Source organism: Anser cygnoides, chromosome Z (assembly GCF_040182565.1).
Source record: "Anser cygnoides isolate HZ-2024a breed goose chromosome Z, Taihu_goose_T2T_genome, whole genome shotgun sequence".
NCBI classification, from domain to species: domain Eukaryota; kingdom Metazoa; phylum Chordata; class Aves; order Anseriformes; family Anatidae; genus Anser; species Anser cygnoides.
The window spans coordinates 20,564,373-20,708,551 of NC_089912.1; positions in this window are offsets into that span (position 1 = coordinate 20,564,373).

Consider the following 144,179-nt stretch of genomic DNA (forward strand, 5'->3'; position numbering starts at 1 on the left):
CTGTGACAATGACTAATATATCAAATACTTGTATGCAACAGAAGTGTAGAATGTAAAGTAAGTTTTCAATATGGACTATGCACATGCATTCAGTAGGAAATGCAGGAGAAGAGGAAGATGTGATGAACTTTATTTCCAGGTATAATGAGGACCTTTGAGGTGTGGAGTTAAAATATCTGGCATTATTTACATATATAAACCCAAGCTTCTACACACAAAGCTTATTTAGAAAACTTTATCTGTAATTATGCAAAGTGATATTTACAGAAAATTCTTATATGCTGTATTAAAACTACAGACTAGACCTTTCCAGTATGTAGTCAGGACAATAAAATCAACATTTTTCTGTATGGAACATGTAAGACAATAAGGCATTGGAAATAAAGCAATTGAAAATATGTAAATAAAGACTCTTATCTTTTTCATATTATTTTAGCTACCAAAGGCAGGTTCAGTTACATTCTGTGGGTTATTAAAACTAACAGAAGAGAATAATAGAGGATGCTTTCTAATCAGACTGAAATAATAAATCAGGGTGGCTGTGACTTGTACATTAACACAGTTGTTGTTCTAAGATGGGAGCTTTTAATTTCTGTAGACCGTCATACTTAAAACACATTTTAAAGTAAAAATGTTGCATCATAATCTGCAAAAATTTACACTTTTCTTCCTTGGAAAAAAACAGATTTTCACTAAGACTGGTTATTTAAAAACCGTTGGTGAAATTTTTCTATATAAAAGATATATTCTCTCCCCTGCCGTACTTCCATAGAGTTGTAAACGTAATAATTGTATTTCAGTGGCATATTTCTCCAGCAACAGCATGACACCAGCCATCCTTTTCCACAACGAGGTCTAAAGGCCAAATGAGTCACCAGAAAGTGATAATATATCTGGTGACTGTTCATTAAGGTCTCTGAAAATTTTATCAGAGACTACATTAGGGTAAGGGCATATAAAGAAGCTAAAAATTAGGCTAGTATGAGTTTATTAGATACCAACCATTTCATAACAATTATCTATTCACATATCATGTCTGCCTATAAATACTATAAATGCAGATTGCTCATCACTCTATCATTAAAAAAGTCCAAATCAATTACCTCACATTTGCAGAAAATACAAATGGTTACGCAGCATAGTATCGTTAACTTGTGAAAAATTGTATTGCATCCATACTTTGGATGCCATATAACACTTTTCAATTTTATTTATTTATTTATTTGGAAACTTGAAAAAAGAAAAAGGACCAGTTCCTTTCTGCTCTGTGCCTGGACCAAAGACATTTTTTTTTTTCCCAGCAAAAATAATTACTTCTCCGTGTGTGTTTCTGCTGTCATGTTTTATGCTTTTATCTGTTTTTCATCCAAAAAATTTTGAATCTCATCTCAGTTTTGAGAACAGTTTTATCTTTAGACATTAGATATGCTCTTATGTGAAAACAAATTTTACCCAAATTTAAATTATATTGTTCTCTGTTTTAATGTGAGTGAGTAGTTGTACAGGGCTCTGAAAATAACATTTCAGAAACTAAATAAAATGTAAAAGTATATAGTAATAATATCCTCTTGTTAGCATGACTATTTGTAACTGAACACAGTTTGAATCTTAATTATATTTCTTTCAGTTTTAAAATGTCATGTTACTAACAAGAATGTAATTTACATAATAAATGTATGAAGGGAATGTAAGTAACAAAAATGTTTATACCTGAATGTTTCTAAGTCCCAAGTGCTTGGCAAAATGTAAATTAATATTGAAATAATAGCTTCCAGCCATCATATGCTGACTAGTACAGAGAGTTTAATTTTTTATGTCCCTTGAAAGAGAAGAGCAGGTACATCTTAGGGTCAGAATTAGAAATAAAGATACTTAATATAACAAGTTTGTTTGTTGGCAGTTTGGAATTTCATTTCTTTTTCTTTAATGAAACAACTTTTTCACAGCAGAGACCAAGGGAAGAATACAGTATACATTACAGTATTCAGAGCTCTACAGTTTCAGTCATTTTTTTTTTCATAATAAATGAAAATGTTATATTTTTATTTTAATGTTTTTCATAATAAATGAAAATGTTATATTTTTATTTTAAACTTAATTGCTTATCTGTGCTCTTCATTTTACCTTTTCAGTAATTACTTTCCAGTCCTCTCTTTGCAAATTTATCCAGTCTCATACTATACAGTGGATAGCTTTACTTAATGAATTAGTTTAACGCAAACTGAAAGATCACAAAGGAAATGATGCATCTGGGAGTTCACTGGCAACTTGGAAATGGGCAATGCTACAGGATGTCTCATCATTTATTTATTGCTACAAATAGAAGGATGATCTTGTAATTTAGGACATGAGTTAAAAATGTAGGGAAGATGTCAAGAATAAACAAATGAAAATATTTTTATGTGGACACACAAATACTCCATGCGCAGAGCAGAGCTGCACTTGCTCAGCTCTGCAAGTTCATGTATAACCAAGAAATTTCAGTGCTTTCATAATACAGAGTCGATTTGTACTGTCCGTCAACCTAACTACATCTGAGTATAGATCTACATGTGACAATAAAACTCCATAGTCACACTGAAATACAGAAAGTTGTTCCAGATTTTGTTGTTGATATTGTTGTTATGTGACAGGAAATAGAAAAGAAGTATCAGAGAGTTTAGAATATAAAGCACCTCATGCAGCTCTTAGAGATAGGGATTAGCTTCAGAATCAAAAATAAAGCAGATTCATCTTGCATGATCCATTCAGTAAACTAGAGATTTCATTCTATTTTCTGAGGTCTCGTGTACATTCTGCACCACGTGGTCAGGGGACTTTTATCATTATGTTAGTGGTCTGATTATAGAAGAGCCCAGTGTAGAGGTGTTGTACATTAATTATGATAAGATTTTTTTTTCTAAGAGATTGTGAAACACTAAATATTTGACCATAGATGAGTTTTAGAATGCTTTCTGTCTTCTTGTGGAGAAGATTTTAAGAAGAATTTTTATTATTATTATTATTATTATTAACTTGTAAAGAAATAAGGTTGAAGATCTTGGTTTATTCTTAATCGTACTTTAGATATTCCAGCTGCATAATCACAAAAATGTATATTCTTATACACATACACAGATTTTCAGAAGATACCATGAATAGAACATCTTTATTTATAGAATGTTTTGCTTTAGAAATGAAACAGAAACAAAATGAGAGGAATTTGGAAAATCTTAGCTGAGGTTCTAACACTTATCATATTCTATGCCTGGTTAGAGAAGTTCATCCCTTTCCTCCTTTAACTTGAATGTGTAAAGTAAACTAATGACTGTATTATTAATTGTTATCTACAATAATCATGACAGTGAAACAGGAAGTCAGAGAGGTGAGTGTCTGAAAACAGGCAGTACATTTAATTTTTGTGTGACACTTTTGCATCCTGATCCTGCTGTAAATGTGGCCCAATCAACCAATTTATTTGTTAAATACCACAGTAAAGATAATAGACAGTGCTTGATACACTTTCTTATGAGAAAGCTATAGGGGATAATTATATTTTTTCCAAAGGATAATTTATTGGAAACCTATAGGGAGACTGCTTTGAAGTTCAGAATTTCATTCATCCATTTCCACTGCTCTTTCAATATTTCTCTGTATAACTGACTAACAGTAACTTCAAATTTGGGGATTCACATAATATTTAACATTTGGTTTCTGTCACATTTCACCAAAGAAAATTGTTGCAGAAATAGCATCCTCTCCAAAAACATGAAAATAGCACTAAACACAATGCTCCATTTCAAAACTCCCACTCTGAATAACATGAATTAGAATAATATTTACACTCAGAAAAATGTTGTAGAAAGGTCTGTTAAGTTCATAGGTAAACAATAGCTTTGTATTGATACTTTAGCCTTTGCACAAACAGTTTAGGTAACTCAGGTGAGGAGGCCATTTATTTTTTATTTTTTATTCTTTTAACAGAAAAAGTAATTTGGGGCTTTAGGCTTAGGACTTAGGCAGTGATTGAGAACCACATTCGATATCTAGGAGTTTATTATTTCTGCTTTTTTTTTTGCTTTTTTTTATTTGTTCTTTTTTTTCTTTTGAAAACCTTTCTCAGATCCAACCTTCATAGTCAGTGAAGGGTGTTGTGCTGTGGGTTTTCTGGCTTGCCCCATGATATGGAAAAGCCAAATCTGTATTGTGGTTGAATCCTGTAAGTGAGCACCAGGGTAAGTAGTTGTCAAGCTGGGACAACAGTATCTCTTCTCCCATGGTTTGAATTAAGCAGTCCATATAAGTAAAACATTCTTGTTTTTAAAGATTTCTAAAAAGGTGTTAATGAAATAACAAAATATATAATTTAATCATATCTCAGCAGGTTTTGTGAACTTGGATACTGTTGCAGCAGGTCGCAGAATGGCTGGGATGAGTCATACAATTCTGTCCCCATTCTTGGCAGCCTGGTCCTTCATGGTGAGTCATGCTCTAGGGAGGTTGCGGGTGGAATCACAGAATCATGATCATTGATGAAAAATAGCTCTTCTGTTTATTTGCCAATCTCCAAATGTTAAAAGGGCTCAGAGACACTTGGTCTTTCAATGAGACAAGCACTGCGCTATGTCTAGGAAGAGTTTCAAGTAGTCTGTTTTGGGAAGGGAAAAGGAACACAGTAAATGAAAATTGGAAAAAATGTCCTTCAGCCAAGGTCCAGAAACATGTTTTCCAACCTCCCTGCTCTATCAGACTTATAGCTGAGCACAACAGAGAAGAAACCAGTGGTTTCTTATCTGTGTCAGCTGAGCTAAGTGAGGACAACAGCTAGAGCTTAGAGTAAGAAGTGTCCCATAGTAAAGAAAAATCAACGAATAATATGTGACTACCCACTTGCGAAACTGCATGTGGATACTGGTACACTTTTCTCCAGTGGAAGAAAGACACTGAGTTGAGTCCAGCAGAGCACCATCCAGTAGGGGAGCTGCAGCACATGATGTTCAAGGAGAGGTTGAAAAAAGCATCTTGCTAGTGCAAAGAAGGAAAAGCAAAGGGCCGGGGGAGTCTTTCTGTTGTCTGGAACTACCTAAAGCGCCCTTATAGGGAAGACAGAGCCCAACTCTTCTTGGAGCTGCACAGCAGCAGTGCAAGAGGCAATTGGCACAAGTTGCATTTAAGAAAAATCTAAGAACATCAGAGGATATTTCTTGCTCTGCCTCAGAATTTAGTCCTGTTTTTACGTGAAGGTTGGACCGGATGAATTCAAACATGACTTCTGTGCTGGTTTTACCCAGCTGGGCAGCTGAACTCCACCAGAACTGCTCTCTCACTCCCCCTCCTGAGAAGATGAGGGGAAGAAGAAAATATACTAGAAAGAAAGGAAGAAAGGAAGAAAGGAAGAAAGGAAGAAAGGAAGAAAGGACGAAAGGAAGAAAGGAAGAAAGGAAGGAAGGAAGGAAGGAAGGAAGGAAGGAAGGAAGGAAGGAAGGAAGAAAGAAAGAAAGAAAGAAAGAAAGAAAGAAAGAAAGAAAGAAAGAAAGAAAGAAAGAAAGAAAACAACAAACCAACTCATAGGTTGAGATAAGGGTAATTTAATTAAAGGGAAATGGAAGAGGGAAAAAACAAAGCAACAACAACAACAACAAAATAAACAAAGAAAAAAAAAACAAAGAAAAAAAAAACCAACAAAGACCACATGGAAGCACACAGAGAGAGGAAAGAAATTACCCTCTACTTCCCATCAATAAGTGGTGTTCAGCCATGTCTGGGAAGCAGGGCCTCAATAGCATTTGCTTGGGATGACATGTTTTCATAACTAGAATTCCCTCTCTCCTTCCCCTTTCCCACCATTTATTGCTGGGTGTGACACCATATGGTATAGAATATCCTTTTGGTTGGTTTAGGTCAGCTGTCATTGCCATGTCCCCTCCTCAACTCTTGTCCACACCCCACCCCCAGCCTGCTGGCTCATGGGGGGTGATGGGGGAAAGGGGAGGGTGTCCTGATGTGGTGCCAGTATTGCTCAGCAATAAACAAAACACTGGTGTGATACCAATGCTGTTAAAGCTACATGTGCAGAGCACAGCACTGTATGGGCTGCTGCAGGGAAAGTTAACTCCACCCCAGCCAGACTCAGCACAACTTCCAAGCTGAGTTATCCTGACTGCAAGTTCTGATGATCCTAATATATGTAAAATTTTGACCCTCTTAAAATATTTAAACTCTCCTTTTTGGTACATATCACATGCCAACAGAGTCATCACAATACAAATAACAATATTATTAATAATAAAAATCTCCAGGGTATAAAATACCTGAAGGATGTAAGGAAACATGCTTTAAATTAGTGTATTTTTTCTGCAGGAAAAAACAAACAAACAAACAACAACAACAAAAAAAACTCATCAATGAGAGCTCTTCTGCATAATAATGTGTTTTAGTAAAATGTTACTTATTGGCACAAAGAGAAATGCAATATGTTGGTACAAAGAAAGAAATCATTGATTAGATAATGTTGAGTCTGTCAGGTTTTCATGAGGAAAGATATTTTGTATACTTCATTTAACTGCACAGTATTACTCCCTGTGCTTCACTGCATGTGTTCTGATAGTTTGAGGAGCAATGAAATCTGCTTTTCCTGTTATATTAATAATGGCACTATAGCATTTTTATAAAGATATACAGATATATTTACATCATCAGCAGATATGACATAAAGATGGAAAGACTGGGACTTGAACTTATGTCATCTGTTATGCTTCTAGGAAGATAAATCCATGTTTGTGCTTAGCAGCAATAAAGTCTATGTTACTTTGTGGTCCTAGGTTTTTACAACATATCTGCATACATGTCTCTGTCGAAATGGTGATACATTATGAACAGAACCCCACAGTTGCAGAGAGCAAAGCACTGCAGGATTTTGAGGAGAATGTTTTTTCCTCCTGAGGAAGGGATTGTGCCAAATGGAAGTTAAATATGGCCACTCCTCACCTGCTGTAGAAACAACTTGAATAAACTTCAAGTTTAGTAGTGTACCTACCATCACAAGCACAGTGCATTCCTTCCTTCTGCATTGTTTTACAGTTCCTTAACATTTTTTTTTTAAGCACTGAACTCTAAACACTTAATGGCGACTGATCTGCAGTCACCAAAAGTGGACCCAAAATGTGGTATGGTTGTTACCAAATCCCAGGTTCCCCCATCAGCTGAGATTAGGTTCTAATTAATTTCCATGGAAAGATTTAAAATGAGCCTTAAATTTTTTCTGTTGTTACAAAGAAGCAATTGTTGACCAACCAAATCATCTGCATTACTATCTGTAGTCACAGAGGTTCAGGACTGTGGGAAAACAAATTACCAGAACACCTCTGAAGACAGAGGGACTCCATAAAGACTTCAGCGTTTTGGCATGTTTAGGAAGATTTTACTTCTCAGTGTTTACCTTTCTTAAATGATTATCAATTTCTTTTTACTGAAAGACAAAAATTTAGAAATTAGAAAGTGTCTTTAAAAATTATGTGCTCTGTTAAGCCTACTACAATGGCAAAAGCAATTATTAAATTTTATTTATTTACCATTGAAAAAAATCAAAATCTCTCTATATTCTTTTTTTAAAATATTATTTTTCATACATTTTTTTTTAGGCGTTTACCCTATTTCTAAAAATGATCTTAAATAATCACTCACACTAATCTATTTTATGGGTTTCATACACACAAGAAAAATTGTATTGTTCTACATAGACATGCTAAACAATATAATGTTCAAACTTCAGTGTTTATATATCTGCTTCAGAAACATAATTTAAATAATAGTTTATGTACTTCCATTTCATTTAACTGAATAAGGCAACTTATTTAACTTGGGCTATTCATTTTTAAAATGGGATCAGTTATCTCTATTATTTTTGTGATAAAAATTAGAAATAATTAAAATTAGAAAAATTTAAAAATTAGAAAAAATTAGAAAAAAATAGAAAAAATTAAAAATAGACATAATATTACATGGTAGTACAAAAAGGTGAAAGAATGGTCACTGGGGGAGTTCTGAGTTGGTTTTTTTTTTTGTACTTAATACTATGATTAGTCGACTATATTAATATTCATAGGTCAATGTATTAACTCCTTCTAATTTCATACACAGTATAGGAACTCAAAACATGTTTCAAAAGATGTTTTTTAGGATTGGTTTACCTTTTCTGAGAAATAAGGATTATATAGTTACACTTGTGAATGATGTTTGCCTTTGCCACTACCACTTTAATAACTTTTGAATCCTTTTTCGTCGGAACCTGATGGAGGGCTAAAAGTTCCGATTGTATGATAGTTGTATAAGTTTTGTGTAAGACATCACACAGACTGGGGGAGAAACCTGAATAGGTGTCCAGTGGCAGACATGCTGAAATGTGAGTATTTTTTCAGTTAGTATTGTTCTGTTTGACCTACTGGTCAGTTATCAGGTGTAGTCATGACAGCCATGGGGTAGTTCAGAGTCCGTATGAATGTGCCATCTTTCACTTAGTTAATAAGTAATTTGTGGTCACTGGATGAAAACTGAAGTACTACAAAGGATCACTGAAGGATCTTTGCTATAACTATAGTAGTACCAGTGTTTAAGCTAGCTGGTTAAAAATACTGTGAGTAGCTTCAAGTTATGAGGCAGACACTTTACCACTGAGTGGCAGACACACTTCCTGTGCTGCTTCTCTGCCTGGGGTGCAGTACATGAGTCAGATTTTATATCTTGGAACCTGATGTAACCACTGTGTGGTTATTAATTCATGTTTCTCAAAAAGATGTGCATAAACGATTTAATAGCTTTGAAATGTCCTTTGTTTGCTTGTCTAGAGATGAATAATTTCCATGGAGACCTCTTTAAAGCTTTTATGTCTTGAATAAATAGCAGTTATGAAGAGCTGAGATTCTCTTGTCAGTCAGTAACCGATCCCTTTAGCTGTGAAGCTTCTCATATGTTACACATTTTTAAGCCCAACCTACTCTGAATAGTTTTTCAGTAAATATAGAAATTCTATAACACCCTGTCACCCATGACAAATAGTCTTATCACTGAACAACGGTTTTCAGGATAGCAGGTGGGTCAGATTACCACATGACCATAGCCACAAAACTTAATTTAATTTTAAAAATCATACGTCAGTTTTTATAGATTAATGTTCATATACCAGAAGATTAAATTGGGCTCAGTGAAAAATATGCAGGTTTTGAGTTAAGGCCTTTAGTAAATTATTTATTTTCTTTGCTTCCTTTTTTCATTCTCAGGCTTGCATCTACTTATTTGGCAGTTTTTTCCTTCATAGAAAAGCACAATTTTTTATTTTGTTGTTTTTTTATCAGATAAGAAGTGTAGGACAGAAAGGCACAAAATCTTATGAATCTCTATTCATTATGGGCCAACATTTGTAAATTTGTTACAGTGTATGACTTTCACACTGTAAGAGATCAAGTTTATTATTGATAGATGTTCATGATTATTTCTGATAAACAATATCTTGAGCTTGCTCTTTGATTTTTGATTCGTTAATTCCTTCTACTTAACACGGAAAGTCAGATGTTTTTATTTTACACAGGAAATGTTTTTAGGTGCTTTGCTTTGGGAGGAAATTATCTGCACAAAGAAAGCAATAGCTATTTAACAGATTCCATTCAACCTATCATATTTGCATTAGCTTACAGATGCTGTTATTTTTTGATGCTGTACATCAATAATTCTTATTTCATTAATAATAATAATAATAACAATAATAATAACAAAAACCTAAGTGGTATAAACAAGCTTTCCAGTCATTTAGTTTTTCAGGTAAATTTATTTTAATTATGTGGAAAGAAAATGATAATTGCTGAGAATAACTATGCTGCACTGGTTTTGAGGAAGTCAGGACTTTCAGGCATGTGAATAAAACAGACACAAACAAAGAAGCTTCAAGAAATGTAAATAAGTAGGTTGTATCTGTGATAGCTTTCCTTCATATCTGAAAGTAAAAGGTATGTAAATTTCAGTTGCAATTTAGATGTGATAACTGTGATTTCATAAAATGTTTTGGTGTTAAATGCCAAATATCCCATAGAAATGCCTGTTTTCATGAATTGTTTGACTTGAAACCAATTAAATCATTGAAAGAATCACATGACTTAGATAATACAAATGAAATAAAAGGTTTGATTTGAAGGTCTACTTCAATGATTCATCCACAGGCTAGAAAACAGTTTTAAACTTAATTTGATCTTGGCTATAAACTGTCATTGTAGCTCATTAAATGTTAATTCATACAGGAACATTTACACACTAGCGCATAACAAGTAATGCAATATTTCTTTTATATATTTATAGACATGTATGTATGAGTTTCTGTGATTTAACTAATTTCATATAATTGCACATATGACTTTTTATGCTGAGGACCTATACTATAGCCAAATAAAATGTGACTCAAGATTCAAAAATTTTCTTGCCTTCATCATATCAATTAACATTATTATGCTTTTTTTTTTTTTTTAAATAAAAATGCTAGAAAGAATGAATCAATGCTAATTTATCCTATAAATATTACATGCCTTGGGGAAGCTTCCTTTGACTTTGAGCTTTTTTCCAAATTGAACTGTTTTTCTGGGAAAAAAAAAAAAAAAAAGGAAAGAAATAAAGGTATACTTTTTGTCTTGGTCAAGAAATGATCATTTTTAAAACAAAACTTTCTGTTTACATTCCTATTTTTTTCTCTTTTTATGTTTTAAATAAGTAGATGAATATTTCAACGAATTTTCAGTCTTCAAGTAAATGTTTTCTTAATTTACTTGGACAGGCAAATAGGTAGAAACATTATTTTGTTGACAAGATGGAAAGAAAAATTATATATGAGTAATGGTCATGTGATTAGTGATGTCAAATTTGATTAGTATTACGAATGAATATATTACATTGCATGTCTTTTAAATTATCTTTTTTTTTAGCTTCACCTGGCAATTTTTATGTATGAGTTTTCTTTAGTTACACCTAAGCACAGTTGACAAATTTCAAATTGCAAAAATGCATAAAGAAAAAGGAAGTGAAGTTCTATAAGTAGACAAAAACTAAAGATCTGGAGGATTAAAACATCAAATTTTAAAATATATAATTAATTTTTAAAAATCTCCTTTTTTCTTTTTTTTTTTTTTTTCAAACCTCTGTTTCAACTGCACTTTTGAACAGATTTTACTACTCAGTAGGTCTTGGAAAGTGTTCCCCTTATGCTAATTGAAATATTATTTCACTAGAGCATAAGACTGTGAAATACATACCAGTAAGAAGTTAGGCAATATTATACAAGACCACATCAAACTTAGTATAAATCACTCACATAGTATAAATCATAAGTATTATAATAATGAAATGGATGTTTTAAGTACAGAAAAAGGGCGTCATAAAAAGAATCATAGAATCACAGAATGGCTTGGCTTGGAATGGACCCTAAAGACCATTTAACTCCAACCCTCTGCCATAGGCAGGCATACCACTAGATCAGGCTGGCCAAGACCCCATCCAGCCTGGCCTTGAACACCTCCAGGAATGGGACTTCCACAGCTTCTCTTGGCAACATGTTCCAGCACCTCACTACCCTTACAGTGAAGAATTTCCTCCTAAAGTCAATATCCTCCTATCCTCTTTTAGTTTAAGCTACAAGAAGGACATTGAGGTGCTCGAGCGAGTCCAGAGAAGGGCAACGAAGCTGGTGAGGGGGTCTGGAGAACAAGTCTTAAAAAGAGCGGCTGAGGGAGCTGGGGTTGTTTAGCCTGGAGAAGAGGAGGCTTAGGGGTCACCTTATCGCACTCTATAGATATCTTAAAGGAGACTGTAGCGAGGTGGGGGTTGGTCTATTCTCCCATGTGCCTGGTGACAGGATGACGGGGAATGGGCTAAAGTTGTGCCAGGGGAGGTTTAGGTTGGATGTTAGGAAGAACTTCTTTACTGAAAGGGTTGTTAGGCATTGGAATGGACTGCCCAGGGAGGTGGTGGAGTCACCATCCCTGGAGGTCTTTAAAAGATGTTTAGATGTAAAGCTTAGTGATATGGTTTAGTGGAGGACTTATTAGTGTTAGGTCAGAGGTTGGACTAGGCGATCTTGGAGGTCTATTCCAACCTAGATGATTCTGTGTTTCTGTGAAGACCATTCCCCTTGTCCTATCTTTATCTACCTGAGTAAAAGTCCTCCATCTTTTTTATAACCCCCCTTTAAGTATTGAAAGGCTTCAATGAGGTCTCCCCAGAGCCTTCTCTTCTCCAGGCTGAACATCCCCATCTCTCTCAGTGTTTCTTTGCAGAAGAGGTGCATTAGCCCTTTGTTCATCTTTGTAGATCTCCTCTGGACCTGCTCTAAAAGCCCCACATCCTGGGGCCCCAGAGCTGGATGCAGCACTCCAGGTGGGGCCTTATGAGGGCAGAGTAGAGGGGGACAATCCCCTCCCTCAACCTGCTGGCCACTCTTTTGCAGGATGCAGTTGGCCTTCTGGGCTGCAAGCACACACTGCTGGCTCATGTCGAGCCTTTTTTCCACCAGAGGGCTTTACCATTTAGTCTCCAAGACATATAGTTTGCCTCTAAGAACAGAACTGCAGCTGGTATTGCTGGAAACTGGGGACTGCCATAATGAAAGTGTTCTGAGAGACTGAGACTGCAGGTAAATTCCAAAACTTTGAACATGCATTTATTTCTGCTCAGCTACTTGACAATTTATCTGTCAACAATGTTAACTCAAGTATTTCTCACATATCAGGCCTTAGATTTATAATACTTACAGTCCTACACTATATTGTTGCTTCTGATAGTCACAATGTGGAGTGGTTCTTAGTTTCCATATCAAGATACAGGCTTGAGAGCTCTTCAGCAACAGGGCACCAGTGTTATCACACTACCATGCTGGAATTGGTGTCCATGTATACTGTTTGTGTGGAGCAAGACCAGTTTGATACAAAGATTCTGACCTTTTTAAAGGTTGGACTAGCTTGTCAGTACTGGTCAGTTCTTGCTCTCTGTGTGGTTTGTGCCAGTTTGCAGGTTGGGTACCTGACTGCAGATTGGATCATTTGATGCCTTCAAGACTGTAGCAGACTGTTATTTTGGTCTTACTGTTTTTTGAACGACCATGCCAATGAGGCAGGTAACGCAAAACGTCTCACTTTTTACCTAAAATCGAGTAGTCCTGTGCTGTACCTGTGTGCGAAGCAAACAGAATGTGTTCTGTTTCTCCTTTAAATCAAGCAGGTTTAAGATGGATGCAAGGCAAATAGGATGTGTTTCTCATACAGGCCTGTCATTTGGTTTTGAGATAAATGCAAAGACCTTCCAATTTCTGATATCAACAGAAGCTCTTTCTGTTTAAAGCATGTACTCTAAATAAGCAAATAATTTTCCTTAGGTCATCAGTGTCACAAGCACTGAAAGTTTGATGATAAGGAACAGAGGGCTATGAGGACAGCCTATTTCAGTTAACAGACCTGCTATCAAAATTTTTTAGGTCCAGAACTGAAATATTTCCTTCTGTTTTAAAAGGATCACAGTATCACAGTATCACACACAGTATCACAGATTTCTAGGTTGGAAGAGACCTCAAGATCATCGAGTCCAACCTCTGACCTAACACTAAGTACTCCACTAAACCATATCGCTAAGCTCTACATCTAAACGTCTTTTAAAGACCTCCAGGGATGGTGACTCCACCACCTCCCTGGGCAGTCCGTTCCAATGCTTAATAACCCTTTCGGTAAAGAAGTACTTCCTAACATCCAACCTAAAACTCCCCTGTCGCAACTTTCGCCCATTCCCCCTCGTCCTGTCACCAGGCACGTAGGAGAACAGACCAACCCCCACCTCTTTAGAGCCTCCTTTAAGGTAACTGTAGAGAGCGATAAGGTCGCCCCTGAGCCTCCTCTTCTCCAGGCTGAACAAGCCCAGCTCCCTCAGCCGCTCCTCGTAAGACTTGTTCTCCAGACCCCTCACCATCTTGGTCGCCCTTCTCTGGACTCGCTCGAGCACGTCCATGTCCTTCCTGTAGTGAGGGGCCCAAAACTGAACACAGTACTCAAGGTGCGGCCTCACCAGAGCCGAGTACAGGGGCACAATCACTTCCCTAGACCTGCTGGCCACACTGCTTCTTATGCAAGCCAGGATGCTGTTGGCCTTCTTGGCCACCTGGGCACACTGCTGGCTCATATTCAGCCGACTCTCAACCAATACTCCCAGGTCCTTCTCGGCCAGGCAGCTTTCCAGCCACTCATCTCCCAGCCTGTAGCTCTGCTTGGGGTTGTTGCGCCCCAGGTGCAGGAACCGGCACTTGGCCTTGTTGAACTTCATACAGTTGGCCTCAGCCCATCGGTCCAGCCTATCCAGATCCTCCTGCAGAGCCTTCCTACCCTCGAGCAGATCGACACATGCACTTAGCTTGGTGTCATCTGCAAACTTACTGAGGGTGCACTGGACGCCCTCATCCAGATCATCGATAAAGATACTAAAGAGGACCGGCCCCAGTACCGAGCCCTGGGGGACGCCACTAGTGACCGGCCTCCAACTGGATTTGACTCCATTCACCACAACTCTCTGGGCCCGGCCATCCAGCCAGTTTCTAACCCAGCGAAGCGTACGCCAGTCCAAGCCCCGAGCAGCCAGTTTCTTGAGGAGAATGTTGTGGGGAATGGTGTTAAAAGCCTTACTGAGGTCAAGGTATACCACATCCACAGCCTTTCCCTCATCCACCAAGCGCGTCACTTTGTCATAGAAGGAGATCAGGTTCGTCAAGCAGGACCTGCCTTTCATAAACGCATGCTGACTGGGCCTGATCGCCTGCTTGCCCTGCAAGTGCCGCGTGATGACCCTCAAGATAATCTGCTCCATGAGCTTTCCTGGCACTGAGGTCAAACTGACAGGCCTATAGTTCCCCGGGTCTGCCCTGCAGCCCTTCTTATAGATGGGCGTCACATTGGCTAGCTGCCAGTCAACTGGGACCTCCCCCGATAGCCAGGACTGCTGATAAATGATGGAAAGCGGCTCGGCCAGCTCCTCCGCCAGTTCGCTCAGTACCCTCGGGTGCATCCCATCCGGCCCCATCGACTTGCGCACATCCAAGCTCCGTAACAGGTCGCCAACCATTTCCTCATGGATAGTGAAGGCCACATCCTGCTCCCCATCCCCTTCCACCAGCTCAAGGCACTGGGTATCCAGAGAACAACCGGTATTGCCACTAGAGACTGAGGCAAAGGCGGCATTAAGCACCTCAGCCTTTTCCTCATCCTTAGGAACTAGGTTTCCCCTCGCATCCAGTAAAGGATGGAGATTCTCCTTAGTCCTCCGTTTCGCGTTGATATATTTGTAAAAGGATTTTTTGTTGTCTTTAAGTGCAGTAGCCAGGTTGAGCTCCAGATGAGCTTTGGCCTTTCTAATTTTCTCCCTGCACAACCTCGCTACATCCTTGTAGTCCTCCTCAGTGGCCCGCCCTTTTTTCCAAAGATTATAAACCCTCTTTTTTCTGCTAAACACAAGCCGCAACTCTCTGTTGAGCCAGGCCGGTCTTCTTCCACGCCGGCTCGTCTTTGGACACGTGGTGACGGACCGCTCCTGTGCCATCACAATTTCCTTCTTGAGGAGCGCCCAGCCTTCCTGGACTCCTCTGCCCTTCAGAACCTCCTCCCAAGGGACTCGGCCAACCAGCGTCCTGAGCAGCTCAAAGTCAGCCCTCCGGAAGTCCAATACAGCAGTTTTACTGGTCCCCTTCCTGGCCTCACCAAGAATAGAGAACTCTACCATTTCGTGGTCACTCTGCCCAAGACAGCTCTCGACCACCACATCTCCCACCAGTCCTTCTCTGTTTGTGAAGAGAAGGTCTAGCGGGGCACCACCCCTGGTAGGTTCACTGACCAGCTGCGTCAGGAAGCTATCTCCCACGCTCTCCAGAAACCTCCTAGACTGCTTTCTCTGTGCCGTGTTGTGTTTCCAGGATATGTCCGGGAAGTTGAAGTCCCCCACGAGGACAAGCGCCGACGATTTTGCAACTTCTGTCAGTTGCCTATAAAACTCCTCATCCGTCTCCTCATCCTGGTTCGGCGGTCTATAACAGACCCCGACCAGGATGCTAGCCTTGCCAGCCTTCCCGCCGATCCTAACCCACAGGGATTCAACCTTATCATTCCCAGCCTGGAGTTCCACAACATCAAAAGATTCTCTAATGTAGAGAGCCATGCCACCACCCGCTCTGTGCTGCCTGTCCCTCCTGAAGAGCCGATATCCAGGCATTGCAGCACTCCAGTCGTGGGAGCGGTCCCACCACGTCTCCATGATGGCAACCAAGTCGTAGCCTGCTTGCTGCACAATGGCTTCCAGCTCCTCCTGTTTGTTACCCATGCTGCGTGCATTAGTGTAGATGCACTTCAGCTGGGCCATCGCCTTCTTCCCCGGCCTAGCCATTGTTCCCCCTGGCACAGCTCCAACAAGCCTTGTTTGAGCCCTGTCCCCCTTCTTACCTAGTTTAAAGCGCTCTCTATGAGCCCCGCCAGCTCCTGGCCTAGGATCCGTTTTCCCCTTGGAGATAGGGACCCGTCTGGGGCCATCAGGCCGGGTGCCAAGTAAAGCTCCCCATGGTGAAAAAACCCAAAATTTCTGTGCTGGCACCAGCCTCTGAGCCACCTATTAACCACGCGAGCTTTCCATGTCCTCTCCGTGCCTCTCCCTTCCCCCGTAGGGATAGAAGAAAACACCACCTGCACTCCCGCTCCCTCCACCAATCGTCCCAGCCCCCTATAGTCCTGTTTGATAGCCTTGAGGCTTCTCTTTTCAACATCGTCACTGCCAGCCTGGACTATCAAAAGCGGGTAATAGTCAGAGGGGCGAACCAGGTTGGGAAGCTTCCTGGTAACGTCTCTGACCCTGGCCCCAGGGAGGCAGCAGACTTCCCTATGTGTGGGGTCAGGCCGACAAATAGGGCCCTCCGTTCCCCTGAGGAGGGAGTCGCCCACAACAATCACCCTTCTTTCTTTCTTGGTGGAGGCAGTCCTGAGGCATGGAGTCAACTTCCTCACCTCAGGCATCCTCCTGGGTAGGCTTCCTACCTCATCCTCACCCGCCGGTCTCTCAAGCTCCAGGGCCTCAAACCTATTGTTCAAGGGCACCTGGGAAGGCGGCACCGGAAGGGGAGGGCATCTCCTGCGAGGTCGAGCAGGGACCTGTCTCCATTCCTCCTCAACTCGCAGGTCCCCTCCCTCTGCCTGATGGCGACAGGGCAGGGGGTCCACCCCCCTTTGGAGCATCTCACCCTGGTCCCTCTCCCTCTGGTCCTGCAGGGAGTCACTCCACCAGTCTATCTGCCGCTCGCACTCCCTGATATCCCTCAACCTCTGCACCTCCTCCTTGAGTTCCGCCACCATGCGGACCAGGTCGTCCACCTGCTCGCACCTCACGCAAGCAGTCTCTCTGCCTCCCGCCGATGGCAGCAAGTGGCTCAGACACTCCCCGCACCCGGATCATGTGCAGAATCTTTTTAAACTTTTCTCTGTATTGGAAGAGTACAACATTTAAAATATTTCATGACTTATATTCTCTCTCAGAGTCTTTGGCTTACATTATGCACATATAACTAAAACTTATACTGGCAAGGAGACAGCAGTTCTTTGACTTTATGTAGTAATATCTATATAATTTTGATGTTTAGTGATGTTTTCTTATTATTTTGCTGCACTCTTTAGTAAACTAAAAAATATTCGACATTACTATAGTGAATGTGAAAGGAGAGGAACTGATTCCTCCAGTTCCTCCTGAAGGAGGTCATCTTGCTTCAGCATCATTTTACAGGAGAACAGATGGTGTTTAAGGTAAACCATTCTGCACAAGACTAACCATTTACATCTGTACTGGTAAGACAGGGAGCCTGAAGACAAGTGCCATGTGCATTTGTTTACTTGAACATGACTTAAGGCTGCTGCATGTCTCAGCTTTCCATTCATTTGGTCTCTCTTCTCTTTTGGGATTTGTGTGAGTAGCATGGGGAGGACCAATTGTCCATTTGGGGAGGCAAAGTGGAAGGGTTTTTTTGGAGCTTGACTGAAGTAGTGGCTCTGATTATGCTGCTGAACATCTTCCTAATTCTGACTGCATGAGAAGTGCTAATGTACTCACAGTCTACTATATCAATGCATCCTAAAGATTAATATGTTCAGATAAGAATTATAGTTAATCTTTCATGGTTTTAAGAGATTCTTGGTCTAGTATTTTTAACGTTAATTAATTAATATGTGGACTTTCCATTACTACTTTCTGGTTTGCTTAGCTGAGTGTTTTCATCAACTTTATTGAAGAAAATGTCAATTTTAGAGGAGGTTAAAAAAAATATATTATGAATATTGTATTTTTCATACTGTCAGAAATAGACAATAAAATTAACAGTGGGATATAAAATCAGGTTAAGGTAAACCACCAGGTACTATTTTCATAAAATAAATTATCCTTTCTCGTCAATATATTAGACTGAATTCAGTTAAAAAAAAAAAAAAAAGATGCTGACATAAAAGCCTTTAAAAAAGTGAATATAAAAAGAAAGCCTCGTGTGTTCTCAGTGTTTTACCAATATTGTTTCTTTTCATATTTTTCCCTTTTTAAACAAAAAGTAGAAATCTTTTTTTTTAATCATTTTCTTCTTTTTTTCTTTGTTTAAACAGAATAAACAGTAAGACAAACATTTTCCTTTTAGGGGAAGTCGCGCCCCCTTCCTATAGACGTCTCTTTATAATATGCATCATTGCTGGAGGGCAGCAGGGGAGGAGATACATAAACACGAGCAAGGGCACGTCTTGCCTTGGCAGGTGGTATTGCCCAGCTGCTGTACCAGCACGTGGTGGCAGTGGCCGGATCCATGGCAGGGGGTTCCTTGGTTAGCAGGAGCAGTGTGGGCTGGCAGAAAAGCCAGCCTCATCACAGAGTCCTATGAGGGGACAGCTGGAGTCACTGGTCAGAGGATGCAGCTTGTTGCTAATTATTGTGTTAAATACAGACCTTGGGTCTTTCAAAAGGCCAGCTTTTCTTCCTGCTGATAATTTCGGCACTAACTTTATTGGCACACGAGTTTGAGTAACAGCTGAACTGAATGTTCACAAATCCTAACTACATTAAATATTTCACCAAGAAATGTTTTCAGTCTCTGGGTTGCTATATTATTATGATTTTTTTTTCTTTCACACTTTGTAAGTCAGGATTAAATACATGAGAAGTCCTGCTTTTGTCTTTTTAGTGTCTCTAAAAAGGACTTATCTACCTGTGGTAAATAATTATTTATTCTCACACTAAATCTAGATCTTTTTTTTTTTTTTTGTATTTACCTCATACCAAACACACCAGTTGCTAAGACTATTGACTTATTTTCTGCATTTTTTTCGACTTCTTGCATCCTCCTTGCCAAAATGGTTATTGAGAAAACACTTTTTTCTACTCAAATATATATATATATTTACATTTATTATATTATGTTATATATTACAAATACATATATATATATATTTGACATAAAATATAAATAGTGATAAATTAAAACTTTTCCTGTTGTAATTTAACCTGGTTATATTCTATGATCTTTATTTTTATATTAGATGCTCACTTATTGCTGTTTAAATGGAAACATGCCTGTAGGATTATTTTTTTTTAATTTGAAATATTTTATTTGAAAATTTTCATCTTTCCATTAAATATTATCACTGAGTGTGGGAAAACATACTATTATTAGGATTCTTTAGTATACAGTAAATTAATTTTGGTTCAAGTATATTTACAAGATTTACCATTTAAGTATTATATTTATGTAAAAGGGCTGAAGAAATGTTTGCTGAACATTAGGGGTCAAGATAGTTTTGTACTGTAAACTGTTAAGATCAATTTACTGAAATGTCAAGAAATAACCGACTGATGAGCAGGCATAGAAAGCTTTCATGCTGAGTGCTAAACAAAATGAAAATAAATGTACCTTGATTAAAGACAGTTAATAGAATAGAAAAACAAAAAAAAAAAAAAAGAAAAAAAAAAGCCTTATCTAGAATAGAAATGTATTTTTCAAAGTATGAATAACATTTTTTTATAACAATGTTTATTCTCATGCTTCTAATATTCATCATTTGTAAGATTAGGTTTTAATAATATTATTAATTTTCACCTGGTTTTCATTGTCCATATATGTCATAAGCTTTACTTTTGGAGTAGCAGTACACAAAAGCTTATCTGCTGAAACTTAACTTTCCTTTTTAAAAACACATTATTTGAGAGATTGAAGATGAATTTAAAGTTCCTATTGAGAGCTGAAAGTCTTATTTTTTATTGTTCTAGTTTTCCGTAAGTACAAAGAACCTTATAAAAATCTATATTTGATTTATCTTTACTGTGGTGTGTAGGAATATACATTGATCAATTTCAGTAACTATGAGCCTTCTGGAGGAGTTTTAGTGTTGAAAACTAGCAGTTACAGCAAGAACATTCACATAGCTGGGCCTTACAGCTGTGTGGACACGTTAGGAACCTTTCATACCTTTCTACCAAAAATATATTTAAAATAACATTATAAATCCAGTATTTGGATTATTCTTGATTAACAGTTATTATTCTTGATTACCTCCTCACTGAACTCTTTCCAAATGTTATCTCTCCTCTTAGCTTTAGTATATTTCCATCAATATATCCACTGCATTGTTGATTTTGTGGAAAGGTTAATAATTCTAGACAATTGTTAATAGGGATTTTTTTTTTGCACAGGAAAAATAAAAACCTAGATAATACAAAATAAGCTTCAGAGTAGGTTGATCATGTACTTTATTTTATTTTATTTTATTTATTTTATTATTTTATTTTATATTTTATTTTATTTATTTTATTTTATTTTAATTTCTTTTTTTTTTTTTTTTAGAGTTGAACATGTCAGTAAAATCTGTCTTTTGGAATGGAATCATAGATTTGTTAAATTTGTAATACTTTGAGAGCTTACAAGATGCATATGTTTATGTCTTTAACTGTAGTTACCCAGTTGTGATCTAAGTATCGTAAACCTATTTATGATATATGCAGAGGAAATGTATTTGTTGAGGTTGTTTACTGAAGTTCGAGAACATCTTTGACTTATAAAAACAGAATCCTGTTAATTCAAATTGCACGGTCAGTTAGAAACTACTTTATTTTTTCATCATGCCTGCTCAGAAAAGCTCTATCAGCCTTTCTGCTTCCAGTCTGTTGAAAGAATCTTTCAGTAGAGCACGTAATCTTTGTTTCTTCTCTAGGTCTTTGGAGAGTCAAAATTTCAAATTCTGCCCATGTGGAGAGAAAAACAGGAAATGCCCAACATTGCATAAATTCTACATTGATATTTATTTTTTAACTTAAATGATAAGCAACATACAAATGAGACAAAGGTAGTAAAACCTATTTATCTGACTTCCTTCTATAAAGAAAAAAAAAAAAAAGAAGAGTAATTAAAACTCTTATTAGTCTAGATATTCACATGCAGCTGGCTGTGCCCGCACTACTACACAGATAGCTGTGTAGTTATATATATGCTGGGCTTATTTAAATGTTAGAAACTTTGTGTTTTGAAGACATACATAAATTTAAAATTCCCAAATAAAAAACATTATATTATCAGTGGGCTACTAGTCATGCTTATGCAAATTATATTATGTTTCTATTTTCTTTGTTAACATTAATTATTTTTTTCTGTTACATATTCAGCGTAGTAGCAAACTTCATTTATTTATTTATTTATTTATTTATAAGAAGTACCAAGTTGCTAAGATTTTTCAGCTTTCATTAGATTTTAATGTATTTGCTTTTATATTTTTAAATTATACAGGTATCATCCAAAGCTGCACAACATGGCAATGTTAGCAGAAATGAAGGAACAATTTTAACATCCATTTTAGAAATAAGGGTTTGGCTTTAACTTTGCCTGGATGGAAAAGCAGTTATAATAAAGTGAAAGGTAGTACTATCACGTAAGGTATTTTTTGACTCTGAATAAACTTTTCCTCCCTACCACTCTCGTGAGATCAGTTCAGTAACAGGTCCAACTCCACAGAGTTTTCAAAACAGTTTTCTGTTTTGAAAGTACAGAGTTTTCAAAATGTCAGCAGTCTCATAGTGTGGAAGGATTAATGAAAGATAACATCAGTAGCATAAATTCTTACATGCTTTTGACACTTAAGATGACAAGGACAAAAAGAGATAGTACAATATTTAATATTTCCTTCATAAGCAGATCATTTTGACAATGAAATGCAAATCTTCCTTGAGAGAGGTTTTTAAATAATGTGCTTTTTGTTGTTGTTTTGTTTTGTTTTCAGGTGCTTAGCTTTAACTTTTTCCTTTGCTCTGTCTGTGACTGTGACTTCAGATTTAAGGTGTTTTAAGAAGGGACTTGGATAAAGCTCATTGCTTTGGAATACCGGCTCTTCCTACCTTTTTTTTTTTTTTTTGTGTGTGTGTGTGTGTGTGTGTGTGTGCGCGCGCGCGTGCGTGCGTGCGTGCGTGTGTGTGTGTAAAATGTATAGAAGTACATGGCCAAGCAGAAATACCTCTACAACCTTTACTAGGAGAATATTCTTATTATGTATGTTCAGTCACTGCATGAATGACAAATCACCCTCCGGGGTTAAGGGTCATAGAAATCAGTTCTTAATTTCTTATTTAAAGAAATATTCCCTATAACTCTATATAACTCTATTTTATAAACAGAAGTAATTCTTAAATTCTGCCTCTCCTACAATTGTCTTAGGAAAGGGAGGAAATAATTAACTCAGGCTGGAAATAAAGGAGTATGATCATCTCTCTGCCTAAAACTGAACTCTAGTGTTAGTTTATCTCTTCTTTTAGAAGTACAGTTTGTCTCTCTGAGTTACTGCTGCTCATTGATTCAGAGTCATTTTCAACAACCTTCTGTGTTTTAGCTATTAAAATATTGCTTCGTGCGACCTGTATTTGTGGTGATGAAAAGTGCCAGAGCAGTTCCCTGAGAAGGAAGGAATAGTAATAATAATTTATTTATTTATTTATTTATTTATTTTCAGTATTCTCTACTTTCTCCCAGCTATTATTTTTGAAAAAGAAGCAGAAGCCTTGTAGTTCTTGCTATTTTTAGGAACTGGATTCTAGCTCTGAAAATCCTTATAATTCAGGACATGGTATTTACAAGCTGTTGCTCTAAAGCATTTTCCAATAATACTTAAGTAAAAACCTTGGGGTCATTCTCTACTCTTGCAGACTTGTTGTTGGCATCACCACTTGATACTGTCACCGTGTTACTCTTGTCACCTCTTCCTCCTGTTACTTCAGTGCTTAGTACTTCAGTTTGTGCTCTTCTATGACTCATTTTCTTTTTCTCTGATAGTATTTATGAAGACTTAGATTTCCACTTTTCATGTTGAGAGAAATAAAATCCATCACATATTTGAAACCTGTCTTGTTTGGTCAGAAGTGAGTGACATACTGGAGTACAAAAGTACTGTGAATAAAAATCATAAGAGTATCTTGTAGCCACTTGAATTTTATATGAACTAGAGGGGAGGGAGTTTTTTTAGAGCCAGCCCTGGATGGAATCACATTTAAATCATAACTGATTTTTTTTTTTTGTCTAACGAATGTTTACTGTACAGCCTTCTTGAGCAGTTATTTTCTATGCTCTGCTATGGCCAGGATCTTCCAAAGACTAGGGCAAAATAGTTACCTCATAGAACTGGCCAGAACTTTCTAGTTACACAAATACATAGCTGTGAAAGAATGTTTTTGAATAGTTTATCCTTTTCTGGATGAAACACAAATAACATATACAACATTTAGCTTTGTTATCAACATTTCATAAGAACATCAGAATATTGGATAGAAGTCAGTTAAAAATCAATGATAACTTGGTGAAGTGACTGTTCAGAAAAATGCTATCTAATTCGCATTCTGCTTATTTATAGAGATAACATTTTACATCAAATGATGATTTATCAAAATGGTAAAATGCCTATCTCCCATAGCAAACACCAAACCATATGACTATGGTATGAGAAAAATGCTATCCCTTAAGATCTGGGAAGAACCCTTGTAAGAAACATTCTTCACTAGTACTTGTTATTTCTTGGTTCTGGGAAATTTCCAGTGTATATATTAACAAATGCATAATATATATTTTTTTCCACCTAGTTATGTCTTTTTTTTTTCTTTTTTTTTTTCTGAGATGGCCAGTAAATAAGATGTTTGTGTTGTAAGAATGAAAGGGAAAACAGAGCTAGTTCTGAATTATTCAATAAAAATATTTATGCATAGTGTTAATTACCACTTTGTTACCATTTTACAGATGAATTTAAGCACATGAGAAGTCATTGGAAAATAGTGGCATTGTTATTTCTGAGTGTTTTGTGTATTCGTGTTTTGTTTCTTTATTTGTTTCTTAGTGAATTATTCCCTCTAACTGGTGTTTTCCCTCTGTTCCATATTTCATTCCTATTGCAAGATCATCACTGTGCACTCTATGCAAAGTGATCACAAGATCTTTTATGAGTAACTGGCAAGTACTGTACATAGAATTATGGAAGAAATAGTTACAAATGTGCAGTTTTTGCTGTTGATTTTACAGTGATGTGGTTGTGTAAAACCAACCAACCAACAAAAAAAAAAAAAAAATAACCAGACAAACAGAGGACTCAGCTCAGGTCTTACTGGCTGGAAGACAAAAGACATACAGTTCATGAAAGAGCCCTTGAGAGTGTATGGCTGTGATAGGCTCTCACTACTATGGATGCAAAGAACTGGAATAAGGCTCAAGTCAGAAGAACTGAGGTAACTACCCAAGTTAGCCAAGCCCCAAACCAGGGGAGTAGGAAGGAAGGAAACATCAAGATGCTTCAGGTTATTGATCAGGTCCTGTGCTGACGATGCATGGGGGCTGTCATATTTTAGCATGCATTTGGTTATGCTTCGGCATCCAGTATTTGAGCTGATAATAGGGAAATGAAAATTAACACCAGCTTGCATCCTTTTAAGAAGAAATTCCCTGCTAGGTGCAAGAAAGCCATACTCACCTTATGTTACAACACTCCCAGTTTGCCTACTTAAGGGGTGATTACTGAGTCTCATGCTGATGTTGTAAAATGTTGGGACTTTATTTTGTGACTTGTTTCTAATAAGGTCACAGACCTGAAACCACTGCTCTGTAAAGACTGAAGAATCAGACTGTATATGAAAACTGGACTTTCCTCTTTAAACATGAATAAATCAGTTATGATCCAACTCCATTAAAAAAACCAAAAACATTCCATAGTAGGAGTCCTACTGCAAATTCAACTTAACATTCAACTTAAACATTCAACTTAAACAGTAAAGGTAGATGGAAAGAACCCCAAACAAAATGAATATAGGTATGAATCCTACAGCAGCCATAAAATGCAGAGGAGAAATTCAGACATACAGTGTTCAAAGGTGGCTTGATGTTTCTATGTTTTTCTCCTGCCCAGCAGATTATCCTGCCTCCAAAATCTGTCCTTAGCTGTCTTCTTCATGCTCATTCATAATAAGCACGAGAAAAAAAATGTTTTGGGGAATACTCTATTGGGTCTTTGATGTAAATTAAATTTCTTGATAATTGAATCTTATCCAGCTACTGACTCATGATTAAATTCTGCCCGGGATATTATTTACTCACTATTTCTTCCCCTATTCTTGGTAGAGCAGTAAGTTACACAGGTCTTTTCCAGCCAGCTTCATATTCAATTCTAGTTCACTTATACTAGTTATTCTGTTGAGCAGATGTTGAATGGATCAAAGATTTCAGACCTTTTCTACTCTTATTAGCAAAGCAACAGTGATTTTACAGTAATAGAAATAACTTCTACTATGACTGTAGAAGAAATAACTCTTATTAATCTGTATTGAATCCTAGCATAGAAGGCCATACAAGATATATATGAAATCACCACATGCTGCATAGCTGAAATAATTTCTATGTGTTTGTAAATACATTTACTGTTTAGAGTTTAAATAATCTTACGTTCTTATTTTTATCCCATTTACATTCAAACTGTCTTTCACTAATGTCTAATAGAGATTATCATAGTTCAGATGTAAATTATTCATTCAGTTTGTTTTTGACATAGTAAGAATACATTACTTATGGCCATTCACAACTTAATAAAATGAAACATTTATATTTCTTTTGTAAATTTAATGTGCAGTGTAAGACAAGCTATCTCCTAAATCATCTCTAGTATCTTATAATAAGGAGTCGATATTCAGCAAGTGCTCTATTTTTCAGCTAAAGTGTTGAGTTACAAAGAGAATAAGTGATATAACCTCTACAAGAGAGGGAGTCAATCTTAGTAGATGTTCTCTCACTAGGAGAGAGAGTTATCTTTCAGAAATTGTTCAGATGTATAATGATCTTACCATGCAACAGTGAATTAGACACTTCACACTTTTCTCATTTGCTAAGAAAATGTTGAAATTCATCATTGTAAACCATACATCAGGAATACATCCAGGCCACGTCCCTTTAGATATTCATGTTTTTCTCTTACTTAGAGATTCAAAATAAGCAAAACTTTAACAAGACAGTCTCAGAGATATTGTAAAAATAAACAAAGGGAGTCAGGTTTTCAATTTTTCGTCAAAGTAACAGAATTTACCTGCTTTTGCATTTATTCTTACATTATCAACTGTCTTAAGCAAAATGGAGTTACATGTCTTTTAGGTATTCTGAGCTAAGCAAATTGTCTTTGGTCAGGATTTATCTGTATCACATATAAAACTCAGAAAACAATAATCTTTTTTACAGTTTTCTAAGAAATTAATTTCTGCTAACTTTTGCTGCTCTCACCTCATTAATGAACAATTTCAACTGTGAAAAGTTATTTTATGTGAGAAACTTACTAGCTCCCTGTAAGATGATGGGAAAAGGGATGAAAATGTATGTTTCCAATTTAATCATGGGAGGTCATTGCAGCTGCAGTTGTGGAATAAGTTCAGTATTTTTTTCAGTATGTGTTACAAAAGCCCCTGTAAAGTAACTCAGACAAGAAACTTGGCATGTAAAACAAACAAAAAAACAAGAAAAAAAAAAAAAAAAGAACCAGCAATTTCATGATTACATGGTTTATATGTCTATTCAAGTTAAAATATTTTTCCTGGAGGAAATGTTGAATAACCAGTATATGGTTAAACATATTACTTTTCTGCAAAGAATTTGTCATGACTGATTAAAAGAAATCTCTGCTGCCTTTGAAATTATTTAAAACAGACCATCTTCTCTAAATGTTTTTTGAATTGCTCTTATTTCGAATAGAATAATTCACCAGCATGAAGCAGAGTAACATTTCAACAACCAAACAAAATCAATAGTCCATCAATAGTAAACTAGCACTTCAGATAAGGTCTTCCAACTCTAATAAGCTCATCAGGTGCATAACATCCCTGGAGGGATTGATCTTAGTGGTGGACAGTCCTATATAAAATGTTAGAACAAGAAAAATCTAGGAAACTTTAATTTGCAGCATAAGCATAGATCAGTTCTACATCTTCTCAGTAATCTGACAAGGCTGTACTTCATGAATTTAGATTTCAGCTGTTTGTTCTAATGAACAGACATCTGTTCAGATTCTTAGGGTTTTATGGTAATAATTAAATGCATAGTTAATATTTCAGACTATATGAATTTGAACTGATAAGAGCTTTAACAACTTTAAGTAAGCATATCAGTCACTTGTTTTAAGGGTACTGTAGATTTTGTTCTTCTTTGAAAGAGGTTTTCTTCCGAGTAAGGTGGGCTTGACAGACTTTGAAGTACACACGTAGTTCTGTTGCCAGCAAGGTAAAGTATGTAACTAGAAATGTCTGTCTAGTTGCAGGTTTTAGCTGTGCCAAATGATAGAATAAGACACGTGATAAAACAGAAGTTTCAGAAATGAAGTTCTTGTTAATAACACCATTACAGTTAAAAATAAATGTAAAATCCATAAAACAAAACAGTAAATATATTGACAGAGAATGTGAGACATTTGTTAGGGATATTATATCCAGAGAAAGGCTACGAGGCTGGTGAAGGGCCTGGAACACAAATCCTACAAGGAGTGGCTGAGGGAACTGGGGTTGTTTAGTCTGGAGAAGAGGAGGTTAAGGGGAGACCTTATGGCTCTCTACAGATACCTGAAAAGAAGTTGTAGGGAGCTGGGGGTTGACTTCTTCTCACAGATAACTACTGATAGAACTAGAGGGAATGGTCTCAAATTGTGCCAGGGGAGGTTTAGGTTGGAAATTGGGAGACATATCTTCTCAGGAAGAGTAGTCAAGCATTGGAATGGGTTGCCCAGGGAAGTGGTAGAGTCACCATTCTTGGGGATGTTTACGGAAAGGTTGGACATTGTGCTTAGGGACATGGTTTAGTGGGTGACATAGGTAGATGTTAAGTGATGGTTGGACCAGATGATCTTGGAGGACTTTTCCAACCTTAACGATTCTATGATTCCATGACATTAACAATTATTAGATGTTTAATCATTGCAACAGGTACTTGGCAAAATAATAAAGAATACTTAATCTTTTTTACTTAATAAAGTAAAAAATAATCAATGTCAATAAAGCTGACAATTAAGTAAATCATCAGGAAAGTTGTGGTTTTTTTTTCTTTTTCTTGTGTGCATTTATTTTAGGAAGTAAAGTCTCTTTCATTATACATTGACACTAAGTTGAAAACAATACAAAAAACTGGTAAGCTTTCAGATAAATGGGTTCAAGCTTGAAACAGAAATATAAAATTATTTAACATTTTGTTAAATTTGAGTCACAAAGGTCTTCCACATGCAGCTAGAAGAATTTTAAAATTTTCAAACCTACAGTCTTGCTAATATCTTAAGAGAGAGTTGCCCCAGGTGCAATCTAATTTACAAAGTAATATAAGGTGATGTTGTATTAAAAGGGAAAAGAAAATAGGCATAATTTCATTAGACTGAATTGCAGTAAGTATTTTTACGGTATGTGGTCCAAATTCCTTAAAAGAATGTATGTTTTTCAATAAACATCTGAAATGGAAGGCTAACCCTAATCTCCGAGAATTTTCTGTTCATTATAAACATTAGTTACCATTCTTGAGCCTTCTGTATAACTAGAAGACACCAGACACTTAGAATCATGTTTCTCCAGGATAACAGATGTCAAAATTTTGCAGGTTTACACAATGGCCTGTTTATTCTGGAGGACTAAATTGAATAGACACTGAAATGGTGAAATCACAAGAATTTAGAATAAATACCTAACCTGATATTGAACTAACAAGGTTTTAGTTTCCTTTGTCTACTATTATTGATACTATGACATTATTAACTGCTGAATACTTTGTATACATAAAATATAGAATCATAGAATATCCTGAATAGGAAGGGACTCACAAGGATCATCGAGTCCAACTCCTGGGTCAACACAGGTCTACCCAAAAATTCAGACCATATGACTGAGCACAGTCCAAACGATTCTTAAACACCAACAGGCATGGTGTCGTAACTATGTCCCTGGGGAGTCTGTTCCGGTGTGCAACCACCCTCTCGGTGAAGAACCTTTTCCTGATATACAGCCTGGATTTTCCCTGTCGCAGCTTGACTCAGTTCCCTCCAGTCCTATCTCTGGTCACCAGACAGCAGAGATCAGCACCTGTCCTTTCATTCCCCTTTGTGAGGAAGCTGTAGACCACAATGAGGCCTCCCCTCAGCCTTCTCTTTTCCAGGCTGAACAGGCCAAGTGACCTCAGCTGCTCCTCATATGTCTTCTCCTCTAGGCTCTTCACCAGTTTTGTAGCCCTTCTCTGGACACTCTCTGACAGTTTCACATCCTTTTATATACTAATTCTAAAAGAAGTGTTAAAACAGAGTATGCATGCATGTTTTAGAAATGAAACCACTTTATAGAATTTTAATAATAACAAATTCCAATATATGTCCTCCCATCTAAGCATCCCAAAGCTCTACACAAACTCCGGGGACTTTTTTTAAAAGGAATTAAATCTTTTTTTCAGAAAATTTCAATTAAAATCTTTTTTTTCAGAAACTCTCAGAAAGCTTATAAAAAAAATAAAAATGAAGAGGAAAATCTGAAATTACTTTCTTATAGGTAAAAACAACTCTTCCATCACGTCGTCTTCTCCTTTTCTGCCAATTGAAAGAAAACCTGCAGATTATAGTTTTATGACATGAGAAAACATAAGGTCAAAGATGAACTTATTAAAATAATTTGTAACTTATTGTAATATATTAAGTTGATCCTTTTATGGTATTGTTAGATAAATCTTGTTTTAAATAGATGCTCATCCAAATAATAAGAAAAAATAGTTAATTCCTTATTACATTGAATAAATGAGTTATATTTCAATGCTGATGCAAATAAACATTGCTATTATTAGCAATTACTAACACTTAATGGATGTGAAGTAAACAAGATCGTTTTCTATCTTGGGAAACGTGGTTTATTGAGATTTATCGCCATAACTCAGATAGGGTTCTAGTGTCTCAAGGACACTACAGGAGATCAGTTGATTCCCATCCTTCTGATACTAAAACAATGTTTTGTTGTTTGAAATATGTATCGTTGTCCTTTTTTTCCCTTATAATGAAGCAAGCTACTTTTAGCTGAATTAATAGTATTAATTTTAATATAAAACTTTCATCAATACCTTGTACTTCAGTAAAAATGAAACCATAGAGTGACATGGAAGTTAAACAACAGAATTAAATTCTTCTCATCCAGATTATCCATCCTCTTTACAAATATTGCACACATAGCAAATCTTTTGATAAAGGTTATCACAAATTACAGAAATTAAATGTTCAAAATTCATTTAGTAAATTATAGAAGGAAAACCCTTATTGGCTGGTAACTTTCTGGTTATACCTTAACTCATAATTTTATTCCTTTCTTTGAACACAAAAGTCACACCAGCAGCAGTGATAGTATCAAAAGCATGGTCCTGAATATATATAAAATATTTAACTGTCAAACTGCGACATTGTGTATTCGAATAGTACTTTGATAATAAGTTACTCTGCTTTTATGTACAGTTATTTATTTTAGTCATTTTATGAAATAACTAGTTTTGTACCTATAAGAACTCACCTTGAGCTCTGAATAGTAACTGTTGATTCTTACCTTTAGGTTAGATTACTACTACAAAATTTAGGGAGAGAAAAGAAAATAATTCTTTGAAACATCTTTGTCTCTCACTTTTAGCAAGCAGAATTGCCAAAGTTGAGTGTGGATTTATTTATTAATTTATTTATTTATTTTTCTTTATTTTACCTTAATTTTCCTGTACTTGATTTAAATAATTAACCAAATTCTTAGGAAAAAAAATCTTTTTCTTTGGAAAAAATGAGGAGCTAACGGATTATAACTTCATATTGGTGGTGGGGGGACGGTTGGACCAGATCATTTTGGAGGTTTTTTCCAACCTTAATGATTCCATGATTCTATGATTCTGCCAGGTCTGAACAACCCTTATAAGCTTTCAGTCTAGCTTCACATTTTTTGTTACCTAGATAAATCTGAAATACAGTGATTGCATCTGGAATTCTTTCATTAAAGTAAATTAAGCTGATCTTCTGTTCTTTACTCTTAGTTCTTTGCAAAGCAAGAAAGGTCTCACAAACTAGGACACAAAAGTTATGTATCAAAAATATTCTCTTGTGGCTGAGAGGCCTGAACAGGAACACACTTTTGTCTATATTTCACTGTTACTTTTAATTTTTCCACTCCCTTGCTGAAGATAACTGCCACTTGCAGTGCTATTTCTCAACCAAGGATGCTGAGAAGATGTAACGCATTAAATAACTTGAAAGATAATTAATACTAAAGATCTTTGGTAGCATTCTTGGCATAATATGAAATGAGAGGCATCATAAAAATGTTATTGAAACACTAGGCATGGTAAGAAGCCATTTATATTTCCAAAGTTATCAAATGCATTTATTTTTTCTTCACACAAGGGTGATAAATAAATACACTAGGGTACCCAAGCTGGGTAACCATACTGACACTTTGAACTTGCTTCTCTATCTTTTTGGTCTTTATTGTTACAGTTGCTGTTCTTGTAGGATTTATCTATCTATCTATCTATCTATCTATCTATCTATCTATCTATCTATCTATCTATCTATTTATGAGTACTGAAGGCAGGAACTGTGTTCTCCTGCACATTTATACTTAGTTCAGCATGTTTGAATGCTACTGTGACATAAATAAGTAATCAGTAGGGTACAAAAAATGAACAATGGTATCTGGTACAAAATAGCTGAGACAGAGGAGATAGATGATGATTGCTAAAATCAGCTTTTTGTTTGATATTGTCATTCTCTTATCTGTTCTAAAGAAATGCCTTTTCTGTATTTCAAATGGGAATGTAAGCTATTGACTTTATCAAAACAATCACTGATGCATTCTAAAATACGAGGATCAGACCTTTTAAAGAGTATTCAGAATAAATTTTAAAAGCTCTATGTGGCAGCACTATCTACTTCCATAATGATAAACACAATGGTCTATTCTAATTTTGAAGATATTTAAATGTCAAAAACCCTGAAACCTAAGGTGACTGATAAAAATAAGCTTATATAGCTTCTAACAGTTGTAGTTCCTGCTATTGCTTCAGCTAGTGTATCAGTCTCTACCATAAGGACAGATGAATTCTATTAAAATATGGAAAAAATAAAAAGGAAAAAAAAGATGTAGGTAAAGGATTGCTTTGATGTAACCTCTTCCTCCCTCATCTCCCATTCCCTCACCGCCTCTCAGGTCAAATGCAATTCAGGAAATGCAAGTCAAAAAAATATACATAATCTGTGTTTAAGTCAGTTCAGATAAAGCTGATTTGTTAGATCACCATCCAAATAATAAGTGTTTCTGGCTTAATCACGAGAGCCTCAACGCATTTGAAAAGAAGAATTATTTAAGCCAAAAATCTCATAAATTTTATGCATACAAGTAACTTTGGATGTCTCTTTTACTTCAGAGCATAGGTCTGTTCAAATCAGTATTTAAAAACTTTTTAGGGATTACTCTGCTTATTGAGGAAAGAATAACCCAGATATTAAATATACTTAGGTGGCTGTCTCCAACCCTTAAACCTTGTGCTTGTGTTGTGCTAGATTAAGATGGAAGAAAGTAGGCAGAAACAGGGAGAAGTGTGTTGACTATTAAATTACTAGGTAGAAGCAGTTCAGGTTGTATTTGGGTGTTGAGTGCAACTTTGAGACCTAAGAAGGTAAAAGAGATTTCAAGATGGTTTTTCATCAGATTGCATATTGGACAGTTCTGTCTTGTAAGAGAAAACATGCTTAACTGATAAAAGAACACACTAGCTTAGGCAAAGAAAGGGAAAACCAGCTTATGTAGACACTCATCAATGATTGACAATGATGAGGGCAATGCAAATGACTGGGTTCCTCCTTAGCCATATGTCAGACTGTTAACAATTATTTACAAAGACGTTCATTGACTTTTTAATTTTTTTATTTTTTATTTTTATTTTTTATTTTTATAAATCCTGGTTGTAGCTGTTGCAGTCCTCAAAAGAAATTAATATCATCCTACAAAACTCAAACCAATAAACTATTTCAGCTTTTAAAATGTAAAAATCTCCTTCTGTTTTTTGTCTAGTTAACTCCCATACCTTAGAGCCACTCTCAGGTAGTGCTCCATGGGAAATTATCCTTGTGTATGATAGTATCATTCTTTTTAAATATCTTTTAAAATATCTTTTTAAATATCCTCTTTAAAATTAATAGCACACTATTTCTGAGTTTGTGAATTTATCATCGAACTTATCATTTCTTTTACAATCCAGATAAAATTACTAAATTAAATGGTTTGATTAAAAATGAAAAAAAAACACCAAAGTTGTAAGTTATGTGTTATGAGACATTTAACCCTGTGATATTTTTTTTAAGAAGGGAACAGCTAGCAAAGTACCTTGCAAAACAAATGCACACACATAAAATAATCACTCTGCACTAAACACACTTTTAGTGTAAAACACCTTTCTCTTTCACTCTGAAATAGACAATTATCATGTTGAATAATAGCAATGAAAATAGAACAGCATTCATCCTTGTCACAATAATAATATAATTTGCTGATTTTTAATGTGATCATTACTAAAAGACATCAGTGAAAACAAATATTTTTAATCACATCAATACTTTTTAATTACATCAAATTCCAGATATGGCAATTCCACATCTGGGATTTGCACAGAAATAGGATATTTTGTTAGTTTGTAGTTAGGAGATATGACTAAAATATTATGAGGGAGTTACTGGAATATTTAGAGTTAAAAAGAAAGCTTTGAATATTATTCTTTTATACTCCTTTTCTCACAAAGGAATAATGTGAAAACAAAATGTAAAAGAGAATGAGTTGCTTGGAAACTGCAACCCGACACATAAAATCATTCACAGTTATCTATCTTTTAATTGTATTCTAAGAAAGTCAGCCTGAGCAGTGTGTATGAATCCAGATACTATTTGCTGCTGTATATTACTCATTGTCTCTTGAAGCAGTTGTTTTCCAGTGGTCTTGTGAATTTACCTACAGAAAAAGTATTACTCTTCTGTGTCCCTGTGCCTTTGTATGACTCTTGTTAATGTTTTCACTGGTGTCAATGATTGCAAATATTCATTTGCCATTACTACAAACAATATTACAAATTTCCTCAGTTGAAATCAGGGAAGCTGACCAGAAAGTGGGATGAAAGTGAAATTGGAAGCATTTCCATGATTCCACATTATTTTATTTTAAAGCCAAAACATACATGAAACCATAATAAGGAGGCAGAAAATGTTTTAATAAATAAGGTGGATAACAAACTATTTTTTTATAAAGACTTTTTAAACTGGAAAACTCTATTTGTTTATTTAAATCAGCCGACAGAAATATTGTTATGTCCAGACAGTGTATTAAGTTAGAACAAAACAGCAGGCCATTAATTAGGATACACAAACTTTTATGTATGAACTGCAAATTAAAACTCCTCTTCTGAATAATTAAATTTCATTCTGGCCTTTTCATATATAAGCCTTTCACGCAAAAGAAAACATTAGGGTTAAGCCTAAAGCTGAAAAACATACTTTGAAAGAAAATATATAGATTGCTTGAAGCTTCAGACAAACACTCTGAAACAAATTTAGCTATTTGAAAAAAATAAATATAACATTAGGAAATCCAGCCTACTCTAAGAAGTAGACAGCAGCAAAGTTTTCGTTATGACTTCTATTGAAACTGACAGAAATGTTATTATTTAGTTGTTCTGTACTTATAAAACCAGCAAATGTCAGAAAGTAATTGTCCATTATTTTACAGCAAATCCATGGACAGAAGGAATTCTGCAGATACCCATGGATTTGAATGTAGTGTTTGGCACAGCTTCATATTTAAGTATGATAATCAAAAGTATGATAATCAAAACCAACATCACACCATTTCTCCAGTGAGCATTAGTAAATATCTCTGCAGACAGAGATATTTTGGACTTTCACTTTTACTAAATGTAGAGAGCCATTGAATAACCAATAATGTAAAAACAAACTAAATTTCTATTGAAGTTTTGAAACTTTTCACAAATAGGTGATAATTTCCCCACCAGTGTTTAACTTATTTATTTAAGAAATTTCTGAAAAGAAAAAAGTTTTTGAAGGAAAAAATTATACTATCCAGAAATGCTGTGGAATATAATATATATTGCACTTCACACTAAAAAAAAAAAAAAACACCACAGCACACACACACACAGAGAAAAACACACAACAATAAACAAACAAACAACAACAACAATAAAACAACCACCACCAAAAAAACTTTCCCACCTGAAAGGTTTAGAGAATAAAATGTGTGATAAATGTTTGACTATTTATTATTTACTCAAAATAGATTTAGGTTTGTAGGTATTCTTCATGTCCCATTTGTGGGGGAAAATATAATTTTGTTATAAATTAAATGATTCATAACAACTTTTGTGATATGAATATTTATTGAAAACACATATTTGAATGTTATGAATAAAGTTCTGTGATATAAACAGAAGTTATTCTCATGTGAAAATGGAGATGTTGCAGAATAGAAAAATGAAATGTTGAACTGAAGGTCAGAAACAAGATCTTTGATTAAAAAATGTAAAATAAAACAACAAAAAAATAAACAAAAAACCTCCAGCAAGAGTACTCACCCTGCTGTGCACACTTTTTGGAGAATTTTGATATTTCCTAGCTTCCATGAAATATTTATATCTCTACATTTTTTGAAAAAATCTCAGATATAGAAGCTTCCTCTGTCATGTCTTGTTCACTCTATCAGGGCTGTCCAGATTAAGTAGTTTAAGAAAAGTATGTAAAACAGAACTTCTTGGGCCACCTCATAACTAGAAAAGTTTAATTAGGCTCTGTTTGCCTACCAAAGTAGGTAAATAGTCTACCAAAAGCTTTGCTATATTGTTTTTCTTAATTTTCATTAAGGCACACTTTTATTGCTTCCCTTAATCTGTTTCCTGCTACATACACAAATATTTGTCACATTTGTATTAAATAATGTTTAAATCTGATTCTACCCATCTCTCAAGTGGCACAGACTAACACTCAAGTGCCATTGATTTGTAAGCTAGTATTTATGCAAGATTATTATATTTGCATGGATTGTTTAGTGTCATTTAGAAGTAACTGTTCAGTTCAGCTTGAAGTGTGATTACCTGGTGAAATAAAGCCTTTAGAAATGTGTTCTATAAATGTTTTGCAACTGCATTTTCAAAAGGATCTGCTAGGTGTTAAATTAGAATCATAGAATTATTGGCTTGGGATGGAAGGGTTCTAAAAGATCACCAAATTCCAACCCCCCTGCCATGGACAGTGACACTTTCTACTACATTAGTCTTCCCAAAGCCCCATCCTACCTGATCTACCTGATCTTATACTTCCAGGTATGGGGCATCTATGAGTTCTCTAGACAACCTGGTCCAGTGCCTCACCATCCTCATAGGAAAGAATTTCTTCCTAATGTCTAATTTAAATCTTTTTTTTTTTTTTTTTAAATAATATATTTTAAAGCCGTTCCCTCTTGTCCTGTTACTACACTCCCTGAAAAAGTCTTTTTCCGTCATTCTGGTAGGCCTCCTTTAAGTACTGGAAGGCTGCTATAAGATCTCCCCTGAGTCTTCTCATTTCCAGGCTGAACAACCCCAACTCTCCCAGTCTTTCTCTGTAGGAGAGGTGCTTCAGTCCTCTGTTATTTTCCACGGTCCTGTTCTGGATCTGCTCTAACAAGTCCATGTACTTGTGCTGGGGGCCCAAGAGCTGAACACAGTACTCCAGGTGAGGTGTCATGAGAGCATAGTAGAGAGGGAGAGGGAGAATCACCTCCCTCAACCCAGAAGCCCAGAATATGTTTGGCTTTCTGGGCTGCAGGCACACATTGCAGGCTCATGTTCAGTTTATCATCAACACCTCAAACTCCTTCTGCTCAGGGCTGCTCTCAATCCATTTTCCACCTAGCCTGTATTTGTGCTTGGGATTGCCCTAACACAGGTGCAGGACCTTGCACTTGGCCTTTCTGAACTTCATAAGGTTTGCATATGCCTACCTCTCGAGCCTCCCAAATATCCCTCTGGTGCATTTCTTCCCTCCAGTGTGTCAACTGCACCACACAGCCTGGTGTCATCTGCTGACATGCTGAAGGTACCCTTGCAATCATAGAATCATAGAATCGTTAAGGTTGGAAAAGTCCTCCAAGATCATCTGGTCCAACCATCACTTAACATCTACCTATGTCACCCACTAAACCATGTCCCTAAGCACAATGTCCAACCTTTCCGTAAACACCCCCAAGAACGGTGACTCTACCACTTCCCTGGGCAACCTGTTCCAATGCCTGACTACTCTTCCTGAGAAGATATGTCTCCACTTTTCTAACCTAAACCTTCCCTGGCACAATTTGAGACCATTCCCTCTAGTTCTATCAGTAGTTATCTGTGAGAAGAAGTCAACCCCCAGCTCCCTACAACTTCCTTTCAGGTAGCTGTAGAGAGCCATAAGGTCTCCCCTTAACCTCCTCTTCTCCAGACTAAACAAGCCCAGTTCCCTCAGCCACTTCCCATAGGACTTGTGTTCCAGGCCCTTCACCAGCCTCGTAGCCCTTCTCTGGACACGCTCCAGGGCCTCGATGTCCTTCTTGTACTGAGGGGCCCAAAACTGAACACAGCACTTGAGGTGCAGCCTCAATCACACTGTCCATGTTGCTGACAAAGATTTAAATAATTCCAGTCTTAATACAGAAACCTGAGGGACACCACTCATCACTGTTCTCCACTTGCTCATGAGCCATTGACTGCAACACTTTGAATGTGACCATCCAGCCATTCCTTATCCACTGAGTGGTTCATTCATCAAATCCATGTCTCTATTTGCATATTGTGCAAGAGAGTATCAAATACTTTACACAAGTCAAGGTAGATGATTAGTTCCTCTTTCTTATCCACTAGTGCTGTAACCTCATCATAGAAGGCCACAAGATTTGTCAGGCATGATCTGTCCTTAGTGAAGCCATGTTGTCTGTCAACAGTTATCTCTGTTTTCATGTGTGTAGTTTTTCATATCATAGTTTCCCAGAGGACCTGCTCCATGATATTGCTGGGCACAGAGGTGAGACTGACTGCCCTGTAGTTCACTAGGTCTTACTTTTTTTCTTGTTTAAAAATGGGGATTATATTTCTTCTTTTCCAGTCACTGTGAACTTCACCAAACTGCCATGACTTTTCATATATGTTGGGTAGTAGCTTAACAACCTTCTAGTTCCCTCAGGACCTGTGGATGTGTTTCATCAAGTCCCATGGACTTGTACACCTTCAGGTTCTTTAAATGGTCATGAACTTTACCTTCTTTTGCAATGGGTGGTTCTTTTTTCTCCCAGTCCTTAGGATTCTGTGTGTTAGGCATTATTGCTAGAGCACTTTCTGGTGAAGACTGAGGCAAAAAAAGTCATTGAGTACGTCAGCCTTCTCCATTTTGGTTGTAGACAAGTCTGCTTCATTCATTGGGGAGTGGATTAGGGAAGCAGTTTGATTTAGCTTCCTTTTTCGTTCTATGTACTTGAGGAAACTCTTGTTATTTTTTACATCTCTAGCCAAACTCAGCTTCAGCTCTTCTTTGGCTTTCTTGATACCCTTCCTGCACTCCTAGGCTAAATCTCTATAATCTTTCCAGGATGTATATCCCTGGCTCCCCTGCCTATGCATTTTTTTTTTTCTGTTTTTCTTTGGTTAATATGTCTTGGCTTATCCAACCTGGTTAAGGTCTCCTGCTTCCCCTGCATTACCTGGATGTTGGTATAAAGAGGTTTTGTGTGCTAAAAAAAATAAATAAAAAATTGTCTTTAAATATCTCCAAGCTACCATTCCTTTCTTTACCTTTGAGGACAGTTTCCCAAAGGATCCGATGGACTAGTGTCCTAGACAGCTGAAAGTTTATGTTTCTGAGGTTTAGGGTCTTGACTCTACTTTTTGCCCATCCTGTATCCCTCAAGATTGAGCATTCTGCACAACTATCATCACTGCTGTCCACGCTACCTCCAGTTTTGACCTTGCCAATAAGTTCTTCCACACATATGAGCAATAGGTCCAGCAGCATATCTCCTGTGGTTAGGCTTTCTGTCACGTGTACTAGGATGTTAAGTCTCAACACACTCCAGTAGTTTTCTGGACTGCTTGCTGTGCTGCTTTTCCAGCAGATGTCAGGGTGGTTGAGGCAGGATCAGGTCCTGCAAGCATGATGTTTTCTGCAGTTGAAAACAAAACTCTTCATCCATGTTCTCTCCTTGATCAGGTGACCTGTAATAAACACCAAACACAAAAGCTCCTTTGTCACCCATAAGCTCTTGACCTGTGCATTGCTGTTGTTGGAAGACAGCTTTGTGCAATCAATTTTATTTTATTTTTTTATTTTTTGCAAAGAAGGGAACTCTGCCACCATTCCATGAGTATTGAAATTGGCATTTTTATCTGAATACCTCTATATAGCAACATTCAGAAAATATTCATGAAAAAGATAGAATGCAATTCGTCTGATATATTCTTACATGTCTTTCACTTAATCTTGTCAAGATTTGCTATACTTTTTAAAACTATCAGTGCTATAGTGTGTTCAGTGTATTGACTACATATTTATTTATGCATTACAATCTATTAAGAAAGAAGTAAAAAAGATGCAGAGTAACTAAGGATGAACTTGAATTAGTAACTGAGAACACACTGCCTGCAGGCCACAAAATGCAATTTAATTACTGGATTTGTTTTATTTCATCTGTAAATATACCCCAGCATTAATTGTACTGGTATTACCTCTTGCATTTTGTTTTACTTAGTCTTTGCATTTCAAAATCTGATAGAGCCATTGGGAAGTGCTTTTTACTCATGTTCAAAATTTAGCATTCCACTGGCAAATCAATATAAAATCAGAATGTGCTTACTTTACTTATCTTTATGAAAAGTGAAAAATAGCTCATTATCACTATAAAAAATGACAAATACTTGTAGTGAAGAAAATCTAATACTTTTGGTTTTACCTTTGTGAAATACACACACTTCTATACCCTGTAGGAGCTGTGATTTGATAAATCATATTCCTGCACTGAACTAGGCCATTTTTCTGTACTGTATGAAATATGTGGCTTTGTTATTTTTTACTGTAATGTTAATCTGTGTCCAAAAAATCATTTCGGAAAGGTAGGTTAATTCATAAGGAACAATAAGTGTCTGAACTACAAAATGCTATCACAACTTAAGAAACAAATGTTCATTAAGAGAGACAAAAATGTTTTGATTTATATTTCAAATGACATTTACTTTTAGTAATGTAAAGTACTTTAGTAAAATGCTTTTAGTAGAGGTAAATGAGGAACATCATTGTCCTGGTTTCAGCTAGGATAGAGTTAATTTTCCACCTAGTAGCTGGTAGGGTGCTGTGTTTTGGATTAGGATGAGAAGAGTGTTGATCACATGCTGATGTTTTAATTGTTGCAGAGCAGTGCTTACACCAAGCCAAGGACTTTTCAGCTTCTTGCTCTGTCCTGCCAGCAGACAGGCTAGGGGTGCAGCAGGATCTGGGAGGGGACAGCTGACCCAAACTGGCCAAAGGGGTATTCCATACCATCTGACAATATACAATATGTAGGGGTGGGGGGGCGGCTGCTTGGGGATAGGTCAGTGGGTGGTGAGCAATTGCATTGTGCATCACTTGTTTCGTATACATTATTATTAGTAGTATAATTATTACTATTACTATTGTTAATATTACTACCACTACTACTATTATTATTATTAATTTTATTATTATTATTATTAATTTTATTATTATTATTTTCCTGTCTTAATAAACTGTCTCTATCTCAACCCACAGGCTTCATTTTCCCGTTTCTCTCCCCCATCCCAGAGAGGGAGGGGGAAGGGTGAGCGAACGGCTGTGTGGTGTTTAGCTGCTGGCAGGGTTAAACCACAACTATCATGAATTTGAAAAAACAAACAATAAAAAAACACATCTAAAAACACTTTCAGATGAGCACTGACTTAATAAGTTAGAATCAGACTGGTGCAGGAGAAATATTCCTAATGGTACTTTGAGAGGCCTTAATTTTCTATCTACTTTGAGAAGTTAAATGTTTCAAAATAATTCTAGATTAAATGATGGTTTTCTGTCTAAAATGCATGGGGGCAGGACAAAAGTTATAAATGCTTACATATCCAGGAGTTTTAACATAGCTGGTTATCTTTCCATTCAAATAAGCCTGTTTGTTCAGCTATAATTAAAGACATTCAAATACATTTTATTTATTCATTTATGTATTTATTTTCAATTAAAATTGGGCTACTACAAGACAGCATTAGGGAATTTGGTTTGGTACACAGACATTTTTACCCTAGGATATGTGTTCTGAAAAAAGAAAGGTTTTCGGATGTGATTCTTGGTGTCTTACTACTCGATGTCCTAAAGTAGTTCTTGAAAAATAAATCTACGAATTACAATGCAAGGGAAAGATTTAAAACCTAAACATGTCTTTGTGACTTTTTCAGCCAAGAAAATGCAAACAATTAGCTCCCATTTAAAAATGAGTTGTACTTTATCTTACTTTCCAAAGCTTTGGTAGAAAGCTACTGTTATAGCAAAAGGGATTTTCTTTTTTTTTTTTTACACAGAATGTGTAGAAAACTTACTACCAAAAGACTGCAATTATTAAAAGAAAAATTAAGCACTTATGCAGGTTCAGTGAGAATGAAAAAAATTTTAAATGTAGTCCTACTTGTCTTTCATTGTTAGATCATATTTAGCAGTTTTATGTAGCATATTGTGTTGTTTTCTATTTCTAAGAAGGACAGTCATTCACAAAAGGAAGCCATTTTACATCTGATGTTTGAAAGGAATGTGTGGAAGAAGCATAATGGAAAATTAATGTCCTAGAGAATATTTCAATGCAGAAAAACATTTTAAGATTTGTCCAAGAGACTTACATCTCATATATCGTGGTTGGATGGGGTTTTGAGCAATCAGTCTAGTGGAAGATGTCCCTGCCCATAGCAGGGGGGTTAGAATTAGATAATCTTTAAGGTCTCTTCCAAACCAAACCAAACCAAACCAAACCAAACCAAACCAAACCAAACCAAACCAAACCAAACCAAACCAAACCAAACCAAACCATCCTATGTTTCTATGATTCTGTGATCAATGACCAGCATCTCTGTATGATTTAAAGTATCAACAGCGGTAACATTGTATGAATATACAACTGAAAGACATGTAAGACACCAGAAAACCTTGCTACAGTTACATTAAAACACTGGTTAAAAAAAACAGTTTATGTTTTATGTATAGAAAATACTACTTTTTGACTCTAAAAGTGTAACTTGTTGACACGTGGTGTCTAAATCACTCTTTGGAGAAAAAATAATAGATTAGAATAGAAGCATTGATAGAGATGAACAAGTATAATTTGTACTTGTTTATTGGTGCAGTATCTATATTAAAAAGTGACGAATGGGCTACTTTTTTTTGGGGGGGGGAGGAATAAAGGCTATGTATTTTTCGTAAAAGAGAGTAAAATATAAACAGATTCAGTGGAAGTAAGGTGAAGTTCTAGGATGATGAAGCAAGTACGAATGAGATATCCTGTTTAAACTGAACTTAGGAGGCCTAAGAAAAATATGACAAGAACAGGTGAGACAACATGATAACAGACACTGCAGTGAAAGTCTCCCCACTTTGTTAAATTTTCACCTTTGATCTATACTGTCAAAGCATGCTGTACTCTAGCATGGTGCATCGGAATTACAACCTGGCTTCAAGGGCAGTATAACTAGGCCAAATATGAGCTTTAAAGGTACATTGCCTTTTAATGATAAGACAAAACAGCTGTAATGTCTGATGGTACAAGTGATCAGTTCAACATACCTGATTCTGAAGCTGTTGCTCTCATGCAGCTGGTAGCTGTTGTTGCAGTCTTACAGAAATTTTTAAAAGAGTTCTGCTTATCCTATCAGCTATGGACAACCTCTGTAGGCTGTTAATTCTACATCCTTAATTGATCATCCATAACTGATCAGCATTTATATCCTGGGGTCATTATAAATTTTCGGTAAGGAATATGGGCCATAATACTTTACTTTACACATACCCTTATTCTAGTATAATTAAGAGTTCAAGCTAGATAACAACAAAATCTTAATAGTGTGTAAATACAAACTTTCTAAACTAAATATTATCAATGATTCTATTCCCTTCAACACCTTTACCAATGATCTGGATGAGGAGATTGAGTGCACCCTCAGTAAGTTTCCAGATGATTCCAAGTTAGGCGTTAGTGTTGACCTGCTCGAGGGTAGGAAGGCTCTACAGAGGGATCTGGATAGGTTAAACTGATGGGCCCAAATCACCTGTATGAATTTCAACAAGGCTAAGTGCCAGGTCCTGCACATGGGACACAACAACCCCATGCAACATTACAGGCCAGGAGAAGAGTAGCTGGAAAGCTGCCTGGTGGAAACAGACCTGAGGGTATTGATCGATAGCCAGATAAATATGAGCCAGCGGTGTGTTCAGGTGACTAAGAAGGCCAAGGGCATCCTGGCTTGTCTCAGAAATAGAGTGGCCAGAAGGACTAGGGAAGTGATTGTCCCTCCATACTCAGGATGCACCTCAAATACTGTGTTCAGTTTTGGGCCTGTCACTACAAGACGAACATCGAGGCCTTGGAATGTGTCCAGAGAATGGTGACAAAGGTGGTTAGTAGTCTAGAAAACAGGTCTTACAAGGAATGAGGTGTTTAGTAGTCTAGAAAACAGGTCTTACAAGGAATGACTAGAGGAGCTGGGGTGGTTTAGACTAGAGAAAAGGAGGCTCAGGGGAGACCTTATTGCACTGTATACTTACCTTGAAGGAGTCTATAACAAGATGGGAATTGGGCTCTTATCCCAAACACCAAGAGACAAGACAAGGGGAAATGGCCTCAAGTTGCACCAGAGGAGGTGTAGGTTGGATATTAGGAGAAATTTCTTTACTGAGACAATTTTGTGACACTGAAGCAAGTTGCCCAGGGAAGTAGTTAATTCACCATCCTTGGAAGTCTTCAAGTTAGATTTAGAACTTAGTATCATAGTAGGATGGTATAGTGGAGGATTTTAGTACTAGGTTAAAAGTGGGGCTAGATGATCTTAGAGGTCTTTTCCAACCTGAATGATTCTATGATTCTATGATAATATCTAATGGCAGCTATATTAATGGTAGTTTTCAAATTTGCTTACATTTTTTTTTCCAATGTACAACAAACAAGAGCTGAGATAGTCAATGTTTAGAAAGGTAAACTGACCTATCACACAGATATTCATCTGAGAACCTCTATAACTTTAAAACACAACTCAGACACAATTTTGTATAGTACTCCTGAATTTCCACATCAGTTTTTCTTGGGGAAAAAAAATAAAAAATTAGTGCTTTAATAGGTACATGAGATTTTTTATTTTTATTTTTTATTTGGGCTATATTCATAAAATAAAGCAGGGACTGCAATGTTACATTTTTGCTGCTGACTGTAATCTTCAACTGCATTTGGCACTTAAGCTTCTGTACAATCTGAAGAGAGCTTAAGCATGCAACATTTCTCCTTACCAAAAGAAGTAATTAAGCTGACCAGTAGAATATGCAATGTGCTGACATTCAATAAAGTAGGAATATTCTGGCTATAGTCATGTATTCCAGCTGACTTGAAGTGGAAAAAGAGAAATATAACTGCTGACTGTTTTCAAAAGGACCATGCAGCTTATTTGTGAATTTCTATGAATCCTAGAAAACAGTTATTCACTTGTGTGCTTAACTGAAAAATAGAAGGAGAAATAGGAAAATGTTTGTTCTGTATTTGTCTATGAGATAGTAATACAAATCCCGATTTCAAGGTACAAGAGCTGACACTGTTAATGATGGGAGAAATTCAGATATGCTGAAGTCTAGTCTAATCTTTAAATGACATTTTGGACACATCTCTGTCCTCTATAACTGCAAAGGAGTTTTGTACAAAGTGAACTCTGGTTAGATACCTAAACTTTGGATTACCAAAATATTCCTTCAACTAGAAATGACAGTAAACATAGGCAGGTAAATGACCTTAACATTGGCGTATTCATGAATATTTAATTAGTCCATGCAAAATCCAACAACTTAAGCACTCAGAAAGTCTTCTCCCATAGTCATTGAAAAGACATTCCTGAGAGGCAAGTGTTGGTTCAAGCAACTGAAACAGGCCTGGGAAATACCTTTTTCATGACATTCAAAGATGAGTGAGAGAGGTAGTTAATTTTTTGATGATGTCTGGTCAAGCAGTTTAGGTAATTCTGCTTGCCTAAATTTAGCTGGTGGATACCAGTTTTGAGGCTGTAAATTGGGGTCATCACATTCAATTGCTGCTTTAGGACCAATCTATTTCACACAACCTATCTCACTGTAACTCATACTTCAAAATACTTTGAGCAGTTAGAATAACTATAAGATAAACTGTAGATTTCCATTTAAATGACAGAGAATCATTCACAAATTTAGCAAAGATTCTTACAATTTCCACAGCTTAAAAAGGAAGAAGAGTGAGAAACCAGTCTCTCTGAGTCTCATTAAAAAGTATATCCTAACTACTACCAAAACACCATCTGAGTTTCTGAGGAACTGGGAGCAATTCTGATATTTTAAAGATGAAAAACTATGAGAGAAAACAGATACTACATAACTTACGCGTAAGTTTAACTGTGTTAAATTGATGGGAGATGGGAAACATCAGATGTAGAGATGCTTTAATATGCCATTTAATTTTCCTTAAAGGATCTGTGACTAATCTTCTTGAATGTGGAAAAAGAAATTGTTCGGAAAATATTTAGCATGTTTGCCAGCCATTGAGACCTGAGCAGCTGCCAATGTAACTAAAAGAATTTTTAGTCTTATGAAAATACCAAAAGTTTTCTTGATAGGCTAGTTTTTATTCAGGAATGCATTACATCTGAACAAGGTGGCAAGCTTATGGTGGCACCCTACTTCAAATTCCAACTTCTGCCATCAGTCGTAAGCAATCAGTGATTTGTTCAGTACTGACTTTGCAGTGCTACAAATAATTTGAGAGGCTAGAACATAAAATTCCTATAAGTTTGTGTTAACCACATAATCACCTTCAAACTCAAAAAAAATTGCCTTAACAAAAATTCTGAAAGGTTGCTGTAAAGTACAGATACAAGCTAAACAGAAAACAGAGCCTGGAAGATCCCTGTTTAATAGTAACGAGCTAAGAGGAAAGGAGGTAATTGTTATTATTAGATAATAATGGAAGTTAATAGCGTTTTTGCAAGAGTCAGTTGGAGACTGTGAAAGTCCTAAATTAGGTTCTATTGATTCTTTGTCTTCATCAGAACTGTGCAGTAACAGCTAGGATCAGTGGTAATTATGTCTAAGCTCCATTCCTTCATCAATTCTTTCCCTGCAGTCTTAATTAATGACAGAGAGAGGTGAATGGCCACAAGCTTATCAGTATTCTTTTAAGTACTTCATTTAACTACTTGTGGTATGAAGAAATTTGATACTTCATTTGTTACAGACAGGTTATATCTCCTTAGAGACCACCTGACAACTAATCCTGCTGTTATTCAGGATAACATGCAATTCATATCTTTCAGCTTTCTGAAGTATATGCTGAATGCTTGGTTTCATCTAAATGGCACAGGTTATACTCTGGGGATAATGATGCCTGACACTTTTTTAAAGGAGTTTTCATTTTTTCTTTCTAACAGGTCTTGCTGCAATTTCCATATAGGTCAGAACTCTGAAACTAATACACTTGCTGAGGTGCTAGACCTTCTGTTCACACACAGAGAAGGACTAGTGGGAGATGTGGTGGTCAGGAGCTGTCTTGGGCAGAGTGACCATGAAATGGTAGAGTTCTCTATTCTTGGCAAAGTCGGGAGGGGGACCAGTAAAACTGCTGTCTTGGACTTCCGGAGGGCAGACTTTGAGCTGTTCAGTTCACTCATGGGCAGAGTCCCTTGGGGGGCAGTTCTGAAGGGTAGAGGAGTCCAGGAAGGCTGGAAACTCCTCAAGAAGGAAATCTTAATGGCTCAGGAGCAGTCTGTCCCCACGTGCCCAAAGACGAGCTGGTGTAGAAGAAGACTGGCCTGGCTGAACAGAGAGTTGTGGCTAGAGCTTAGGAAAAAAAAGAGGGTGGGCCACTCAGAAGAATTATAAAGATGTTGTAAGGATGTGTAGGAATAAAATTAGAAAGGCCAAATATCATCTTGTTGTGGTTTAACCCGGCTGGCAGCTAAACACCACACAGCCGTTCGCTCACCCTCCCCCCCACCTCTCTGGGATGGGGGAGAGAAACGGGAAAGTGAAGCCGGTGAGTTGAGATAGAGACAGTTTATTAAGACAGGAATATAATAATAACAATAATAATAATAATAGTGATAATGATAATAGTATTAATAATAATAATGTGTAAGAAAACAAGTGATGCACAATGCAATTGCTCACCACCCGCTGACCGATGCCCAGCCTATCCCCGAGCAGCCGGCCCCCCACCCCGGCCAGCCACCCCTATATATTGTTTAGCATGACGTCAGATGGTATGGAATACCCCTTTGGCCAGTTTGGGTCAGCTGTCCTGGGTCTGTCCCCTCCCAGCTCCTGCTGCACCCCCAGCCTGCTCGCTGGCAGGACAGAGCAAGAAGCCGAAAAGTCCTTGGCCTGGTGTAAACACTGCTCTGCAACAATTAAAACATCAGCATGTTATCAACGCTCTTCTCATCCTCATCCAAAACATAGCACCCTACCAGCTACTATGAGGGAAAATTAACTCTGTCCTAACTGGAACCAGGACAGATATCCACCCCTTATTCCATACCATTTATGTCATGCTCAGGTTACACTCTTTCCAATACATTCTAATTAATCACCATTTTCATCTATGATATATAGCAATCATGGTAGTGATGACATACAGTATTATATAATAATTAACATACTACAATTCAACTCATGGGCTATTCTCACCCAGTATCAAATCCCCTTGAGGTACACACCAGACCTCCCCATTCTTTTGCATTACCCACCAAGTGCATCCAGGTCCCTGAGCAAAAGCAATTCCACGAATGGGTTTGCCTTTTCCTGAGGCAGGAGTAGCCCAGACTGTTTTACCCAGCATGTTTCTTACGTGCACTACAGGAACTTTATCCCCTTCTACAGTGCGTAACAGGTTTGATTGGGCAGGTCCAGCTCGGTTGGCAGATCCCCTGGTATTGACTAACCAGGTGGCCTTTGCCAAATGTGTATCCCAATTTTTGAATGTCCCAGCACCCATTGCTTTCAGTGTAGTCTTCAACAGTCCATTGTATCGTTCAACTTTTCCAGAGGCTGGTGCATGATAGGGGATGTGATACACCCACTCAATACCATGTTCTTTGGCCCAAGTGTCTATAAGGTTGTTTCGGAAATGAGTCCCGTTGTCTGACTCAATTCTCTCTGGGGTGCCATGTCGCCATAGGACTTGCTTTTCAAGGCCCAGGATAGTGTTCTGGGCGGTGGCATGGGGCACAGGATATGTTTCCAGCCATCCGGTGGTTGCTTCCACCATTGTAAGTACGTGGCGCTTGCCGTTGCGGGTTTGAGGGAGTGTGATGTAATCAACCTGCCAGGCCTCTCCATATTTATATTTCAGCCATCGTCCTCCATACCAAAGAGGTTTTGACCGTTTGGCTTGCTTGATTGCAGCACATGTTTCACAGTCATGAATAACCTGTGCTATAGTGTCCATGGTCAGGTCCACCCCGCGATCATGAGTCCATCTGTAGGTTGCATCTCTACCTTGATGGCCTGAGGTGTCATGGGCCCATCGGGCTATAAATAATGCACCTTTATGTTGCCAGTCCAGGTCCACCTGAGCCACTTCAATCTTAGCAGCCTGATCCACCTGCTGGTTGTTTTGATGTTCTTCAGTAGCCCGATTCTTGGGCACATGAGCATCTACATGGCGTACCTATACAACCAGGTTCTCTACCCGGGCAGCAATATCTTGCCACAATGCAGCAGCCCAGATGGGTTTGCCCCTGTGCTCCCAGTTGTTCTGCTTCCATTGCTGTAAGCACCCCCCCCAGGGCATTTGCTACCATCCGTGAATCAGTATAGAGATAGAGGACTGGCCACTTTTCTCGTTCAGCAATATCTAAAGCTAGCTGAATGGCTTTCACTTCTGCAAACTGACTCGATTCACCTTCTCCCTCAGCAGCTTCTGCAACTCGTCGTGGAGGACTCCATACAGCAGCTTTCCATCTCCAATGCTTTCCCACAATACGACAGGACCCATCAGTGAACAGGGCATATTTCTTCTCATTTTCTGGTAGCTTGTTGTACAGTGGGGCTTCTTCAGCACGGACCACCTCCTCCTCTGATGATATCCCAAAGTATTTCCCTTCTGGCCAGTCCATAATCACTTCCAAGATTCCTGGGTGACTGGGGTTTCCTATTCAAGCCCGCTGAGTAATCAGTGCAACCCACTTGCTCCATGTAGCATCAGTTGCATGATGTGTAGAGGGGACCCTTCCTTTGAACATCCAGCCTAGTACCGGCAGTCGGGGTGCCAGAAGGAGCTGTGCTTCAGTACCGATCACTTCCGAAGCAGATCGAACTCGTTCATATGATGCCAATATCTCCTTTTCGGTTGGAGTATAGCGGGCCTCAGATCCTCTGTATCCCCGACTCCAAAACCCCAGGGGTCGACCTTGAGTTTCCCCAGGTTCTTTCTGCCAGAGGCTCCAGGTGGGACCATTCTCCCCGGCTGCGGTGTAGAGCACATTCTTTACATCTGGTCCCATTCGGACTGGCCCAAGGGCTACTGCATGAACTATTTCCTGCTTAATTTGTTCAAAGGCTTGTCATTGCTCAGGGCCCCATTCAAAAGCATTCTTCTTACGGGTTACTTGGTAGAGCGGGTTTACAATCAGACTGTAATTTGGAATATGCATTCTCCAAAACCCCACGACACCTAGGAAAGTTTGTGTTTTTTTGTTAGTTGGTGGAGACATAGCTGTTATTTTGTTGATCACATCCATTGGGATTTGACAACGTCCATCTTGCCATTTTACTCCTAAAAACTGGATCTCTCGTGCAGGTCCTTTCACTTTACTTTGTTTTATGGCAAAACCGGCCTTCAGAAGGATTTGGACTATTTTCTTCCCTTTCTCGAAAACTTCCTCTGCAGTGTCACCCCACACAATGATGTCATCAATGTACTGCAGGTGTTCAGGAGCTTCCCCCCGCTCCAGCGCAGACTGGATCAGTCCATGGCAAATGGTAGGGCTGTTTTTCCACCCCTGGGACAGCCGATTCCAAGTATATTGGACTCCCCTCCAAGTGAAAGCAAACTGTGGCCTGCACTCTGCTGCTAGGGGGATGGAGAAAAATGCATTAGTGATATCAGTTGTGGCATACCACTTGGCTGCCTTTGATTCCAGTTCAAACTGGAGTTCTAGCATGTCTGGCACTGCAGCACTCAGTGGTGACGTGACTTCATTCAGGCCACGATAGTCCACTGTTAGTCTCCACTCACCATTAGACTTTCGCACTGGCCATATGGCACTATTAAAAGTTGCATGAGTCTTGCTGATCACTCCTTGGCTCTCCAGTTGACGAATTAGCTTATGGATGGGAATCAGGGAGTCTCGGTTGGTGCGATATTGCCGCCGGTGCACAGTTGTGGTAGCGAGTGGCACTGGCTTTTCTTCCACCCTCAGCAACCCCACAACAGAAGGGTCCTCTGAGAGACCCGGCAAGGTAGACAACTGTTTAATGTCCTCTGTCTCCAAGGCAGCTATGCCAAAAGCCCACCGGAACCCTTTTGGGTCCTCAAAATATCCTCTTCTAAGATAGTCTATGCCAAGGATGCACGGAGCATCCGGGCCAGTCGCAATACGGTGCTTTTGCCACTCATTTCCGGTTAGACTCACTTCAGCCTCCAATACAGTTAACTGCTGGGATCCCCCCGTCACACCATGAATACAGATGGGCTCTGGCCCTTTATAGCTTGATGGCATTAGAGTACATTGTGCACCGGTGTCTACTAAAGCCTTATACTTCTGTGCATCTGACGTGCCAGGCCATTGAATCCACACAGTCCAATAAACTCGATTGTCCCTTTCCTCCCCCTGGCTGGAGGCAGGGCCCCTTTAATGCTGGTCAGAATCTTCGTTGCTGTGTTTAAAGGACTGCCTGCTGGAAGTTGGAGCAGCAAACTTTTCAGAGAACCCTTTTTTCCTGATTGTTTTCTTTTGTAACTCACGTACCTGTGCCTCTAGGGTTGCAGTAGATTTTCCATCCCATTTTCTCATGTCCTCTCCATGGTCATGTAGGTAAAACCACAGGGTGGCGCGGGGTGTGTACCCACCATATTGTCTTCCTTGCACGGATGAACGCTTACCCCTAATAGCTGAGACACTGGTTTGTACAGGTGGGGAGGAAAATAAACTCTCTTTAAGTTGGTGGACCTCTTCAGAAAGTTTCTCCAAAGTATTCTCTTTTAGTTGGTGGACGCTGGTTCGTTCAGGTGGGGGGGAAGATAAATTCTCTTTAAGGTGGTGGAACTCTTCAGAGAGTTTCTCCACAGCCGAGACGCAGGCCTGTAGGGAAGAAGAGAGACTTTCTTCGTACTGCCGGAGTTGTTTAGCCACTTCATCCACTGTGGGTTCCTCATCCTCTTTCCAGGCCATTATTGCCAATGAGCTGGCATATGATGATGGTGCACTCCTTACAAACTTCCGCCACATGGGTCATGTACACTGGACTTCATCTGGATCTGTGGATGTTTGTGCGTCTTCTAGGTCCTTATAAATTATTTCCCGTACGGCTAATTCCCTCAGGTACTGAATTCCCTTCTCCATGGTGGTCCACTTGCCTGGTAGACACACAAGTTCTTCCTTGAAGGGATACCTTTCCTTCACAGCTGACAAGGAGACACCTCCAGAGGCTGTGAGATCGTGCTCCATCTCCAATTGCTTTGTCAATGCCTGCATCTCTAGCAAGGGATCCTAGCCGCCTGGCTTCCCTGCCCTCTAATTCCACACAATTGGCTCCGGTGTCCCAGTACCGGAGCAGACAGGTGACAAGCTGCTCACCTATACAGCGGCCAAAATCTTTTCGCACATCTCGTAGCTCACGCTGGTATAGGGTTCGGGTAGTTACTGTTGATTTTTCGACATCCTTATCCTCATCTTCATCCTCCTGCACATTTGATGGCCCGGCCTCGTCTTCTCTATACCCAGACCTAGGAGAAGACTGTCTGTGTTCTAAACGACCTGAGTCTCTACACCATTTTTTCACCTTGTCTACAGGGGCAACTTGCACTGCTACAGCTCGTTTCTCTGACCCAGACACAGGGTCTGCCACAGGGGTTGGAATACCCTCTGCAGGGGCAACTTGCACTACTACAGCTCATTTCTCTGGCCCAGCCACAGGAGTGGGAGCGGCTGCAGGAGCTGGAGTGGCTGCAGGGGCTGGAAGAGCTGCAGGAGCTGGAACTGGAGCAGCTGCAGGAGCTGGAGCGGCTGCAGGAGCTAGAACTGGAAGGGCTGCAGGGGCTGGAGTGGCCGCAGGAGCTGGAACTGGAACAGCTGCAGGAGCTGGAACTGGAACGGCTGCAGGAGCTGGAGCAGCTGCGGGAGCTGGAGCGGCTGCAGGGTCTGTCACTAGGTTGCTAGTAGTATCAATTGCAGCTCGATAGGCACAAGCCAGACCCCAGCACGCTACAGTGATTTGAGTCACTTTGGAACTGCCAGAGTCATGACACCTTTTTTTCAAGCATTCTACCAGTTTTTTAGGATTCTGCAGTTGTTCAGGGGTGAATGTCCAAAACACTGGAGGTGACCACTGCTCTAGAAACCTGCCCATATCCTCCCACACTCCCTGCCACTCACAACTATCCCGCCTCAAGACAGATCTCCCGGTGAGATTCCTAAGTAGATGTTTAACCTTAAACAAATCCTGAAGCGCATTCAGGAGACATAACAAGAACATGCTGGTCTGAGTATCCCAAGGATATTCAGCATCTTGGAGAACTATCATAACTAGCTCGGGGGATAAGAGGGTGGTGAAGGAGAAAGGGAGAGTGAACAGGTAGGAAAAAATATCTTCCCCTGTCCCCTCCACAGATTGGCTCCCTGACGAAAAAAGGCAATAGGTGTAATTGCTAATGGTTTCCGAGATATGGTTTCCAAAGTATAGAGTCAATGACAGTGCTGAGTACAAATACCAGGTTAGAGTCATGACCAGAAATCTCATCATTTCATAAGACATTGTTACACTGCGCAGTACCATAACAATCTTAAACCAGGGCCCGGAAAGGATAAACAGCGCGACAAGGAGCACATACAGAAAGTAACGTGCTATAAAACTCAATTTGGAAAACAGGCACAGCAGACTTGAGATTAAGGCAATCAACATTGTGACTAGCAACTATTAAGCAGGTCCAATACTTATACCAATTTTAGTTTAACACACTCTGGTCAAATCTGTCGATATCTCAACCCTTCGAGCCCCACGTTGGGCGCCAAAAGGACTGTTGTGGTTTAACCCGGCCAGCAGCTAAACACCACACAGCCGTTCGCTCACCGTCCCACTCCCTCTCCGGGATGGGGGAGAGAAACGGGAAAGTGAAGCCTGTGAGTTTAGATAAAGACAGATTATTAAGACAGGAAAATAATAATAACAGTAACAATAATAATAATAATAATAATAATATTACTAATAATAATGTGTAAAAAACAAGTGATGCACAATGCAATTGCTCACCACCCGCTGACCGATGCCCAGCCTATCCCTGAACAGCCGGACCCCCACCCCGGCCAGCCACCCCTATATATTGTTTAGCATGACGTCAGATGGTATGGAATACCCCTTTGGCCAGTTTGGGTCAGCTGTCCTGGGTCTGTCCCCTCCCAGCTCCTGCTGCATCCCTAGCCTGCTCGCTGGCAGGACAGAGCGAGAAGCTGAAAAGTCCTTGGCCTGGTGTAAACACTGCTCTGCAACAATTAAAACATCAGCATGTTATCAGTGCTCTTCTCATCCTCATCCAAAACATAGCACCCTACCAGCTACTAGGAGGAAAATTAACTCTGTCCTAACTGGAACCAGGACACATGTTCTCCTGATGACCTCAACCATTACAACCTTGGTTATGCACACCACGTGTAAAAGAAAAAGTCATTTTTTATTAAGTGAAAGGACCAGAGGATGGCTGTCAAAAGTGTTTATCATTTCCTCTGTTAGTAAAAATGACAGGCAACTAAAAGTTCTGATGCCACTGACAAATTCAGTCATTACGATTATATATGAAAAAATGCCATGGAGTTTTTAGCATTACTTTTAGTTTAAAATAAGAAACACCAATATACATTAAAGGAAATACAATAAGCATCATAGCTGAGATGACTAAATGAAGCTTGATTAATTAGATTTGACTGTAAATCCACAGCAAGTGTTTGTGTGGTTCTAAACAAGTTCCTTGTAAAACACTTTGCATGTGTGGTTGTAAACATGTATCTCTTTCTTTCTGGTCATCTAATATGTTCTCTTTTGATGTAAATTACAGTATTGATTCACTTATCTTTGCTAATCGGCCATGAGGACTTGCACTTTCATAATAGAAAAGCATTTCACAATGAGTTATCTGATTAAAATGAAAAACAAACAAAACCCAGGTGTTTGTGTTTCAAATACAGCAGCAAATAGAAAACTTCCTCTCTCTCTCTCTTTTTTTTTTTTTTTCCCCATTTGTGCTTCAATTTTCCATTTAGCTACTGAAATCCTCATCTGCGATGCAGGGATTATATCGTTACCTCACATCAGTATCTCTATTCATGACATGATAAAGTCTATGAAAAATGAATAATCTTCAATTAGGGTCAGAACACTGTGCTCTAATCTGCCCTTTGAACCATAAGAGAAAGATAAAACACCAGTTAACTGAGAAGTATGCATTGCATGCCTATAGCTCAGCTCACATAAAAGACCCCATAATGTAGCACCTGTTTTCTGGGACAGTGCATTTTAATGTGTGATCTAAAGTCTTAATCACATCATCATCCACATCTATCATGTGGTTTTGCAACACATCCTCTGACAGTGGACCCCTGTGAAAGGAAGCCATGCCACTGGTAGATGATATGCATCCAGACCTAATTGATGTAACACAGTAGGAACATAGCCACAAGGTGGGTAGATGTGAAGGTGTGTTCAAGGACAGTGTTTGCTCTTTTAAGGATATCTCATCTAGGACCTTTTCCAATGTAACAAGGGATAAATAAGAAAAGGAGGAAGTAATGGGAACCAAGTTTACTCAGCCACATTAATTGATGAGGGCATGTGAGAATGTGGGATTGTTTATTCCAGCTGTTTAATGTGATGGAGGACTGCTAGATCAAGAGACAATGAACAGTAAAACCTAGTCAGTTGTACTGACTGAAAAGGAAGATATATGGAATCTGGGAATGTTAATTCAAGCAATGTTTTCAGAGTGAGGATCTCCGGATCAAGAAGATAAGTAAAGAAGGGAAAACAATAAACAAAATAGTGAGATACAGACCTGGCAAAGCAAAAATGGAGATGATAACAAGAAACAGACCTCCCAGTCACACTAGTTGATGGGTTATCAAACTGATGGTTCCACTACCAGGAAAATCAACCTGGACTTTACAGATGATAATACTGGGGGCTGGGGCTGGAGGGCCTCGACTGGGAGTGTGCAGAAACTGTAGAGGTCTGCAAACCCATGTGGGTGTGCAGGAGGAAGGGGGAGCAGGAGTGACAAAGGTGGGTAGGTAGAAAATGGTATAAAAGAGCCGGTCACGTGTAGAATGGGGACAGTCAGTATACTCATCTGGCTCAGCCCTATGCCAGATCACCCCAGCCTGTGCTGTCTTAAATTTTTATCTTTTCTTATCTCTCTGCATATCAGCACTCTCTCTACTCTGTGCATGTGAACTGCAAGGATTGAGTGTCAGCTACTATGGTGAGTGAACCTCAGTTCCAGCTACAGGTCAGGGAAGGGCACCCGGGCCTGCCACTGGGGTCTTAGCACGAGGCACTGCACTAAGCAGGCACTGCACAAGGCATTGCACTAAGCTGCCTGACTGCACTAAGCTTCAAGTTGGACCAGCTAGCAAGTAGGTGACCCACGAAGCAGGTAAGGGGCCTGGGATCTGGGCAGGGTGCTGGGTGGACAAAGGGGCCATGCCAGGTGTTAGAAGGATCCACAAATGTGTGTGTGCTTGTGAAGCTGTGTATGTATGTGTATGTGCGTGTAAGTGTGTGTGCCTACACTAGCGAACTTCTGTATCTACCAGCTGGAGAGGAGGAAGGGGTCTTGGCTGTCTGTGTGTATGTTTTATGTGAATCCTATTTAAAGCAGCCCTTGGCTGGGTACAGCCCTTGGGTGGAACAGCCTGTGTGACCAGTCATGTCAAGTGTCCTGTATTGTCCAAACATGCAAAAAGGAAAGCGTCAGCTGCACCCCCAGCCTGGGCAGAGACCCTAGGTCTCTGGGTACATGGCTGGGCCCCCGCAGCTGGGCAGGAGTACTCCTGGGCTTAAAGAACTAAAGGAGGCAGCTACACTCTCATTGCTCTTCATTTTCTAACTTAGCAGACATCATATCTGCAGTCATGTTATTGAAAGACTATCATACTATCTTGGAGCTTAATAAAGGTTACACAGACAAAATAAACTCCTGCATTTCTTAATCATGTCATGAACACTAACAGCCTTCAATGTTATACCTGAGTCCAGTACATATGACTAATACAGTGCATACAAAGGGAAAGTGTGTGCATTAGCCAACATTCTGTCTGTTATTTCTGTATTAATTTTGGTTTTATCCTGGACATTGTGATGATCCCCATTCTTCTTTCTTTGATGTCAATCAGAATTTTGATTTTGACTGTGATACGGTTTACACACACTACTGTAAATTATTATCAGCATATTTGATTTTGTAATCAGTGGGACCAAATTTTAAGGCTCTCTTTATATTTGCCTTCCAACGTGTGTTTTTACTTCAAACAATACACTTATTTAGATGTTGCTGATTCTTGCTTTCAAAATGCAATGATGTTGCAAAATTAATCTAAGGAGTGGTTAATAACAAAATATGTTTGTCGTATGTTAGGTGAATTAGGAAAGTGTTCTGAGGGAAATAACTTCTTTCCTAAGATTTGAGTCATTAAACTAGGCTGTTTCCATACATACGTGTAAAAAAAACCTTGAAAACAATACTTATTTGCTTGAAAAATTCTAATATTGCAGATGGTTTTATCACAGAAAAAATCAGCCATGCTGCAAATCAGTAACATCTCTAGACATTGTCCAACTACAAATAAAACTTTCAGTAGGAACAAATATTATATGGAGCTGTCATATGCAGTACAGAATTCTGACTTTTTTTTCAACATTTAATATATTTATTTAACCTGCCTTATGCAGGTATTTCCATGTGAGGCAGAGAGATTTATGCAACTAAAGGTACACTCAAAACTCCTTGGAGCACTTACTTCAGCACTTCACTCCTGAGTGGGAACAGATCCTGCCTATCTGGAACATGCATCTCCCTCTAGCAGATGTAACACAATGAAGACACAAAAGACAGTTTTGATACTGTTAATATTTTCTGTACTGTGGCTGGTTTAGTCCCAGTTTCCTCTTTTCCTCTCAGCCCAACTGCTGCTGGGTCTTCAGTTAGGAAGTAGTTGAAGCACAGGCCCCTTGGCTGATGCAATTTTAGTCAAATTTTAGTCCCCTTCTCTCTGAAGCTCCCGGAGACCAAGAGAAGTAGCAGGTGGGCACCCATCTTCCTCTCCCTCTTCACCACACTTGAAGGTAAGCAATGAAGAAAAGGGACAACATCAGTCATGGTAGTCTTGGGTAAAACCAAAGCAGGCTCATGCAATCTGCTGATTGGACTATGTTAGTCAAGATGTAAGACTCCTACTAACTGTCATCGATGAGCCTAATTTAGAGCATAAGAGCTTGAAATACATCCTGTAGAACATAGAGGGCTTGTTGCATATATGCATGTTCTGTCATACAGTGTGCCCAATCATGCTGATGAACAGGTGGCCACTGAAGTACTCTGTGACAAACTATTTCCACAGTCTCGGTAACAGGAGATCAAGAGTTCCTCAAGTTATTTAAGAAATAAAAGGTAGAAATAAGTATGTCTAAACCACCACATGGACTAGTCAAATTACTTTGGTATAAGGTCTCCACATACTTCTATTTTGCAATCAAGAAATATGAAAATTAAACTGATTATTTAGAAACTAGGATCAAGGTGAAATTGGAGTGTATTCTAAGGAACACACATGAATCTTCAGAAGATGAGAGTGCGCTGCTAAAATACATTAATAAAATACTTTATATAAATAAAGTGGTAGAGCAACCAGATTTATCATGGCATCAAGCAGTACAGTAGCAGTACAGGAAGCTGAAAAAATCAGTCTTATCAGATATCTGAGGAAAAATGGGGCAAATGAAATAAAAATGAAGAGGTGAAAAATAAGAATGAGAGAATTTCTTTCATGTTTAACATGAACAGCAGGGATATACCCCCTCATACTGAGAGATTCAAAGAGATGAAATCTTGGCAGTTGTGAGTGACATTCATTCACATGCGATTAACATGTTTTGCTTGCTGCCTCTGTAGAGCTACTTCTTACTAATATTCAGGAACACCAGAATTGGAACCATGATGGCAGGAACTTCAATCACCTGCAGAACTGGAGCTTAAATAAATACCCATCCTCTGGTAATAACGGTTACCTGCCAAAATAGACTTTGTCCTCTTAGTTACGTGATACCAACATGAAATATTACCTGCAAACTCCTTTTTTTACTTAATTGCATGTAATGATACATGATTGGAATTAATAATTTTTGTGAGAGAGTATGAGCATGATTAGTTCATTATGATGTGCACTTCATACAGAGCAAAAACAATCAAGATATGACGTCATTACTGTTCAGTCCAGATGACTGGAAAAATAATTTTTAGCACTGGGTGTATGAGGTACTTGTGTTTTGTCATTGCTGAGGAAAAACTATGAATTATTTTTGGCTTTACTAGATTCTCTACTAAAGCTCTAGTGTCTGGGAGAGTTGTTCTGGAGTAAAAAGGTCATATTCTCAAAATTACTGTTCAGTTCAAGAAAACCAAAGCCCTGGAGATGTAAACATCTACCATAACAACAAATTGACCCATGTCATCTGTTTTTCTTGAACAATTATTTGTGTTTGTTCCCTTAATTCTAAATAAGAGAAGGCACAAAATGACTCGCAGTATGTGTAACATGACTGGAACAATATTAAGACAGCAAAATACGTGTATAATGAAATATTGTATGTTTAATTTCCCATCCTCCTCTAACCTTTTTTGGGGGAGAAAAAAATATATATTCTAGTTCTATCATTGCTGAAGTTTACCTCAGGGAAGTAGTAAAATCATACCAATGAGCCTTGCTTATGTGCTTTTCTGGTCTAAAAGCTGGCAGGAAATCTCACTGACTTAGAGTGCTTTCCCTGAGATGCACTGTCTCAGATCAGCTAGGTTCTTGGTTAACATGCAAATTAAGTCTGATTTTCTATTACTTTGTCAAAGTAGGTGTGTGGTTTTTTGTTGATGGTGGTGGGAGTTGTTTGTTTGTCTGTTTTGTTTTGTTTTTTGTTTTTCTTCTTACCAGAGGAATCTCTTTTAGGCACCTTTTACAGATGCACAGGTTTTTATTGTCCTGGTCAAGCCAATAATGGATCACCTAAGTCTGATGGCAAGACTCCGGATATTATACAGAAAATATTTCCTTGATCTATGGAAAGAAAGAGCAATTATTCTTGAAGACCATATTTTGTGGCAAGACAATGAAATCCTTGCTTTGCCAAATATTGAAGATCTGTAAAGGGGTAGAAGCGAATACAAATTTAACAGAAAGCTCTGCAGCTTAGTTTTATAGCAGCTCAGATTTGACTGAGCCCTCAATTCGATTTCTTCTGAGCAGCCTCCTCACACCTAGTCTAGACAATATATATAATATATACTGGGATACTCAAAACCAGAATTTCCCCTCCTCAGCATTCCTAGACTACAAAAACAATGCTCCCTTTTCTTCCTCTTGTTTTAGTCTGATTAATCAGTAAGACCAAGCGTGAAACAAAAGTTCCTTCTCCTATCCCTTCCTCTCCCTTGTAGTATGGCTGCATAGGTAATTTCCTAGACTAAATGGATTTAAGCCACTTCAGACTAAAAGAAAAGTAAACCAAGGTCTCTTATGCCTGGACAATTTCATTAACTACTAGGCAATAAGAACCAGGAATAACAGAATGCTTTTTGCTGTGGTTTAGACCATAAGAAGCAGCAGCATCTGCTGTGCCCATACATCTATTTGAAAATGGGCCAGCAACACACCACCATCACAGATATTTCTGATTATGTTTGTATGAGAATTGCTTTATCATGGGTCTACATTTACCAAATCTACATGTAGACACTACTTTTTTTTTTTTTAACTCCTAAGAAATAATGCTTCCAAAGGATCTCTTCACACTGCAACTGTTACTGTGTTGTCATATTTACCTATTCTAGAGAAGAAGGACAGAAGAAATTTTAATTCTACGGATTTTAAAACTAAAAAGCATGGGCTTATAAACTCAAACTAATTATCACTTTCCTAAGAACACACAGTATGAAAAATGCTGCAGGTTACAGAAGGGAGATTTTTGATGAAATTTTGCAAACTCATATTTAAAGAGTTCTTGACTGCATCTGATTTGCATGATGGAGTCACTGAACTGAAAGGAATAATTTGGATTGCTCCAAAATGGAGTGGGTTAAACTAATCTGTTCAATTGTTCGTTTAAATTCAACTTATTTTCCTTCAGCTTAGGATATTCATCATCTATTCTTTTAATGTAAAAATGCCACTGTGACCAAAGGCATTTGTCCTTTCTTCTTATCTAATACTAGATGATGCTGAGTGGGATAATTACAAATCCAATAAAAAATTAAGGGCAATTACACCATGCACAAGTACAAGTTCTTATGAATTTTGAATAACTGCAAAACCAATGCTAAAGACCCATTACAGTCTTCTATACTGTCGTTATTCTTAACATAGCAAGCATTAGACAAAAGGGTCAGAGGTAAGCTTCTGTATACCACATAGCTTTAGAGAATCTACAGATCTTTATGTTGGCAGCAAATGCATTTATTACACATTGTTTATACTAGTTAGGTGCCTAGACATTATGTAAGATGCCAGTAGCAAGGTTTTGCCTAGAGTAGTTCTTAAAAAAATGGCAACACATCTGTGTGGCAAGATAGCAAATATTTCAACAAAAATCAGAAGATGTTTCCTGCTGTCATAATCTAAACATAGAATATGGTTCTAGCCTTCCCCTATTAACCACTGAGAGGAGTGTTTTCTAAAATTTAGAAAACAAAGAAGGCAACCTCTTTTTCTTCATGGAAAATTCTATGAAACATCTTGGTTTGGTTTCATACATACTTTCTGTGTACAACCCTATTTTTTCAACTAGAATTAATCATCTTGCTCCAGTAAAATGCCATTTTTTAGGCTGCACAAAACTTCTGAGTTGCCCAATTTAGGCTAGATGCTACTGATTCTTCTATAATTGTTTTTGTTGGAGTTTGTTAGCATTAAATCTCACTACATAAATTTTATTTCTGTATCCTTTGCTAATCTCTTTTAAAGACTTTATTTTCCTTTGCATAATACCAAACCTTTTCTTTTGTTATCTCATTTGAAGCTTTTGAGGGGAGATATTACTTGGGCTCATTGCACAGAAGAGATGCTATTCAAGAACACATATTAGGAGTTAACTATGAAAGAAGAGATGAGAGATTTTTGATCAGTTTAAAGATTTAAAATTTCTCAATGGACAAAAATAAAGACAAAATATTTCTAATACATTTGTGTGTGTGTGTGTGCCTATGTCTATATATACTTTCAGTGGTACCTGAGGTCAAAAATGTCCTAATGAAAAGGAAAAGCTCTTCTTAAAGTTGAATATCAATTCAAAATCAATAGGAAGGAAAAGTAAAGGGAAGGGACAGTTGGGATCATAAGATGCAAAGAGTATCAGCACCCTGAAAATAAGTAACTGTATGCATAAGATATCTACATGAAGTCAAAAATAAATTAAGGTAATTTTCAAAATAAGATAAGTAACAGATAGATTTATTGAAGGATTGATAAAAGTACTCAGGATTTTGGCGCTATTTAACAAGTTTTTTTCAGACAGAACAGAATAATGAATACTCACATTTTGAACTGTTCAAGAACCAGACAGTCTGGGGTGATATAGCTATGGCTAGCACAGCACTGAATTTGGATTAACAAGCCCTAGAAATTGTATAAGTAATATCTTGAGAGTCCCAGACTGATGTCAGCTTGAAGCTCACATGTAAGTTTGAAAGGAGGATGATGCCAATGGTACCACTTGCTGTTTGCCCTAACCTTTCCACAATCCAAGCCAAAGGGACAAACAGTAGCAATAGACCTATGGACAGCAAAGCAAAGCAACTTGAGCCATATCCATTTACATTTTGAAGAGTCTGACAGTCTTTCTAAATCAAAGTGTGATCTACCATCAGTCAAGATGGGCCTAAGAAAAATTTACTGTAACTATACTTTTTGTTACTTTGGTGTTTGAATTAACATCAAATTTGCTGAGCAAGGTACAAGTGGCAAGCAAAACTTCCAAGCTGATTACCTGAAAAGATTCTCAGCAGTCAAATTTCATGCAGGCCAATTTCAGCAACAATTCTTGTATTATGCAAGATAAGAGGAAAATCTTATCCAATATGTCTGATCTATTCTATCAAGCAGTGCAGTTTTAATTTTGAATATTCATAACAAGTGCAGTGTAATACGTTTTATAAGAGATTACTGAAACAAATCTGAATATTTTATATATTTTTTACTCTGTCTCTGCAGAGATATCTCATAAACTGAAAGTTTAATGGAGTCATTGAATAAATTACTTGCTTGGCTTTAACAATTGCAACAGGAATTAGAGTTAGGGCACAAATTAAATAATAAAAGAAGCTTTATTTATCTACTAACCCACATTCTACTGCATAGAGGTGAGATTTGAGAAGAAAATGCCAACACTTGAAATACTGCTATGAACAAAAAGTGACTTTGGAAATCTTGTCCTATACAAGTAATTTTTCTGTAAAGGCAGAGATTTGTAAGAACAGCAAAAGAAGGCATGAACACTTTTCTGGAAAGAGTAATAAAGTCATCGTCATAGGATTATTCTTAATGTAAGGAGAAGTTCCCAGAGGCTATCAAATAAATAGAAGACAAGCTTCTGGATATAAAAAAGCTAGCTACTTTTTGGAAGAGTTAACTGAAGTCTATTGTTGCATGTGTTACACTATTTAAACTTCTAAGTGTATCTTAGTGTTGCATTTCTTGTTGAAGGGAATGCAAACTAAGATCACTCTCCTAGACAGAGAAGCTTTTTTATTACCATTTGATGTCATTTGCCAGTGAACTGTCATTTAAAAATTCTGTGTAATTCAGGTCATACCACTTTGAAGTTTCACATATATTTAATTTACCCCAGGATATCTTATTTAATAAAGAATTATTCAAACCCTAATGAGTCCAGATGAATCAGATTAGGATGATAAAGAAAAGAAATAAGATGTCCTACAATATTTTAGACAACAGATCTTTGAGACTACCCAGAAGACTGTGATCTGCCAGAGAAAACAGCTGGAGACCTAAAGCAAGGATACAGTTTTGTGGTTTTGTTTTTTTTTTTCAGTAAATACAAATTGATAAGCACCAGGATGGCCGAAAAACCATTTAAAAAAAGTTGTTAAAAGAAAAAAAAAAGTATGTACCACCCTTACTACAAATCCATCCAATAGTTTTAAGAAAAATAGGGAGACTCGAGGAGAAGGGAGGGGAGAGAAGAAAAGGGGAAGGGAAGGGGAGGGGAGGGATGGGGAGGGAAGAAGGGCAACAGAATAGGAAAAGGGAAGGGAAGGGAAGGGAAGGGAAGGGAAGGGAAGGGAAGGGAAGGAAGGGAAGGGAAGGGAAGGGAAGGGAAGGGAAGGGAAGGGAAGGGAAGGGAAGGGAAGGGAAGGGAAGGGAAGGGAAGGGAAGGGAAGGGAAGGGAAGGGAAGGAAGGGAAGGAAGGGAAGGGAAGGGAAGGGAAGGGAAGGAAGGGAAGGGAAGGGAAGGGAAGGGAAGGGAAGGGAAGGGAAGGGAAGGGAAGGGAAGGGAAGGGAAGGGAAGGGAAGGGAAGGGAAGGGAAGGGAAGGGAAGGGAAGGGAAGGGAAGGGAAGGGAAGGGAAGGGAAGGGAAGGAAGGGGAAGGGAAGGGAAGGGAAGGGAAGGGAAGGGAAGGGAAGGAAGGGAAGGGAAGGGAAGGGAAGGGAAGGGAAGGGAAGGGAAGGGAAGGGAAGGGAAGGGAAGGGAAGGGAAGGGAAGGGAAGGAAGGGAAGGGAAGGAAGGGAAGGGAAGGGAAGGGAAGGGAAGGGAAGGGAAGGGAAGGGAAGGGAAGGGAAGGGAAGGGAAGGGAAGGGAAGGGAAGGGAAGGGAAGGGAAGGAAGGGAAGGGAAGGGAAGGGAAGGGAAGGGAAGGGGGAAGGGAAGGGAAGGGAAGGGAAGGGAAGGGAAGGGAAGGGAAGGGAAGGAAGGGAAGGGAAGGGAAGGGAAGGGAAGGGAAGGGAAGGGAAGGGAAGGGAAGGGAAGGGAAGGGAAGGGAAGGGAAGGGAAGGGAAGGGAAGGAGGGAAGGGAAGGGAAGGGAAGGGAAGGGAAGGGAAGGGAAGGGAAGGGAAGGGAAGGAAGGGAAGGAAGGGAAGGGAAGGGAAGGGAAGGGAAGGGAAGGGAAGGGAAGGGAAGGGAAGGAAGGGAAGGGAAGGGAAGGGAAGGGAAGGGAAGGGAAGGGAAGGGAAGGGAAGGGAAGGGAAGGGAAGGGAAAGGAAAGGAAAGGAAAGGAAAGGAAAGGAAAGGAAAGGAAAGGAAAGGAAAGGAAAGGAAAGGAAAGGAAAGGAAAGGAAAGGAAAGGAAAGGAAAGGAAAGGAAAGGAAAGGAAAGGAAAGGAAAGGAAAGGAAAGGAAAGGAAAGGAAAGGAAAGGAAAGGAAAGAAAAAGAATAGGAAAAAGAATAGGAAAAAAGAAATTAAATAATTTTTTTTTTTTATTTTAGTGTTTGTTTAGTATAGAGTGTTTGTAAACTGTATTGCCTGTCTGGATATAATGACTCCTGAGGTATGAATTTTCTATTTCAGTAGAACCATCCCTATGCTTCCACTTTCTTTCATAGTTTCTAGGATGCTTTTGATTTCATGCTAAATCTGGATTTCAATCCTTTACTGGGCCTGTAGTTGGTATAGTGTACGAAGAACTGTCGTAACTTGTTCTCATGTTATGCGATCACTATCCCAGCTACTGAGACACTGAAGTACAGTCACTGAGAAATACTCCCAAACTGGCTTTGAAATGGTAGATTATTGTCACTTGAAGAATGGATACGAAGGATATCCATGAAAGCATAAATTTTCGTGTAACACCATCACCAACACTTTTTGCTCAAATAAACTTTACTATGTCATTTTATTTTGATAGACTTTTGCAGAGAAAAAGGAACTGTGAACTGACTGAAGTGATTGGTGGTATAATTACAGACCTAAATGACAGCATGTTTTTCTGACTGGAGTGAACAGATGGGACATACATTACAGAATAGACTTCAGTAAAATGAGGTGTCTAATTAGTTCACTGCTAATAGTACCACCTTCATAGAAAATGCAAAATGTTTATGTTAGGGGTCCCTAGAAAGCCAGTAATTTTATATAAAACTGTATTTCATTCCTAGGGTTCTTGTACTTGAACCAGACTCTACCAAGTGGGAAGAATAAGGCATCCAGCCTGCCCCTGGCAATCTCATAAATCTTTTAGTTATCTCAAATACAACAAAAGTTTTAATAAGCAATGCCAAGAAGTCCAGGCACTACATTTCTCAAAACATGGCAATTTTTCTTTAGATTTCATACACTGACTTTTGAAAATAGCCAGTGTTACTGATGGTGGATAAAACTAGGCAAGCAGTGGACAGGGGTTTTTAATGTTGAGCAGAACTTTTGCTAGAAGATTGTGAAAAGTCGAAATATATATTCTGAAAGACATAGTCTGTTTTGTGTGCTTGATTTTAACTGTACAAATGTCAGGAATCAGACGCCCATGTTCTCCAACTACAAACAGACCACAGCAACTTTATCAAGCATGGAATCACCGATTTACCTGTTCAGCAGTCTTTTCTGTAAGGAAAACTCCAAAGATTTTTGAAAGGAGATATATTTTTGCATTCTAGCCCAAGAGGTAAAACTGTTCTGTACTCATACTGAGGATCTCCTGGAGTTGTGTCAAGTCAGCATTTTAGCTAGGTAGCAAAGGTGGTTAAGAGCTTCTGGACAGTGTGATCATCACAGCCATCAAACTGAAGGAAAAGATTATCTGGTCTGTTACCATGTAAGAATACATTCCCTGCTTCAGAAGTGAGCAGTTTGCTGCTGTCAGACTGAAGAGACCTTGCCTGCATCCCTGGCAGGCTACGGAAAACAGGAAACCTTGTGAGCAACATTTCAGGAATTTGTATGCCAGGAAAGAGACGATAGATGAATAGTGATTTGGAAGATAGAAATCTGGGTCTTATGTTTTGAAGTCTTTTGGAGCTTTAGACCCAATGACCACCTTAAAAAGATTTTTGTGAAATAATTACTTATACTGTGGGCACTTTGAAATAAAAGAGTAACAGATTTCATAGGTATGTAACCTTACCACTTCATCTGATTTATAAAGCAAACTCATCCCTGACTGGGGTGTCCTCAATAAACAGAACATGTGACTGCAAATATTTAATAATAAAAGTATTTAATACTTAAATTCCTCTGAATACTTTGGACAAAGAATTTCCAATTACATTTTAGGGTGAAGCACAAAATGCTTTTGTACAAATTCCTTAAATCTAGTTCATCCTTACAGAGTGATGTATTTTTTTTTGTTTGTTTTCTCAGTGAAAAGTAAGGTAGTCAAAAAACAGTTGAATTTTTTTTTCCCCATGAAGATCAAATTTTCTGCCTACCTTTAAGAAAAGTTCATCATGTGTGGCTATACTTACCTATAGATGCAACTTCTCACTTAAACTTTTTACATGATAAAGAGAATAGGTATCTAATCCTAAAGAGAGTCATTTTTTAATCATCTTATATTAAATAAGTCCTTGATCCTTTTCACATCAAAATTTTTAAGTAATGAGAAATAAAAACACATTTTGCTAGTAAGCTTATATGGATATGTTCAAATAACAACCTTTGTGTCTTGAATTAGCCATACATTCTCCATCAAAAAGGATAAAGATCCCTTCTTGCACTGGCATTTTACAATATTGTGTGTGTGCATGTTAAATCAACATTCTCTCATTTACGTTCTAGAAATTATGACCAAATTCTCCTTGTGTTCATAAAAATATAAAATATTCTAATACAAAAAAAATAAATATTATGCAATATTATATATTAGTGTGTTATATATATATACTATATTATGATACAATATATATTATATCTAAAGATAAATGATGCAAGAGCAAGTAAGCACATGTTATTTCAAAACTATAACTTACTTTATACATCTCTATGAATACTTCTGATGGGAGTGGACACATGATTAAGTAATTGTCCTGGTTTCAGCTAGGATGGAGTTAATTTTCCTCCTAGTAGCTGGTAGGATGCTATGTTTTGGATTTAGGATGAGAAGAATATTGATAACACACTGAGGTTTTAATTGTTGCAGAGCAGTGCTTACACTAAGCCAAGGACTTTTCAGCTTCTCGCTCTGTCCTGCCAGAGGGCAGGCTAGGGGTGCAGCAGGAGCTGGGAGGGGACAGAACCAGGACAGCTGACCCAAACTGGCCAAAGGGGTATTCCATACCATCTGACGTCATGCTAAACAATATATAGGGGTGGCTAGCCGGGGTGGGGGTCCAGCTGCTTGGGGATAGGCTGGGCATCGGTCGGCGGGTGGTGAGTAATTGCATTGTGCATCACTTGTTTTGTACACATTATTATTAGTAGTACTATTATCATTATTTTATTATTTTTTTCTTTTTTCTCTGTCCTAATAAACTGTTTCTGTCTCAACCCAGAGGCTTCATTTTCCTGATTCTCTCCCCCATCCCAGAGGGGGTGTGGGGATGAGTGAGTGAATGGCTGTGTGGTGCTTAGCTGCAGGCCAGGTTAAACCACAACAGTAATCTGAACAGCCAGTATGACATCCATACAGTCAAACAAGTAGCAACAAGAAAACAGCACATATATTTTTTTTTCCAGGAAAACAAAACAAAGCACAGAATTCAGAGTGGAATTTTCAGTTTTGATATTCAAAATCAACTGTGATCTTGAAGGTGAAAGATACACAAACTAAAAATGTTGATTTCTTTACAGAAGATTTCTTTTAAATAATGACATACAATTTTTAAAATCACATCCATCTATGTAGCTTGTAAGATAATTTTAAACTGAAAGAGTGTGGCAGTAAAATATATGCATGTCCCTGAAGAAGATGTTCTGCATCTTTAGGTATGTGTAAACATTTGCCCAAAACAAGGACAACTTTCTGACAGTGTATGGTAATCATGAAATAACTTTGTCTAGAAAACTTTTCAAATACAGAGCATACACATGGCATGAGTTAGAAATATTTATTGTTTCTGTCTGATGAGCTTGGAAGGACACATTCTGCCCCTGATTTAAATTCCAGTAAGAAAATAGATGAAGTAAGAATAAAAGACAGAATGCAATTATTTAAAATTTTTGTAGGAAGACAATATTTAGACATCTAAGAATTTACCATTGCATAAGTATTCTGCCCAATGCCAAGGCTGAGCATGCACCTTCCCATGACAGAACTGACAGAACAACTTCCCAGTGATCATGCTGTCCTCACTAATACTTTCAGACAACGCATTCCTCTGCCTTCTACAAATAACAGTTCCTCCTGCCAAAGTAGAATACTCACAACTAGTGATGATAGTTAGATTTGCTACCTAAAATAGATACCAACACTGTCAGGGATGATCCATAGACGAGGTTTAAAGTACTACTAATACTTCAGGTTTTGTAGGCTACCCTATCAAGAAGAAGGTATCTATAGTTTATGACTTTCTTTTCAAAATATAAAAGTTTATTTCGACTTTTTTTTATCTCAACTAGTCTGTAATAAAGCACTGAAATCAGCTTTCCAAGGAAGACTGGTGGATTTTGTTTGCTGTTTGTTTTATTATTAAATATCAGACCTGAAAAATAGATAAATAAATAAATAAAAGCAGTATGAATAATTCCCATTAATTTCCTTCCAATATTTTAAAAATATTGGACAGAAATGTCTCAAAGTTGATTGGAAAAAAAAATAGTAAATGCACATGTTTTCACAAGAGTTGGAGACTCAGAGTGAGCGAAAATTTGAATTTCTAATGTAAAATGTCACCTAGAAGCTTAAAGTTAGCAGAGACATAAAGTCAATCCATAACTGTAAACTATAAAAGTCTATAATTATGAACTATAGAAAGTGCTAGGAAAGAAAAGGCAAACTAGCAAAAATTAGATAAATATATTTTGACTTGTCTAATACAGGAAAGATGGGGATGATTTTCATTATAAATGCATGAGTTTTAGAAACAGTAAATTAATTAAACTCTGGAATCATATATACAAAGCTAAAGCTTTTCTAAACATTTTTGAAGAGAAGGAAAGGTTATTTTTTTGAGGACTTCCCCTGTGAAATCTGGAAAGCTTACGACATCACAAAATATAAGAAGAAATCATGGATATCTGTCAAATACTGCTGAAGAAATGTGAACTCTGTTGTCAAAAATTAACAAATACTGTTCTTACCTATTATGTACTTATCTACTATCTTATCTAGCTACTGTTATAACATATAGGTGCAGAGATAAACTCAAGAACATTATTCTGGAAAAAAAAATGATTGCAGTTATTTGAATAGAAGTTAAAGTATTAACGGATTAAAAAAAAAAAAAAAAAAAAGAGACACCAGATAATGAAACCGTCTCCAAGTGAACTAAAAATGGTGAGACTAAAGTGTGAGGGATCATAGTAGCACAATTCTGCAACACATATTTTCACAGTTTTTTGTGGAAAATTGCACAACACGAACAACAAAATAAATTCAAACTCTTGACATATACTGATATTTAAATATATACTTGCATTTTTAGGACAATCTAGAAAGAGGAGAGTAACACCCTAGAGCAGAGTCAACTGAACAGCAGTTTTCACTTCCAAAGACTGATTTTGTCATGCAGGACTTTGAATTAGTATTGCTAGTGAGATATCTTACTTCAGAAAAAAATGGGATAGACTATCACACTACCCTCTGAGGTTTCATTACAACTGAAATTGGATGAATTAGGTTTTGGCAGAGGTTACGTTATTATAACAGTTATAGCTTATTAAAGTAATTACACAATAAAATTTGAATCAGCAATATTGACTATTTCTCTTGCTTAAAACTAAAAAATGATGTAAAAGTGACTTCTGAGTTTGGAAAGTTTTTTGGTTTTGTGTGCCAAGTAACACCCAAACTCACTCACACAAACTTGTTAAAAAGAAAACAATCAAATAAACAATGTAAAAAACGTTCCTAGGGCAAAGTGAAATATAAAACAGTTAAATATATTATACTGAGACTACCCTTCTAATTATGTTTTCATTACTGTATTACACTATTTGGATTTTATATTTCAAAATAAAATAAAAACTAAAAACAAAGTAATATGTATTACGATGAAGTACTATGGTATTGTTACTTAGTCCTCATTGAAATAATTCTTGATTTGGGATTTTGTATGAGAAAGCATAAGTTAGGATTTTGCTTTGAAAATACAGTAAAGAACACTCTGACTAAAAAGAAAAATATTCAAAACAGGGGTAAGTAACACAAATTTCTCCTACACCAGCCACAGGTTGTGTCATTTGCAGACAGAGCCACAATAATCCATGCTTCCATTACATGAACATTCAATGAACAATTGCAATGTGTTTTCTCCCATAAGATCATGTAAAAGCCGTTCTTGCATAGAGCACATCTGATTGCCTGCTAGATAAGGCAAAATGCCAACCACCTAAATAGTACATAGCCATTTCTTTGCAGACATCAAAAGACCAAAAACCTTGCCTATGTAGACTTGGAAATAACAACAGTAACTGGAATTTTGGGCTTTTAATGAAGAAGTGAAGCGCTTTTGTTTTCTATTGTCATTGGGGGTGTTTTATTGATTGCTCTTTGGTTGGTTGTTTTGATTTACTTTTTTTTTTTTCATTTTTTTGGGGTTTTGTTTTTAGTTTTTATTTTGTTTTGTTTTAAGAAATCTCTTCCTGCCTTGAGTAGACAGACCTTTTTTGTTGTTTGAAAACCGTATAGTTGGATACATCCATTTGAGGTCATGAGGTTTTGTATCAATCCTATGGCTGAGCCTATGTTAATCCTAAACAGCTATTAACACAGCTGTTAAAAAGTCTTCACTAAACGTGTGTCTTATCAATATTTTGCATTTCTACACTCCCTTTCCTCATTTCTTATTCATACTTTTTCAATATTCTTCTCATTTATTTTTTGTTTAATTTTGTTTCTTCAAATCTTATTTTCTTTTTCTTTTTGAATTGTAACCTGTTTCATCCAATGTTTTTGTTCATTTTCTAGATGGCAGCTCCATCGTGATTACAATACAGCTGTCAGAATTTTTCCTTTGCAGTGCCCTCTAAGACATACTGCAGATGCACTTGGAACTTTTATCAACTTTCTAAATAACAATTTTAATTTACAGTTCAAAAGTTGCAGATTTTTGACTCTTTAATTCTTGCATCATGTAACTCCACATAGAGAGTAAGAATTTAGAATGGTTGGCATGAGGTTTAAATTTTCTGGGTATATAAATTCTACTTTCAAAATTCAAAATATAACTGGCAAACAAAAGCTACAAAAATCTGTAATCATGACTTTGCCTATAATGTTTATCTGATCTCTTTGTGTATGTATGCACTAGCATTCTTTAAATCATGAATACATACTAGTTCTTCTATAGACACCACCGCCCTGTGGCATTAAAAAAAAAAAAAAAAAAATCATAGCTACAAAATGTACAATACATTTTATACAAACAGCCAGATTTCACACTTAGAAAAAGCTCCCTCCAAAAAAAAGCACCAAAATATCTTCCCATGTTATGAAGACATTTTGCTGAAAAAGGGGAGAATTTGATTACATTTCTTTATAAGGCATGTAATGTTTAAGAAGCATTGGTAGGTAATCTGGTCATAAATAAGAGCTCTGTCGGCTCTGCTGCCCGAGGTGCCGACACCTTGGATCATGTCTGAAACCAATGTTATTTGCAGCCTATTTTCACTCTGGGTTTGACAAGAACTCAACTTCTGCCCTCTACTTTCATGCCTTTACAATTTACAGATTTCTTTTAATAACATTACTAAAAATAAATTATTGAAAGTAGATAAGACATTATCCAAAGTGAAGTAAAATTAAACAGGAAGTGTGTATCAAGGCTACGCAGCACACCTGAAAGAAAAGACTATTTGTCCCCAGTCAACTCAAACATCCCAGAATAGCAGCAGCTTGCATAATGAATGTTGTCACCTAATTAAGTTTCCTGCAGGTAACCAGGAATCACCAAAACATGCAGATCACAAGGACCTTCTACATGTCCCTGTGTGGAAGGGTTACATAACAATTTCTCAAATTGGTCCTTCTTGGTGTACAACAGGGATCTCAAGAAATTTGAGAGTACTGCACACATTGTCTTACTGAAAGACAATCCTGGAAAAGATCTTGAATTCAAAGAACTTCTTAGTGGCATTGGTTGGGGAATGGTTGAACCAGATGATCTTGGAAATCTCGTCCAACCTTAATGATTCTATGATTCTGTGACTGCACACAAACAATAACTTGCTAATTAATTCTGGAAAAGACATAGAGATAGGAATCACCTTGTTAAATGTTAAATCACCTCGTTAAATGGTAAAAAAGTCCCAGAGGCCAAAATGTTGTCTGGGGTTCTGCATTTCTATGAAGGTCATATACTTGTTGATGCAGCTAGAGAAAATTCCACAGCCGAACTCCATCTTTTTATCTGGGAGTTTCAAAAATAGTAACTTAAATCAAGAGGAAATCTGAATAAATACATCGCTATGTATGTTTTTTGTGAGTAGAGCAAGCTGTGGGACTAGTTTAAGGACTACAGTATGCACGTAGCAACTTCAAAAATATGAAAATATGCTTTCATAAAACATAAATTATAAAACACAATGTAATGACCCTCTGAAGTCTCAAAAGATAGATACATTTATGTAATGTGTGAAGTTCCTAGGCTACCTGCAACCTCCAGGCTGAGGTACATAAACATGCAGATAACTTCTTTTTCTAAGCTGCCCCTAATGGACCCATTTAATTTGTATACACAGTAGAGTAACTTTCTTTATTGTCCTATAGGTTCCCATCCCTTCTTTGAAAAGGATAAAAGCCCATCTTCTGGTGTTTTGAGACTGGTCTTCATTCATAAATGCAACATTTAATATATCATCAATTAAATATTCTGTTGTTTGTCCAGCAATATCCAGCAATAAATCTGGAGTAACAACAACAACATATACATAAATATATATATATATTAATGTATATATTCAGACAATATTCTTCATTTTCATATTTTTTATTGCTTCTTTTTTTTTTTAACTCCCTTCACTGACATTCTGTTTGTCTTCCATTAAGAATAAGTTTTATTGTGTTAGAGTCTGGCAGTTATCTATGCTCTAAAAATGTATGTAATTATTTGTCAACCCTCATGAGGTAAAATTCCCAACAATATATTATTTTCAGTGTGGATACATATTTGCATGTTGCTATGCATCACAGACTACTAAATCCAAATGACATTCCAGGTCATTAAAACAAAGTAATCTTGAAAAATTGTTATCTATGAAAGGAAATAGCATGTTATAACTGTGTGTGCAGTTTTCATTCTTCTCCAAAATATCTTAAAAATTTTCACTGACAAATACATTTAGTCAGAAACCTTATGCCTAACCCTAAAGCTACTGAAAAAAAAAAGGAAATATTTTTTCAACTGCTTGAAAGATTATTGAATCTAAAATTCTTATCATGACAGGCCCTAAGAATAAGAGGAATGTCAATAAATAAATAAAAAAAGAAAGAATACAGATGACAGTTTCTATTTATAGGTAAGATGTATTGTGAAACAATACCACACCAAGCCATAAAACACAGGCATTTATTTTTTGTCTGTAGAATTACCTTTCCTAGGCTAATTCTAATTTTAACAAAACAGCAAATAATGAAGGATCCCTGTCCAAAACACACACACACATTCTGTCTCTGGCTGTGTTCTAACAGACAAAACACCGCAAATCACCACACAAATAACAAATAAAATAACATAAATAACAAATAAAATCATACAGTCTTTAAAAGTGGAAAACGTTCACTACAATACATATTTTTATTAGAATAATACATTGATACTTCTTAAGGGACTATTAAACCACTGCATTTCATGATGAGCTGGCATTCTTATTTTTGTTCTTTCTCATACTCTCCAACTAACATTGTTGTCTCAAATGTTCTATTTTAAAATGGATAACTTACACCCTATACTAAGCTATTCCTGACTATCCCACTTCTCAATGTGTTGTTCTATTAGCATGATTTTGAAATTCCTAGATCCCAGTTTGAGGTATATTTCATTTCATTCTTACCTATGAAAGTACGCAAAACATTCTTACTCAAGCAAACACAATTATTAATGCGAGGAAAGATAGTACTACCACAAGTACATATTTCATACAATAGAAAGTTACTTTTTTCTGTTTGTAGATTTGCACATGCTGGGAACTGCAAGATTACAAACACACAGAAGACATAGCAAATCTTCACTGTCTAGAGAAACAGCCACATGAGCATCTGCAGTTCTGCTTGCTATGAGTAGCATTTAAATCATAACCATAAAACAAAAGATGATTCTGCAAATAAAAAATGTATATCAGAAAATATTTGAAGAAAAAGGATACTGGTTTAAAATGATGACAATCTGCTTTTTTTTTTTTTTTCTGGTAGATCTAGACGAGGAGTGAGGTGAAGTATATCTGTTCCACTCTAGAAAAAAAAAAAAGCAATTAGCACAAGTTCTTCCAGACTTGGAATTACAATGATGTCATTTGTGAGGAAGTAGTCAGGAGTTGGAATGGGTTGCCCAGGGAAGTGGTGGAGTCATTGTCCCTTGGAGGTGTTTAAGAAAAGGTTGGACATGGCTTAGTGGGTGACATCGTTAGTAAGGTGCTGGTTGGATCAGGTGATCCTAAAAGTCTTTTCCAACCTTAATGATTCTATGATTCTATGATTTTACTCAATGCACACATTAAAAACAAACAAGCAAGCAAGCAAACAACAAGAAAAACAGCAAAACAGAGAAAACCTCATTATTAATAATGATACAGCTATAAAATATGATGCTGTAACTGGTAAAATTATGGGAATAGTTTGTTCTCTGAATTTTCTTCCCCTTCCTATTAGTATTTTGTTTAACAGTTCTTTAAAGGAACAACCCTAGTTTACCAAAATAAAGAGGTTTCACCATCTACAATGATGTCTTATGAGGATACAAAAAGTTCAGAAGAATATGAAAGTTAAAATTTATTAGCCCTTTTTTGTTAACATCCCCAAGCATTCCTCAATGCTCCTTTTTTCTCTTGTTTTGTCTAACTGATTAATATAATAAGCTTAAACTAAAGCAATTGCTTCCTGCCTATATTTGACTGGAAGTTTGCCATCCAGCATCTGGTTTCAGTCACTAAAAAAGTGAGACAAATCTTGGCTGTTTTAATACCAATGCTGCTGGTCAACTCCACACATATAGATCTATCTGTCTCTCTATGTCTCACATCTTTCAGTAGTAAATATAGTGACATTTTTTTGTTGATTAAATATAAATGTAAGTACACATTAGCTAACTTGAGGGAAAAGGAAGAAGAATCAATCAAAAATTTTGACTAAAAATAAGATAATTCTTGCAGAAATCCAATAACCAAAAGCTTTCAAGAAAAAAAAAATATATATATATATACATACATATATATATATAAGCTGCTTCCTCTCATGTGTACAAGAATCAAACATTCAGTTCAAGTATCATTTCAAAACAAGATACATTAATATCATGTCTTCTGCAGTGAGTGAAACAGATTTAAGTCTTTTCAGCTGACTGCCTACTTACTGCATGAACTTGACACAAAGTTCCTCATTTTATCAAGCACTCCTTATTTCTAATATCATAGTGTTTCATGAGTAACAGGTCTGCATTTATCCCTGTCACCATCTACATCATATTTTATGTTTTGACTTAAGTTTAATCCTCAGTTTAATCCTGTGCAAAATGAAGAAACTCAATGCTTTTAGTTTCTGTTTGTAAGGCAGAAGTTCCATTCTTAGGTCCATTTTATTGATCCCTGTGATTATCCACCTCCACTTAGTTTTCCCACAGATGCGGAGAACAGAACTTCAGAAAGAAATTAAGGTAAGAATTCCCCTAAGAGGGAAATGATTCCATTTGTCTTGGTTTCAAAGACCTTCCTGATGATCAAAGAATCACAGAAGTAAAGAATATCCCAAATTAAAAGGGACCACAAGGGTCATCCAGTCCAACTCCTGGACCACCCGAAAATTAAACCAAATATCTGAGAGATTTGCCCAAATGCTTCTTGAACTCTGACAAGCTCAGTGCCATGACCACTGGGTAGCCTCTTCCAGTGTCTGACCACCCTCTCGGTGAAGAATCTTTTGCTAAAAGGTTTCCTAAAAGGTTCCCAACCTGAACCTCCCCTGATACAGTTTCATGCTGTTCCTTCAGGTCCTATTTTTCCTCAGCTCTTCCTCATATGTCTTCCCCTCTAGACCCTTCACCAACTCCACAGCCCTCCTTTGGACACTGTCTAGTAGTTTTATGTCCTTTTCATATTGTGGCAACCAAAACTGCACACAGTGTTTGAGGTGAGACAACACCAGCACAGAGCAGAGTGGGACAATCCCGTCTCCAGACCGGCTAGCAATACTGCGCTTGATGCCCCCCAGGATACAGTTGGCCCTTTTGGCTGCCAGAGAACAATGATGTCTCATATTCAGCTTGTCATCAGCCAGAATCCCCAAATCTCTTTCGCAGTGCTGCTCTCTTACAATTAAGATACGTCTATCAAACTTACTGGAAAATCTAGGGTCGGTACTGTGATTGTGTAATGTATGGAACAGTTTAAAAGCATCTTCCTATAATCCCACCACCTAAATGATGTATTCAGTTTGTGGCTGTCAGTGCTATTTGTTTACAGACTTTTTTTTTAGTTGGATGGTCAAACTTTTTATTAACTCATTTATCTTAAATGAAAATTTTCCACAATTCCTGCAAGCCAGCTGTGAGTTAATGTCTGAGCAGCTGAATGCCTCATTCTGAGGAAGGAAATGAATAATAATGCTGCAAAATATTGCTACATCCACTTGCTAATTGTTTCCTGATGACTTTGACAGCTGCAAGATATAAGTTGATACAGACTACGTAGCTGGTTGTTTTCTAGATTCATTACTCTTTCTGTTTGATCAGTGAACTTTTAGTCTTTATAAGAGTTGCATTATTCTCTATGAAAATTGTTACTCTGAATTCTGTTGTTCCAAATACTGTATTATATATATATGGAAATAAACATAGTTTATTTGTGGTCCTGCCCACATTGAAGAAATTTACATACTGGTGACTGAGATGTTTCTGTAAATTGAATTAAAAACACATTCCTCAAAATGCATAGGACTATTTACCTGGAGATTACTGCTCAACTGCAATGTGTTGTGTCCAATTTTATCCATTTCTCTTTTGTGAAAACAGTTCTCCAATGCAGACATAGGCCCTTCCCTAAATATTAATATTTAATTCAATATTGAACTAAGTTCTGTTACTGCTTGCAGTACCCCACAGAACAAGTGCTAATAAAAGCATCCATAGTAAACACTACAAAAGCACAGAAAAATGGACATTTTTACAAACTATTACATGGAAGACAGGTTCCTTCTTTACTGTGACTCACCAAGGTACTGAAAACAATATAGCATATGTTAACAGCATTTATCATTCAAGTAAAATGAAGATAAAATACAGCAAAGGAAAACAATGCAGTGAATAGTATGTGGAAGAAATGTTAAAATGTGAAGGGCAGTGATTCATCATTCACCTGTTTTGCAACTCTGTTCTGTCTACATGCACATCTGAGAATCCCTTTTTCAGGTGTGTCTGAAGTTAACCAGCCTTCTCAAATTCTTCTGTTATGATAAGGCATACAGAAGCAGTTATACAGTTCGCGTTCTAAGACCATCCACTTTGACAATACCGTGAAATGATAATACTTGGCATTTCTTGTCCAAAGTTCACATAAGGACAGAATACTGTTGTTCTCATTTGTTATATTTGATGCATGTAATAACAGTGTAAAGGTGCCTATTTAAGTTCATAATTATTGACAAATTCAAAAACTGTACATAATTTTCCTTGATGCAAAATCTTAATAAAGCAGCTGTTCAGTCACGAGAAACTGAATTTCAAGTGTTGGTCTTGCTTTTCCTCTTAAAGTAAATCAACTCAATAGTGTAAGTCAATGTTATTTATTTGCAAGTGATTTGTATACAAAGACTACTGACAGATGGATGAAGGATATTCCTCAATGTGGAATTTCATTTTAGTGCACTGAATGTTTGCAAAATTAACATTAGCATTTAGCCTCTTTCTCATTTTACAAGTTTTACTTGGCACTGAATATTTTGCATAAATTATTTTTAACCCAGTAATAATTGGAATCTCTGGGGATACTTGTGTTATGAACCACACTATATAAAGTTTTCTTAGTTCCTTTGTGGGGCCATCTGTCTGCATTTCACAATGTAGTTTTTATTGCCAACCAAACCCAGAAATTTAAATGTGATTTTAAAATAAACCCTGAGGATAAGTAATTTTGTAATTTCAGGCTAATTGTCTTGCACAGATCTCATTCACATACAAAATAAATAAATAAATAAATAATCATGATGACAGCACGCAGAAGAAAATGCTTCTGGATGCATTACCTTCAATTTATTGATTTTAAGCTTGCCCTTATGAGTAATTCATGAGTTCTGATCTCACTTTATTTTTGTATGAGTAATTCATGAAGCCAAATCTATTATTTCTTCTGACATGTTAAAGGCTGAATCCATTACAGTTAGTTTTATAAAATGTTTTTATTAAATAATATGTAAGAAAAGGTATTTGAACTTTCATTTTCTTTTAGTTTTATCACCTGTAGGTGAATGGGAAAGGAAGCATTAGAAGAAAACAGTGGTAATCTAAGAAATTGTGCCAGATCTTTTAAGAGGTAGCTGATATTGAATCTCTCATACTATTTTAAAACACCATGGTCATAATTATTAGATGATTTTGAGAAACTATCAACGATTAAAAATAAATAAATAAATAAAATAAACAATTTTACTATGGCATAATAATACAGTTATAAACCGCAGTGTATGAGGGATTATACTATGATGCATGGCATAGAAATTAGATGCTATCAGATAACAATTTTTTCAAAAAGACGGTAGTTTTAAAATGATAAAGAAATTAAGAGCAGGTCGTCAGAAATTAAACAGTAAATTAAATAATCCTTTTCTACTTTTCTTAAAGATCAGAAACAATATTTTTATACCATCCTCTCTTCTGAGCTTTCCAATTACAGATTTGCTTTTCTATCCACTGTCTCACTGTGATTCAATTGGCTGACTGAGATGCCCCAAGCACTAGGTAAATTTAACTGCAGAAAAACTCTTAAACTGGAATTTAATATTAACTGAGTTTTTTGAGAACTGTAATAGTTAACAAATATCTATTGACAAAACTGTCCTTCTAGAACTGAGCCGTTTAACCAGTCTATGCTTTAATCTTCTTACTGTCTTTTTATCTGAATGAGCAAGAGCAAAGGAGAGGACTGTATTTTAGCATCTCGTTTTAAAAATCACCTATAATTTTTTTTATTCACTTTTCAGTTTCATCCTGGTGCACTAGTATATATTTCGCTGAATTACTTTTTTGATGATAACTGAAAAAGATCACTTTAGCAAATCCGATCCTTAAATATGGTTAGACAGTTCTTGTAGGGATGTGAGGATTTATTTCTTCACTGTTCTTTTTCTGGATTTAGATAGTGAAAGCTATCACATAGTTCACAGTCTCCAACCTCAACTTTCTTGAAATTTGACTTTTTTTTTCTTAAACCACTGATGGACATTTTTTTCAGCTCCATTTTATCACCTGCTCATACTGAACCCATGATTGGTTGCTGATTTGTAATTTTGGCTTCACGTTTTTGTGTAAAAACAAACAAGAAAATATTAAATATTAAAACAAAACAAAATCCTATGGTTTTATATTGTTATAGATTCTAACATGAAAATATCTTTAATTTCTCTTTGTAGACTATACAATCATGTGAACTTCCATGGAATCTTTTTACATTGAAACTTTGGATTTATTTATTTATTTATTTATTTATTTATTATGGATTTATTGGTTTCCAATCGGCTGGCTCACGTAAGTCTGAAATTTCAAGCATGTGGAGGGTAAACTTATTTACTGATCTTGCTCTGTGTTTTTTCTGTCCTCATTTGAGTTAGATACATTCACCATGACACCACAGTATGAGTGATGGCTGCAACATCTCCAATTTTTACTACACCCTAGTTTCTGTAGAAATTTCCAATAATACATTGGGAGAGGAAACATTTAAAAACATAAAATGGAAAATCTCTAAAAATCATCAGTACCTCAGTTAAGCCAGACTAATGGCTTTAAAATATATGACATTAGGATATAATAAATTGAACGAGGACTAAATCAAACTTAAGCATTTGAGAAACACAAAGTTTGTGTTTTTACAGTATCTTTCAATGTATACACAATATACTGAGATAGATGAAATTTATCTAATGTAAAAATTTTCTGATTTGAAACCACAAAATAAAACAAGAGAATATCCAAAGCCTATCATCACCCTCAAAAGCACACATACAAGTCTAATATAATTGACATCAAATGGAAGAAGGAGAATAAAAACTAATAAAATAAAACTAAAAGAATAAAAACTAAAGTTTTCCTTTTCAGCATCCTGGATGCTGAAAGAAAAAACACAACTCTGAAGAATCCATAATGTTTTTACTGTTTCATACACACAAGAAACCCATTCCTACACTCTAAAATATATATATATTTCCCATTGTAGAAACATTAAGCTTTTTTTTTGTAATGTTCTGTGAAGATGGTTTGTCCTAACTGCATACAACTTACAATAAATTAATTTACACAGAAAGTTGTTCCACAAGATGGAAGGAGGACTATTAAATGAGATTTTAAAAACTCACATGATAAAAGTCTTGACTTTAACTTTCTTATGGGCAGAGTTTTTCATCTGGTCAAGCCTGTTTCATTGCTTTACATTTACTGTGGGGTGCTGAATCTCCTTCATAACAGAAAGAAAACACTTGTTCACCAGTTCTGAAATAAAGTACTTGGCTTGTTCATTCCCTGTGTACTTTCACAAAAATATTTTTCCCCCTTATTAATACTCTCTCCTTCATCAATGTTAATAAAATGCATTATTTTTTCCTCATATCTCTATCAGTTAGGCATTTGTGTCATAATTGTGCTAGGAAAATACATTGCATTTCATGCACTGACCAGTAATATAATCTTGTTAGATTAAAAAGACGTAACACAAAAAACACCCAAGAAAATACATGTATGTGGTGAACTTTTCCTCCATTTTTTCCCACACTGATACAATGATGCAATTTCAAAAATTGCAATTTTCAAAAATTCAAAAAAAATGATTATGCAATTTCAAAATACAATCGTCTTGCTTTGCATTGTTTGCTTGTTTGTGTGTTGTTATTGTTTGTTTTTTTAAGATGTATTTTGTGAATTCATAGTTCTGAGTATTAAATTATATTATTAAATATATCTTCACTATTCATAAACAAGTAGTCATGAACTGAAGTCTATGTCTGCAGAGTCTGAAATGACAGAATGCTTTGACATGATGACGTATCCATGATAACAAAAACAGAGGGAACATAAATTGCAATCAGATTATGCATATAGGTATTAAATATTAGTGCAAAATAGAATATTAATATAATATTTTATTAATTAAAATATCATATCATATTAATTAAGATCATGTTAATTAAAAACAAACAAATAAAGATAAATTGGCTTCTGTTTTCTTTCCTAAGCATGTAAGTTATGGCTGATTTGTAAGCCCAGATCACCTAAAATGAACATATGAGAACTCAGCAGGATTGAAAATGAGCCCAAAATGATATTTAGAAGCTAATTTTGAGTACATGTGAAACCTTAACAAAGTATGAGGAAAAATTGGCTACATAATCCTTGCATTTGTGACTCATTCACTCAGTGTGTCTGGCCACCAGCACAGGTAAGCACTCAGAGCTTGAGTGACTGAAATGAAAATTTTGAGTATCCACTACTTTAATGGTAAAGCAGACATGGCAACAATACTCACTAGCAAGTACTCCCACACAGTTGCATTGTAACTGGATATTACTGAAGTCTGTGGGTACTTCCATACTGTGCACTGTCATTTAATGTTCTATTTCCTGTCCATGTCATATAGATACTATTCTTTTTCTCTTTAGCTGTTGCAGGGTTACTAAGGATGAGGAAAAAAAAAATGTATTACATCAATGTTATTAAGAGAATTCTCCTGATTCCACTACAGTGGTACACCACACTTCTGTGGTGCAAGTGCTTTGGCCCATGAAGTAAGCTCATGCAAAATGTTTTGCCTTGATAAGCTTCCTGCCCATCTACTCTGCTGTTGAATACTTCTCTTTCAACGGCATTTGTTATTTATAGCAAATCTTGATTTTGCTATATACTTCTCCTTTAATTAATTCTCCTTTCCCTTTTCAGGCAAATTTATTGTCTCTTGGTATGCTATGATCTGATGTGATTTGAACTATGTATTGTAACTAGGAGCAAAGAAGATTGAAAAGACTATTAAGCCCACCTAACGATTTTTTTTTTTCAAATTTTGTGAATAAAAAGCAAACGAAAATAACCTATGATCTCATGCTGGAAAATTAACCACATGGAAAAAGCACCATCTGCATTTCTTAACCCACTCAGCTGTGGGCACACTTACAAAGCAAAACAGAAGGAACAGCTGCTGGTATCCACAGTACTCTTATCATAATACTAACTCTACTCATTATTTGTTGGTTATTTTGTTGTGTTGTTTTTGTTTTAATTTTAAGGATTTCCTACTTTGCTATATATGCATGACTGAACATGTCCTATTTTCTTGTTATGACAAATGCCCTGCTTAATTGGAGAGGTTTGCTTTGTTTTATTATTCATTCTTTCATTGATATTTTTTGTGAAATTTCTCTAACACTTACTCCATCTTTTGTGATTTTGTCTACATTTGTTAAACTCTTCATTTTCTGCTTCAGGAAGCCTTCCACAGATATCCAACAGCCACAGTTGCAAAGGAAGATTTTGTGATGTGAAGAAATTTAATCATCTATCTTTTAACACTGCAGTCACTTACTATGCATTTATCGTACTCATATATATTCTAAGGGCTAAGCATATGCCATTCAACTCTTCTAATAATTTAATTATCTGATCGCTTTTGTTTTGCAGTTCTTTCTTATATTTAACTTAGGACTCTACTCCTGCAGGTGTGAGGCAGGGTTATCAGATGTCCCTATTTTGAGAACTATTCCTTATTTCATTCTATGGTTGCGTAACTAATGGAAAAGAAGAATCAATATTTATACAGTAACATTAAACAAAGTCAACTGAAAGTAAGTTCCAGTTATGAATTCAGCCTGCAGTAACCTTTTCTTTCTTCTAAGAAAAAAATAGTCAAAAGAAAAGGAAAATGATTTCATATTCTTTTGCTACTGACCTCTTCACCTGAAATAAAAGTTTGAGAGTATATTCTTAAAATATTAATGTCCATTCATGAGCTTTATTCTACTGTGTTTAAAATGACCAGATTAAATTGTATGCAGGAAGTGCTCAGAATATTATGACAAGCAAACTCTGGAACAGTCTGCAAATTTTCCATGTGAAGATGAAGCTTAAGCAAAATTCACAAGACCACGAAGTGAGACAGGATCCAGCACCAGGAGAGCAACACTTCAGAGAGTTCCTGGTATGTTCATTTGTGCTAGGGATATATGCTCACTTCACAAACATGTGGTGAAACTAGAAATTGATACAGAAACCCTTAAAGATGAAAATGAAGACAGAAAAAAAAATATGCAAACGAGAACAGAAGTAAAAAGTGTTCTTAGATCCTTCACTAAGCTCAATTTTGAGTACTGGGGAACTTGTCAAGATTAGAAATGAAGAATTGCTCTTTGTGTTAATAAGTAAAATTCGGAGTGACAAAATATGAGCTACCTTGTCTGAACTAGTTGTAAAAGGGAAATTACTTACATTTTAGCCCAAATAATTTTAATTTTCTTGTTGCTTTTGGCAGAAGATTACTTCAGCAACCTACAATATGCAGAAAGAACCTTGTAAGGCTTAAATATGTAACCCCATACTTATGACTTTCAAGTAGGTAGTAGTAATCATGAACTAAATACATAAAAGGATCAAGATCTAAAACTGACTCTAAGCAATACTTATGTACTTTTATTTGGGCAAGACGCATCTCCACATGGATTCCCAAGCATGACTTTAGGGACCATCCACAATCTTTGCATTCAATGAAGTGAAAAGAGAAGCATGAATGAAAACAGAAAATAATACTTAAAATACAGCTTACTACAGCTAACAAATAAGGAATTTATTCACTGTTCAGTGCACACCCCCAAATATAACAGCAAGAAATGAGACCTAGGAAGATAATTCCAGTATGGCATATAAGAACAAGAAATACTGGCTGCCATAGAAGTTATAAAAGCATAAAGAATGGTAGGCATAACAATGGTAACAGGATTGCTATAATAAAATCATAATAATTAATGTAATATAGCTATTATGGCAAGGAGTTTTATTATTGGACCATGTCAGCAAATTACCTAGCACTGTTTTCCAGGACTCCATATTTAAGCTAAAATGAAGCATTGAAAATAGAGTAACAGTCTGCATTTTGCTATTAATGTACCAGGGCCAATTGGTAAAACAATTACAGATTTTTTTTAAAAAAGAACATGGCCCCGAGGCTTCAGAAACATGAAGACATTGAAGTAATTCCAATATTCCCCATTGGTCTGGGGCTGCAAGGAGAATTATCCACTCACTGGTTAATCATTTTCAAGGCAGTAACAAAATCATATGCAAAAGTAAGGAAAAATATAAAATATAGATATAACAAAATATCATGTGACTACCTAATGAAGCAAAATATACTATAAGTAAGGAAACAAGTCATTACTCCGTCCCCCAGATCAATATCTTAACAGCGCATGCCAATATTTTCAGCGTTACAGAGACACATTCTTCTTCATCAACTTCAAATACTCAGTGTGGAGTTGTGATCTGAAACCATGACAACTGTTGAGAAAAAAAAAAATGCAGAGTGTAAGTAGTAGCACTGTAAGTCACACAGGCATATATAAGAGGGAGGAACAACAGGAACTTCTTAGCACTGAAACTAAATGTAAAATAAATAAATAGCTAGATAGCTAGATAGCTAGATAGATGATAGATAGATAGATAGATAGATAGATAGATAGATAGATAGATAGATAGATAATCACTAACAAAATCCATGTCTACAGATCCTCTCTAGACCTGCATAACTGCAGATGCACAGCAACATCTATCTCTCTCTGGTGTCACCTATAAGTTCTTGTCCGAGAGCCCACTCAGAAGGATCACTCAGTCTCAACAGATGCAACTATACGAAGAACTTTTTACCTAAGCACTTTTAAAATTGAACTGTGTCCTACTTCTAGACAGGTGTGCTAAATAAAAGAAAGGAGAAAACACTCAGCATGGTGCAACTCTACAGAACTTAACATCCGTATTCAACTGTGGCCAAAACTAACAGAATCTACATGGGCAAACCGATAAGAAGAAATCAGAGGCAAAATTTTGCTCCTATATAATCTCTCAACAGGGTTATTCTTTCTAAGTGACTTCCTGCTGCCTCAATGAGAAGCAATTATGGAAGAGAATAACATCACATCCCAGATTTATTCAGGCTGGGTAGATTAATTTGTCAAAACAAAAAAGCATGTCTAAATTTGCAGACAGAAATGATGAAAAACATCAAGATCAATTCTCAATTCCCATTCGTACAGCTTCATTTTTCTTTTCATCATTGGAAGACACATAGGAAGGAGACTTGGTAATTTATAACCTTCTAGAAAGGTGTGATTTAAGATTTAAATTTTGCTAATTACTTCTCTGCAGAGTAGTAATCATTTTAAAACTACTAGGCTTTCCTTTTTAACAGATGATAAAAAAATGACATCTCTCAAGCATATCAGAATTACATATAAAGCAACAGAATGTTTTAGGAGGTAATCACCTCTGGGAACCGTTGTCACCTTGTGATAATAATGCTTTATAGGACCTAATCAATAACTCTGTCAGTGAGTGATAGCTCAGAGAATCAGAAGGCACTGATTTTACCTTATGAAGAAAGAAAACATACCAAAATGTGTACTTTTGAAAGCAGGAGTGTTGTGATGTTCAAATATGCCAAATATTGTACCTTGGATACTGCATACTGTCTTGGGCACCACAATCTGAGAAAGATGTAAAACTATTAGAGAACGTTCAGAGGAGGGCAATGGAGGTGGTAGAGGGCCTGGAGGGCAAGACATATGAGGAGCAGCTGAGGTCACCTGGTTTGTTCAGCCTAGAGGAGAGAAGTCTGAGGGGAGGCCTCATGCTGGCCTGCAGCTCCCTCATGAGGGGAGTGGAGCGGCAGGCATCGAGCTCTGCTCTGTGGTGACAGCAACAAGACTCAAGGGAACAGCATGGAGCTGCAACAGGCTGGGTGTTAGGAAAAGATTCTTCACTGAGAGGGTGGTTGGATACTTGAACAGGCTCCCTAGGGCAATGGTCACAGCACCAAGCATACCAGAGTTCCAGAAGCATTTGTCAATTCTCTCAGATGACTACTGTTGAAAAAACAGTTATGTAGAGAACATATATATGGAGATTAATCACAAATTCTGGAAATACAGAGTAAGGTAACATAGAATCATACAATCACCTAGTTAGGAATATACCTCTAAGATCATCAAGCTCAACCATCAACGTGATATACCAAGTACCACCACTAAAGCATGTCCCTTTGTGCCATGTCCACATGTATCTTAAATACCTTCAGGGATGGGGACACCACCATTTCCCTGAGTGGCCCATTCCAACACTTGGCAATCCTCTCCTTGGAGAAGTTCTTCCTAATGTCCAGTCTAAATGTTCCCTGGTGCAACTTGAAACCATTTCCTTGAGTCCTATCAACTTGTCACCTGAGAAAAGATACCGACACCCTCCTTGTTACAACCTCCTTTCAGATAATTGCAGAGAAATGAGGTCTCCTATCAGCCTCCTCTTCTCCAGACTAAACAACTCCAGTTTCCTCAGCCACTCCTCATAAAGCTTGTTTTCTCATTCTTTCACTAGCTTCATTGCTCTTTTCTGCACCCACTTGAGCAACTCATTATCTTTCTATAGAGAGGTCCCAAAACTGACAACAGTATTTGAGGCTCAGCCTTACCAGTGCTGGATACAAGGGGCAATCACTTCCCTAGTCCTCTTGGCCACAGTTTTTCTGAGGCAGGCCTTCTTGGCCACCTGGGCACACTGTTCGCTCATGTTTGGCTGGCTGTTGACCAGCAGTCCCAGGTCTTTTTCTTCTGGGCAACTTTCCAGACACTCTTCCCCAAGCCTATACCGCAGCATGGGATTGTTACAACACAAGTGCAGGACCCAGCATTTAGGCTTGTTGAATGCCATAAAGTTGGTCTCAGCCCATCAATCTATCTAGCCTATCCAGATCCCTCTGCAAAATCTTCCAACACTCAAGCAGATCAACACTCCCCCACAGTTTAGCGTTGCCTGCAAACTTACTGAGGGGGCACTCAATCTCCTTATCCATATCACTGATGAAGATGTTAAAACTGGCACCAGGACTGAGACCTGGGGAACAGCAATGGTGACCAGCCACCAACTGGATTGAATTCCATTTACTATGGCTTTTTAAGCTTGGCCATCCAACAAGTTCTTCATGACAGTATATGCAAGACAGTGATACAAAAACAATTCTACTGATAGAAGAACAAAGTTAAAAGCACTGTAAATATCCTCCACATTTTAGTAGATCTTACATTTTCTATTTGAGCCTATCTTTCTGAAACAGAAACTATAATCTGAGATCCTGTAAATCAACCCAAAGTCATTGAGGAAAAATCAGGCCACTTTTCATTCTGTTAAATTAAGTTTTATACCAGCTCATTTAATTTGAATTAAATTCCCTGGGGAACAGAGAGAAAAACAACTTTCAGTAGATGTTTTTGTGATCTTATCAACAGTTTTACACCCAGAATCAAGGGGAGATTCTCTGAAAAACTAGTGGCCATGGTATAGATAAATGTTGTCTATACCCCTCTGAAGGGTGTAAAAGTCAAAAGGAACGTTTTTTTCTGGTTCAAAGAACAGAAGGAAAAAATAATAAATAAATAAAAGAGAAAGAGAAAGCAAAGTCTATTATTTTTGGCTAGTGAGGTTTGAGTGCATATTTTCTCATTGAACTACTTGAAATATACTTTTAGCCTGGATCTTTGCAGAAAATAGGCTTATGCGATTACAGTGTCTTTCTCTGTGGCTGTAGAGGCACACATCACTTTTGGGCCCTTTTGTTGATTTGGTGATCAACCAAATTTGACAGTGCAGGAAGGCTCAACATATAGTTACATTCTACAAAATTCCTGAAAAATGCATGGATGCATGGACAGAAATCCAGTTAGTGCTTAGTTGAAATAGGACCTTATGTTCAATTCTTTCTAGATACATAAAAATCCATTTAAAAATGAATTATATAAATGCTTCAGTTGGAACCTTCTGCTTCTTTGATTCAAACATCAATCATCCTCAAGACATAAACGTGGAAAACAAAGCTTCTCTAATTTTGTTACTCACTGAACTACTTTTTAAAATATGTAAAAGAAGATGTACATATTAAAATATGGAAAATACCAGTGGATTTATTATAATTGAGGTATTCAGAGCACACTGATGTGATATAAATTTAAGCTGACATGAATTTTCATGCTAAAAGTGACAGTCCTCTGGGGAAAAAAATAAATTAAAAAGTGTATTTCCTTAAATGTGCAATACTGCAGCATAAGACCTGGTTTAAATAAATATATTCATAAACTTACTTGTAAAATTATATCTTAAAGAGATGTAATAGGACAGGTTTCATACTAAATTGAAACGACTGCTTTATATTATTTATATTCCTTTATATATTGCTATGTATTGTTTTGGATTAAGCAACAGCAGCCTGATTACTAAAGAAGTCATGTTTGCATCAGACAGCCCACTAGTTCTAATCATTTTAGGGTTGGAGAGGAAGTGACCATAAAAGTGTAATGTAAAGGCTTTGGGGGAGGCAATTTACTCTGGATGAAGATTTAAATAATTCCAGAAGATTAAAGTCTAGTTCAGGGCACCTGTCTGTATGCAGTCAAAATGAACCAATGAACAGCCTCCTATCTAACAGTAAACCTTTGTACAACCAATTCCTTTACATCATGATATAGCAGCTGAAATTATAATAATAACAATAAAGATCATTTCATTATCTTGTAAGAGCATAAGCAGTCCTCATGTTGACCTTTAGAAGTCTTTTTAGGTTAACACAGAAAATGTGTCCTAAAGCTAAAATGAATTTAAAGGCGTAATACTGAAAACCAAGTACAAGCAGTCTTTGTACTGTTGGAAGCTGGAAATTTGTCAAGAAAGGATGTTTTGTCAACCAGCAGTTTCTTTTCAGGCTTATTCTTCTCTCTTATTGTCGTAGACTTTTACCGCTAATCTAGGATGCACTCTGTCTTTTTACAAGACCTGTTAGTACCAAAACACAGACTTCGCAGCCCCTAGGGAGCACGAGCGACCAGGAGCGCAGTGAACAGGGCGGGCAAACAGGGCGTAGCGCGTCAGAAGGGTGGGCGCGGCAGTTTGCGCGGCAGTTCGCGCAGGCAGGGCGAGCAGGGAGGGCAGAGTGGGCAGAGTTTCCCCCAGCCCATAAGAACAACACCTTTAACTGTTGTCGACCGCTAACTAGGCTGCAATGGTCTTCGCCAGGCAGAGCGCTCTCTCTAGAAAGTCTGTGGCCACCCAGACTGACCGCCTGCTCAACAATGCAGCAGTTCAGGTCTCTGGGTGCAGGGACTGCCTGAGCCTGTTGCTGCCATCCGAGGGAGGCAGAGGCACCGTGTGTGTGAGGTGCGAGCAGGTGGATGACCTAGTCCGCCTGGCGGCAGAACTCAAAGAGGAGGTGGAGAGGTTGAGGACTATTAGGGAGTGTGAGTGGGAGATAGACTGGTGGAGTGACCCTGCAGGGCCTGAAGGAGAGGTACCGGGGTGAGACACCCCAAATGGGGATGGACCCCCTGCCCTGTCGCTGTCGGGCAGAGGGAGGCGACCTAGGAGTTGAAGAGGGATGGAGACAGGTCCCTGCTCGACTTTTCAGTCAACGCCCCCCCCTACCGGCCCCACCTTCCCAGGTGCCCTTACGTAACAGATTTGAGGCCCTGGAGCTTGAGAGACTGGTGGGTGAGGACGAGGTAGAAAGTCTACCCAGGAGGATGCCTAGGGCGAGGAAGCCGACTCCACGCCTCAAGACTGCCTCCACCAAGAAAGACAGAAGGGTGATCGTAGTAGGCGACTCCCTTCTCAGGGGAACAGAGGGCCCTATTTGTCGACCTGACCCTACCCGTAGGGAAGTCTGCTGCCTCCCTGGGGCCAGGGTCAGGGATGTTGCCAGGAAGCTTCCCAACCTGGTTCGCCCCTCTGACTACTACCCTCTTTTGATAGTCCAGGCTGGCAGTGATGATATTGAAGAGAGAAGCCTGAAGGCTATCAAATGGGACTTTAGGGGACTGGGACGGTTAGTGGATGAAGCGGGAGTACAGGTGGTGTTTTCGTCTATCCCTGCAGTGGCAGGGAGGGGTACCGAGAGGACACGGAAAGCCCATCTGATTAACACGTGGCTCAGAGGCTGGTGCCAACACAGAAATTTTGGGTTTTTTGACCATGGGGCGCTTTGCTCGGCACCCAGCCTGGTGACCGCAGACGGGTCCCTATCTCCAAGGGGAAAACGGATCCTAGGCCAGGAGCTGGCAGGACTCGTTGAGAGGGCTTTAAACTAGGAAAGAAGGGGGATGGGGCTGAAATTAGGCTTGTTGGAGCTGTGCCAGGGGGAACAATGGCAAAGCTGGGGAAGAAGGCAAAGGCCCAACTGAAGTGCATCTACACTAATGCACGCAGCATGGGTAACAAACAAGAGGAGCTGGAAGCCATCCTGCAGCGGGAAGGCTATGACTTGGTTGCCATCACGGAAAAGTGGTGGGACCACTCTCATGACTGGAGTGCTGCAATGTCTGGCTATAGGCTCTTCAGAAGGGACAGGCAGCACAGAAGGAGTGGTGGTGTGGCTCTCTATATTAGAGAGTGTTTTGATGTTGAGGAACTTGAGGCTGGGAATGATAAGGTTGAGTCCCTGTGGGTTAGGATCAGAGGGAAGGCCAACAAGGCAAGCATCCTGGTGGGGGTCTGTTATAGACCACCGAACCAGGATGAGGAGACTGATGAGGAGTTCTACAGGCAGCTGGCAGAAGTCGTGAAATTGTCAGCGCTTGTTCTTGTGGGGGACTTCAACTTCCCAGACATATCCTGGAAGCACAACACAGCCCAGAGAAAGCAGTCTAAGAGGTTTCTGGAGAGCGTGGAAGATAGCTTCCTGACGCAGCTGGTTAGAGAGCCTACCAGGGGAGGTGCCCCGCTAGACCTTCTGTTCACAAACAGTGATGGACTGGTGGGAGATGTGGTGGTCGAGAGCTGTCTCGGGCAGAGTGACCACGAAATGGTTCAGTTCTCTATTCTTGGCGAAGTCAGGAAGGGGACCAGTAAAACCGCTGTCTTGGACTTCCGGAGGGCTGACTTTGAGCTGTTCAGGACACTGGTTGGCAGAGTCCCTTGGGAGGAGGTTCTGAAGGGCAAAGGAGTCCAGGAAGGCTGGGCATTCTTCAAGAAGGAAATCTTAATGGCTCAGAAGCGGTCTGTCCCCACGTGCCCAAAGACGAGCCGACGCGGAACTAGACCGGCCTGGCTGAGCAGAGAGTTGTGGCTCGAGCTTAGGAGAAAAAGGAAGGTTTATAATCTTAGGAAAAGAGGGCAGGCTACTCAAGAGGACTATAAGGATGTTGCGAGGCTGTGCAGGGACAAAATTAGAAAGGCCAAAGCTCATCTGGAGCTCAATCTAGCTACTGCCGTTAAAGATAACAAAAAAACGTTTTTACAAATACATCAACACAAAAAGGAGGACTACGGAGAATCTCCATCCTTTACTGGATGCGGGGGGAAACTTAGTTACAAAAGATGAGGAAAAGGCTGAGGTGCTCAATGCCTTCTTTGCCTCAGTCTTTAGCGGCAAGACCGGTTGTTCTCTGGATACCTGGTACCCTGAGCTGGTGGAAGGGGATGGGGAGCAGGATGTGGCCCTCGCTATCCATGAGGAAATGGTTGGCGACCTGCTACAGCACTCGGATGTATGCAAGTCGATGGGGCCGGATGGGATCCACCCGAGGTTACTGAGCGAACTGGCGGAGGAGCTGGCCAAGCCGCTTTCCATCATTTATCGGGAGTCCTGGCTATCAGGGGAGGTCCCAGTCGACTGGCGGCTAGCAAATGTGACGCCCATCTACAAGAAGGTTTGGAGGGTAGACCCGGGGGACTATAGGCCTGTTAGCTTGACCTCAGTGCCAGGGAAGCTCATGGAGCAGATTGTCTTGAGTGTCATCACGCGGCACTTGCAGGGCAACCAGGTGATCAGGCCCAGTCAGCATGGGTTTATGAAAGGTAGGTCCTGCTTGACGAACTTGATCTCCTTCTATGACAAAGTGACGCGCTAAGTGGATGAAGGAAAGGCTGTGGATGTGATCTACCTTGACTTCAGTAAGGCTTTTGACACTGTTTCCCACAACATTCTCCTCAAGAAACTGGCTGCTTGTGGCTTGGACTGGCGTACGCTTTGTTGGGTTAAAAACTGGCTGGATGGCCGGGCCCAAAGAGTTGTGGTGAATGGAGCCAAATCCAGTTGGAGGCCGGTTACTAGTGGAGTCCCCCAGAGCTCAGTGCTGGGGCCAGTCCTCTTTAATATCTTTATCGATGACCTGGATGAGGGGATCGAGTGCACCCTCAGTAAGTTTGCAGATCACACCAAGTTAGGTGCGTGTGTCGATCTGCTCGAGGGAAGGAAGGCTCTGCAGGAGGATCTGGATAGGCTGGAGCGATGGGCTAAGGTCAACTGTATGAAGTTCAACAAGGCCAAGTGCTGGGTCCTGCACCTGGGGCACAACAACCCCAAGCAGCACTACAGGCTGGGAGATGAGTGGTTAGAAAGCTGCTTGGCAGAGAAGGACCTGGGAGTATTGGTTGATAGTCCGCTGAATATGAGCCAGCAGTGTGCTTAGGTGGCCAAGAAGGCCAACAGGATCCTGGCTTGTATAAGAAACAGTGTGGCCAGCAGGGCTGGAGAAGTGATTGTGCCCCTTTACTCGGCTCTGGTGAGGCCGCACCTTGAGTACTGTGTTCAGTTTTGGGCCCCTCGCTACAAGAAGGACATCGAGGTGCTCGAGCGAGTCCGGAGAAGGGCAACGAAGCTGGTGAGGCGGTCTGGAGAACAAGTCTTAAAAGGAGCGGCTGAGGGAGCTGGGATTGTTCAGTCTGGAGAAGAGGAGGCTTAGGGGTCACCTTATCGCACTCTATAGATATCTTAAAGGAGACTGTAGCGAGGTGGGGGTTGGTCTATTCTCCCATGTGTCTGGTGACAGGATGAGGGGGAATGGGCTAAAGTTGCGCCGGGGGGGGTTAGATAGGATGTTAGGAAGAACTTCTTTACTGAAAGGGTTGTTAGGCATTGGAATGGACTGCCCAGGGAGGTGGTTGAGTTACCATCCCTGGAGGTCTTTAAAAGACGTTTAGATGTAGCCCTTAGTGATATGGTTTAGTGGAGGACTTGTTAGTGTTAGGACAGAGGTTGGACTAGATGATCTTGGAGGTCTCTTCCAAGCTAGACGATTCTGTGATTCTGTGATTCTACATCTTGTGAGAAAGAACAGGCCTTCGTATCCATCTACCGAATGGTAAAACACCATTCAACAAACTCATTTTGCTTCTGTTATGTTAACATATTCCTCGCATTTCAAGTTTCATCTTTAAAGGAGTGGTGTGGTTTCCCATAAAGACATTGTGTCACCCAGCCACATAACACTTAAATGAAAATTTTCAAGAAGTTGAAGGGGATTGTCAACATCTTTTTAAACTCATAATTCCACTGTGATGTACAGAAATTGGTTGGTCAAAATATTTATATGAACACAATACCTTTAACTGCAGCGCAGAGTAATTCAAAAGTAAATGCTAAGAAATTCTACATTTCAGAAGCATGTGTTGTAATTAGCACATGTCCTAATTTAAAATTGCTGTTATATTTACAAAAGTCTTTGGGGTTCTCTCATTTAATGTTTACATTACCCATCATATCTTTTCTGTTTTTTGTTGTTGTTTTTTGGTTGTTGTTTTTTTTTCCATTTGTTTGGTTTGGGGGGGGGTTGTTTTGTTGTTGTTTTGTTTTGTTTTGTTTTTGTTTTGTTTTGGAAGCTCTGGCTAAAATAGTTGAACAGTAAACTACTGTTTAGGTAAAAGGTTTTACTTTCTACTTCCATCTCCCATTTTGTTTCTGTTTGTTTTGAGAAATGTTGCCTATATCCATGAAACTGAGAACATTGAACACAGAGATTAAACATTGATTTTAAGTTCTTTGGGGGAAAATAGAAGGGAAAATGTGAAGGAAGATAATTTACCTACAGGCATATAAAAACCTGAATTCAGCTAGTATGTATAATGTAATCTGTGTGTGCATTTAAATACATATTTCAGCTTCAGTACTTATCATTTTATAAAAGGAAGCAGTCTCTTAAACCAGAGACTGCTAATGGTATTGAAATATATAGGTCTAATTGATATCAATAGCAAGTAAGCTCCTAAATATATTTGGAAATCTATTCTTTGAGTCAGTGACAGAGATACGGTTGCACCGGTTGGAAATAACCAACCTAAATTAAAAGCTGTTTGCCAAGCCAGTAGAGTCACCAGGTCATCTACGACCCCTGCTTAAAAGGCATTCAGAAGAGTAAGTGGCAATTAGATATCTATTTTTTGTGCCTTTGAAAGTATCTTATGTTCACAAAATTATTTCAATTATTTCAGTACAGAACTGTTTAAGAATGAAGAATTAGGAGAAAATAAGTGGTAGAATTTCTTCTTCATACATTATTGCACAGTTCAAACACAGTAGAATTATGGTAGTAATGCTTTACAGTAGTGTTTCTTAAATTACTCTGGGCAGAAGACCTAACTGGAGATTGATCCAACCATGCATCAGTCAAACTATGTAGTCTTCCAATTTTTAATACATATAGATATATTTCAGTAGAATTTGGCCATTTAAATTTCATTAAAACTTACTTTATATTGCTCCTATTTTTGTGTCTAGATTTGGTTGTTTTCCTTCCTTCCTTCTTTCCTTCCTTCCTTCCTTCCTTCCTCCCTCCCTCCCTCCCTCCCTCCCTTCCTCCCTCCCTTCTTTCCTTCCTCCCTTCCTCCCTTCCTTCCTTCCTCCCTTCCTCCCTTCCTCCTTCCATTTCTTTCTTTTTCTTTCTTTCTTTCTTTCTTTCTTTTTTCTTTTTCTTCTTTCTTTCTTTCTTTCTTTCTTTCTTTCTTTCTTTCTTTCTTTCTTTCTTTCTTTCTTTCTTTCTTTCTTTCTTTCTTTCTTTTTTTCTTTCTTTCTTTCTTTCTTTCTTTCTTTCTTTCTTTCTTTCTTTCTTTCTTTCTTTCTTTCTTTCTTTCTTTCTTTCTGTCTTTGTGTCTTTCTGTCTGTCTTTCTTTTCTTTCTTTCTTTCGTCCCTCCCTCCCTCCCTCCTTTTCTTTCTTTCTTTCTTTCTTTCTTGGAAAAAGATCTAATCTCAATGATTATTTCAGCTACTCCAAAACCTATTTTTGAAGCTAACATGAAGATTCAACACAAGTGTATATAGTATTTAGCAGTCTAAGATGTTATTTTCAGCTGTTTACAGCTGTTAGCTATATTAGTACTTCCACCCTTGTGCAGAAGATTTCCACAGAAATTATTTGTCTTATGCAAATTTGAGTGAAGGTATTAGCCAAAAAATATATAGCTATTCACAATTATATAAAAAGCTGTATCATCATGTCTGCATATAAAATAAGCAATGTGGAATTTCATGGATAAGCTACTTTGTCTTGCCATTCTTCTAAAATAGTTTTGTGTAGAAGCCTGCATTATATTTGATATTGCTACTTTTTGCCTAGTATACAGCAAAGTTACTTTAGTTTCTGGATCTTTGAAGGACACTAATTAGTTTTAGTAATAAATGCAGGATAACATCAATAACTGCTCTTCGCAGGATTTGTGGATAACAGAAGATATTAAAAAGTAAAGATCTATCAGGAAATCTTTGAGTTAATAAAACTTTCAAGTGCACTTCATTGCCTCATAAGTGATTTACATATTTATTTATGTTATTAAAGAATTGGGAGAAGCTAATATTGTCAAAAAACAAGTTTTACTAATTTGTGAATGGTAGCATAAGATTTGACTAATGCAACCTGAAACATGCTGGGTGCCATCCTCAGAAGCAAGCTGCTCAACACTCCTGTGGTACATGAAGTGCTATTGTTCTGACACTAGGGCATTGGAATCTATTTTATACTGGAACAAAGTCACCAAAAGCTTATACAAATCCACATCAAATTTCTGCGCATGGCACACGTGCTATCATTAAGAAGAAACTGATGGTGGTATTCAAGAAGGCGGCTAATATTTACAGCTCTCTAAATAAAATGAGTTCCAAATTTTCAAAAACCTATTGTTAATAAATGGAATTTCATGTTTAATATTTTTGAGGTCATCTATATCTGTGTCACAATAATAATACTAATAATAACTATTATTATGATTATGTTATTAATAATTTAAATATTATTATTATTATCTTTACACACATCTATTCATGTGTTTTCCTGTTTTCTGTATCTGTTTATCCAAAACTGTCATGGAATTAAAGAAATTGATTTAAAAAATTAAAAAATATTCATAGGTGAAGAAATTAAGTAGAATGATAAGAATGGCAGTGACTGGCATGTTGGGAGGAACAAAGATTGAAGAAAGATAGGAAGACAGCAGTAGATTGGTGTCATGTACACAACAAATAATGCTGCAATTATTAAATACCCATGTTTAATCACATACAAAAACCGGCACAAAGCAAGCTGCTCTGCATGTTTCCTCTGCTCAATTCACTCATTATTACAGTATCAAAACAAAAGAGATTCTGAAGTCAGTCTAAAAATTGTTCTCTCCAAACTTTGTATCTGATCCCTCAAGAATTATCATCTTCAGCTATTGCTATAAAGAATTGCAGAATGAAAAGACCATTCATTACTCGATGTTGACCAGTAAAGCACTTTGTCATGTCACCTCAACTGTACAAACAGCTGTGATTTCAAATTAGTTAGACCTATCAGAACATGTAAAATCTGACTGTTTTCACAAAAATTATTTCTCTGAAGAAAAGGAGCATTCCTCTCCCCTGAGCACATTGAACTAGTTCCACTTCACAGAATCATAGAATGGTTTGGATTGGAAGGGACCTTAAAGATCACCTAGTTCCAACCCCCCGCTGCCATGGTCAGGGACACCTCCCACTAGACCACGTTGCTCAAAGCCCCATCCAACCTGGCCTTGAACACTTCCAGGGATAGGGCATCCACAACGTCACTGGGCAACCTGGTCCAGTGTCTCACCACCCTCATAGGAAAGAATTTCTTCCTAATGTCTAATTTAAATCTGCCCTTTTTTAGTTTAAAGCCATTACTCCTTGCCCTACCACCACAGTCCCTGACAAAGAGTTTCTCCCCAGCTTTCCTGGAGGCTCCCTTTAGGTACTGGAAGGCCGCAATGAGGTCTTCCTGGAGCCTTCTCTTCTCCAGGCTGAACAACTCCAAATCCCTCAGTCTGTCTTCATAGGAGAGGTGCTCCAGCCCTCTGATCATCTTCCTGGTCTTCCTCTGGACTCAGTCTACTTGGTCCATGTCCTTCTTGTGCTAAGGGCCCCAGCGCTGAATGCAGTACTCCAGGTGGGATCTCACAAGAGCAGAGTAGAGGGGGAGAATCGCCTCCCTTGACCTGCTGGCCACACTGCTTTTGATGCAGCCCAGGATACATTTAGCTTTCTGAGCTGAAAATGCACGTTGCTAGCTCATGTTGATCTTCTCATCAACCAACACTCTCAGGTCCTTCTCCTCAGAGCTGCTCTCAATCCATTCTCCGCCCAGCCTGTATTTGTGCTTGGGATTGCCCTGGCTCAGGTGCAGGATCTTGCACTTGGCCTTGTTGAACCTCACGAGGTTTGCACAGACCCACCTCTCAAGCTGGTCTCGGTCCCTCTGGATGGCATCTTTTCCCTCCAGTGTGTCGACCACACCACACAGCTTGGTGTTACTGGAAAACTTGCTTAAGGTGAACTCAATCCCACTACCTGTGTCACCAACAAAGATGTAAAACAGTGCTGGTTCCAATACTGACCCCTGAGGACCACCACTTATTATTGATCTCCACTTGGACGTTTAACCCTTTGACTGCAACTCTTTGAGTGTGACCATCCAGCCAATTTCTTGTCCATCAAGCTGTCCATCTGTCAAATCCATGTCTCTCCAATTTAGAGAGACAAGGATATAATATAGGACAGTGTCAAATGCTTTGCACAAGTACGGGTAGATGATGACGGTTACTCTTCCCTTATCCATTAATGCTGTAACCCCATCATAGAAGGCCACCAGATTTGTCAGGCACAATCTCCCCTTAGTGAAGCCGTGTTGACTGTCACCAATCACATGCTTTTTTTCCATATGCTTTAGTGTAGTTTCCAGAAGGATCTGGTCCATGATCTTCCCAGACACAGTGGTGTGACTGACAGCCTGTACTTTCCCAGGTCATCCTTTTTTCCCTTCTTAAAAATGGGGGTTAAGTTTCCTCTCGACCAGTCAGTGGGAACTTCACCAGACTGCCACAACTTCTCAAGTACGATGAATAGTGGCTTAGCAACTTCATCTGCCATTTCCCTCAGGACCTGTGTATGTATCTCATCAAGAACCATGGTCTTGTGTTCCTTTAGTTTCCTTAGCTGGTCTCAAACCTGATCTCCTCCTACAGTGGGTGCTTCATCATTCTCCCAGTCCCTGCCTTTGCGTTCTGGGGCTTGGACCATTTGACTAGAGCTCTTGCCAGTGAAGATTGAGGCAAAATGTCATTGAGTACCTCAGCCTTCTCCATATCCCAAGTAACAGGCTTTCCTGTTTTCTTCTGGAAAGAGCCCACAATTTCCCTAGTCTTCTTTTTATCACTGATGTTCCTATAGAGGCTCTTCCTGTTGCTCTTGATGTTTCTGGCTAAATTTCATCCAGTCAGGGCTTTAGCTTTCCTTTTAGCTTTCCTAACCTCTTCCCTGGGTGCTTGGACAGTTTTTCTGTATTCCTCCTAGGTTATCTGTCCTTGTTTTCACCCTCTGTAGGCTCTGTTTTTGTGTAAGTGTTTGGACAGGAGTTCTTTGTTCATCCATGCAGGCCTCATAGCCTCCTTGCCTGAATTCCTCTTTGTTGGGATGCATCTCTCCTGAGTTTGGAATAGGTGATCCTTGAATAGTAACCATCTTTCTTGAGCCCATCATACTCTACCAAGCAGATCCCTGAAGAGGGCAAAATCTGCTTTCCCAAAGTCCAGAGCAGTGAAGTTGCTGTGCACCCCCCTCACTGCCCTCAGGATCCTAAACTGTACCATTTCATGGTCGCTGCAGCCAAGGCTGCCCTTGGGCTTCACATTCCCTACCAGCCCCTCCTTATTGGTGAGAATGAGGTCCAGCATAGCACCTCTCCTCGTTGGCTCCTCTATCTCTTGGAGGAGGAAGTTATCATCAGTGCATTCCAGGAACTTTCTGGATTGCCTGTGTCTTGCTGTGCTGTCCCTCCAACAGATAATCAGAGTGGCTGAAATCCTCTATCAGGACCAGGCCTTATGAATGTGAGGCTGCTTCTATCTGTCTATAGAGGGCCTAAACTGCTTGATCCACGCCTATCTACTTTAGAATAGAATGCAACTCCAATATAGTAGGTACACAAATAGTAGAAAGTTTATAATTTTGTAAATTTTGTATATTAACCCACAGATAAGTGCAGAATAAACGTATGGTGCTTTTTTTTTCTTTTTTTTTCTTTTTTTGAGATGTTAAATAAATAACTAAAAAGGAGGAGGATATGGAAGATTTTATACTTGTTAGGGTAAGAAGATGTCAATTACCAACTCAAATGTAGAAAATTACCCTTGAATGTAAGTGTAAAAAGGGGCCATGGGCCCATAAGTACTGATAAATAAGTCGTCTCTTTTGGATAGTGTGAATAACTTCTTTTAATTTGCACTTTATTTTGGTCTTATCAGACTTAAATGCAGTTTTAATATAAATAAAAAGCTTTCCTCACCAGATGACTTAGTAAATCTTTCAGTAGAGGACCTTGGCTATCTTAATTACTCTAGTTCCTTAGGGTATTTCATAGAGTGTCCAAAGAGCAAGATCATAGATCTCCTTTTGTTAGAGTATGTCAAGTGCTATGTGGGTCAGAACTGCTTTCTAATGAACAGAAGTGTACAAACACAATGGGGAGCATGTTTGCCTGACCAAAGCCCTTCAGAGAAACTTTCACTTCTTTGGGATCACTTTGAGATCAAAGGCAACAGCCCCTGTCCTAGAGCATGTTCATTTTCTACCAGGAAAACTGAAGTTTGGCCTTACAGCTCATCATCTACTCCAGCATTACAGAGATGCTGGGTGCTGTGCACAGGTTATATGAGCTTCTTTTCATTATTACTTCATTTTTCAGAATTATTTCATTTATGGAGTGCATCTCACCAGTAATTTCTAAAAGACTTAATTTAAATAAGGTAATATCATCTTTTCCCTGTGTTCCAGGAAAAAGAAATGCCCAGAAAGACTATCAGTCAAGATAAAGCACAACATACTGAGCCCCCTGCCAAGAAATGATCCATGTTTGAACATCCTCCCTTCACCCATTAGATATTTCAGTACTGTCCTACACAACTGGATTCTAATGTGTTATTAACTGCCTCTTGTGCTGTTCTTGTGCTGTTTTTCTTTTTTTTTAATATTTTTTTCATATATGTCCACTTGAAAAGTTTTACATTTTACTTTCACATGTGATTTGTTTTCTGAAAAGTTTTCCAGTTTTAAGTCCAAGGATACATGTATGCAACTTTTTTTCCGATGCACAGGTTTGTCATTTTCCTTTTTAATTCCTTTTTAATTGCAGAGGTAAATTATTTTCAGTATATCAAATAATTGCCTACTCACAATGAGAATTTTTTGTTCAAGTGACGAAGGTGCACATTAAATGCAGCTATAATTTTACTTAGCACTATGGTAGTGTTGTGGTTTAACCTCTAGGCAGATAAGCACCAGACAGCTGTCTGCTCACTCCTACACTGGGATGGTGGAGAGAGTTGAAATAGAAGTAAAACTTGTGGGCTGAGATAAAGACAGTTTAATAGGGCAGAAAAGGAAGGGAAAACTATAATCATACAACACATCATACAACATATACAAACTAACTTGGGTGTCTTCAGCACTACAGGTGTATTACTGATCTTGGAATAATTTACTTCCTTCCCTAAATATTTTCGCTGAAGGTTCCCTAAATCTCCCTCGTAATTTTGTTATTTATGAGTAGCTGTGGGCTGTTGTACTTACACTGCAAACAATAGGTAAGTATATACAATATATGCAGTATATTATAGCATATATATACAGTATATTATAGTATATATATATACAGGATATATATATACAGTACATTATAATATGTATTGTATATATTATATTTATTATATATTTACTACTTTATATGTTTATTATTACATATTATATATATTATAGGCATTATAAAATATATATACAGTATATTAAGTAATACAATAGGTATTCTCTCTATCATCTTTGAAATGTCCTGGAGAACAGGAGAGGTGCCTGAAGACTGAAGGATAGCCAATGTCACTCCGGTTTTCAAGAAGGGCAAGAAAGAGGATCCGGGAAACTACAGGCCAGTCAGCCTCACCTCTGTCCCTGGAAAGGTGTTGGAACAGTTTGTCCTGGATGCCATCTCCAAGCAATTGGAAGAGAAGAAGGTTATGAGGAGTAGTCAGCATGGATTCACCAAGGGGAAGTCGTGCTCGACCAACCTCGTTGCCTTCTATGATGGCATCACCAGCTGGGTAGATGGGAGGAGAGCAGTGGATGTCATCTACTTTGACTTTAGCAAGGCTTTTGATACTGTCTCCCACGACATCCTGCTAGCAAAGCTGAGAAAGTGTGGGATAGAGGAGTGGACAGTAAGGTGGGTTGAGAACTGGCTGACTGGCCGAGCTCAGAGGGTGGTGATCGGCGGTGCAGAGTCCAGCTGGAGACGTGTGACTAGCGGTGTTCCCCAGGGGCTGGTGCTGGGTCCGGTCCTGTTCAACATCTTCATCGACGACCTCGATGAGGGAATAGTGTACTCCCTCAGCAAGTACGCCAATGACACAAAGCTGGGAGGAGTGGCTGACACGCCAGAAGGCTGTGCTGCCATTCAGCGAGACCTGGACAGGCTGGAGAGATGGGCAGGAAGAAACCAAATGAGGTTTAATAAGAGCAAGTGTAGAGTCCTGCACCTGGGAAGGAACAACTGCACGTATCAGTACAGGCTGGGGGACGACCTGCTGGAGAGGAGCTCTAAGGAAAGGGACCTGGGGGTCCTGGTGGACGACAAGTTGACCATGAGCCAGCAGTGTGCGCTGGTGGCCAAGAAGGCCAATGGGATCCTGGCATACATAAAAAGGAGTGTGGCCAGCAGGTCAAGGGAGGTGATCCTCCCCCTCTACTCTGCCCTGGTCAGGCCTCCCCTGGAGTACTGTGCCCAATTCTGGGCTCCCCGGTACAAAAAAAAAAACAGGGATCTTCTGGAAAGAGTCCAGTGGAGGGCAACATAGATGATACGGGCCCTGGAGCATCTTCCGTATGAGGAAAGACTGAGAGACCTGGGTCTGTTCAGCCTTGAGAAGAGAAGACTGAGAGGGGATCTTATCAATGTTTACAAATATCTTAAGTGTTGGAGACAGTGGGATTTGGCCAACCTCTTTTCAGTGGTTTGTGGGGACAGGACAAGGGGTAATGGCCACAAGATGGAACACAGGAAGTTCCACACCAACATGCGAAAGATCTTCTTCATGGTGAGGGTGATGGAGCACTGGAACAGGCTGCCCACAGAGCTTGTGAAGTCTCCTTCTCTGGAGATATTCAAGGCCCATCTGGATGCCTACCTGGGCAGCCTGCTCTAAGGAACCTGCTTTGGCAGGGGGGTTGGACCCAATGATCTCTCAAGGTCCCTTCCAACCCCTACAATTCTGTGATTCTGTGATTCTGTGGTTTAAAGCTAGTTTAGATAAGTCAGGTTGATGTAATGAAGACATTGACATGAAGTTTACCTACCAGACAAATTTTATGAGATAGAAATCTTAATATAACATTCTCTTGGAAAGAGGTATTAAAAATAAGTAAATAAATAAATAAATAATATTAATAATAATAATAAAGAACTTACTTCAGAATTTCTAGTTTCTCTAGATTGTTCATTTTGACTGTTAAGACCTACCTCTTCATCAAGTCATGTATGGGGTATTATTCAGCAAATTGTTTGAATTTTCACTTTTCCCAATTCATCTGCTACCTTTTCATTGTATGATTTTGAGGAATTATGACTCTGTCTCTCCAGATCAGTTCTGAGCTCTGCCACAGTCATGGTTTGGCCTGGGATAGAGTCAATTTTCTTTGTAGAGGCTTATAAGGTGCTGTGTTTTGGACTTTTCATGAAAATAGTTTTGATAGCACACTGATGTTTTTGTCATGTCAGAGCAGTGCTTACAGAGAACCAAGGATGTTTCAGGTTTTCGTGCTGCCCCACCAGTGAAGAGGCTAGGGGTGCACCAGGAGTTGCAAGGAGACACAGCCAGGACAGCTGGCCCAAACTGACCAACGTTATATTCCATAACATATGATGTCATGCTCAGGGATAAAAACTGGGAGGAAAAAAGGAGGAGGGGAAGATGTTTGGAATGATGACATTTGTCTTCCCAAGAAACCATTACTCATGATGAGTCCTGCTTTTCTGGAAGTGGCCGAATATCTGCCTGCCAATGGGAGTAGTGAATTTGCTTTACCCATTGATATAAGTTTGCCCCTGAGTTCTCACTTTTACCTTTCTGATTCTCTCCCCAGTCTGGCTGTGTGGGGTATGAGTGACCAGCTGGGTGCTGCTCAGCTGCTTGGTGGGGTACAACCACAACAGACCCATAATTTTTGCAGTTGCAGGACCACAGCTACCCAGATGTGCTCTAAAATAATCTTCTAAGACAGCTTGGTGATGCACAGTTTATACATTGTTATCACACGACTACAATGTTGACAGCACCAGGACAACATAGCTAGCTTAGACACAGAAGTTTACTCACACAGAGACAAGGAAGAATAAAAGGTAATAACTATCTTCACTGAAAAGCAGAACAGATTTTCACTTCCATGTCTGAGTTTCCAGCCAAACTCAACAACATTGAGCAACTACAGATTTTGACTTAATTTTTTTTTCAATTAATAGTTTTTCTTCTTTGGAGGTTCAGCTGATTTTCACAAAATAATTTCTTAAACTGTTTTATATTCCACACTTTACAAGCACCTAATGAATTGTGAATATAGAAGTTACCCCTTTGTGCCAACAGTTACTGATGGGAATATAATCTCCAAAATAATGACAAACAAAAATGGAGGCTACATTCTGGCAAAGGGAAGTCATTAAAGCTATGTCTGAAAAACAGAGTCAGTATTATGTTAATCAGCATTATTATATTGTTTTCTCTCTCAGAAATTGAAATGATGTGAGAGAGCGAATACAGAAACTGGAAAATAATCAGTTTTTCATAGTGCTTGGGATACTGTCAAAATGATAAAAACTTTAGCCTGGAGATGAAAGCTTCTATTTTATTAGCAGTCAGGTGTCACATCTATTCATTCAGGTCACTGTTTTTCAACACAGTGAGTATTACCTACATCCTAGAAAACATTACAAGGCTTAGACATGGAAGTCACATTTAAGTTTTACACTGTTTATTTTTAAATATTCATGTGCATCTATAATCACTTAGAGATATGTAAACATGTAAAACCTAAGGTAGTAATCATTATGGCACTTTACTGACATTTTAATTATATAGCATTTAGTCAGAAAAAAATTCAAGATAAAGAGCCCAAGACAGATGCACTCTAACATCACAAAGATAACACTGCAAGCCAGTCTTTGTTATATCTGTAGTGCTGTAACCTGAGCAAACTTTGTTTTGTGCCAAAATTCACTAACACTGTGACTGTAAATATTTTCTGCATAGCAATGTTGAGCAGATTTAATTCCTTTGTTTTCATCTTCTGTTCTGATTATTCACTTATTTATTTGCCATTACCCACAGACAACTACTGTCATAGTCAACTCAAGCAACCAGAAGTCAAATACTTCCTTTAGCAATTTCAAAAGTATAAAAATAGTTGGACACAGATCACAGCCATACAAAACTACACACTGATCACTGGTACAGGAAGAGTCAGTAAATATCAGTAAATATTTTTAATGTAAATTTACAGCTCTTTGCCCATTTTAAACTCTTCAAAAGGCTGGGGAATCAAAATTGAAATGCTTTTGCATTGATTCCAGTACTCTTGTATTGATTCCAGGCAATAATTCCAGTACTGTTCATGTTTGGTTTTTTTTAATTTTTTTTTTTAAATCCTTTAAGCAGAAAGTGTTATCTTAATAAAATTATGGAATTCAATGCAACAATTTCAAAATTTGGAAGTATTGGTATCTAAGTAAAGAGACTTTTTTCCCCTTCCTTCAGAGAAATCAACAAGTCAGTCTGATGGAACTAGCTAAATAGGTCATATATCTAAAAACCTTTCATTGAACAGTTTCCTGGAAATACCAGAAAAAGAACTCTTCTTATCTTAAATTAAAACAAACCATTACTGATAAATGAATCTCATGAAACTACACCTAGCGTAAGGAAGCAAATCTTTAGAGTTGATTAAAATTTCTATGTATAGTATTTTAAAATACCCCCAAATTTTGGAAAAATCTACAGTATATAAAATATTTGCTTCACATTAAAAATCTGCCCTTAAACAAAATCACGAGAAACCTTAAATGTGAGACCTAATGCAGTCTAGAATTAAGAAAGAAAGAAAGAAAGAAAGAAAGAAAGAAAGAAAGAAAGAAAGAAAGAAAGAAAGAAAGAAAGGAAAAGAAAAAGAAAGAAAAAGCTTTAATTTCATACTCTTTATTTTGTAACATGTTTCACAAATAGTTATTGTTAAAACAAGAACAGACAGTTTCTTAAATATATTCTGACAAAAAGTCCAGTGAATTGCGAGAAAGAATAAACAGTGGCATGGAGTTTTCCTTCCCAGTCATGGTATAAGTATATAATTACATAATTGATTTCCTGTATTATTACACTTTTTGCATCTTGTGTTATTTCTGTACCCATCTAGTAATCATATGTGTTTCAGAAGTCTAGCAACAACTTCTGATGACCTTTTTCTGCACACTCAGGATAATTATATGCTAGTGCAAAGATATGACATGCACAGGTAAGTAAGGGAATTTGTGTTAGGATTGTATTGATGCAGATTTGTGAAGAGTCCTAATGCAGCTATGGCTGAATAGATTGATCATACCTACCTTTATGATTGTTTCTAATGTATATTCAATAAGAATAACATCAAGATGTTTGGACTTCAATGTGTTTTACTGTTAAACAGAAGAATTATTTACGAATTAAATAGCACGCATAGTAAGAAGAGTACCTGAATTTATCCTTTAAGTGGAGACAATTCATATTATTCCCGTAAACTATCCTGCATGCAGTTAAAGAGGAAAGCAAGTGTATTCATTTTAAGACAGATTTTTATACCATGGCGTCTTCCTTCTTGCACATTTTGATAAGTTTTTTTATAATGTCAGAAACATAACCTGCTGACATTGGTATCCATTGAAATTAAAAAGAAATTTAACACCTCAGAATACAGTTCCTTGAAACATATTTTGCTCAAAAATATGAAAAATACTAACTGATTTTAAATGAATACTTTCCTAAATGTTTCTCTTTCACTATGTGAAATATTCCATCACCAGAAAGCATTCAGTTTTGAGATAGTCAGTAAGAACATGCTGGCATATCACCCTATATGAGTTGTGGCCTGGTGGTTCATGCAGCAGTGTTAAGCTTGGTATTCCCATGGGAAAATATTCACTAAGATGCTCTCATAATATATATTTTTTCAAAATACAGAATGCTTTTAGAAGCTTATTTAAATAATATTCACTGAAATAAATTTCACATGAAAAAATGACCTGATTTTCACACTAGACTATTCCAGTCCTTTATCCAAGTTCTCCATATAAGTTATTAATATAATAATAATAATAATCTTGACAGCACCACTTTGGAGCAAGTATTCAACTTCAATAAAAATTCAAATGGACAGTAATTATATAATGGCACCTCCTCTCCAGGCTTTCTTCATAGGCATAACAGCTAAAGACATTAAAAAAAAATAAAACAGAATAGACTCTGGAGAACAGCTGAGAGCTTTGTTCTTCTGTTTTAACTGACACCTTTGGTGAGCTTCATGTTCTTTATGACCCAATGTCATACTCCATACTTTGGATAATATTACTCAGAGGTCTTTTTTCAAGAGGTTTTACCTTTTAATTTCTATGATGGAATGCTAAAGTAGGTTTCTTAAGTAGTTTTCATTAGGCAAAGTGTATTGCAAAGAAGGCCGAGAACAATCAGTAACGATTCATTAATGTTATTGCAACTAACAAATAAACTGCTAATATTGTTGGTGTATAGAACAGTTTGAATATTAGTGCTTTTCATTATAGAGCAATAGCTGAAAAAAGAAATTCTTTCAGGACCTTTGTACAAAAAGTACAAGAAAAAGTACACCCATTAAAATCAGCTAGGAAAAAAAAATCATATATCATTTCTGAATAAATACAGGTCACAGCACACCACACTTATGAAAAAAGAACTTTTACATCTCATTTTATTCAAATAAAACCAAGTACGGCTTCAAGATCGAGTTATAGATCATAAGAACCTGGAGACTAAAAGCAAGGGGAAATATGAAGTGCCTTAACACACTTGGTGACAAACCATTACCAAGATTTCAACAAAAGGTTAATGATGCAATAGTAATAATTCTTGTGGGATAGAGATGACTTTGAAGAGAGATACAAAATTTCTTTTCATATAAAATTCTGTTACTTACTATGAAGAAGTTGTCACTGCATTGGAAATTATCTGAATTCATAGATGTTGAGTACTAAGTAATTTTACAGTAAACAACAGACAACATTTCCAGTTATTTGCTGTTCATAACAATTGGAGTTTGTATCTATGTTTGTATCTTTTATCTATGTATCAACAGTAAACAGCACAAGCATTTTGAACAAAGTATTACTCTCAGAGAACTCTTCCAAAATACAGGCCTTAATGATGATTGTGTATATGTTGCTAAGAAGTAACAATAATTATAAATATTAAGTAGACCTTTATCTACAATCTTCAGCTCATATTAATTTAGCTTTTGTGTACTACCATGTTGAAGTCAATAAAGGCTTCTCCATGGGCTGCAACATGGAGATCTGCTCCATGTGGGACCCATGGGCTGCAGGGGGACAGCCTGCTCCACCAGGGGCCTCTCCACAGGCTGCAGGGGAACTGCTGCTGCGTGCCTGGAGCACCTCCTGCCCTCCTTCTGCACTGACCTTGGGGGCTGCGGGGCTGGTTCTCACTCCTCACTCTCCCAGCTGTTGTTGCCCAGCAGTTCTTTCCCTTCCATAACTCTGCTCTCCCAGAGGCCCAACCAGCATCAATCACTGGCCCAGCAGCGGGTCCCTTTTGGAGCAAAGCTGCTGGGCTCTACTCACAGAGGCCATCTCTTTAGCCCCCGTTCCACCAAACCTTTGCCATGTAAATGCAATACAACAGGCAGTTTTATACTGGAGGATTTTCTTGATGGCTCAGAGTGCATCAGGAGAAGAGTACAGAAGAGAACTATATATTAATCTTTGTATTAATCTAGAGTAGCATCTTTATCTGAGCTCTCCCATGAGTGTACAGCAAGAGAGATTACTGTATACAGGAAGCAAGATTGAAGAAATGGACACTGGGAATATCTTTGTGTTCTTTTACAGGCAGAAAAAAGCTCACTCATTTGACTTCTGAGCAGAATGGAAGCCACATGAAAGCAAACACTTTAGAATAAAACCAGAGCTTACAGCAACTTAGAAATCTGTACTTACATGTCTAAACAGGGCTTATTACTATGTGCAAAATGAACATGGCATCAGATGTATAGGAATATTACCCACCTCAAATGAAACAGAGCAAGTTGTGTCTACTGGCAAAGTATATTAAGAGATCTACATTCCTAAAAGAGAAAGATTTGATGAAGTGCTGGTCGTTTCTCAGCCCACATAAGTGTGACTTTTTGGAGGATGAATCAGAGCAAAGAAATTGGCTCTACAGAGGTTTATACCATATAATAAATTGGGGACATATATCTGCAACTTGTTTTGCGAATTCACTGTGAGTGACATTCCTTGAATCTCATTCTACAGGCAGCACTATTTCTTAAAGCTTACACTGGGTCAAAGATTTCTCTGATATAACCATTCATGCTTTTGTCACTCCAGCAGTGAACTGCTCCTTCCCTTCACCATGCCCACTGTCTGAAGACCCACTTCACGTTAGAAAGCCAACAGCAATACAGAAGTCTTTTCCAGCTGCTTAGTCTTTAAGTGGTGTTTCACAGAGGAAGCCCATTATTTATCAGAGTTCTGCAGTCTGCACTGGCACAAAGTTTTTTTATGGATGCTAGTTCCAACCTGTAAAATCCTAAACAGCTTTGATTTTCACTGTTGTTAAAATTGGCCTGTCTCTCTAAAGACTTTGTGGAGCTTGTCAATTAATCCTCTTATCAAAATCATAGAATGGCTCTTATTAAAAATCATAAAATGTGAGGAGGATTCTCAAAAAGATACTTAAAAATATATATAAATAATGAAATCTCCCACTTACCAAATTAATTTCACTTGCTCCATCAGTGATCATATTTAATGGTCTTCAAAGCATATTAAACTATGTATAAACTTAGAAATATTTTCACAGTCAGACCATGCATTACTTGAGTGTTTCTTTAAATAAGGTATACTTACCTTTCTAAAGATGGAACATACTTCACATACACATATAAAAAATAAAAAGGAAAAGGAAATAAAAGAAAAAAAAAAAGAAAAAAAAAAAAGGAAAGAAGTGGTATCACCACCACACAGAGGAATCTGTCATAACTTTAAATTGTTTGGAATTAAATATACCATGATGTCCTGTTAACTGTTCCAAGTTTATCATTAGAGGTTCCTATTGGAATGCATTTCCTGAGAGAAAAGAGAAGCAAAATTTTTTGATAAACTTCTGATTATGCACACTTATTATAAATTTAAGCAAACAAAATCCTGTACAGAAGCTTACTGTAAAATCCTAATACTTATTCCAGTTATGTTGACATGTAACATACATGAGAAGATTTGCTTCAGAAATCACCGAACATGTATTAGCACTAGAAAACTTACTGAATAGAAGCAGGTTGTAACATAGTAATATTTCTCAGGTGAAAACATTTTGTCTCCTTTCCACCACATATTTCATTTTTGGCTCAGCTCTCCTCAATTAAAATTTCCCATTAAAAAAGTATGTATTATTGCATTTTTTAAAACTTTAGCAGATTTAATTTACATACCATAAGGAGAGTAGTCTGTGCTATTGTCCTTCCACAATCACAACTCTACCATGGGTTGTGTCTTTTCTTAAACTCACTGAAGTTTGTCAATACATTCCATAATACAAGTGTGCCAGCTAGCTGAATAAATATAGGTACCACTTAATTTTGATATGCCTATGAGCTTTTCCAAGTGTTAAACAAGTTACACATATGATGTCCTATAAGGTTTTGCAGTTGTAGTTTAATTTTATAGAATCATAGTATGGTTTGGGTTGGAAGGGACCTTAAAAACCACCCAGTTCCAATCCCCCTGACATGGACAGGGAAACCTCCCACTAGACCAGGTTGATCAAAACCCCATCCAACCTGGCCTTGAACACTTTGAGGAATGGGGCATCCACTGCTTCTCTGGGCAATCTGTTCCAGTGCCTCACCAACCTCATAGGAAAGAATTTCCTCCTAGGTTGAAAGGAAAATATTTGTCCATTGGTCCACAGGCTAATATTTCATTTTAACACTTCATGTATCTGGTGATTAATAAGAGTAATATAAGTTAATTAAAAAAAACACAAGAACTCTCATAATAGAAGCTTATACATAAATAATTAAAATTTGCATCATAAACTCAAATTTATTGATATGAATTTTCAAGTTTGTTTGAAAAAAATGATATTACATTACCAACTAATAATAATAATTTTTAAAAATATACATCTTTTTCATTTAAAACAGAGTAGCATTTCATTATCCTGACTGGTAGCTGTTGCTTTAATTATCTCTCATTCTGCTGTAACTGTACAGCAATACAGGCTTCATCACAGTGACCTGAGTACCCACAATGGAAAGAAGTCACCTGCCCCCAGAATTTGACTGAAAATTGCTTTTGGTATGGATAGGACTGTGGTAAATACCCATTGCCTTCTCTCTGAGAAGCATATTAATCAGCTAGCCTGAAATGGCCTGCTATGTTAACAGAGAGGATTTGGAGTAGCACTTGGAAAGATTTCCAGCTAATTTCACTGGGTTTTAAGTGGAGGTGTCTGCCTGAGAATTGTATCTGCTCCAAAGATTCAGCATTGCTCAGGAATACACCCTCTAGCACACACAGGCATGCTTCACAAATTGCGATCTATACCTCACTCTAAATTAAATACATGCAAAACATCTGTGAATGAGGGGAAAGGAAAAGAAACTGAGAACCTGCATATTTCTTAATGTTTAGCATACCCTCTTTCTGCAGGTATATTCAAGGTTTTCAAAGGATGTGGTCATATTTATGCCATGGAATAGATACCACTGTACTTTTAGCTGTGTTCACAGGTATAACATGTTACATACTTAAGGACAAAGATTAAAAAGGAGCCAAAGATGCTGTACCCTGCCTCATTTTTTATGCTTGCTAGAGATTTGAACCAAATTGCAAAAAGCTTAGGAGAACAAAAAAACACAGGTCTTCCTTACACAAGAATAATCATTCCTTGAACAAGAAAATTATGACTCAAGATTAGTTATTTCTGTAGACCTTAAAATGTATATTACATATCTTGTATCTTTATAAAGTAAATTCTTCTTCTAAGAAACTTACTTTATAATATGCTTCTTGACTGGGAAAAAAGAAAAAAAGAAAAAAGAAAAAAGAAAAAAGAAAAAAGAAAAAAGAAAGAAAAAGAAAAAGAAAAAGAAAAAGAAAAAGAAAAAGAAAAAGAAAAAGAAAAAGAAAAAGAAAAAGAAAAAGAAAAAGAAAAAGAAAAAGAAAAAGAAAAAGAAAAAGAAAAAGAAAAAGAAAAAGAAAAAGAAAAAGAAAAAGAAAAAGAAGAAAAAGAAAAAGAAAAAGAAAAAGAAAAAGAAAAAGAAAAAGAAAAAGAAAAAGAAAAAGAAAAAGAAAAAGAAAAAGAAAAAGAAAAAGAAAAAGAAAAAGAAAAAGAAAAAGAAAAAGAAAAAGAAAAAGAAAAAGAAAAAGAAAAAGAAAAAGAAAAAGAAAAAGAAAAAGAAAAAGAAAAAGAAAAAGAAAAAGAAAAAAGAAAAAAAAACTTTTCCAGAGAAATAAAATATTTTGAAACAGAGATTTTGCCCTATTCAGTAAAACTACAATACTACTAAATAGATAAATTTATCAAGTCTGATATCTTCAAAAGAAAGAAGAATCTTCTGATGAGAGATAAATGAGTAAACACTATTTGTCAAATGTAGACAATAAAAACAGACAGAAGTATTAAAATCACAGGAGATTTGAATAATCAGTAATCCGTTAATATAAGTTTACTTGACTATGTACATATGTGGAGACTTAGACATTAATATTAGACAGTTATTCTTAGGCAAAAGAGTAGGCTTCTGAGTCATCCAAATGAATACATTAACTATTTGTTTTCAATTAAAAGTAATTGCTTCTTCTCTCCATTTTAGTTTATTAAATGTTTTAGAAAAAAGTGTACTAGGTTTGAAAATCCTCAGAACTTTAATATTATAACATTGTATTCAAATCAGTGCTAAATACAACACTTATTGACTGCAAATGATGCATTTCTTGCTGGGTAGCTCACAGCTTCCCACTGAACTGAAAAAATGTCAATGTATGCTTTCTCTGTGTGTGTAAACCTAACAAACAGCATAGCAAAACTACTGGAGCCAATCAGTATCTGTTACTGAATATCACTCCATGTGACTGATGCTGTAATGGTGTAGTCAAATTTTTTTGTCAAAGCTTAAGTTTCTTTCCTTACTGGCCTAGTAACAACCTTTCCTCGGATGATTAAGCACTTCATAAAAAATGCACTTCATATTATTAGATGATATGAGATGATTTTGCCACATTAACTATTTGTCCACTAAGAATGAAATTTTAAATCTGTTTATCAGCTTCACTACTTAACAATAGAAAAGAATCATCTATTTCTTCTAACACCTCCTCCTCTATTTCAGTATATTTACAAAGAAAATTAATATTTTCCATGTGTGTATGGTACTTTTTAATGAATAAGTGATTGTTACCATAGACTTTAGGACTGCATCATGTTTGACAGGCATTTGATTGACTTAGAAATGAGCAAGGTAAAGCAAAGGAACACAACCAACAAAATCTGTAGAGCAAAAAATAAGTGGCAAACCTTAAAATTTACCATGCAACTTTGTTTTAACATCTCTACTTTCATTCAGGCCTTGTTACAAAACTCTTAACTACTTTTCCGTTAAACCTGTGTGAATACATCTGAATAAACAACATAGTATAAACTGAAAGTTTACTGATTCTGTTGATGAAAATTTCAGGTACTTACACTAGATTTTTAAATCTTATCACAGAATTTACTGCAAAGATACAGTGCTGCTCACAAATAGAAGAAAACACTATTAAAAAAATAAAAAAAAAAAAAAGGAAAAAATGAAATAGAATCCACAAAGCACCAATTACATTTGACAAAAAGAATTACATCTGACAAAATGAAAATGACACCTATGGAAAACACTTTCCCTGAAACTGCAAAGTTTCTTGCAATATATCATTTCTTCACCATCACAAGTAATGGAAGCTTACCAAACATGTTTTAAATTCAAGCTCTTGACTTAACAATTACTGTTCATTACTAAAATCTTTCCAAAAACACTGGTGCGTGGTATATATTACTAGTGTTCTTCCATATTTGGTGCAAATTCTGCAACCACTTTGATGTTAATTAGAACACTCAATATTTTCTGTTTTTTCTTTTCAAATTGTTGTTTCCAAGAATTAAATACACGTTGCTGAATTTACCCAACTTCTAAGGTCAGTCTGGTTTAAAATTCAGCATACTTTTGCTGTTCCAAAATAATAATAATAATAGTAAAAAACTATTATTATTATTATTATTATTATTATTTTAAAAAGTAATATTGACTGGTCATATGTCTGCTGTCAAAAGATTGAAGAAGTTTCCAGGTCAGTTGGGTCCCCAGCAGTACACACTTTCTAAAGAGACCTCACAAAAGAAGGCACAAACAAACTTGATTGTTTTCAATCAAAATGGTTTACAGAGTAAGCAGGCAGGATAGGACAAACTGAGCAATCATGATCTTTATCCTTAAAATTTAACATTTTTAGAGAGCTATCTTTCTAGTGCAGTATTTAATATTGCGTATCTTGTTTAAAATTTGGTTGAATTATGGGTGAAGTGTATGCTGTCCAAAGAAATTCTAAAAGCATTTCACAATTATGCAGGGAAAGAGCAAATGAGAAGACCTATGAAAATCCTGCACACAAGTTTACAGTCTTGTACCTGTATACTTCATATAAAGTTCACCCTTGCTCCCACAGTTTTTGGATTATGTTTGTGTCTCATTTGTAGAATATCCTTCCCCTACAAGCCAATGGAATCATGTGCAAGATACATATATATCCTGCTGTCTGCAGGCAAAGCATTGTCTATGCCAATTTTGGGAAAGGATGGTGAATGAATAAAGAAAATGAAAGACCATCTCCAGTTTCATATGGAGAGGCTGCCAAAAAAGCAAACGAATAGTCTCTGTGCCTGTAAGCTGTAGGACAAAAACAGAAATCTCACTTTGCTGTCATTTCATGCACAGTTGTCCAAAGACTGATTTCAAAGGATTTTTCAAAGTCGCATTGAAAATAAATCACAGCATTATATAACCCCACTCAGGAACACTCAGGAACACCAAGGATGCCTACATGTAGGCAGAGAGGCTTTCAGTAAATTAGGTCTACAAAATAGAGAACAAAGAGGAATCAATCTTCCTCAAAAGAATAGTCTCTGTTCTTGGGATCTAGACACCATGGCATTCTCCAGAAACAACTTAGCCCTTTGAGAAATGTTTTTCCCAAGAACACATACTGAAATGGTTGTGCTGGCTATTGAACATTCTGCTAGCAGGTCTAGAACAATTTTATATGCAGTCTGTTATTTTCTTTCTTTATTCCTCTAACATCTATGAATCCTTATGTTTCTCAAATATTTAGTACATTAGGATTTAGCACAGAGTGAACTATCATTTAATTTGTCTCCATGAGGGAAAGTTTAAGGCAGAAATGCTCGTTTGTGCACATACTTATGCAAATACAGTTGAATCTTGCATTTCCAGCATTTCAGGAGCTCTGAAAAATAAATAAATTTAATAAATAATTCAATTAATAAATAAATAATATATCATCTGTTCTAACTGATACCACATTAAATTCACTGAAAAATAAAATTAAGTGACAGCTGACTCTACATAAGGCACACAGCATGTTCTTCTATTTATTGCTCTATGGCTGAATATAGTTAATTTTAGTCAGATGAAAATGTTCTTCTGTTTATGGTCGATTTTTTGTACCAATAGCTTGTTTGTTTACACTAAGATGAATGGCATACACTAACAATAAGAAATTGAATTCCTTTGAATGAATTGTGTGTGTTTGTTTATTTATTATTTATTTATTTACTGGGGGGAACAGTAGTATTATAAGTGAATTAAGAGGCAGAGAGAGCAAAACTTTTTCTTTAAACTCAATCTAATAATTTAATAATGAGTTACACCTAGCCTATCTGTTTCAGAACTGGTAGAGACAGTTAGCTGAGCCTCACTCAACAAAAAATAGTTGCAAGTTCCAGAACAAAGTCAGACATCTGTGGGAACAGTAAAGACAGATGTAAATAGGGCCAGTAGCATAAAATATAGGTAAATACATACTCATCCTTTTCATATCTCATGAACAACTGAGTTAAGCAGTTTTCCTTCACCAACACATTACTCTTATTTACAACTTAGCTACCGAATGCATTCCAGTACCAATAGTGTCAGTGTTCTCTGGGATCCTATATAGACTCCTACTGTCCTGCTCTGACTGGCAATATCATATTACAAAACTGCAGAAAGAGCACAGGAAAACTGTACCATTTTAGAAGTGTTCTTGTCTTTAAGTGGGGTAAAGCCAAGTTAGCAAAGAAAACACGTGGAAATAACCATGAAACTTCAGCATATCCTTTCTGGCTCATTTATTTGATATGGTGAGACTGCCAGTAAGTTCAAGAAAAGAGCTGAAAAACAGATGTAAATGACTTTTTGAGGTACTTCTCCTTTCGATACTCACTTCAATAAGACCTCCCAACCCCAAAAAAAAAAAAAAAAAAAAAGTGTAGCAATTATTTGGAGCCAAGGCCAAAAAGCCAATGCCTAAGTAACCTCTCTGACCTCAGGCTCTTCTTTACACCAGAAAGCTACAGTTGCATCTCTTTAAAAATCCTGGAAACAATAAAAGGCACAAATGACCTAACCTATCATTCAGGGCTAACACCAAGCAACTAGGGCAACCAGTACCTGTATTGGCTGCTACTGGATGACAGCAAAAGGGGAAGAATGACTTTGACCTTGTTTGATCAGACAGAAAATGATTTCTACAAGATTCTCCACATTTTATAGCAGTGATGACTATAAGCTTCTATTTGAGGGTAAGGCACAGCAGAGTCTTCTCTGCCTTTGTGCATCTCCCAGTAAGCCAAGTATAGTAGGCAGTAGTATAGTAGTCTCCCACAGCAAGTATAGTAGGCTTGCAAAGTTTATGAAGGCAAAATATTCCCAAGAACAGAATAGTATATTGCTACTAGAATCTTTACATTATCTCCCTCATGCAACCTTAATTAAGACTTGGAAAACAATCATGCTTTCAGAAGAAATCTGCAGTATTGGTGTTAGAATTGGCTATTCCACCTGCTTCCCTGCCCACACGTACCAATGGTTTACAAAAGACAGTTTACAAAATGCAGTTATAGACAGGCCACACGTGTGGATGTGGCAGATTAGAGGAAAGTGCTCAAACCAGCAACATCAATTTGGACTATTACATATGAAATCTGATTGCCACTTGTCCTGACTGTAAGGAGCAGAAAGCCACAGCCATTCTGTAAATAGTTTCTATTTATGTTACACCTGCAGACAAAAACATGATTTGAGTGACATCACCAGTAGCTTGTACCTACAGAAGTACAGCACTCCAATAAAAAATTAAGATTGCACACGACTGTTACATCCAGACAACTAAAGATTTTGAGCACTACAAAGAAAATCATTCCACTTAGGTTTAGTTGTCTTCCCTCTCAGAAGTTTTTGTTTTAAAAGACTTGAATAAATCCTTGCTGCCAAGTAACCCTTCCCTCCCTCATCCCCACACACTGTAAAAAAACTATAGCTGTTTTTCCAGGAACTCTCATCCTACAGGCCAAGGGCTGTTCTCAGTGATGAGCATTAAGCCGATATTTAACAGATGTAGGCTCAGATCCACCAATTGTGTCATTAAGTAGGGGGAATGCCACAGTTCTGACACTACATAGACCATTGCTGACCCAACTCATTGTGAATCACCATTTGTCACATTTAAGTATAGTTTATGACCACTTCAACAAAGTTATTCTGAAATGAATTCTTGTTCACTTTGGATGATCTCCCATTTCCTTTAGAGAGCCAAACTACCCTTTTAAAGTTATTCTATCTCTTTAAAGTTATTTTCCTCCCCTTGTAGCTAAAGGAACCAAACCAAACAAACAAACAAACAACAAAACAACAAAAATACATTATATGAGCTTCACATTTTCCAGTAGGAAAACTAGGGTAAATGCCAATATTTCCCTTGGATCCAGCTCCAAATTTCCAAGCAAGTTTTTTCTAAGAACCCTCCTCATCTAACTTCTTCCGCTAATAACTCCCCATTTTATTACTGTTGGAAGCAGCTCTGCAGTTCTGTTATATTTAATACTGAATTATTCAACAGCCTTATTATATAACAGTTAATTTTAAGACCATCTAAAAACATAAAATTTTATATTTACTGAAAGAAATAAACAACTAACAAACAAACAAACAAAAAAAGTTACTTAACACTTGATTGCCCTAATTGTTCTGTGAAATGGGGAAAGTGATAAAGGGAACAAAGAAATTAATATATGGCTTATTTATTTGAACAGCCTTTGAATACTTTGAGGTACAAAAAGGAATACAGGAATTGCAGACTTTTAAACTGTATAAAAATAGTTGAAGAAATAAACACTCTCTTGGAATAAAGTTGAACTAAATCTGACCTGGGTTATAAGACAATAGTAATTTGTAAATCTTGTTCAGGTAACATGATGTAACAAGGGTTAATTAAATTTAATTAACACTAAATGAAATTGCAAATGTCTCCAAAATTATTACTTGACTGGTTATGCTCAGCTAATCAGCACAGGAATTTCGTACAAGAAGTATAGTTATGGTTTGTACAATAAAGATTTGTTGGCACTAAATACCTCATGATTTTAAATCTAAAGATCTTAGTTCCAATAAAATTAAGTTCATTGACCCGGGTTAAGCTATGATAACTAATGTCCTATTGACCAACCAGAAAAAAAAAATGTATTCTTATTGAATTGCTATTTCTCTGCTGCTCTATTCATTTATTCTCTGTGGGCAGAAGTGCCTGCTTTAGAAAGCAATTGCTTACACTGCTTGCCGGCTCAAGTATAATACAGAGACTGCATGCTGCTAGTCTCAAAACTTTCTTTTACTGACAGTCGGTGTTCATGTTGATGTTATATTGAATGTAGCTGATCAATATAGTCTAGGAATTCTAAATAAATGGGAAAGAAAGTGGAAGGAAAATTGCTAGCCCTACAAAATACCAAAGAACTTTCATGACAGCTACTTTGTCTTATTTATTGCAATGATAGCGCTGTTTTGTCTCTACTATTCACGCAGCTCCAACCTCTTAAAGATCGTCAGGGCACGTGTACTTCAGGGAATTTCCAGCAGAAAAGGACTGAGTTAGATAAATTTACACAGAAAACTATATTCAGCTAGTGGTTTGGCAAAAATCTTTTTTACCTCAAGTCCAATGAATAAGATGCCTTTCACAGGTCATACATTTTGCCATTACTTGAAATGAATACAAACATGCTTCAGTAAAAGATGAAGCATCGCCAGAATTCTAGACTTTCCCTGCTTCACTGTTCCATTCCCCCCTCACTGCTGACCACATTCACAAGCAGAGGATGTTGAAATGTTATGCTGCAAGCATAAATTGAAGATAATTTTTGTTGGACTGCTGCTGCATCCATAAAAATGAAGGTAACTGAAAAACTCAGCTAATAGTTTTCTGACTGTCTGCTGGTAAATGAATTTGCTTGCTAGCAATTGGTGCTCCATGCAGGAAAATGGAATCAGCTAGACAATTCTGAGGGAAAGAAAATACTGTCTTAGGTGCTGAAAGCTAAAGGTGGTTTTAGGCCTATTTCAAGATGAGTAATTTTCAATGAACATTAGGCAACAAGATGCCTACCTGAAAAGCTTAATAACCCACATTTTCTTGAGGTGAAGCTTTGCTGTTAGATTTCATAGCATTTGGTGTGATGCAACTCAACTGAGTGGTATCGTACATCATACAAGGCAATGAGTTGTCCCCATGCATTTTTACAGATGCTTCCAAAAAGACGGCACTACTTAAAGAATGTTTATCATCAAATGTAGCTTCTCATTGGGATGCAAACTTTCAAATGGAATATTCCAGTATTTCAAACATCTTTTAGCATTAGTTTTAATCTTTTAATTGTGAACCAGGAAGAAAATATACTTACATGTCAGACTTTACCTCTACCTTAAGGTAATTTAACCCACTTGAATTGAACCAAATATATCTAGAGTTAGAAAGAAAGTCCTGGGGTGCTAGAATAGCTAGCCTTTTAGTAAAACGTCAAGTGTCTCTTGTTAATGTCTGACAAACAAAAAAAAAAAAAAAAAGAAAGAAAGATTTAAGTCTATAAAGATTCAGGTGATCTTTGTGGAAATTTATTTGAAAACTTGTAGATAGTTGTGCTGAGGACTCTATTACTGTATGATGATACAATAAAAAGTAAATTTCACACTACCTGGACTTCATTTGAAAAAGGAAAGCTGTTACATATTTGCCAAAATTTAATTGACTATATATTCGACATTATATCTGCCATGATGTCTTTTCAGAAAAGTTTCAATGTGTAACTTATATTGTAGCTTTATAAAATAATTATTCTTTCACTAACTGTCAACCAGGCTTGAGATTAGTTTGAGAATAATTGGATCTGTAATTTGAGATGAAAAAGGAAAGGAAAAAAAAAAAGACATTTTTAAAAATTAAATTGCTTTTTATTTTTAATGTTTATTTGAAAAATCTAGGACTTTGCCAGTCTTCCCCAATGTTACTACCTAAAACAATGACTTGTTTCATCCATAGCATTGATAAATAGAAAAATTAAAAGCTGGAATATCTTGTAAGTGTCTTTTACTATGGAGTAGTAAGCTTAAGTGATAGCTAAGAGATATAGGAATCCAAACTTGAGAAATTTGTAGAACCAAATTTATACCATCGCAAATAAGACAAAGAACATGTTTCCAAAATATTTAAAACAAGCTCTATAAAATCAGGAACAAAGAAAGACTAGAAAATGTGGAGTTTGCACCAGCACTCCTTTCACCTGTACAGACCGTGCATGATCAATGACACTACTCATTTACAACAACATTTCCCTCACCTTTCATAGACAGTTGACAATGCTTTTTATTTTCTCTTAGCTGCAGATTGCTACTGCAACTTGGCAGTTAGATTTCAGAAATCATTCTTTTTATTTAGAATGTCTTTGAATTAACCAAATTTGACTTTTAAACAGCAACATGCATGTACACATGTATTTTCATCTTCAGTGTTACCACTTGACAAACTGATTAATGCTGAGTCAAATTAACTTTCTATGCAACATAACACATGCTAAGTATTTCAACTCTGTATGATACTTGTATGATAAGAGGTTTGGGTTTGGGCACATGACATGACCTACTTCTGCCTCTATAGTGCTGTAGTAGGAAGACAACTCAGGGCAAATAAAGGATAAAAATATCTACAAGCATACAAGGATATAAGAATGCCACCAGTTCTTGAGGAACTGTGATAGGAAGCAGTTTCTGCAACACCTTTTAGAGATTTCCAAGGCTTTCCAAAAATGTCTGAGAAAAGGTTTAAAACACATTTTCAATTACCATGTTTCCAAGGTATCATTTGATATACAAGAGGTAGAAATAACAATGAAATAGAATATCTGATTTTTCTAGATTATGCTCATATATCTTAACCAGCAAACAGCAAGCAAAAAATTTGAATAGGAATAAAACCTAATATAGGTAGAAGTGAATCCTATATGCTGAATACATAACAAAGATTTCTAGAAAATATCTGCAATTATCTTCCATTTTTTTTACTATGAAAACTCTTGTTTAACTAGGTAGGTCGCATTACTTGGTGATCTTGGTACAGTAATCAAGAAAACATTCCACTCAAAAATGAGTTCTTGATTATAAATTTTAATTGCTGATTTATTCTTATGTTTACATGTTGGAGATTGTTGTAACGAAGAAACAGCGTAACCATGCCTGCAGTCAGGTCTTCCTAAACACAACTGCATTTGTTTCCCAAGAAAAATGGAATTAAATTAATCAAAAAAAATTTGTGTACATTGCAACATAATCTGAGGAGATAGCAGCTGGGCCATTCCATTGTTTGATTTTAACTCTGTATAAATCCCGAGACATTTGAATTTTTCACATTCTGTTTTACTGCAAGCACAGCTTTCTGCCTACTTTTTGTCCATTTCCTCTTGATAACATCTTAAAGTATAAACCAAAATAAAAATAAAAATTAGAAATTGAACCAGCTATATGCCACCTTGATATGAAAAGGTAGCTTTAAACTCTGATTTACTTAGGAGAGACTTTCATACAAGGTTGTTACGTCAGGGACACATGCAATACCCAGAAAAGTAAACGTTGACCAAATCATTCTCTCAACTTTCCATCTTCTAAAAATATACACCTGCAGTCCAAGGAGAATAATTTTTCAGCTACAGTAACTCATAATCAAAAATTGGATCATAATCCAGTAGCCTTAGTAACTGCAAGACAATTCTGACACATGCAGGTTAATTACAGCATCAAGGAAAGCTATTCACTCTTCCACCCTCCTACACTTATTTACTTGTCATTTTTACGGTCAATGTATATTTAACTCTCCCTCAGATTGTTTTTGCCAAACTGCTCCAGTGTAGAATAGAAATTGATCTTGGGATCTCTTGAAATGGAAGCAGTAACTTCATCTGCTGAGAACACAACTCACAATACTTTATCTTGTTTCTTTAGCTGTCACTGCAGATCAGTAGAATCAACACATTACCTATTTTCTAGAAAGTTTTATAAGGTTAAATAGGCAAACTATTAGTTCTTATGAAGATGACTTAATGCATCCAAAAACAGGAAAAAATATTCTTGAATTAAGAAATACATTTTCATCTCTTCATTATTGTAAAAATTATATTTTAATGTATTACTCGAAGTTTTGCAATGATACTATTTCTGCAAGAACACTTTTGTAGATGTCAATAGAACAATCCCCATAGTACAACTCTAGGCCATCTGAATACTGGTAACAAAAGCTCAGAAAGGCATTCATACAAAAAAAAAAAAAAAAAAGGCACAGAAAACACATGCTGTCTACAAACTAGACTCATACACTTTAAGTTACTGTTGTTAGAACTACCCACTTCTGCCTATTTATTTCATTTTAATTGTGTACAATAAACATGACATCATTGTGCATTGGGTTTACATGGCAAGGATTTGATAGCACAGGGGGTGCAGGGGTGGCCTCTGTGATCAGAACCAACGTCAGAGCAGAGCCAGCTCCTGGTGGCCACAAAAGGGACCCACCGCTGGCCAGAGCAGAACCAGGGAGCGATGCTGGCTGTGCCTCTGGCACAGCAGAGTTAAGGAAGGGAAAAAAATGCTGGACAACTGCATCTGGGAGAGAGGGGTGAGAAACAGCCCTGCAGAAACAAGGTCAGTGCAGAAGGAGGGTAAGAGGTGCTCCAGGCATGAAGAAGAAGTTTCCCTGCAGCCTGTGGGTACCACAACAACCTCATTGTACTACCAAAGTGGAGGATCTGGCACTTAGCCATAGAATCATAGAATCATGGAATGGCTCAGGCTGGAAGGGACCTTAAAGATCATTTAGTTCCAACCCCCTGTTATAGGCAGGGACACCACCCATTAGATCAGGTTGCTCAGGGCTTCATTCAACCTGGTCTTGAACACCTCCAGGGATGGGGCATCCACAACCCCTCCTCCTAACATCTATTTTAAATCTCCCCTCTTTTATTTTAAAATCATTCCCCCTTGTCCTACCATTATCTGATTGAACAAAGAGTCATTCTCCATCTTTTTTATAAGTCCCCTTCAAGTACTGAAAAGCTGTAATGAGGTCACCTCAGAGCCTTCTCTTCTCCAGGCTGAACATCCCCATCTCTCTCAGCCTTTCTTCGCAGGAGAGGTGCTCCAGCCCCTTGATCATATTCTTGGCCCTCCTCTGGACCCTTTCTAACAGCCCCACATCCTTCTTGTGCTGGGGCCCCAGACCTGGGTGCAACACTCCAGCTGGAGCCTCGCCAGGGCAGAATAGAGGGGGACGATCACCTCCCTTTACCTGCTGGTCACCCCTTTGTTGTTGCAGCCCAAGACACAGTTGGTCTTCTGGGCTGCAAGCGCACACTGCTGGTTCATGTCAAGCTTTTCATCCACCAGAACCCCCAAGTCCTTCTCTGCAAAGCTTCTCTCAATGAGTTCTCCCACTCTGTACTCATGTCTGGGATTGCCCCAACCCAGGTGCAACACCTTACACTTTACTTGTTGAACATAATTCTCGTTGGCCTCTGCCCATTGATCCAAACTGTCCTGGTCCCTCTGCAGGGCCTTCCTACCCTCTAGCAGACACTTCTCCCAACTTGGCGTCATCTGCAAACTTACTGAGAGTGCACTCAATTCCCTCACTCAAATCATTGATAAAGATATTAAAGAGGATGGGCCCCAACACCGACCCCTGGGGAACACCACTGGTGACCAGTCACCAGCTGGATTTCACTTCATTCACCACTACTCTCTGGGCCTGGTCATCCAGCCAGTTTTTAACCCAGCAAAGAGTGTACCTGTCCAAGCCATGGGCTGACAGCTCCTCCAGGAGAATACTGTGGGAGACTGTGTCAAAGGCTTTGCTGAAGTCTAGGCAGACTACGTCAAGAGCTTTTCCCTCATCCACCACACAGGTCACCCAGTCATAGAAGGAGATGAGGTTGGTCGGGCAGGACTTGCCTGTGTTCTCACACAGTCTATGGAAAATATACAGTCCCATCAATATCCATGTGTCCCAGCAGTAAGGATGACAGAAGGAGTAGTGAAATCCACTGTATCACATTGTGCTGTGCTTGTATCCCTAAACATTTCCTTTATAAAAAGAAAATGAGAAATTAACAGTAGCTAGAACCAAAACAGCACCTACCTTGGCTCTACTGCTTACATTGTGCTTTGGCATTTAAGAATTGATATATTATCATATTTCTAAAAAAAAAAAAAAAAAAAAAAAAAAGGAAAAGCTTCAAAATTATACATTTAAATGTGCTTTGAATTTGTTTTTATCTTCATTCTCATGGACTTAAATCTTTCTTAACATGTAGCTGAAGTGATTTTGTTGTCTTTTCAATTAGTAGTCCCTCTGTACCTCATCCCTACCCCTCAGAAGACTATGAAATTTTAATATAGACAGCTCTTTTATGAGAGAACAATACTGAAATTTTATCATAAGAGGCATAAAAAAAAATGAACTAGGAATAAAACAACAACAACAAACAACCTTTATCCAGCAGCCTTTAGAACCCTGTCTGCTTTAAAAAAAAAATCAGCATCAATTGTCTGTTCTCTCAGATTTCTCCACATTGCAGTTCCTGACTCGTGCATTCATAAACATCCTCAGGATTTCATTATTGCCTAGCTACAGACAGCTGCATACTGAGCAGAACAGCCCTCTGTACACTGTGTTTCAAAGCTCACAGTTCTTGCATATACAACCTCTTTTTTACCTTTATAATGGTCAAACACTTTGATGTTATCTTTCTTCTCTAAAATCCAGGCTCTGAAATCTGCGTTGTGCACAAATATGCACTAAAACATTCTCAAGTAATATACACCTAATTTGGGATCTCATTTTCTTGAGTGAAACCAATGAAACAAATGAGAACTCAAGGTTTGATAGCAACAACAGATTATTATTATGTACAAATTACTCCTCCTGCTGTCTTCTTCCCAATGATCTTTATATAAAGTGAGGCAAGATTTTTTAGTCCTATTATTCGTAAAGGAAAACAACAAAAGCAAACACTCAGATGACAGGTTTCTAATGTGGAATATGGGATGACCTCTTATAATCCAGTCTTGGAAAGCTGAATGTGACTTACCCTCAGCATATTTTCCCTACCAGTGAAATCCAGATGTGCTAGAACAAGACTAGTGTTATTCTCCAGGTGTTGGATCAGGTAAATTCTCAGACACTCAGAAGCATGCTGTGTCCCAATTTTGAGTGGGATGGAGTTAATTTTCTTCATAGCAGCTTGCTGTATTTTGGATTTGTGATGAAAAAAAACAGTGTTGATTACACAGTGGTATTTTAATTGTTGCTGAGCAGTGCCTGCACAGCCTTCTCTCTGTCTCACTCTGCCTACTAATGAGGAGGCTTAGAGTGCACTGCAAGTTGTGAGAGGGTACAACAGGGACAGCAAACTCAAAATGACCAAAGGGTTGTTCCATGCCATACAAAAACACAGCAATAAAAGCTGAGGAGAAAGAAGGATGAGAGGGGACATTCAGAGTGATGGCATTTGTCTTCAAAGTACCCGTTGCTCTTGATGAGCCCTGCTTTCCTGGAAGAAGCTGAATATCTGCCTGCTGATGGGAAGTAGTGAATAGATTCATTGTTTTGTTTTGCTTGTATGCATCACTTTTGCTTTACGTAGCAAACTGTCTTTATCTCAACCCAAGAGTTTTCTCATTTTTACCTTTCTGAATCTCTTCCCCACCTGGCTATATGGGACTGACTGAGTGGCTCTGTGGTGCATAGCTGCCTACTAGGGTTAACCCTCAACATCTGGAAAACATACCTGCCCATGATATAGCCAAGAAACATGACCAAGTACTCTCATTGCCATCAGGAAAAAATCTCAAAACATTTAACATGTAATATTTGTATGTGTAACTCTAATCTTCCATCTTTTGGGGCTAGCTAGGAAAATAATAATGCATGCTCATTTTATTTTCGTGATTAAGGACTTAATCAGTAAAAGTAGTTGTCAGTGGTAATGAAGTTAACTGAGATGCTACTACTAATTAAAAGTAAATGAGTGATCTTACACTGTTCTTATCCCAAGGTTAATTATATCTGTTTTCTGAAGTGCTGTTTTAAGTTTCAGAAAATAAAGATGAGCTACAATCAAATACTACTACAGTTATACTGCAGAACTGTGCAGCTTTAATTTAAATGCACAAAGAATGAGAAAATATTTCACTCATAATAATCAATGTTGAAGTTTATTAAGTGACTCTGGTGATCACACTTCTTATCTCACATGTAGTAAACACATCAGTAGTAAACACAGTCAAATCCAAAGAGCACAGCAATTTCAAAAGCTTAAGCAGTATCTCATATTGAATTTTATTATTTTAGTTTATCATAGCACAATACATCCAGTCTATTCCCAGTAGAAAAAATCCTGAGCATCTGGATGCGACTGCTGATGCATATTAGCTCTACCCAAAGGATGATCACCACTTGCTTTCCAATGTGCACAAGATTGAACAGCTGGTACTAGACTGCATAGATGTTGTTGTGAGAGTTCACAGATGCAGGTGAACAGAGTGCACTACAGGAATATGGGCTGTCTGTCAACCTGGCTCAGTGCAGAGCTGAGTACTGTTCAATTCTAAGCAGGTTGGGACCATACAGAATTGCATAATAAAAGAAAAAATATTGGAGATTTAAGATCAAGTGTTAAAATAGGAAGCAATTTAAGTGTGTTCATTTCTATAGGACATGACCTATGGTAGATTCAATAGAATATAATTGTCAAGAACCTTATTTCTTTCAGGGATATTACAATTCAGAAGTATTGCTTAGAATGCCTTGCAAGTTTAATTTAATTACTGTAGCACTGACCTTTTTATACTATTAACAAATAATCCTTTGTCCCTCTAGACTAGATTGTTTATTACATTTTCTTCCCACAGCTTAAAGTACATTGATTTCCAATTACCGGTTTATAAAACTGCCAAGTCATCTTTGTTGCATGACTTTTCTCCCCCCAAAACAGTTTTAGAAGTATATAGGTCAAAGGAGGTAATAACAGCATCAATTAAAAGTTACAGGATAAAACAGATAGACCCAAACAAAAATAAAAACACTGATTATTTCAACAAGGTCAGTGTGTTTTACACAGTCATACTAACTCAAGAGTGTTTCTTATCATAAAAGTTTTATTTTCTACATCAGAGATATTATTTGTCAAAAACAACATAGGGTTGACATTTAAAAGGACAACTAAATGACTATTACAATCAGATTGGAGTGGGATCATGGCAGAGATACTAAGTTTAAGAGAATAAGAAAATATGCATTTTTTCTGTATAAAAATATAATAATAATAACCCTAATATTGTAGCCTTATGTGAATTTACCATTATGATTTCTAAGCAAACATCCTTCCTCCAAGTACCATCAATCCAGCCACTGGATGACAAGTAAATCTTGGCTATGAGCTGAAACACTACACCTGAAGTCACATTACCTGAATCCCTTTCATAGGATTTCTATGTACATCTATAAAATCATTCATGGCAGGGTAAAAGTTCCAAATGGCATCTTTCCTTTTTTTATTTTTATTATACTTTTTTTTTCCCCTTAGAACAACAACAGATGTTTACCAGATCATAATAACTTCCACAATTTCAGGACTGCTGTATAGCACTTTACAGTCTTTACTACTGATCACTTCTTCCACTGGAGTTTGATATTTTGGCATAACAGAAACTGTGCTTTGAAAATGGAAAAAAACTCTTCCATGGCTTCCTGTTTACACTTGCTGACCTAATCTTAACCTACAATTACCACACCCTGTTGACCTTTAGTCAATAAAAAGCACAAGCATTTCTGGGAGAATATTTTTTTCGACAGTGTATCCATCACCCACTGACTTTCTGATAATAGGTTCCTCAAATGTTTCTTCAACATTGAAAGCATTTCCTACCAATACAATTATGAAGACTTCTTCGATGATCTTTCCAAATTGTCACATTTAATCTAAAAGTCAAAATGCAAGTACTATTTATTTCAATATTTTTACCTCAAAGCTACAGGAAAAATAATATAACATTTTTTAAAATAAGGCAGTCATTTTTCTTTTTCTTTTTTCTTTCATTAACTTCTGTAGATCAAACCTTAAGAAAGTAAATCTGTACTTTCATAGTCCTTGGCACAGTTAAGCTCTTTGTTCTTTAATAAATGGCAAGAGGCTGTAAGGTACTGAGGTCTAATAGAATATGCAGAGCATTGTCTCTCGAGCCAGCTATGTTCTAGTGAGGTTGGGGACTTGCACAACAGCCAGGCCAAGTCTGTGCAGTGGGTCTTAAAGCAACTACAAGTATCAGGCAGTGTTGAAAGATGCACAGCTATCCTTTTGTCTTTCACTCGTTTCTTCCATAAGACTACATCTACTCTTTTGCAAGTGGCATATGCAATCTGTTCACAGAGGGCACCTAGGTCATTTTTGCAGAAATTATCCAATGAACTTCTGGTACAAGTGCTTTTCCTATAAGACATTTCTCTTATTTCAGCTATGATAACCTCAGCTTGTGCTGTCCTGTACACAATCATTCAGATGATTTTTTTTCTAGAGCTTTACCCTACACCTGCATTTATGCATATATTTATGCTGTTGTAAATACTTAACAAATATTAACAAAATTTAATTCTATGGCTGATTTGCAGTCATATACACTGAGAGAAAAGTGATTTCTCTGTCTTCAAGCAATTTTGGAATTGAACTTTTAGTTCTGCATAGTTTTACTCTGAATATTTATTTATTTGTTTGTTTGTGCAGGCATCAGTATTGTTATACCATTGAGATCTAATAGTTTAATCTGACAATATTGATACAATACCTCAGTTGTTACTAAGACATAGTATGTTAGCTACCTCTCAAAAGTAATGGATCAGCATTTATATACACCAGCAGCATGCTAAGATGTCTGTCTCCTCATAGTTGAGTAAGGCAAGATGATCAAAGGAAGGCTGAGCCATCCAGTGGAAAGGAACAAGTCAAGAAAAATGATATTGCAGATGGTATATTTATTTGTGACATTATTTATCACAAAAAGTAAAACTGAAGTAGAAATTCAGTGAGTAACCTTTTAGTCTTACTATCACACCTCTCTAGCATTGCAGTACTCTGTTGTCCTTAGCCATAGTAATTCCAGCAGTAATCTTTGAATAGATTAATAAATAACAACTTTGAAAGTTTGCGTATTTTCCTTGCTAAGAATATATAAGCCACATAACCTACAAAGCCAGATCTACTACCGTGTAGTCTTAAATTTATAGCAAGGTGACTTTTTTAATATAGTTTATGCATCAGTGGAACATTACATCTCTGAACACGCTGCCTATTCCCTTGTTACAGAATACTGTCAGAGTTAACAGAAACAGGTGGGACTGTTCACCCCAAGCAGTTCAATGAGGATATGTCCTAAATTTTTTTAAAGCTCATTGGAATGATCTTTAATGAAAGGGCTTTCCTAAGTGCAAGTCGCTGCCATTTGCAATGAAAATATCTCACATTTTCTGTTAATGTTTTGACAGATTGTTATCTCTGTGCAACATTTTATTGAAGCTACCTCTAGACAGAGGGTAGAAATATGAAGTTTATAGCAAAAATTTAAAAAAAATAGTACAAAGGTTTTTAAGAAGGTCAGGAACTATAACAAGGCTTCATCTGGAAGACATAATGTAAATGTGAGGTGTTTTCTTGGGGATATGTGGTGGGCCTGTATAAACACATACAGAAAAAATACATTTTGTCTTGTATTTTGCAGACCAGTCTCAGTCTGGCTGAATTTCTCTGTGCAATTAGAGCAGGATCAGCAATACAGTTTATCATCCCAATAAGCAGCTCCTATTTACTTTGCTTCTTATAGCTAAAGCTCTAAGAATAGAGGTATAAGACTACAACTAAGGCTGTAGAAAACTAAACAAAACCATATAAAATAAAATAAAAGCATTTAGTGCAGTTAAGTTCCATTTTTGTTTTAAATTGGGGGGGGGGGGGGGAGGGAATCATTTAAGCCTTGTCCAAGGAGCAAATCAATACTTCATATCTCAACAGAAGTTTTATATATATATATATATACATATATATATATATATACATATATACAAAACATTACTATCTATCTGATGTGGCATGACTTTGAAGGTTTCAACTGCAGGGCTGTATCCAAAGCACATCAGGGAAAGTAGCTAATGAAATTGTAATTGTAACATTTTGGGTTGTACTGAAAAGGGAATTTAGCTTACAAAACTCTCAAATCACAATGAGAAGTACACAATGAACCAGTTTTGCCCCCAGTTTTAAATGATGTTGCCATATTTTATATAACTTTATGATCTTCATTGCTAGGACGTCAAAGAAAATGGCGTTGGAGACATGGAAGATTGTTCAGCTGATTTTCTTCCTTACTCTTATCAGACTTGGTAACATGAACACTGTATTGGGTTTACATGACAAGGTTTTGGTAGCACGGGGGCTTCAGAGGTGGCCTCTGTGACCAGAGCCCAGCCCATGTCACAGCAGAGCCAGCTCCAACTGCTCCCAAAGGGACCTGCCACTGGCCAGAGCAGAGCCAGGGAGAGATGCTGGGTGGGCCTCTGGGAGAGCAGAGTTAAGGAAGGGAAAGAACTGCTGGGCAACAGCAGCTGGGAGAGCGGGGTGAGAAACAGCCCTGCAACCCCCAAGGGCAGTGCAGAAGGAGGGCAGGAGGTGCTTATTGGCCCTGCTCTGGCCAGCAGCGGGTCCCTTTTGGAGCAGCTGGAGCTGGCTCTGTTCTGACGTGGAGCAGCTGCTGGGCTCTGTTCACAGAGGCCACTCCTGCAGCCCCCCACTAACATTTTGTTTTCAAGCAGCATCTCCCTTGTTTCCTCCAATCCCAAAACCAAGCAGCGTCTAATTCTTCCTGTGCATTTGTACAGCACCTTTAAGCATTTACTGCTGTAATAAAAATAAAGCTTCTGAAGAAGTGAAAAGCTCTAAATCAGCAAAATTGAGCAAAACAATTGTCAGCAAGTTGTTCACAGAGCCATAGCAGGGCTACAAATATTTGAAAAATCTGAGTAACTCATGTCTGTATCCCAACTGGTCTTGTAGTAGTCATTTGTCTTAATTCAACAGACTAATTACACTATGCCCTCTTATTGATGGAGTAGCTTTTAAGAGCTTGGTGTCTTTTTGATAAAGCTCTATCTTATTCCATCAAAACACATTAATAACTACACGAATATCAAGAGCTTCTCAGTTTATCACACAGCAATTTACTGTTGCCAGGTCTTCCCAGAGAATGCTTATTCTACTCATTCTCTTTCCATATATTCATCTTAGTGACACTTCCCCTCAACATGACAAAGTTCAATTTTATATGCAGGTATCTAAGAAGTTGTATCTAAGCCCTTATTTCTCTTAAACAGAGAGATAGAAAGATGTTGTTTCTTCCCTTTTGCACAATGAAAGGGATTCATTTCCTATCACATCTTATTTCTCTTACTTCTCTTGTTAGACTGCCCCTACTCATCAGTCTCTGTAAAAATCCTTCAAAACTGCATCTCATATCATGTTTCTAATACAGCCTTTAGCTACCAAGATTGTTCCGATTTTACTTGGTCTTACATCTTTGATAGCCAATGTTTATAACTGGTGTTTTGACACAGCAAGCAAGGGAGTTAACAAGGGTCTATATCCATCTTTCCAAATTCTGTCTCAGTGGAAGATTGTATACGCATTATGGGGTCACTAGGCATTGCTCTGAAAAATTACTATAGAACACAATAAACCCACCAATGTGAAGTTTGGGTTGGGACAATTTAGTGTTAATATTTCCAAAGTAAAATCTTCTACTTAAGAGGAATCAGTTGTTACAGAGAGTTCACTATGTTCAGGCCTCAGAAATATATTCATATATTTTGTTCATAGACTATTGATATATTAAACATAATAAATTAAAAAATATTTTAATATAAGGATACATACATATATATATATGTACACAAGAGAGTTACTGTGATTTATTGCATATTAATGCAAGCTAGATTTAAATAATCTCTTAACCTCATGAGGCTATTGCTACAACACTACCTTGTTCAATGTAAGCTAATCTGCTACACTACAAGTATTGAATTTTCTGACCACATTACAGATAAGCATTTAAAGAATTGCAGGGTTAAGAACTCTGGTTACAATACATGAGTTTCTAATCCAAAGCTGAGATATATTAATTCAAAAAAAAAAATATTTTGAGAATAAATACTAATACTACTAATAATAAACATTCCTGCAGCTCAAGAAGAAATTTCAGTAAAATCACAGTACATCAAAGATCGTAGTTCAGTGGATTGTTGTTTTTTGGTTAATTTTTTTTTTTTTGAGAGGCAGTGTCAAGATTAACAAATTATTCTCAGACATAGACAAACAACTTTCATTGACTTCAAGGGGAATTATATGCGCCATAAATATCTAAAACCAAAGCAGCTTTCTATTTCTAAAAACATAATATAAATGATTCGGGGCACTAGGACTCTTGAAATAACTGTTTTTCTTCATATAAATCATCCTTTAATCTTGGCACAAGTAGATGTTATGATCACAAGTATCTATACCGCAGGTACTGACAGAGAGAGACAGAGACAGAGAGAGAGGGTTCTTGTTGGTACTTCACTGCAAATCTGCAAAGTCTCCTAAAACAGCTGTGACAAGCCTGTAACACTGAGAGCACTAATACTAAATTTCTGCTTTTAACAGAAAAAAGCAGATTTTAAATGAAGATGATTTTAACTGAAGTAATCTTTACATTTTCATAAACTGCAGAAGATTTTTCAAAACATAAGACCATGAAAAGACTTCTGACCTGATGGCTTGCTGAGTGATTTTGTTAGCACAGAAGTCTCCTAGTCTCTGAAGTAATTTACCTCTGTTCAAAAATTGTTTGAAAAATGGTCTCTGCCTGAATTATTTAGTGCTAAAGGTATTATCTCTCATGTATGCATGTGTTTCTAGAAATATGTATAGATAGGTAAACGAGTGCATGATACACTCATGCACACATTCACATATCTTAATATATTAAATATATAATAAATATTACACTTTTGTATACCAGAAACATAGAAAATAAATACCTTTATGTGAATTATCCCACAGTGGGCAAAGAGCTATACAGTCATGAAGTGTGGAGAGCCCTTGTCCCAGAAAGCTCACAAACTTTAATGTCAGGTGAAGGAAAAGTTCTGTAATTGAGGCACAGAGATATGTGTCATAACAAACACCAGCTCAGCTTTTCCACAATTGCTAAATCCTCAGTAACACACCAACTGCTATCTATTGTTATATTTTATAGAGGTTCACTTGCTAAATATATACCCCATATAACTCATACTGAAAACACCCTTCTGGCAAATGTAATTGTGAGGAACTCAGACTCACTCTTGGTTATTTTTAATACACTTTTTGAAAAGAAAAATTTGAACAAGAGGACACATTTAAAATAACACCTGTCTAAAGATACTCACAAGTTGTAATTCCTGTGAGGTTAAGAGATATTTTTTAGCTATAGAGGTGTAGCTGTTTTGTTTTTATTTTTAATTCAACCTCTGCCAAACCCAAGGTAGTGAGTAAAGAAGCAGCTTTTACAGTGCCTTCAAAATCAAAGAACCGGGAATTATATGAAAAGGAAGGATGAATGATAACACGATAAACTGCTAAAGAATATAACACAGCAGCTCACTTCAGCACTGAACAAGAAGTAAAAAATGGTTAACAAATAAGAAGGTTATTACACAGTGAAACAGCAAAGTGAAGGGAAGAAAGCTCTTCACATCAGTAATAAACTTTCTCTGCCTGTCATATAGAATATGTGTTTCAAAAAATATGAGTGTGACAATTTGAAAACAGAAAATATCAGCCTTTTCTAAATGTGGTATCTCCAGTTCTTTCCTCGGCTCTAAGCAAAGTATCAATTTGATGCATGTCACATGTGTAAGCTTATCATTCAGTGCCAGATCATTACAGCTGGAACCTGACCCATGGAGCAGTGGGCAAAGCAAGGTATTAAGAGTTCTCAGGTAAGTTAAATATACATCTTAAATATGGTATCTTGTACAGTTTTCCAGAACCAATACAAAAATAACGTACTCTATTCTACCTGTAGTGCACTGTTACATGATTGCAACTGCTGCACTTTCCTGGGTGACCCATGCGCCCTGAGGTGTAATTGGTGGTTTTCCAGATGTGAGCTATTGGTGACAAGAGGTGGCAGAACTGAGAAATATGGAGAGGGCTCTAAGGCAGCCTATTATTTACCTTGTGATAAGAGTTAAGTGTGAGATTAAAAAAGTGCTGAGACCAAACCTGAGAACACTTGTACTAAATGACAGCTAGCAAAAATGCACATCAAGTTTATCAATCCTGACTATTTTCCATACTCCATAACAGGTACTATAATCACCAGTTGTGCTGACCAAGTTTTATTCTTCCTTAAGAATGCAAGCAATCACTTGTCAAAATGGTAGATATTTTTGCTTTCTTTTTCTTTTAAATAAACCATTTTTGTCCCACCTTCTATATTCAAGTAAATTATCTATAATATTAAAATATTATTGACATTTATTTAATAGGTTTCAGTGAACCTATTCAGTGAACCTAGTTTTCAGTAAAAAAAAAAAAAAATGGAAAATCTGATGCATGGATTAAATTAACGCCTTCCTTATTATAGAATTAATTTATATTTCAGAACTATCTTTTTCTCAGATCCTGATTTAGGATATTTTTATGGATAATTTATCTTGAGAAGAAATCTGATTTCATCTGTGATCAAAATGGAAAGAGATTACAAATAATCAAAAAATACTTCTTCAATTTTAAAAATAAAAATATGTTTACAGTGACAAATTGCAGTCAAATTTAACACTTAGCTTACACTTCTGAAAGATAATTCTTACTTAGGAAAGAGAGACCACTAGGAGCACAGCATCTGAGACCACTAGGAAAATGAGTTTTTTGATTATTTCACTGGATCCATCATGTGAGTTGAATATTGCCTTTCTTATAGCATTTATTTTAGTTGTCTAGTCTAGAAGCCAAAATTTTGTTGCTTTTGTTTATTATTACGAGCTTCAAACTAACTAGTTATGAGAATTTCTGTGGAAATAAATTTAAAAAAAAACACAAATGTTGACTGTTAGCTGTTAACAAAATGTCATTTCTTCAGAAACAGTACAAAGACCCATAAATTGTTTTGCACTTATTCACCCAGCATTTGCCATACCTGTCACTAAAACCTCCAAAACAAAACACAAAAACATCTCAGAAATTCCTTGCAGAGTAATTTCTTTTCTTATTTACGTATGTAAATTAATATACTTTATTTAATGTGAAAATAGTCTATGTGACACTATCATTGCTATGTAATCCTGCCTGCACTGGAGTAAAACAGTAGTTTAAGCATAGATTGAGTTACCAAACAGCACACGAGGCTAAGATCACAGTATTCATCTTGCCGCTGAAGTGGTATACACCAACTGAATTTTAGGATCTTTAAAGTACTGCAGCAACAACCAACATTCCATTAGCTGTATTCTCTCTCTAGATAGGCAAGTCACAGGTCTTCTATTTAAATTCAGAGAAGATTCAGAGAACCCCAAGGCAGACCAAGTATCTAACTGAAGAACCCAGAGACAAAATTAGAGTGGCAAGTTTTTCAAACTTACTAACCACCTCAACTTCAAGAAAATTTTAGAAGACAGTATCTTTCTCTCCTGTTCTGTTATAAAGAAAAAAAAAAAAAAAAAAAGTAATTTCTATGTCCAATGTTGTCCACAGTGTACCAATAAAAGTATGGAATGTTGTGTCCTTTCAATAAGTTTCCTTCTATGTGACATGAATATAAAATTGTTATCTCCAAGGAGTGTATATTTTTACATCCAAAAAAAAAAAAATTTAAAAAAAGAACATTTGAAAAACAAAACAATATCATTTTGCATTCAAAAGTAATATTGTTTTACTTTTTTTTTACTTTTTTTTTTCCCAGAAAGTTGCAATTGCCTTCATAAAAATGATCTGACTGGTATTGTTCATACCAGCATCTCACCCAGCTGCTGTTCCATTCTGTCATACTACTTTGCAGATATCTGTGTGGTCTGCAAGACCTGGTGTGAACTTTCTGAAATATATAGCTAATTTTATCCACAGCATGATAAGATAACAGAAATGATAGATACTACCAGTTTGTATCATGGATAGATATCATGGTAGATAGATAGCACTGCTGAAAATGCTATATACAAAGCTGTGAGCACACAGATACAGATGGTAAAGCATCAAGGGAAAAATGGCCTTCTAGCTGAAAAGGAACAGTTTCAATCCATTGTACACCATCCTGGGGACAATATCTAGCATTTTTCAGACCCCTCAAGCAGTTTTCCTACCTAGTCTAAAGGTATAAATAAACTGACATGATAAACGAATTCAAAAGTAATTATTCTTTCCGGTGAGCACACAACTGCACAAAATATTTTGAAATACTTTTCAACTGTCTGAAAGCTTGATGATCTCTGTAAACTAATAGTGGTCACTAAAGCATTAATAGTCACTACAGGAGAAAAAAGCTCTACACATTCATCACCTTACGTTGACCTATTTCTTACATACTATAAGAGTTTACAAAATATGAGATTATTTTCCTAATTAATAATTCACAGAAGTAATTTCTGTAGCCTCCAGAAGCATGTCCTGAAACCACATGAATTACAAAGAAGCATGAACTGAAACCACCACTGAAACCACAGCAGTTGTAATTGCCAGTTACATCATTTATAAGACAGACGTTATTGTGCTAAAACATGGTTAAAGCTGAAAAAGCTGGAATCTTAAATTAAAGGTTTGAACCACAGGCCATAATCTCATGAGTTCCTTAAAGCAGCATTCTCTTGCCATGCTGTAAGTAGAAGCAGTTCTGCATCTCTTGCTCTTGCTCCACTCATTTCCTCTCCTTTTTCTCTCATTTCATCTTGTTCCTTTCATTTCCACTTCTTTTTACACTCCCATTTTTGTGACTAGATACTGAAATGATACATGTGAAAGGTAAATTATTTTCTGTTGCCTATTTAACTGAAGTCCAAAAAATATATGTAAAAATAAAATAAAATAAATAAAATAAAATTAAAATACAATACAATACAATACAATAAAATGTGTAACTTACTCACCCTGAGTTCAAATAAACTATTAAGATATTCTACCAAAGCTAATCATAACTTGTTTCTGTTTCAATTACTTGAAAAATAGAGGCTGTAGGAAATAAAGTATAAAAATCTAAAAATCAAGATGAATGACTTGCAGACCCATCAATAATATTCAGCTCAACCCAATCCTTGTTCCTCTTTAATTTCTGGACCGTGATCACTCCCAATATGTGTTTATCTAAATAGGCCAACTATAGACACCAATGGTGCACTCGAATGAGTTTTAAACACCAAAAAATAGCATGCTAATTGCATTTCATCCTATCGTGTCTTGTACATCACTAATGTTCTTAAACTAATATAAAATCTATATAAAATACATTAATTATATAAACTTCAGCTTTTAGAGTACATTATAGCACTCAGCAGATTACTTGTTAAAATCTATGTGAGTTTTCATTTGGCTTTTACAGGAAATAGAGGAACAAGCCACTAGATGTTCTGTATCAGTCAATACCAAAAGCTGTTATTTTAATTCATTAGTACATTTTGCTTTTCTGTGAATTAAACCATAAATAATGTCACTTTGAGTTATTTTGTCCTAAGCAACCTTTTAAGTGGTGAACATTTCCCTTCTTAAAATTTTCATACCATCTAAAGAAACACTGTTTCATATTGTATTAGCTTTTGGACAGAAAGACCTTGGCCATACAGGTTAGCAACAGTATTTACTTGTGTAAATTGCTTTACAGAGGTGCCTGCTAAACATCAATAGCTCCTTTTTTTTTTTTTTTTTCTTAGCTGACTTACACAAGACTGTGAAACAACATCAGATTGAATCAGCATGCTAATACCAGACATTTCTGGGCTCTCAGTAAATATAAGATTCACAAAGGAATTTAAAAGGCATCTAATCCTATATTTGGTACAATTTCTAGTGACACAAATTCAGTATAAATTCGTACAGGAATGCCAAATCTGTGTTCTATTATTTATAACTTATTGCTGCAGCAACTAGATAAATTCACCTACCAAAATTAATTTTCTTATTATTTATAATATTAAGGACAGCAAAATGATCTTAACATATTCACTGGTATTTCATGATATTAATTTTCAGACAGATTCACATATATACACAATTTTAAAAGTTTGCTATTATGATGATTTTCCTTCCTTCCATCTTTCCTTCTTTCCTTCCACTGACTCACTCATATATATCCAAGTGAAAAGAGAGGATTACTTTATTTCATGTCTTTCAACACAACAGAATGTTGATACTCTACCCATTTTTCTAGGAACATCTTCAAAACTGTGTTTCATTACAAACAAGCGTTACAACAAATATCTGGAGATGAGGACTTGTCATCAGTCTTTCAAGTAGCAAAAGAAACAAATAGTACAGAACACAGACCAGATAACTTCTTGAGCCAGTGCTACCATAGACAGTTGTCCATTTAACAAATAAAAGAATCAAGATAACACTTTGTTTAAACTTGATTTCACAATAAAATATGCACTCTTTAAATACCAGTTCCTGTAAAGTGTCTGAAATCAGGTACGTAAATATTGAGAATCTAGTACCTTTGAAAATCCTTACATCCACATTCTTGCAAATACAAACATTAAGTTTTTTCTGAATTTCTATTGTTGATGTATACATGCGTTTTATATTTTAATCACTAACCCTTCATTTGACAAGCTGTCCAAACTTTTCAAATGCCTTGTTATATCTTTGGGCCTGGGAGATACGATGTTCACAAAGATAGAAAAAATACCATAGAATCCATGAGACTGCTGAAGAGAGAAGAAAAAAAAAAAAAAGTGGAGGTGGCTTTTCAAAGGCCAGATACTGCCTACCACTCTTCTGCCACTACCCACCATCCCTTCCCTCCATATTGCAGCAGTATTGCAGCTCTGTTTGTGGTTTCTTCCAACCTACCCTGCCTCAGACACTGCCAGTGAAGTTCAGCTACTTATAAGGGAGAATGGGAGCAAGAGGACATATGAAAAAAGAGAGAACATGCAAAGAGCAGAGTGAGTATTTCAGTTTGTTTTTTTTCTGTAAAGTGCTTCCACATGCTCTGGCAACCATGCGCCATACACACCATGCACACCAGAAGGATTAGGTTTTAAAAGTGGAAATGAAAAATGTAACATAATGTTTTTGATGGAGGAGTTAAATTCCTGGCTACAACTCAAACAATTTTATTTATGTTTCTTGCCACAAAGATCTTGTAGGATTTCATTTATGGGGGGGGGGGGGGGGGGGGGGGGGGGGGCATGAATTCTACATATATCAATCAAACCATTACAATAAAAACTTGTGTGTGTACTTTCATTATACATGGATTCACAGAAGAGCTTGGTCATCTAAGATTCTGAGTAGCTCCTGAACACAGGATCTTCGCCTGAAGATCAAAAATTTTAGTAGTTCCTAATTCTTTTTAAGTTATAACTTTTTGTTATTTATGTTATGTTATTTGTTGTTATTGTTTCAAATTATCTACAAAAAGTCAAGAAACAAAACAAAAAAATGGCTCTTTTTTCACTATTTCTTATTTGATAATTACTGAATGTAATTTGAACACAGTCTGCTAAAAGCCTTTAAATTCCTACTGTATGTATAACTCTGATCATTTCCAGATTCTGCTTAGTGAACCAACAACCAGAGCAGTAACAAATGAGAGCCTTAGAAGGCAAGAAACTCAACTGCCTGATTTCCCTAAGTAATGCAAAACTTGCAGACTGAATATTAAAATGCCTGGAAATTGGAAAAGAGCGATATATTAAAGGGCAAAAGGCTAACACAGAAGTACATTACTAAGAAAGATGAGCAAAAATGTTTAAAGCTCCATGTAAAAATAGAACCCTTTTCATTAATGAATCTCATGTTAATTATATTTTTTTATATTTAAATGACTATTAAAACCAATTCCACAAGCAGTCATTTCCAGTAAATGGTTTAGCTTACTTCTACATAAAATGAATCAGCAGTTAATATTGTGGAGTCCTTCTCTGAAAGTTATAAGTAAAATAGCTTAGCTTGTATTGTGAACATTTTTATCAGTATTGAATATTTTCATGGAGAAATTTAAAATCCTTGAACAGAATGGGTAGACTTAGAAACCTGTGTGTATGTCAGAGTGGGGAAAGTGATGCAGAAGAGCCTTAAAAGTAGCATTGAAGCAGCAGTACTATAGATCTTACCCTGCACTGATCTTACCCTCACAGAGTCTGACTCCTGCAGTTAGTGATGATTTGCTCTTTTGCAGACACAGCTGGATGCTGAACATGGCAAATGGCATAATCTGAGCTCCTTTCAGTTCTCACATGCCTGGACTCCTCTGGAGCTGAGCCAGGCACTCAGTGTAAATCACACACATCTGTGTAGAGCAATCCCGCTGGAGTCCTGTTATTGAAAAAGAAATACGATATTTTACCTACTCTGCCATAAGTCTTTACTGCTGCAGAATCAGAATCCTATAAGCAGCTTGATATATTGCCAGAAACTTCCTGAAAAACAACAGAAGTATTTCAGTGGTTAAATAACACTGTTTTTACCTTAATAAAATGAAATGGGGAAATTAAATGGAGATGTATTTCTGAGGAATAAGGAAAAATTGAGTGCTCTTTTTTTCCAAGACATAAGGCATTTTTACTTGTTTCTTTATGCTTTGTAAAGCACTACTGGTCATCGCCTGCCAAAAAAGAACCGTGTGTATACACATCCACAGCTTCAGCAGCTCCTCACAACAGGACTGAAATTACGACTTTACCTTTTAACTACGATATGGATTCTGTTCATGTGAGAAAAGCAATGTGAAGTTTACCCAGAGAGATGCCAGATGCTTTTCAAGCAACCCTGACTTCAGTTCCACACAAACAGATAGTATATCTCCCATGAAGGACATTTCTTTGGCTATAGCTGCCAAGGGACTTCACCCTTTGTTGGTGAGGACACTGTCATCTCCTGCCCACAGGTTGCCCTCAGCTCATAGCTCGCTGTTCCCTATGGAGCAGCTAAGTCTGGCTGCTTCCTGACTGAGCAAACAGCCTTTCTCCTGAAGCTTTGAGCTTAGCTCTACCCCGTGCTGGAGAGTGGCACACTGCTGAGCAACAGCAAATACAAATTACTTCTTCCATAGACCAAACATTTTCTACTCATTGACACTGTCATAAAAATGTAGATTCATATAATCATAGAATGGTTTGTGTTGGAAGATACCTTAAAAACCATCTAGTTCCAACATCCCTGCCATGGGCAGAGACATATTCCACTAGACCAGGTTGCTCAAAGCCTATGTTGTGTTTATGTGGCAAGGTTTTGGTAGTGGGGGGCTGCAGGGATGGCCTCTGTGAGAAGAATCCAGAAGCTGCCCCATGTTACATAAGGGCCAGGTTCAGCTGGCTCCAAAGGGACCCACGGCTGGCCAGAGCCAAGCCAGGAAGGAACACTGGTTGGGCCTTTGTGAGAGCAGATTTAAGAAAGGGAAAAAAACCTTCTGCACAACAGCTGCTGGGAGAGGGGAGTGAGAACCAGCCCTGCAGACCCCCAGGTCAGTGCAGAAGGAGGGCAGAAGGTACAAACTCACTTCCCTTCTTGAGTTTCTGAAAAGTACAGCATCCTGTGGATTCCCCTGCACCACTCAGGGAGATGAGGTAGA